Raw genomic sequence first — 102,059 nt, forward strand, 5'->3', positions numbered from 1 at the left:
ATCTCCATGCTCTCCTCTGCTTAACAGTCAGAGTGCTAGTTGAACATGGCAGCTCTGACACTTTTCACATAGTCCTTTGTTGTGTGCGCTCTCACATTCATTTGTGTGAGTGACTGCATCCCTGCAAGCAGTGGCGTGAGTTCGAGGCGGCATACGCTTGCACACGTGCGTCCGCGCCTTCTCCTTCTCGGCTTCCACTGCGCTTATTTTGTCGCCTGTTGCAATGAATGACTTTCTAATTGTCTTTAGGGTTAACACACGCATGCACGGAATACCACGGCTTTATTCGTCTGCAGAGCATCGTATGTGCAGCTGTCGAGTTTTCATTTCTGGTTTATTGTCTCCGACTAGCTCCGTAGCAGAAGTGGTTACTCACTTGTAATGCAGAGGAAATGGGTGAACAGCCTCTCTAATTACACTTCACCCACTGACACTAATTTACATACAAACACAATCGCACTCCAAACCAAACCTTCATTATTTCTGGATTCCATTCTGTAGGGCATGATATTTTGCCTGCTTTATTTCATTCAAGCTCAGTTTCTCACCGACGCTGCTTAGTCATTACACCGAGAGCCATAAATAGGGACTCTTCCAGCGGCACTATGAACCAAGAGTGTGTAAATGTCCAAAATTAAGTAAAGGGTAAGAGAAGAAAGTCTGGCTTTTCAATGCCCCTCGTTCATTTTGCATATTATTATTATTACAGTGTGTGTGTTTATACGTAGCCGCATCGTCTCCCTCCGTGGGTTGCTCTCTGTAACGCCGCGTTCGTGTGCGACTCTCTTTAGGTTGCTCCACTCTCTTTGCACGGCCCCACTTCTCAGACACACACCACATGGACGCACACTAAATAAGCTCTTTTGTAAGGCCATTACAATGTGAATGAGGGGCCCACCAGCACCACTGAGATTTGTGTGAGTACGAGCGTGTCAGTGCAAATAGGTTAGAGAGATTGATGAACTAGTAGGGAGTGAAAAGGGGAGCACCTAATCAAGTTAAAAACACCATGATTGACAAGTTGTGGCTGAATGATTGACATTCGGCAGGAGCAGCCGAACGTGCATGAATTAGTCTGTTATTTTTTTTTTTTCCTTCCACGTCTTAGTATGCCTAAGACAAAGCCCATTTACCTTTGTTTTTGCTTTATTTTGAGCTATCCATGTATTCAGCCATTTTGAATAGTGGAGATAAGACTTTTTTTTTTTTTATCCATTCCACTGATTCACACCTCTTAGGATGACACTTGTTTTCCATCTTGGCTGTAGTTTAAGTGTTGCTCCTTTACCGTTTTTTTTTTTCTAACCTTGAGTACTACAACTTGTGCAAGGAGCGAGAGGGAATCAGTAAGGCGCGCCATTAACCTGCAGCGGTGCGTATCGGTGTGTGACATCCCTCATCCAACTAACACCAACTAACGGGCCGTGAGCTTTTACCGGGCCCGTGATCGCTGATGCCCGAGAAAAAGGCTGTTTGTGTCAATCAAACCGAGCCCCCTCCCTTTCCTTCGCCTCCATCTCCCACCCTCCCCACCTCTCCATCTCGATCGCCTCCACTTGTGTAGGCGCTCTTAAACCAGCGCGGTTACGCGCGTCAGTCAGTCGCTAACGGGCAGCCCGACGTCGACGCTCCTCCGCCTAATCTCCACCTTAATAAGCTGAGATATAAAGGGACAAGTAAGCATAGCCGGGGAGAGGAGAAGACAGCGGGGGAGACAGGAGTAAGAGAAAGCGAAGAATGATGAAAGGGGGGAGGAGAGCGGATCATTCCGGCTGGCCGCCCCTGCTGCTCTAGTGGAGGGTAGAGAGAGAGAAAGAGAGAGAGGGGGGAGATGGCACAAAGCCTCAGCATCCAAAACACACGGGAGCGGTGCACCACCGAGACCGGATCCCCGCACTCACCATCAGACAGCAGCATCAGACCCACCGTTCTTCCGTTTTGCCTCTTCCCGTACGGTAGCGCCTCAGTCTCGGTTAGAGGTAAGTGAGCGAGTCGGTGCTTGTTCTTAACATAAACTTCAGCCACAGGAAGCTGGTAGGAAAAACTATGTGGAATATCCAGCTGTTAGTTTGAGTTAATGTGTCTGTTTCTGGAGCGTTTGTGCTACGAGGTTTACTATTTAGTATTGCTGAGTAGTAGACAAGATTAATCGACCTGCAGCTTTTGAGTTCATTTTAAATAGATTTATTTAATGTGTGTTAGAAGCGCGCCCGATCAGGCGATAATTAGGCCAAACACAATTTCTTATTATGATAAAAAATAATAAAAAAAATAAATAAAATAAAAATAAAAAAATGTGAAACGCCGAAATATTAAACACAGTTAAATGTTAAGTCTTTATTTTCCAATTGAATTTTGTTTTTTAAAATTGTCCAAGACTAAACTTTTTTGGGGCAATTTCACACAATACAGCTGAACTATAAGCAGTGCATGTCTATATCTGTTCATACGTGTTCAATATCTTAGATAACCACTGTGAGTCATTAAAATTACCAGCGAAAACTTTCACGTCAAGTGCCTCTTGGTTCCAGCCAGCGCCCCCATGTGGCTCCCAATAGTCAGGCACATACCTATAACCTGTAACAGGTCTCACATACAGTTGCATATAGAGAGATACTTAATTGATCCCAGAAGGGAAGTCGTTGTGTTACAGCAGCAGGATTAAACAAATTACAAAAAAAATATACAACAAAACAAAAGCGTTAAAGTTAAAAACAGAAAAATTAGATGTCCCTTAAAATCTCTGAACGCCAGTTTGAGCTGATTATCTCTGATGAGTTTAACCTCTTGATGGAACAAAACGCCACATGGTTCAGACCAGACTTATTTCTTTCCTGGCATAGCCGTGAAGAAAGCTGCCAAAATGTGTTTTCCTCTGTTTCACTTTTTTGCTGTCAAATTTAAGCAATAGTAACGACTGGAGTCCCCTCTTTGTGACCTTCTCTCTGCATGTTTTCACTGAAGGCAAAGCCGAGGAGAGAAGGATAGAGAGCATGAGGAAAGACTATTGATATTCAAACAGACAGAAGGAGAGGAGAGTGGTGTAGAGAGACAGAACTGGGGGTGTGGAGAGAAACGAGAGAGAAAGAGATGCTGTGGAATCTTTTCTTCTCCCTGGCTCCCGGCACATACATTAAGATGCTAATCCTGGTCTTTTTTGTCTCTTTCTATAATTTATTGCATTTTGTTCCTCTCTCTGCTCTTTTTCCCTCCGTCTCTCTTGTTCTTGCACTTTCTCTCTCTCTCTTCATTTCCTCTGTACTGTCATGGGCTCCCCCCAGATTAGTGCTCCTGGCAAAAGGATTCCCACTCTAATTTTGTGGCATTTCAGATGATTAGGTTCAGAAATAGGACAGAGGTGCACCGAGTTTGGCACAATTAGAGGAATTCTCTGTAGAGCTTTATGGGACTGATTAGTTGAGCTCCCGTCTACATCCCCACACTGCCATATTAACACACAACCAGCTGTTGTTTATTTGTGAGGATCGACTTTAACGTTGTGTTTGTGCTTTTAACTGTGATGTCACTTTGTGTGTGTGTGTGTGTGTGTGCGCGCGCGCCAGAGGTTGGCTAAGCCCCAAGGATGCAAGTTGTTTTCAATCAGTTCTGTAGTTACCAGCTGTGCCCTCACATTCCCAAGGGTGACACGGCCTAGGTACACACACACACACACACACACACACACACACACACACACACACATGCAGAGAACTAATGCATACTATTCAACCTTGCCCAACTTCTTTTCTCCTTGTCCCCTTTCTCTGCAGATATTAATCATCACTCGCTCCGTCTGTGCGTGTGATTCCTTTGTGAGGATCTGAGGGAGAGTACTTCGACCATATATCCCCGATTGAGACCTTTGCTCCCCGACATCCAGCACGGCTCCCTCCTTCACCTGCCATGGTGACATGACACACCCCTGAGTGGCTTTGCTCCTGTCTCATACACATAGACAATCTCTTGGGTTGCTCTAACCCTCCCCCCCACCCTCACCCACCCCCCCAAAGTCCTGCACACACGCTCTCTTGGCTCCAGATAACTAAAAAAGACATCTCTTCCTCCTACACGCAACACCTCCCCAGTTCGCAATGACAGTGGCTGTGCGCTTCCGCCGCCACTTACGTCGGCTCCTGCTCTTGCTGGCTTCGTGCTGTCTCCTCTCCCTCCTACTCTCTGCCTATTTTCTCTTTACAAACTCCTCGCCTTCCATGCAACTTGGACAATCCGCCGAGCCGGCTTGCTCCCAGCCGCTCTCCATGTCGCCGTACCGCCAGCTCCCGTACCCATACCCTCCCAACCCCCCCCACACACACGTCCACACGGACCCGGTGGTGCTGGTGCTGGTGGAGTCCCAGTACTCCCAGCTGGGCCAGGACATCGTGGCTATACTGGAGTCAGCACATTTCCAGTTCCGCATGGAGATTGCCTCAGGAAAGGGCGACCTTCCGCCGCTGACGGAGAAGGGCCGCGGACGATACTCGCTCATCATTTACGAGAACCTTTTGAAGTATGCCCATGCAGACACGTGGAACAGGCAGCTGTTGCATCAGTACTGTACCGAGTACAGAGTTGGCATCATAGGTTTCTACCGCTCCACTGAGAACTCCCCATCCGTCCTCAAACTGCGAGGCCTGCCGCTCGTGTTGAGGACCAATCAGGCGCTTTGGGACTGCTGCGTGGTGTCTAGCTCGCCTCTCCTTCACCTGACCAAACCCGGCACAGATCGAGGGGCTTTACCTGGGGAGGACTGGACCTCGTTCTCCTCTAATCACTCCACGTACCAGGCTGTGCTGCACGCACGGGCTAAGGAAGGACCAGGGGCGGGCAGCGGAGATAATCCAGGACCGGGCTTCAGCCTGGGCCTCCAGGCCACAGTCGTACAGGACATGGGACTCTATGACGGGGTGAGGAGAGTGCTCTTTGGCCAGGGACTGGGCTACTGGCTCCACAGACTCATCCTGGTGGATGCCATCTCCTACCTCACAGATAGGAAACTCACTTTGGGTCTGGACCGGCACATACTGGTGGATATAGATGACATTTTTGTGGGGAAAGAAGGGACGCGCATGAACACCAAGGATGTTAAGGTATGTGGGTGCGTTAGAGTGAACTCGGTCTGTCTGGTCAAGAGTGTTAGATGAGATTTTTCATTGTGGAATCAGTTTCTAAAACAGTAATTGATGCAAGTGCAGATACAGTTGCAGTGTGAGTCAGCTCAGCAAAAAAAAAAGAGAAGTAGTTCCAGGGCATTTAAACTCAGGCATGGGTGCATCAAGGAGCCATTTGGAAAAGCTGTGTGTGTGTGTGTGTGTGTGTGTGTGTGTGTGTGTGTGTGTGTGTGTGTTCAGCGCTTCCGTGTGTTTGTGTATATGTGTTGGGGTGCAACGAGAGGGTATTTCTCGAATGGAGGTTTAGCCAGAAGAGGCCATTTAAGGGAACAAAGATGTGGTGTGAAAGAGGCAAAGGGGAGGGGTGAGAGAGGAAAGAGTGGTAGTGAATGAACCAGTGAAAAGATGAATGGCACTTATTCCTCTTTTCCCACGTTCCTCCTCTTAGGGAAACCAAAGGAGAGTCAGCCATGCAGCCCGCCTCTCAAGACAACTATTGTTTCCACACACACGCTTGCATGAGCAAACACGGCGTATACACACTGAAGTGCACTTCCGCACATGTGTACATACAGAAATACAGTATTTGCAAACACTTAAAAAGAAAAAAAAATCCAGATTTTTTTTCCCGGAAATGTAATATTCATAAGTGAAAAAAGCATTTCAAGTTTGCTGGAGGGGAGATAATCCTCCTGAGCAGGAGGATATTGTTTGAATTCTACGGTCTCGTTCTCCCTCCGCGTCCTCACTCGGAGACGTTCCGGTGAAATAAACAGTATTTCGGCGGGTTTACAAGTTTGGGAGTGTGTGTTTGGGCGTAAATGTGCGCGGGCGTGAGTCGCCGTGGCTGCTCGTCTCACTGCGGTCATGAGATGGACGTGATATGATGAGTGTGTGTTTGTTTTTTTTTTTTGTTTTTTTTTTTTTTTATTTTAATCCTTAGGTTTTGAATGCCACTTTCACCTGTCCTGTCAGACACTAACAAAATAAAAAATAAAAAAATGAAGCACCTGTCCGTGGCGGAAAGTTGGGCCCGAGATGAGATGAACGGGAAGGCTGAAAAAACAGGAAAGCAGTGGGCGGTGAAGTGGAGAGAAATTCCATCCTTGAATATAAAAAAGATGTTCGTATCCAAAAAAAGGATAAAAGAGTGCATGGGCGCACACACACACACACACACACACACACACACACACACACACACACATAGGCAGCGTGCACACGTTCCCCCTCTCAAACACGTTCACAAAATGAGCACACAAGCGCTCTCTAGTTGGGAGTTTTCATTTTAAGTCTGCCTGACTCTTCAGCTTTGTAGCATAAATATACATGAGGATGAACCAGTGCCATAACAGAAGGGCAGGGAGGGAGGAGGGAATGGAGGAGGTGGAGGGGGGGAGACTGGGGATAGACAGAGGGTCAGAAAAAGAGGGAGTGATGCCATTTCAAACACTCTTCCTAATTTCTGCTCTTCTCTCTCCTCCAGGAGAGTTCACAGAGAGGCTCAGGGGGAGCTGGGTGAGGGAAGGAGGAAGAGGAGGAGGAGGAGTGTGGAGCCTATAGGGAAAGAGCCAGGAGCTAACTATGCGATTTCAGAGAAACAAAACGCTGAAGGGAAATGAAGGAGCCAGAGGGAGGAGGCGGGAGGAGCAGGAGCTTCATACTTTTTAGGAGCCCTCCCCTCCGGGATGGGAAGCCTCAGGTGGAGTCGCCGGATTAAGCAAAGGCTTGTTTTGAGGCGCCAAGCGCGCGTGTGTGGGGTAGTAAGCCTCGTGTGCTTATGATCACGTGACCAAACGATTGATCTGACTTGATTTTCTTAATGACACGGCGAAGACGGGAGCAGCACGCCCCGCTGATTAGTATTCAGACGGGCTCATGAAAGGGAGCCTCTCCCTTCAAGCGAAATGTCACCGCTTGAAAGGATGACTCATATTAGTTGACCACATGTCAAATATACATGTAGCTCGAGGTGAAGGCGACAGCAGAAGAGATGTCTCTTCATTTCATTAAAAAAGATGAGGGCTCGCGGAATTCGGGGAATTATTTAATCGCGGGAGGAAGATGTTTGCGCACAGATATTGAGGTCGTGTGAAATTGCTCGGATCTGGTCACAGCTTCACAGAGTATTTCCTCATAAGCAAATAGAAGCTACAAGACCACCCTATGGCCAAAGATAGCCCGGTGAAATAATGAAGGGGGTGTTATTGACCAATTAGCAGAACAAGGTGTTTGCAGTGCCAGTATTAGAAATCCCCTCTTACCTCTCTATAGCCAACGTTCAGTCTCTATTCTCCCCGAGAGAAGAAGAGAAGGGAGTGAGACAGGGAGAGAAAGAGAGAGGCCAATTAAAATGCCACCCTCCCTCTCTCTGCACTCTTCATTAGTCTCACCCCACGAGTTCATCTGGTGACAAACAATACCTACACCCCCTTCTGTCTGCGCACACACTCTCACACACAGCTGTATATTTCCTCTATTAAAATGATTCACAGGGAGGCACCCCGCGGATGACATTTCTCAAAATGAGGGATGATGCCAGTCAAAAACTCCCATCAATGGAGCCCGCGCCGGCGCTTGTGTTTTTTAATCCATGCATGTAGGATTCCTGCTCCCGTCTCCCTCGGAGTGGTCGTTAGGGAGGTGTCAGATGCTCATCTTCAGATCCCTCTTTATCACCTCCACCTTTCTCCTCCTCCGCCACCTCCTCCGCTTGTCTTCCTCCTCACTCGCGGCTCGCCTGAGTCATTGATCACTATCTCCGACCTATTTGTATTCCTCCCTAAACCTCGCTCTCAACTCGCTCTCGTTCTTTTCCACCCCCAAGGTGTTTTTCTGCAGCGGTGTCATCTAAGTTTAGACGGCACGCACGGCATCTACACGCAGCCTCCTGTACACGGACTCAGAAGCCTACACACACACACACACGCACACACACAATCTTTAAACGCACTCACTTGAACTAGATATTTTGGCTTGTTGGTTATCCAAAGGCGTGAAATGATTTGGACTCTTACCTCATATCATCCCAGGACTTTTCTGTGTTGTGTAAAAACTCGTGTGGGCGCATTTTAGAGAGTCGAGCGATGGACTGTCATCATTGTCAGATAAAATCTGCGTTTTACATTATGGAGGTCCGCATAGTTTTCTCCCGAAAAGGGATTTCCATCACACATCACACAGCGGGGCAGTTTTTGCCATTTTAATGACTTTGTTTAAATTGACAAGCCACATAATTAGTATTTGCATGTGGCCTCATAAGTGATCATTTGCCTGTAGGAGTTAAACTCAAAGCTCGTTTCATAGAAGGTTGTGTGCTGCGGCACGTGGCGCCGCTTCGTATCTCGGGGCATGTTCCTGAAAAGAATGCGTTGTATAATAATGTGCGACGTGCATCGTAAAATGCGCACTGCTTTGCTGTGGTTTGGCTTAAACCCACACTGTACACCTGACCATCGACCTGCTGGTGTTACATGACAATACGTGACAATACTGCATCTGTATGTGCTCCTTAACTAACTAGCTTAGCTGCCATTCAACTGATCAATATCCTTCATCTGCAGGAAAAAGTCAAACAGGAAAGCTGCCAGTTCAAATCTGTCTCGACTGATCAGTTTAGTTTTGTTTTACTGGACCCCGCCAACAATAAGCCGACTTGCTTGACGTGCTTCAGGCCGTAGCGTTTTGTGTTGAAAGCAGCACTTTGTGTATGCATGCTGCCAGGTTTAATGCCAGCTTCCTGACAAGGACTGCCTCAGACCGTCGCTGGCATTCCTTACTGATTTGTGGTATAATGATAAAATAATACAAAATAAAAACAAATTATACTGTTTGTGACAAAAAATGAAAAAAATAATAATAAAATAAAAAAAATAACTGGCACATGTTTTAAAGTAGCACAGTGTCTTCTGGTGTCTCTCTTTGCAGTCACTCGACTCCCGTAGACGTGAATGTGGTTGTAGAGACGCTGCCGATAGTTGTCTCTGTGGAATAGTTGTCTCTGAGGACAGTTTGCTGACGGGCACACTGTGCAACAAGCAGCATTTGTTGTTATTGATGTCATCGGCGCTACGCACAGTTATGTCAGGCCTTTGTGGAAGAGTTGCCATAATTATCTTTGCCTCGGGGTCCTCCTTTTCTGCCATGTGCCACTTGATGCAGGGAGTGTTGTTCGTCACTGGTCCTGAACTTTGTCCGCACATTGTTTTTTACCTCATGAAAACATAGCTTTTGAAGTTACTTTCAGGAGTACATTTTCTGTCCTGGCTTGATGCTTAAAACAGATTTTGTGAACCCCAGACCCCAGAGAAGTAATAATAATCATTGTTACAATTATTATTATTATAACTACACATAACAATTACTGTATACTACTACTACTATTAATAATAATAATGATGATGATGAGCAAAAGCTGCATCTCCACTTAAACCAACTATTGGCACGATGGGGGTTAAAAAAAAAAAGAACGGGATGTTTTGGTCCTCGGCTGGGCCTGCTTCACAGTATTCAGCCCTTGGGTAAAAGATCACCCACTTAGATCAGGGTCCCCTGATCTAAGTGGATTTTTCTCATGTCCTTTTGATCACTTTGCTCTAACCTCAAATTGAAACCAAACCAAAAACTGCCGTTCGCACAAAATAACCCTGTTTAGATTACAATGAAGGTTTTTGGCACAGTCCTATTTAGATTTAATCTGTATTTAATCCTAATTAAATATGATATTTTAAAATCTAAATATAGATGTTTACAGCTTAAGTCAATCAAACTAAGCCCTTTTCATATCCGTCTACTACTTTGCCAAAAGCTGTTACATAAGCAACGAAGAAAGACACAAACAATGGATGAAGGATTAAAAAAATAGTTGGAGAGACAGAGACGTTTTTTTTTTTGTTGTTTAATTTGGCCGATGATTTACTAAATGCAGGCATCCTCGATAAGGATGTTCTACGGAATTATCCTGCTATTAGGTTACTTATTTATTTACTTTAATTAATTAATTTATTTATTTATTTTTATTGACTACCTTGCAGATGGAAATGTGAAAAATGAGGCAATATATGACATGTATGATTCCAGAGAAGAACAGGATAATCCTTCCAGCATGATGCACCCCGACATCTGTTCGCATTCATCCCCCTGATCAGGATAAGTGAAATTATCACAGCTAGCCCTGCAGGGAACAAGAAGTTTTACAGCTCCGCTATTAAATAGGAAAGTGTTTGCATATTAATTGTCTTCATTCGTTTGTCTTTTCTTTTTTTTTCAAAGAAAGAACTCATCAAAGTGCCATTGTGAAGTATACACCAAAAATAAACCGTTTGCCAACGAAAAATATCTTAATTACTTGTTTTGCTTAATTCGTCTCTCTGCCAGTGCTCTTGTTTTTAGTCTAAATAACTTGAAGAACGTGGCTGTGTGCCGTGCATTTCTTCCACACAAAATTAGGCAAGTTTTGCAGCCACAGCAATCACTGTAGCTCGGATTTCTTGTGGCGCTGCCAAGTAGAATTTAGTGCAAGCGTAGCGATGCCAAAGCAATCACAAGTACCTTGGAAACGTGAATGTAAGTGAATAAGTAATTCTGCTCCGATATAATAAGCCGCACTGACTTGAATCTGACAGGCGGGACTGGAACCGAGACAGAGAAAGGACGAGTAAGCAAAAGGAAGACTGGCATTAACTGGTAAGGTGCTCTTTCTGCTCATCAAATAGAGATGCCTGACCCAGTTAGATTTGCTGGTCTAGTGTTCGCGTTACATGCGCCAGTGTACGCACAGAGACACAGACGCATTTGTGTAGATAAATCAGGAACTTTGACCTCCTTTTGCACAGGAATTAAACCCCATAAATGTTTTCTTTTATTCCCTCAGCTGGCTTTCAAGACTGCTTCCGCATAAAATCCCACAATTTTTATAATTACTTTTATTGTTTTAGATCTCCCAGCTTGGCTTAAGGCTGTGAGAAGAAAAGAAATGGGGGAGAAGAAGAAAAAAGAAAAAAGAAAAAAAACAGTGCAAGAGTGACAGAATGGGGATATGGTGAAGAGGTGGTTGGTGTAAAGGGTTTCTGAAAGGTGGTGAATGCCAGCTGTCCAGATGCCTGTCTCCCATCTGTTTGAACCCCAACATCTAGCTGGCACCTCTTCCATTGCTTACTGCGCACACACACGCAAACGCGCATAAACACAACGTATGCTGTCACTGGCGCGCACGCGGAAACAAACTGGCACTGGTTCTGACGCTAGCCGTGTTAGAAAGCTGTGGGTTTTGGGCAGAGAAACGAGGGCTATCGCTAACCACTAATCCTAGTCTGTGTGTTTACCTTCGTCACAAGGATTGTGAAGATCTCTCACTGACTGCATGTTCCAACCTCCTGGTAATCCAAATCTCTCCTCCCTCTTTCTTACGGAGTAGCTCTTATGGCCCGTTTTATAGCCATTGTCAGCGCTGAGCTCAGTATCCACTGGAAAGATTGAGTCTGGGCTCCCCATTCTCACCAGATCTGCTCCTGTTACCTTCAGGAGGAAAACAAACCGGAGTGGACTCTGCCCTCGGAGCCAAATGTTTTTTCTATCAGTTTCTCAGTGTGAGTGTTTCGGTGTCACACTTATTGTGTCTGCTCATCGTGCAGCGGTTCTCCTATAAACACATTGCGGGGGCTGCGCAGTTAGTCCCGAGATATGAGAAATCACGAGATTGCACAAAAATCCATCTTGCCTCTCTTCAAGATGTGTCCGTGTGGCTGATGCACACATTACCACAGGCGTGTGCGTTGGGTGCAACCACGGTCACTCCTGGCTAGAATCAACCAAAGGGCAACTTTTCAGATGGTTGTAATGAAGAAAAAAAAAAAAAAGACATAAACAGCGGATGAAAGATTGAAAAATTCGTGCAAATAAAAGGATATAGATAAGAAAAGTAGATTTAGTCGTTTTTTTCCAAGAGGGACACAGACATTTCACGCATGCACCCCTGATAAGAAACGTCTTAGGTGTTTGTTCCTAATGGATTTTTTTGAATCAGAGAGAAATCTCTCTGCTTCTCAAAGTACGATTTCTGAGGATGGCGCTCTGGTCTAGCTGTTCTGTTACTGTTGCTGTGGTTGGCTTTCACCGATTATTATTCTTTATTATTTCTTGAATGTTTTGCTGATAATGTGCAGATTTGACTACCCGCTTTATTGCCCACAGCACTAAACTAACCTTCTCTGCTGTGTGGAGAACCACTGCAAATGGCATATACACTGAGTCACCAAAATAAAATGCAAGGAGGTTAGGCTGCCAGTGTACATTAAAAAGCTCTTCAGCCCATACCTTTCTGACATCAGTCTGGTGCGGTTTGTTTCACAACATTTCTGTAATTTCTGAAACCAGTGATCCAACATGATAAAATCCACTTCAGGCCCTGATTTGTCAGCCATGCGAAGGTGAATAAGGATCCAGTCATTGACCTTCGCTCTCTGCACTTTTTTTTTAATCTATTTTCTATCAAGTGTAGCTTTAAATTATTTGAAAACCACACGGACTGAAATGCGTTTGATCTCGGTCTACATCAGTGAGAAATATGCTGCTTGTGAAAGTTTCACAATTTGTGCTGCGGTTGCAGGCCGGGACTGTTTCTAGTCATTTAGTTCTCAGATGTGTACGATTCGAGAGTTGCCTGCCGAACAACGCCCTCTCTTAATGCGTTAAACGGCCGCGTTCCGAACATCAAAACATGCATGTCGGTTTTTTGGTGGTTTTTAAATACTCCACAACATACTGTATCTCCTCGGGGGGAAGTTGTTTTCAGGAGCTGGCATTTAAAAAGCATCCATAAAAGCAGCAATGGGAAGAGTTTCTTTTTCTGTTTCCTGCTCACAGTGCCATTACCACACGCAGGAAAACCATCACCTCGTAGAAGCGGCCATAGCTAAAATTGTCAGAATTTGCAATAGCGGCTGTTTGGCTGTTTGTGGCTGCAAGTCTGACACCGCCAGACAAAATTTCCTGTGTGGCTCCTCTGTTTTCTGCTCTGACTGTTACGTAGGAGAATACAAATGAGATGTTTAAACTAATATACTGCACACTTGGACACACACCTACGCAGAGTCTCGCAGATAGCAACGCGCACGTTAATAATGCATTTTGACCAGGTGCATCGGGGAGTGTATATTGAGTTACAATGCAAAGCGCTCAGCTACAGACTTAATTTAATTCTTAAGTCTTTGTTTCCACACATTTGCCTGCGTGCGCGCGTGTGTGCGCAAGATGTAGAGGATGTCATAGCGGAGGAGACAAGGGATCAGATTAGGGAATTGTGCACATCTGTCAGCATGTGGCCATCTTCAGCACCATTAGATTAGAGATAATAAAGACACTCCATGCATGTGTCTGTGTATTTGTTAGTCTGGGAGCCACACACACACACACACACACTCGGGAGGAGGGAGGGTGAAAAGAGAGGGAGGAGGGGAAGGAGGGAGACTGCCTGGAACCAATTCCTTGCCCTGACTTCAGCTGCTCAGGTCTAGTAAATCAGCGAAGGTTCCTGGGGATCGATTAAAAGCAGCATGCCAAAGATTGGTAGTAGAGATGTCGTAGGTAGCACAACGGCGAGGCTGAAATATAAAGAGAATTAAAAGAGTTTCCTAAATAAACCAGATATTTGTGGCCGCAAACAGTGGCGGCTGCAAACGATAGCTGGAAGATTGGGATCGGAGGGCGCAAGAGAACAAAAAAAGGGTGGAGAGTTATAGAAGGAGAGAGAGAGAGCGATCTTTCCTCCATGCTGCTTCAGCCTTCCTTTCAAATTAGAACAGCCCTGTCTCCTGAGAATGTGACATTTTCACGGCACAAGCGAGAGAGAGAGAGAGAGAGAGAGAGATGGAGAGAGAGAGAGAGAGATTCAGAGAAGGGTTGGGGGAGTGGAAGACAAATGGGGAAGGGGGGGCGCAGAGAGAGGCGACTGCAGGTTCTCAGAAGCAGGAAAATGGAAGAATAGAAGGAGAGCCAGAAAGAGAGGAGGCAGCCGCAGAAAAGGGTGTGGGAGGATTTGGGTGGGGGGGGGGGGTTCAGTTGGTAGTGGTAGGGATGGATGGAGAGAGTGATGAGAAGAAGGAAGTGTGTGTGTGTGTTGGGGGGAGGGGGGGTTATTAGTCCACCCTCCAGAGGCTACTAATGCACTGACCTTCATTAACTCGCATTACCGCCGGTGTGTGTGCGGAGTGTGCAAGTCTCTTTAGTTAACACTCATTACAGAGTCTTTGTTTAAAGGCCAGTAAACTAATGAAGTCATTAAATAAGTGAAGAAAATCCCGATTCAAGTATTGAAACCGGAGATTGTGGTAACTTTAAGGCCCGAGAACAGCCACTGGAAGACGGCTGGACATAGAAAACTGATTTAGAGGCCTGAACAATGACTCACAACTCGCAGCAGCAGCAGCAGCAGCAGCATGTCGGTGTCTGCTGCCATTGTCAAGCCACAGGGTAAACCTTGACAAGCGTACCCAGCCATCACGATACTTTATTCCTAAAGTTGACGTAAATGTAAAATAGAGATATAAGATTTAAATCAGACTGAGGTTTTAATCTGGACGAGTGCATGAAGTGATGGATTTGATTTGAGTATGAAACGGTGGCATGTGACTCTAATGTTATCTATCTATCTATCTATCTATCTATCTATCTATCTATCTATCTATCTGCAGGCACTCCTTGATACGCAGAAGCAACTGCGTTCTCAGATCTCCAACTTTACCTTCAACCTGGGCTTCTCTGGGAAGTTCTACCACACAGGTATGTTCTGTTTACATGCTTTATGAATGACGCGTATCATGGTACGATATAAGGTTTTTGGATAGGTGGTTTTAGTGTCTAAATCTAAGCACACTGTGCAGAGTACATAGCAGGTTTATGTAAAACAACAGTCCCTTTTGACACTAAAACATAATTAATCTTAAAATCAATTGTGGGCCGAGGCATCTTCAGCTGTCAAGTGTAACAATGACATTCTTGCACTGGTATCACAGACAGTCCATCAAGTGAAAAATAAACAATCGTTCTCGTTTGTAATTTATATTTATAAGCCACCCACTGCGTCAGTAAGAGTTGCTTATTATTTTGTGGAAGTGTGAATAACACCGTTCTTTCTGCAAAGTACGCATAATGACGAATGTGCACTTCACATATTCACACGTTGACAGTTTGATGTAAAGCCATTATGGTTATAATGTAGATGTCTAGAAGCTATTTACACCTTGAATTAGAATTTACAAACAGAAACCATTAGTTTGCTGCGCAGAAGTCTTCCTGAGAATCATTTTCTTATAGTGTGCATCACCATCATCATTAAAAACAAAAAAATTACCTCATAAAACACGTATCTCTAAATCTAGGGTGAGTAATATTTATCCAGGCATATTTATGAGGTCAAGACATACGGCGGCGCATTCTCGGCTGTGTTGTGACTCCAAGGACAGATTTTATTGATTTTCTAGTTAAAGTGTGTAATTCTACTGTGGGAGAACAAAGGTGGAGGAGACACAGCAGAAGAAAAATGGAGACAGAACATGGTCGTAGTGTGAAGAAACCTGATGCAGATGAGAACACTTTATAACAGCCTGTTCATCGCCATGGTAATCGACCACCTTATTTTAGAAAATGTGACAATTATTTGTCCTATTGTCCTTGTGTGTTTTTTGTGCGTGCAGGCACAGTGGAGGAGGACGAGGGAGACGATCTTCTGCTGAAGTATGTTGATGAGTTCTGGTGGTTCCCCCACATGTGGAGCCACATGCAGCCTCACCTCTTCCACAACGAGTCCTCACTGCTGGAGCAGATGGTCCTCAACAAGGAGTTCGCTCTGGTGAGATAGATGCACCAGCACGAGCACATTTTTCTCCCAGCTGTTTATTTTGTTGCGGCGTTCTTCTTGTGTGTCCTTTTAATCATACTCATTCCCCGTGATTGTGTTTTCTTCAAGGACGTCTGTTGCTATAAGAAATTATTATCACAGACGCGATGTTGTCTGGCCAAAGCGCTGGATTTGTCTTAACCAACTTTTCTCAAAGGCTGGTATTGAATACTGCTTTTTTTTTTTTGCTTTTCAGTAGGAAACAAAACATACTGTACATACTGCAAAAAACATGTTTTTATGTTCACTTGAAAGGTCACACAAATCGCAGACAACATGGTTTCATGTCCTACTGTGTGTCTTACATTTAGGTTCTGTTTAAGCCACAGCTGCAGCTACAGCACATGGGAAACACTGACAGTGAATACACCAGCACCATACACCATCAGTTAGTAGTAAAAATCCTTCATTTAAAATCATAGATCAAGTAAAAATATTTGCATTAAAATATAGTGAAAGTATTTGAAAGAATTTATATATAACATCAGTATATTAATAATGCTGAAGCATCAGTTTGTAAGCAGCATTTAAAGGAGTCAAATAAATGTAGCGATAGTGTAGAAATATTAAGTACAACAAAAGTACATTTGTTCAGAAAATTACAACATCAATGTGTTTTGTGTGTTGTACCGACTGGTTGGTTAGTCGACTTTATTAATGTGATCATGTGACAATAATGACATAGACGTCTGGAATAAGACAGGTGAGGAGCCCAGTGGGTCGTTGCAGCAAACTAGCAGCGGTTCTTCAGGTGTGTGGACATACTTCAATAAAGATGAATCCTCTCGACAGCCATAAATTAACAACTTCACTAAACGCCCTGTGGTAACAGAGAGAAGGAGGCTGTGCATCAATAATAAAATGGTGAATTTAATTGTGAAAGTTTTTAGCTGCTGTACATGGAAAAGGCTCACAGCTACCATATCTTAACATGCTACTGACGGTGCCGATTTATAGGCTAAACATACCGTATCTGCATCGCACACTGTTTACAAGAGCATGTGTTTATGTTCATTGTTGTGTTCTATTAGTTTACGTTGTTGCATGTTTGCATGTTTTTCTGTCCTTGATGTCAGTGAATGCGTCATGCCATACGTGGAAGTTATTCTCGAGAGATTGCAGAGTGAGAGCCTCCTATTAGAAGTGTCAGACTGACTGTGTTTATGGTGTTGGCGTGGGCTATGGCCAGCAGTAGTTTGTCTTCAAGCTTCAATAAACTTGCACAAAAGCCTTGTAGCTTCCTTTGTGTGAGACGCTACAATGTGTTTCCAAATCAAAAATATAGATTTAATTGATGCAATGCATTATTTTCTGGTGTGTCTTTATGTGTGACTCGACTTTCACCACGTATTACTTGACTTTAAAAAATCGGAAGTTGTTCAACCCCTTGTATGTTCCTCTTAAATGTCACCCTGATTTAACAGTATGGTATGAAAAGGACCTCGCCAACAAAACTGACTGACAAAGAAAATGTAGCGTCTTTGTTGGGAGTGCTGCACTTATTTTGGCAGACACATCTGAGCCCTATTTAATGTCTGCTGGTGAATCTGAAGCTCACAAGGTTGAGTGCTTTTCTTGCTCTGCTTTGCTTTACTTTTCGGTGAGTTTCTGGTGGTGGTGTTGGTGGTGTGTGCGTGAGCGAAGATGATTTGTATTGGACTGTGGTGTGGCTCATGCAATACAGCGTTGGTGGCTGGTTCGCGCAGCTGAAGGTGAGCGCGAACATAAAGTGTGATCACTAGCCTCTGCTGTACACACACAAACAGATGCATACCCCACTCCCTCATGCCCTGACCGCTGATGCTTAGCTTTGACGCTGTGTGTAGGTGTGTGTCAGAGCAAAGGACAACACCATCAGTCTTCAGGATGCACCCAGCAACCATCCACCTTCACACACATACGCATGCTCACACTGACTATATTTTTTTTAATTTCCCACCCGAAGGCCAGCGCCATGACAAACACAACACAAACCACGTGCTTCCGCTACAAGGTCAGACTGTTGGGATCTGTGTGTTTACGTGCTACAAAGTCCTTTGTCTGGGAGTTGTAAATGTGCCATCATTTCTCTTTTTATGAATTTAGCCCTCATGTACGTGTCTGTGTTTATGCACCTCCTCCAGGAGCACAACATCCCAGTGGATATGGGCTACGCCGTGGCCCCTCACCACTCCGGCGTCTACCCGGTGCACCTGCAGCTTTACGAGGCTTGGAGACGAGTGTGGAACATTCGGGTCACCAGCACCGAAGAGTACCCCCACCTCAAACCTGCCCGTTACCGTAAAGGCTTCATCCACAACAACATCATGGTGAGGAGACAAAGCTGTTAATCACACACTGCATTAGCTTCAGCTCGCAAAAACGTGCTCATCCTCACGTACACCCATGAATGCATTGATTGTTTCTGAACAAACATGAAAATTGACGGACCTTTTCACATCTTCCTGCTGGATATTCATATCATTTTTGTTCGGCAACGTCTTTATGATTATTTAATATTTTCACTCAACGGTTTTGTTTTTTCCTGCTATTTTTGTCTTCTGTCGGGCCAGAGACGTGGACTATATATAAAAGATGTATGTTGCTCCCGGGTCTGAGAAGTGAAGTCAAGACAGAGGTGGCTTAAAGTGCAATAGTGGTGATGGTTGCTAGGCGCCGGCACCAAAAAAATCTCTGGCTGTAACAGGCTGTCAATAACAATTCCATAATTAAATTAATATTCACTTAGTGTCAATAACAATAAAAACTGTCTCAAGACGTTTTACAGAACACGGACCCTGTAACCCCTAGAGAAAGCTCTGAGGTGAAATCCTTGAGCAGAGCCCAGCTCGTGTGGGAAGAGCCATATGAGCTGCGTACTGGCTGGATAGAGAGATGGGAAAGGAGGGAGGTGGACAGAAGAGAGGCGAGATGAGGAGAAGAGAGTAGCAGAGCCAAGCAGATAAATTCATACAAACAGCTTTATAATGCATAAATGATAGCAACAAGAGCACATGATGCATGACATATGGGAGGCTGGTAATGATGGATATTATTGAAAGTATTCATCGTTGAACAGTTTAGATATCAGGTGTCAAAGAGAGGTATGCTCATGAGAGTTGGGACTTTCGTGAACGAAGCAGATTTATTGACCGGCTCCTTAAGGCAAATGAGGCTTAAGGCTTTCCTTTTTTCTTTCTTTTTTTTTCTGCTGTCTTTTTTATAACGCACGTTGTTGGTGTGGTGTTGAGTGCAGCAGTTCGATTCCACAAGATCAAGACGGGATCCACATGATCCTTCTCCCTTCTAAGAGCCATAAATCCCACGGCTAATGTCACGTCTGGTTCCAAAAATCCAATGTGTTTCTTGCTCATCTGCTGCTTTTCCAGCCTGATGCTGAGAGATGAAAAAAAAAAAAAAGCTTGGATAACATTATAAAAACATGTTCCAAGATCACAGGAGTGAAGTTTAGGGACTCGACCAGGCGTTGTGACCAACAAACGCAAAAAGAAAAAGCGACTAACATTTTGTGCTTGCCCGTGAATTTTGTTCATCTCTTAAATTGTATATAATCTTTTATCTTTAATTTTAGTTTAGTTATTTCAGTTTAGTTTTATCTATTTATTCTGTTTATTGACCATTGACTTCACTGTGTTCCTTGGCATTTTATTTTTTTTTATTCTACTGTTCTGAATTAATAAATCTGAATCAGAATCTGAGATGTTGTGACAGGCTCCTGATTCATGACTGTAGCATGGACCTCGAGGCCTCAATCAGGTATTGTCATTGCACAACGCAAAATAAAAGAAATGTTTCTTGAATTCGTCTGACTCAAGTTAAAACAATGAATTATGAATGTCTAGAGCAGCTAAATCAAACCGAGCTTTAAATGCGGAATGATTTTCTCTCGAGTGTGTTTGGTTACACTGTGTTGCTGCTCTTTTATCTCGCTTCGAAGAACTGTTTGACTGCCTTGTCTCTGTTTAAATAAGTGTTTGCTGAATAGTAAACTGTGTGCTGATTGTTTCTCGCGGTCTTAAACAGAAAATCAATGGTGCTGTGTGACGTGTGTAACCTCGCGGTGTGCGTTTGCGTGTATGTGATATGAATTCTTTGACCTTGTCTCACCACGGTGTGCTCATCTCTGCGTTAATTCAATATTTAACGGTTTCCCAGTGCGGCTGAAGGCGGGATTCCTTCTTTTTTTTTTCTGTGTGCATTTCTGTTGTATATGTGCATCAAAGCATATATAGATCTGGTGATGAGAGCAGTTTTACACATTCATGCACTAATGAATAATTCATCTGACACAGTTTGGGACAACAGTAGAATATTTGTCACCCATTTCATCTAAACAAGTCGTCTTTGTCCCTCCCCCTCTCCCTCCGTCTGTCTCTCTCCACCTTCTCTTCTTCATTCACTTGTCACTCAAGCTCTTTGTCAGAGTACGCAACTGTTCCCTTATTGACAAAAGAACCGATCACATCTGACACCGAAATTACCAGCCCATGTTGTTCTGCCATATTTGGATCTTGAGCAAACAATTTGTACAGACAGCTGTGTCAATTTTCTAATCAGTCCAAGAAGCCTGCTTTTATTTCTTGACATCTCGCCACAGCGTCATAAAAGACAGCCACTCTAATCGTACTTCCTCTCAAAACAATAACAAGCTCACTTTTTGACAGGCTATGATGTTTTATTGTGCATTATCAAAAGTGTGGAGGTCAGAGCAATCAGAAAATTCAACAAGTAAAAAAGTTACTGAAAAAACATTTCACAGTTTGATTGCATCACAAGAAACACAGAAAGCAGGAGACACAACAAAACCAGAGAAATAAATTTAAAAAAAAGTCAGTAAAAATTATCCCATGCTCATAATCATATGATTATGAATTTGAAAATATGATTTGTTCTCATTTGAAGGGGAGCGAGGGCACATGCTAATCAGATTCACGTCTTTGTCTGAGTTTTCAGCAAGTGGATGACAGGACTTGGAGCAGCGTCTTGATGATCGTAGTGTTTAAGTCAGACTGCAGACTGAGGGGAACACCAATCACTAGTGGTTAAAGACTCTCCAGAGACTGGCCTGCTCTGGTGTAAGATCGTCTAGATGCTGAGGAAAATGTTAGGATGAAATCACCGCTGGGAGGCTCAGCTGGACCCTAAGGTCTTGTGAATCCAAATTATCTGCCACTGCTGGTATCCTCAGAGGTATCCTTTAGGTGCTGTACTTTTGAAGGACTTGATACTGATGTATGAACTGGTTAAGAAGAAAATCCCGATATAAAATGTTTCATTCAGTTAAATACATACAGATCATTTTGGAAATGGGATTGTTTTTTATTGTTTAATTGTTTAATTATTGTCAATTTATTAGCAGTAATATATGTACTGCACTGCAAATAGTATACACTGATCAGGCATAGCATTATGACCACCTTCCTAATATTGTATAGATCTTCCTTGTGTCTCAAAAAACAGTTGTGACTCGTCAGAATATGGACATGGGTCTTCTGAGGGTGTCCTGTGGTGTCTGGTAACAGGATGATGTTAGTGGGGGTCTTTGGGTCCTGTGGGTTTTGGGGAGGGGCCTCTGTGGATCATCCCACAGATACTTGATCAGTTTGGGATCTAGTGAATTTGGAGGCCAGGTCAACACCTTGTTTTTCGTATTTTTTTTAGTTGTTCCTAAACTGTTTTTGTGTGTGTATTTTGGGGTGGGTATTGGCAAGGACTTCACAATACGATAAGTATCATGATAGTCATGATACGTTACATTATTGCAATATTATGATATTGTGAATATATTGCAATATTCACTGAGAAATTTTAAATGAACTTAAAATACAAGTTGTATATATGTATATACATATATACATACACATATTATACATAAGATGACAATAATAACTCATTGGACAAACTGAGTCAAAAAAACAAGTAATCCAAGTGGTCCATTTCCAGTTTTTTGCACATGTACAGAAAAAGTGGTGGTGGAGTTGCAGAAGTCGTTCACGATCAACCCAAAACATGACTTAAATTTCTTTTAAAATCGATATTAAGACTTTCGATCATAAGAAAAGGTATCGTGACATATTGCCATATCGATATTTTTTCCCTCCTCTTGTCTGTGCCTGTGTCAGGCTGCATCCTACCAGGGATGGCTGCTACCATCAAGGAGTATCATTACTATAGGGTGGGGGTGTCTGGTCTGGTCTAGGTGTTCTCGTGGTTCATGTCTAAATAATATCCACACTAATGCCACGTCTAAAGGTTTCCCAGCAGAACACTGTATTGTCACAAGATGGTGTCATTTACTTCTGATGTCAGTGGTTTTAATGTTGTGGCTTATTGGTTTATATCACCCTTTTACTCTTTGTACGTACTGCTTCATGCAGTACACGGGCAGCTGAGAAACACTAGGTAGTCACTAACCCTGACTGTCTTACTTGCATCCGTAGCAGTTCAAAGCACCACATTTTATTACTGTTGACAAGATTCTTGGCGCTGTATTTCTTACGTCAGAGACCAAGCAAAACGTGTTGTCATCATTGCAGTGTTTTGTCGGTAGCTCAGCGTTTGTGCGTAGGTTTGAGATTAAGAGTAGTCAGAAAAGCTTGCATAATGCAATATGTGACCAGATGTAGTGGGACATTTTGGTATTAGACTATCAATTGGGACGTTCTCTTTCTGGCACATCCAAGTTTGGACAGCCCTCATCTTGTCACAATCTTGTGACTTGCAGCTGATGAAGATCCTGCGATATAACTGCAAATTATACAACAGCTACTCGGAGGACCTTGGGGTGACACTGCTCTGTCAAATTCCATTTAATGAAAGAAAATGGAACCAGTGTAGGGAAATATTGAGAAAGACCATCTCTTGCTCCGAGACACTGCATGCTACACTGACTAAATAGCAAAGGGAGGCTAGGAAAAACAGAAAAGAAAATAAAGCCTAGGCTCAGGGAGGTGGAACATATTTCCGAGTAGTGTTGCGTGCGCATATAGGCACCTCGGTGCATGTCAAATTTAAATTTCAAATTACTTCACCGTAAACCAGCTGGTGAGCTTTAAGATTCGGATCATTCATCAACAGCCTCCTGACCTCTTGTAATGCTAACGTTGGGACATCACTCATGTCCCTCTCATTTTCTTTTCCTTTCACATTTTTCACTTCAAATTTTTCTCGCACTTTCTCTCTATTAATCTCTCCCTCCTCTGCCACTCACTCCATCTTTGTTTGTTCAGAGGAGGACAGGAAGTTGTCTCAAGGCTGTAAAATTGGTATTTGTGTGTCTCTGTCAGCAGATTGAGAGCCACCCACCGGACCCACAGTATCAGAACAAATCAGACTGAGATATGGGGCTGTGTAATGTGCCTGTGTGTGCCGCCACAAACATGCATACCGTGTGTGTGTGTGTGTGTGTGTGTGTGTGTGTGTGCACGCGCATGTGTATGTGTGTTTTAAAATGTACTATATCAGTTTGAGCTATAGCTCTGTGGATAATTGGTTTGGTGAAATAGTGCTGAGTGTCTGTGGCTCTGGTGGCCTTCTCTTTCACTGTCGTTTCATCTCTTTCTCCTCTTCTCTTCTCTCTATCTCTCGCTCTCTCGTTCTCTAGTGTGTGTGAATGCGAACGAGTCTGCAGTGTTTTATAGATAAACCGATATCTGTGCTTTCAGCCTTTACTCCCTATTTCACGGAGACAAGTGCTCCACAAGGAGTTCGCTATAAAGACCTTCTCTTCTCTTCTCTTCTCTTCTCTTCTCTTCTCTTCTCTTCTCTTCTCTTCTCTTCTCTTCTCTTCTCTTCTCTTCTCTTCTCTTCTCTTCTCTTCTCTTCTCTTCAGTCATTTAATGAACTAATGAAAAGATATTTAATTCACCAGCTGTTCAACACTTGAGTTAGTACCCCATTAGTCTTTCAAGATTGTTCACATCTTTTTGGCCTCGTCATTTTAATTATGTTTCATGTAAATATGAATTAATTAAGTTGACTAAGTTTGGCAGCTGCTACAGCATTAGCCGAGGTCAACCATAAACATGTGATCTTAGAGTTAAAACTAGAAACAGTTAATTTCCGTTGACTTCTTGGACCCGTTATTTGTCAGTCAGCTGGCAGAGTATAACATTGACTGGGCTTGGTGGTGTTTTTTTTTTTTTTGGAGATATTTGAGATCAATATATTAGATCAATGCCGCCTGCTTCAGTAGTCAAACAGGTGTAGGTGAGGAATGTGAACTGAGCAGCGCCCCATGATGATTTAACTGATCACCAATGCTTCAAGCTCACCTCATGGAAATAACGTCTGTGAAATTGTAAAGAAAAGAGATCCTGGCTATGCGACCCTTCAGGAGTCATGGCACAGGCACACTGGAGGCAATAATTGCCATTTCTGACACCATTATTAATTTGACTCTAATAAACCCTTTTCATTGCAAAGGTGCCATTATGTCTCATTACACATGGGATAAGAAGAAAGGGTATATAATACCCAAGTAGTGGAACTGGAGCGTTGTAATGGAACCAAGCTGTCATTCGTGTTATTTATTACACCTGCGTTTTGTTTTAATTATAACAAGTGAAAATGCCTGGTCCACGCTCTAGTATAATATGCGTGGGACCATCTGGAGACAGGTAATGTTTCCATATGCTCCAATGACATCAGAATGTCTCTTGACCCGCTCTGCTGTCTGCTCGTTGTGTTGCGAACCTCTGATGCAGACAGGTTTGTGCCTGGCTGTGCATTGCTTACATTTGTCATCTAATCTGTGGTTATTTTAAGCCACATTTGTACCTGGTTTGTTTGTACTTTGGGCTCGAGAGTAAACACTTTGAAGAACCACACGTACGGCCGGCCTTTTCCCTTTTGTACTCACAAATCATTGCGTCGGGGTGGTTTGATGCACTACTTAAGGGGGAACTCCATCAATTGTACACATCAAAGATTGTTTACGAGTCTCGCCCGTGTACCGCGGCGTGTGTGAAGAAAAGTGAAAGCACCTAGAGCCGTTTGTGGTTCCGCAGGGAGCCTGTGCAAAATTTTATAAATTGCCTCAAGTGATGACACTTGAACACTACAAGTTGGAAAATGAAAAGCACGGGCAAAGGCCGTCTCCAGAAAGAGCCACTAGCCTCAAGGCTGCATGACCTGCTGCTGCTAGCGTAAAGAAAAGAAATCTCAATCTAACCGTCTGCGGTCGGGCTGCATTTTAATACAGACAGAAGGTTTTGACAGCAGGTGTCTTATTGCTAGAAGTGTAGAATAAATAAAAAAGATAAATGTTCTGTGTGTGTTTCTGTGGATAAACATGAATTTAATAGAGTTTGCATTATTATCAATCATTTTTAGCCATGAATGCAATTTAGCCTCAGCGTTAGCAGTCGTCGCCTGTTCGGCTTGGAACTATTTGCTTATCTGCATCTTAACAACTTCCTGCTTTATTGTGTGTCCGTGTTTGTGTGTGTCCTTGTGTAGGTGCTGCCTCGCCAGACGTGCGGCCTGTTTACCCACACCATCTACTATAAGGAATACCCCGGAGGACCTAAAGAACTGGACAAAAGCATCCGGGGAGGAGAGCTGTTTCTCACCGTGCTGCTGAACCCCGTGAGTCAGAGAGAGAGCGCGTTCAGACGCACAAACCTGCACACGCAAACGAGAAACAGCTTATTTTGATTGTGGCACCTTAAAGAGGCACCAGCAGGATTTTTCTGCTCTCACTTTAAAAGGCAGCTTCCTCTCCGTCTTTGCCGTTCTCTCTCTCTCTCTCTCTCTCTCTCTCTCTTTTTTTTTTTTTTTGGCGGTGCGTGCCTGTCTCCTTTCCTGTCAGGGCCTGCTTCTCTGTGTGGAGCTGTGTTCATCTCCCCACTTTAAATTAGGTCTCACCACAGGAGGGTTGTTGTCACATACGTACTCTCAGGCACGCAAACACACACTCACTCCCCCCCATGCCCCCCTCGCTTACCCCCCACTGCGTGCATCAGCTCAACTCGATTCTGCTTTGAATTAAGGAGCAGAATTAGGTTTTGGTGGCAGTTTAAAATGCTCCTCCGCTCATAAGGGCACAGATATTCACAGGAATTGCCTCCAAACAACCCCCCCCCCCCCACACTCTCCCTTTTCTCCTCTTTTTCTCTGCCTCAAAAACGCACACATGCACCAGCACTCACAAAGATGCTCATAGACCAGCGGTTGGCTGTATTGAAGTGTCAGGTAGGGGAGTGCTGAACTAGAGGAGCTGTCAGAACTCACCCAACATCACAGAGTCAAGTGCAGCTTACTACAACATCCCAGTCTGGCTCTTTCTTCTGCCTCTGCACCGCTTTGTCTCTGATTTCCCTTTTTCTTTCTTTCTTTTTTTCTTTTCGTCTCCTTTTGTTTGACATCTTTCTTTCGTTAGTCTCTTTGGTTCATTCTGCTTTCTTAATGTCTCGTGTTTCTCTCCCGTGCTTCACTGTGCTATTTATTTAGATGTTTTTTTTCCCCCCACCCCCTTTTGTTCTGTGTTCTGTGATTCATCTCGTCTGATTCTTTTGAGCTCTGTCTTTTTGCTGTTTTAAAAGGATAATAATGCATGCGATGTGCACAGAACTGCTGGTGCCTGATTTAACAAAATGGGAATGAGTCTGTATCCAGTTCTACTTTAATTGCTCTGTATTGCTCCAGGTTAAAAAAAAAAAAAAAGAAGTGTTTCACATTTCTCCTGGCAGCAACAATGGTATTTTTCATAATAGAGAGAACAAGTTGGCTGGCATGGAGCAACAACAAAAAAAAAGGTACAGGGAGCATCATTTACCTCTTTCTCTGTAAGCGACACTGCTATTAGGGAGGCTGCTTGTTTTGTATTGTTGCAGGAAGTGAGCCAAAATCTATGAATACAAGGAGTCAGCAGGGAAATTGCACCAGAAAAAAAAAAGAGTCACCTGTGACTGGAAAAGTCCTTCTCGTAGCCGTTTCAGTGTGCCCTGTTGAATGAATAATGATAGGGAGCAATACTTGTGTGGCCTGCAGCAAAAAGAACTCTGTAACATGAGCAGCACCGGCCACCATGGCTTAACAGAACAACGTTTAGGAAGACCACCAGTCATTTATTATTTATTTATTATTTGAGCTCTGATTACAACACAATAAGCCACAATGATGCTATTGCTACGTAACTGAATACATTATCTAAAATTAAAAGGCTTTTTAAATGGATGCAAAGATTTGTTTCTCAGTCAAAAACACATAAAATAAAAAGCAGCCTCACCAGTTTCCTTGTGGGGGAAGTTCACGCTGGGACATAAAATGAATTGAAGCTGCTGATGTGTACAAAGTGTTCAGGGCTTTAAGACTTTACAATAAACAGGATTTTAAAATCGATTTTCAAATATTCAAGTCACCATTGTGCTGACAGAGTGTGCACGGTGGAGTGAGCTAGGAAGTAAAAATAATAATAAAGTAATTGAACGACATTTTGTCAGTTCCACTTTTATATTATACTTAATACTGGATGGTATGATCAATGAAATTTGAATAAAAATTATTGTTTGAATAAAATACTAACTTACATGAATCCACATTAACTCAATTCCTATCTCTGTCCTGTAAAAAAATATATAAGGCTCTGCATTTTGGTAAAATCTAAAAAGACATAATAAGATAAAAACTACTCTCCGTCTAGTAATCATTTGTATTCACACACTGTATGTCCTGCTTTTCCCTGATATCCATATAATGGCAGTTTTTCTCAGGAACGTTGAACACAAGGTATATACCGAGATAGTCCAGAACAGGAACGCTCGGTGCAAAACATTTTTATATTTATGGAGTTGGAATATATAAGCGCTGGCGAGCCAAACCTGCTGACAGGACTAGAGATAGGATAAACTGCACTGAAATTAGTCTGAACATTCACATTCATGTATTGAGGAAACCCAACACATCAGCAGTGGTGCAATAACCCCTTTCTAAGAGGATTTCTCACTAAACACAGCAGTGCTAATAGAGATGATAGTGATGATGGTCCCGGTAAAGGACACCGACCTGACACGCTGTGCTTTTACGTGAAGCTATTAGAATGCAAATGATGGAGAGTCTCATTATGCGTGTATTAATGCAATGCTAATGTGGCAATCTGGGCTGAAATAATGGTAAATTATTATATCAAACATCCATATCCAAGTATAATAAGAAACAATACGGTGAAAATAAATATGAATAAAAAGGGATCGCATAAATCATTTGGAAATATTATAATCAGGTCATACTGAGGAAAGATGGAGCAGTTTATTCCTCCACTGAAACGCCTCTGTTTCTGGATGCGTGTAGGAGTGTTTGGCATTGTGTGGTGTTAATCTCATTCATGAAAATTATCACAAGGTTCGACAATAATACACCTCGCGTGTTCTCCCCCATCAAAACATTGTCCCGGTTATTTTGGTTGTCACTAAACTCTGTGTGCTGGAAAACCTTTTTAAAAGACTCGATCTGACCCGTGTAGCCGTGTGTGCGTGCGTTAATAGTTGCTTAAAGGACAAACGACTGAACTGTGCTTTTGCTCACATCGCCAGTGATGTCACATCAGCGTGAGCTCAACAAACCAGGAGGGATATGCCTTCACGCTCGCTTTCTGTCGCACACAGACACACACACACACACACACACACACACACACACACACACACACACACACGCTAATGCCCACAAACCCACAGGCACTCATAAATATAAGGGTTTGAAATTCCTCTCGAAGGCCAGGACCACGCTGGGGCTAATTACATTTTCCTCCTCGGCTTCTGTCTTTTGTCCTTCTCTCTCACGTTCTCCCTTTCTTAATCAGCGCAATGAGAGATGGACTTCTCTGCCTCCTGTTGCATCAGTAAATGAAGAGACCTATTTAACATGAAAGCAATTTTAACACTAAATGAGAGCTATCTGCCACGACTTACAACCGCGCACGTGCACAGTGCTCTCACACACACGCACACACGAGCACATACAGTACAGGCTGATGATTCATTTTCTCTCCTCGCTGCCATGTTCCCATTTGCAGATGCAAAAGCTTAATTAGTGTATGCACTTTGTGCGTGTAATCAATAGTGTTCTGTTGCTGGCTGCTTTAGCCCCAGGGGGGTTTCCTGTTGTTTGATGATCTGCACATTGGTAACATTGCCACCTCCTGTTCAATGACTTTAAATCACATCTGGCCTTTAGCGGCAGTTTAGCACAGACAGCAACCGGTGATGCTGGATACCGTGCGATCGCACGTGCACACGTACCGAATGCGTGTGCACCTGCGTGCGTGTGTTTGGATGCTTTTGTGTCGTTCAGGGTTGCATCAACAACCACAAGCTCAACTCGCACACACTCCTCAGTTGATTGCAAACAGCCAGCGGGGCACAAGTCATTTCCCAATAAATGACCAGAGAGATGATGAGAGGGAATGGAGAGGGAAGAGGAGGAGGAGGAGAAGGAGGAGGAGGAGGAGGAGGAGGAGGAGGAGGAGGAGGAGGAGGAGAGGGGCGAGAGTGGGGTGAGAAGGTGGCAGACAGATTGAGATTTAATTTTCAGGTCATGGCATCTTCTGTCACTTGAGAATCCAGACACATACAGAGAGGAAGTGATGCACATATAAGCGTGCACGCACACACACATGGAACAGTGCATGTGTTTGTGTCTCCAAAGCATCCAAGTATCCAGGCGTGTGTGCGTCTTTTGTATAAATGTGTGTCTAGCTGGCATAAGCACAGCTATAGACATATATCAGGGCTGACATTTAGCGCTTAGCTCTGCCACTAAGCTTATTAGCCAAACACGAAATATCAGCACAATCTCTCTCCCTCTCCCTCCCAGCCCTCTTTCTTACCCACTTCTCACCCTCACACCTCTCATTGTTTTGTTTTTTTCCCCCCCTCCGACACTCTCTCACCATCTTTGCTTTCCTTTGTCCTCTTGTAATTTCCAGCCTGTGCGTGTCGACTGCGCTCATGCTCGTGAATCTTTCCACACTTCTTTTTTGTCTCATTTCCACTCCACCCTTCTCTTTCTTCGGAGTCCCGCTGATTGCAACTGAAGGCTCTGGCAACTCATCAACACGTGCCCGCACACACAAACACGCACGCGTGCGTCCGCACACAATAAGCCACGGCCCGAACTGGGGGGAAGAAATTACAAAAGCGAGAGTAAAGCGGTGAAAGATGGTGGGATGGTGGAGGCCAGTAGATGTTGACTGGAGCAGGCAGAATAAATTGAATCCAAATCATTTGCCGTGTTGACGTTCAGCTTTCAATTATCCACTGATGAGACGGAGACAGTAGATGGGCCGTGAGAAGAAGAAGAGAGAGAGAGAGAGTAAGATGAAGAGAGAGGGGGCGATGATGGAGAAGGAGAGAGAAAGGAGGGGTAGGCTTCATTTTAGCAGCAATAACAGTTCAATCAGCGAGAATTGTATGTGGAACTAAGTGGTCTGTAATGGGAAACTACGGCTACGCGCAGAAGGGGGAGGAGGGGCTGCAAAAGTTGGGACGGATGGGTAGGGAGCGGGCAAAGTCAACAACAAGGTACAAAGAGAATTGTGCAACAGTTCCACAGCACGACAACAATGCCAACACACAGGGATGACTTATAAAAATATATCTCCGGCAGAGAGCTGCTGACACGTCTTGAAGACATGCTGCAAGTTCTCCAACAGGCTTGGAACAAGCTGCCAGAAACCCTGAGTACTGAACTTAAATACACTTTAACAATTTCCTTCTACATGCTAACTGTATCCAGCAAAAACGATACAGATATATGTGTGTACATAAACAGTCACAGCCTTAAATCCTGTCTTTTCTCATTTATTCTCACCTTCTAGCTGTGAGTAGCTCCACTCTTTTGTTGAGCGACGCCATTCATGAACGGTGTACTCAAAGATGGCTTTTCAGCTAATCCCACGGAGGCACCTCTGAGCCCGCGAAAGCCTTGCAGTGACATCACAAGACTTAAGGTGGATGGGCTTCGTTGTCTTAATTGAGTCTCCACCTGAGAAGGTGTGGATACGGTGAATGTGCCCAGGGAGCCCGCTGCGCTCTCATTGATGTTTGGACTTTTACTGTTTCTCACCCTTGATTCTAATTTAAGACTTGTAGCTCTTTGCGGTGTGGCCCACGAATGTGGTTGATGGAGCTGACCTATATACCGTGTTGTGTACGGCGTACTCCTGTGGTCGTCCTGTTTAACGTGCAGCACACAAACAAACGTGTGCAGCATCGGATGTCGCTCTGTAACTTTGGAATGTGACTGGTCCACAAAGTGTAAGCAGATGTTTTGGAAATTATTTGCAAGGGCTTCCTAGACGTCGCTCAAAGCGACTGTCAACGTTTTTCATATCGTTCTTTGGCAGCACTATCCAAAAGTGTCTAGTATTTAGAAGGAATGGTTTCCGGTTTCAGTTTTTTTACTTCTCCACGGCATCTTCAAAATCTGCTTAGAATAAGTGTTCATTATGGAATTGGGACACACATGCTGTTGCCTCAAAGCGCTTGATTTTGGAGAAGTTTTTTTGTTTGCGGATAAATTGATAGATGGATACTTGCAGAAAAAGATGGCATCCCATCGTCAAACCAAAAGCCAGTAAAGCAAGTAATTTGTCCCAAAATGCAATCATGTTAGAGGGGGATTGGAACATGTCACAAACTCAAATACATGGCCGCTGTTCTCTTAATCTCCCAAGACATGGCATCTGTTTTCGCCCGTGTCTGCTGTGGATTTTGAAGAACATCCCTTCAACGTTGGACTGACATGCTTCATCAGAGCATCTAGGTCAGCGTGAGATCGGAGAGAGGAGGAGAGGGGGGGGTGAAAAAGTGACTTTTCAGAGCAGACGAGAGAGTGAGAGGAAGACATTAAACGGGTGAGAGAAGAGGAAGGAAATAAAGCCGCGCAGGAGCGACGAGAGGAAAAGACAAGGGACAGAGATTAAAAGAGGGAGACTGAGGGGATGGGTTTGCGTCTCTCCGTTTTTACACTTCTCTCCCAGTCCAGTTCCAAGTATGGTTTGAGCCCAGTCCTGGTGTTAAATTATTAGTGCAGTATTCTTTATTAAAGGCACATATGGGACTCAAAGCAATCCAATACTGAGGAAATGAGACGCGCCGCTCCATGCCCAGAAAAGGTTTATATGGTTCAGTTAATTGAATCCTTAACCACAGTGAGTCCTTTAACCAGAAGGGGTTTGGAGTTTGCACTGTGTCAGGAGATTAACATTCTCTCAAGTGTCTTTTTTTTTGTTTTACTTTTAATTCAGACTTACCTGCCAAGGTTACTCTCTCCGTTTTGCTTTGCTACCTCCCAGCCCCCCCTTCTCTTCTCTTCCCTTCCCTTTTTTCCCCTCCTTTTCTACAGCTCTCCAATTACAAACACAAATCATCTTCTCTCTCCGCCTTTGTTTAATTTGGCAGCCGGTGCTTAAGCTCCATAATGAATGTTTCCATGTTCGGTAATACCCAGATTCTCCCTCGCATTCTCTTTGTCTTTCGTACACCTGCGCACACACACACGCATACAGTACAACCCCTCCAATCACAGCCTGAGTCAGACATCATAGGCTATTGAGTGGTTTGAAGGGAACATAAATCACTTTTTGATCACCTTGCCTGCTTTCAAAGGGATAAAATAAAAAACCAACACAAAAAAAAGGGGAGACTGATACGCTTTCTACTCAGGTTAGATCTCCCTGCATTCACTGAACGTCAGCCCAAATACTTTTCATTTCACAATAGTCACATCTTGCTTTGCAGACTACGCCAGAGTGCTCTGGGAAATGTCCCCCCTTCAGCCCTACACGAAAGTAAATGTTTCCAGCGAGACATGGTCAAATTTAATTTATGCACTTTTCAAGAGCAGTGCTTTGAAACGGGAACTTCGCCGGGTTTTGACTTTGTGAGGAGACGCAAACTTGACGCTTCTTGCTGGACTTGCCTCCTGTTCCTGGCTGGGCGCTCGGCGGCGCCTCGACAGTGGTGCCACGTTGCTGTTGCTCAAACATCAGCAGGATTGGTAGGAAGCTGGCGAGCCTGGATGGTGCGCTGCTGGTTGTTTTGAGCGAGAGATAAGAAGGCAGTGGCAGATGCACACAGTGGCATTGGTGAACGCACAAATGCATAAACATTTGACAGGCGCAGGGGCTCGCACGCCTAAAAAACAACAAAAAAATAAAAGACTGACAGTCCCATCGTCGCCTCTTTTTTTCTTTCTTTCTCTGTTGCACTCTGTCACACAAAAGTAGCCACACACATCTGTTCCTGCCTCCCACAGAGTCCACCCCCGCGCACACACACTCGCGCCGGCACATTCCCGCCATCAGTATTCGGGGGTGATCGGTATTCTGAGCGGCGTTCCAGGTCAGCCGGACGCTGATCCATCAAACCCCGACACTATGTCGCTCTGTGTCTACAGCAACCTTCGGCTCTTGAGGGAAGCGCCGTTAGTCCTCCGTCACCGGGAAATTCACTGTGTGTGCTCCAACGAGTCTCTGCGTGTTTTGTGCCGGCGCTTATGTGGTGCACAAACGTGCGCCGTCGGGGGGACGCAAACACAAACCCTTTAAATTTGGAATGACGAGCTCGGGGCTAGTCGGGTTATGGTTAGTGTAAGTCATGGGGAAATCAAATGGAAAGTGAATGCTGTGTCCTTCAGAGCGCGCGTGCTCGCATTCAGACAGACGTTTCCCCCTTCACACTGACTCATGCGCGTGGACTCAGACACACATGCCCGCGTTCAACAAATAATTCATATCTTAATGGCTGATGTTACCGTTTCATCCAGACAAGTTCCCCAGCTCCCTGCAATCACAAAAGGAGGGTGTGTGCACGCATGTGTGTGTGTGCGCGTGTGTGTGTGTGCGTGCATTTGTCGGTTGCAGCTATCTTTGCTTGTCTCTTTGATCAGCCTATAAAAGCACTGAGGCGTGGACATATAGCCTGGACCGACACACTATCGCTCCCCTGCTCCCTGCGAGTCTCTCCTCATTCCGCTCACACACCAGCCATCATGAACACACTCTGAAACACTCACATGTGAAGCCGCTCCTCTCCATTCACCCAGTGGCTATGAGGAGTGTTGTGCTGCCTCCTCGGGAGCACAGGATGCAGTTTATCGGCCCGTTTGCCTCTTTGTATTTCAAACTGCTTTGCACTGAAAGTTAGTGCGTAACAGAAATGATGGCAAATATTAACACGTCCGGCACTTTAACACCACGCTGAGAAATAATCTGTTTGCTTTTCACCAGAGTCACATCAACAAACACAAACCATTGTTGATCAGAATTTTGTAGAATGCGATAACTCCGTAATTGCCTCTCTTCTTCCTTCTCTTTTATCTCCAGATAAGTATATTCATGACCCACCTGTCTAACTATGGCAACGACCGACTGGGTCTCTACACGTTCGTCCACCTGGCCTCCTTCCTTCGTTCGTGGACCAACATGAAACTCCACACGCTCCCGCCCCTCCAGCTCGCGCACAAGTATTTCCAGCTTTTTCCCGAACAAAGGAACCCACTCTGGCAGGTGAGTTCACGGAGGTATTTGCCTGCGTGTGCGGGCTTGAGCGTGTGTTTCTGCGCGCGTGTATACAGTATTATCTTCCAAATCTGTGCACATACAAAATCTGTGGGAAAATACAGACATGGGATATGTTGGTGCGCGGATGTTTAAATGTGTGTTCCAGTGTGTCGGTCTTGCGAGGCAGTGCACGCCGGGAGCAGAAAACTTCACTTATTCATTCCGTCGGTGGCTTCATGGCACTTCTAAGCTACGTACAATGTGTTACTTTAACCTCTAATCCTTTCTTTTTTCCTTCTTTGCTTTTTGCAGAACCCGTGCGATGACAAACGACATAAAGACATCTGGTCCAAAGAGAAAACCTGCGATAGGTTACCCAAGTTCATGGTCATAGGGCCACAGAAAACAGGTTAAGATACTTGCAAACACCCAGACATGAACGTGCAACAAAGAGACTCCTCCTGTGTGCACAGGTGTCTGGATCCTGCACATCAGAGCCTGTTCATTTAATCCCCCTCTCTCCTTTGGTCCTGCCAGAGGGAGACAAAGGAGGAGGCTTTTAGCTTTTTTTCTTCCCCCCTCATGCTATCTACTTTAGATGCTTAGAGATACAACACTGAGCTGCCGGCTGCTTTCTTTTTCTTTCTCTCCTCGACGGAGACGAGAAAAGAGCAGCTTATTGAAAATGTGTGTATATGACTTCATTCCAGAGTGTCGCCCCTGTGGTATTTCAGCCGTTTCTAATAGCCGCCGTTTTGGGGTGAAAGGTGGTGGGGGGTGGGGGGTGGGGGTCCCCTAGTAGCTGCTAATTAGCCATGTGATAATCTCTCAGACGGGGCCGAGGGGTCACCGCAGCAACATAAGCAACTCAACAACAGCTACAGCGCCGTAAATTCTCGTTTTAGGAGAGGGTATGTCGGAGATGCTGCTACGAATGGGGAACGAGGCGAGGGGGGGAGAGGAGAGAATGTGGCGGGATGTGTGGGAGAAAGTGTGAGGGGTGGAAAGAGCGCCGCCGAGGGTGAGACAGAGGGCATGACCGAAGCCCCGGCGCTGATTGGTGTCAAATGGTTTTGAATCACTTGATGTGGGGGGGGGGAGGCCCGTCATCGTTCCAGACACACACACACATTCACTTTCATAGTGAATTCTCAGAAAGATATAAATCTTGCAGAGGGGGCAAAATCATCCAGTATGGATCAGTAGATGACAGCTCTCACACATACTGAAACACACACACACACACACACACACACACACACACCAGTGAACACTGACTACCCTCTGCTGAACAGAATTAACGAGCCAGTTATGAATTATGCCCTTTCTTCCAGGAACGACTGCACTTTATCTCTTCCTACTCATGCATCCCTCCATCTCCAGCAACTTCCCCAGTCCAAAGACTTACGAGGAGGTCCAGTTCTTCAACACCAACAACTACCACAAAGGGATTGACTGGTGAGGGCATGCACAAACAAACACTTGCCACGCCGTGTCCCCCCCGCTCCCTGCCTTTGCCTTTTATTGAGTAGCGCTTAAGGCAAAATGAAATGTTACACAGGTCCCTCTCTCATTTTGCGAGGTTGTTATAGGCTGTTATGTGTCTTCCAGACTGCGGTGATGAATTAAGCGGTTCAAGAACGTCTTCAGAACGATCTCTTAAGCCGGCAAACAGAAGCCAGCAAACATATGGCTGCCTAAAATGACCCATAAACGGGTTATTTAGTCGACAGAGACACAGCTGCCGCATTCTCCAAAGTCATCCATAAAGACTTGACTCGGAAAATTCTTCATTTAACACTCTGTAAATTATACCGTCGGATATTTTTTTTGCGGATCACTGTACACGCACACATAAAGGCTGCAACTGTGTGACTTTCGATGTTGAGTCTGACTTTGGCTGTGTGTGCTGGGGGGGTAGTGGGGGGGCTGCCTGCACATGAGGCAAACATAACATGTTGCGTGCGTGTGTTCACGTTCCTTCTCAATTTCCTGCGTGTCCGGCGCCCCAGGTACATGGAGTTTTTCCCCGTGCCCTCTAATGTTAGCACGGACTTCCTGTTTGAGAAGAGCGCCAACTATTTCCCCTCCGAGGAGTCCCCACGGCGAGCTGCTGCCCTGCTGCCCAAGGCCAAGATCATCACCCTGCTCATCAACCCCTCTGACAGGGCCTACAGCTGGTATCAGGTAAGAGCTGCACGCAAACACGCACAGAATATATTAGGTGCCTGGGACTGCGCGTGAATTATTTTTAACTCTCTGCAACTGTGCTTGGAGTCACCAGTGAGTTAAGAGAGGGAGTTAATGAGCCTGAGTATCTATATATATATATACACATGAGATAGGAATTTTATCCTGGCTTAGATGTAAGAAAAGTATTTGTATGACTCTGTGAGTGAGACGGTGAACCTTGGTGTTTGTGAACCTCCCGCAGCATCAAAGAGCTCACGAGGACCACGCGGCCCTACGGTTCACCTTTTATGATGTCATCAGCGCAAGACAGGGAGCGCCAGCTGAGCTGCGCTCCCTGCAGAGCCGCTGCCTCATCCCCGGCCTGTACGCTACACACCTCGAGCGGTGGCTGACGTACTACCCTGCTAACCAGGTAGGCACGCTCGCGGACACACACACATGCTTATTGACAGCCCCCCAGTACAAACAAATAGATTCACATGAAATATTAAACAGGCCACGTTGTGCTTTTTGGGGTTTCCCCTTTATTTTAGTTTGTACGTGTAGAAGGTCTGCAGAGTTACATTGCAAAAGACATTGCAAAAGAGAGCACAGGTTTCTTCTATTTTATTTATTTATTTTTTTTGTACCAGTGCACATCATGACGTAATTTGGTTGACTTATAACATTAAAGTGGACCACATGACCAGTCAGAGCAGACTGAGCTGTACGGGAGGGGAGACTTAAAGAGACACAAGCTGAAACAGACAGACGGGGAAAAGAAATTCTCCAGCGGTGTATAATATGAGTAAAATAATACATGAAAGCAAAAGTCTGTTTTAGTAGAACCTCAAAATAAAATGATAGCCCTGCAAAAGGCCTTGATGTGACTTCTTCAAATGACTGAATTGGTTTGTATACATTTCTAAGAAACTAAATTAAAAAGAGATCTGCTTTTGATGTTTAGTGATAATATACGTAGAGGTAATAATGTGTATTTATTGCTCGTGCGGTTTTTTGTTGACATTGTCGTAGGGGTGGTGAATTAAAGTTTGCAGCACTGAGGTCGTAGTCAGTGGTTGTGTTTTACATCACTGCGTTGTCTTATATCTCTAAAGATCTGCATCATCATGTCCAGTACTGTGTATAGGTTTTACTTAACAAAAATAACAAATGTGCCTCCAAATTGAACGCCTCACATCATTTAATGCATGCCCTCGGCACACATTTTTCTCCAGTACGCTTTTTTTTTGCACAACTTTCAACTTTTCAAGTAGGTTGTTTAATCCATTTTGCCACAATTCTTGTTTGGATTCATCGTCTCCGCTGCTTCTGTGCCTTCATAAACTCCCAGACTGACTCCACGATATTGAGATCATTGATCTCTGGGGGTTAGACCATCTGTTGTGAGACTTGTATTTTTATTGCTGAAGAAAGCTCTTTTTGTGTGCGGTTGTAGGTTTGGAGCTGTCGTCATCTCGTGCTGCAGAGTGGGTTGAGAACGTATTGCCTCCCTTGATGCTATGATTTAAATGTTGAGATTTAATAGTGGCTAAAACTTTTACACGCACTGTACGGAAATGTGGAGCAAAGAGAAACACTTGTTAATATGACGTAGTGCAGTGTTATAATTAACTAACCGACCTCAATAAGGGACGTTTTACTGAATTTGCATCCTGTCCTACAGAATAAAATTCCTTGTGCTCATGAGTGTATTTGCAATATTAAACTAGCGAAGTTGTGTGTGCGACCTGATTTCAGGGTTCAGATATTTTTTTTTTTAACTTTTGTGGATACAGTATCACTGAAGTAGCTGTCCCTGTGCTGCTTTGCATGCGCGCCGCTCTAATCGATTTGAATGTGTCCGCGTGCAGGTGATGATCATAGACGGCCACCAGCTGAGAACTGACCCTGCAGCAGTGATGGACGAAGTACAGAAGTTTCTGGGAGTCACTCCTCACTTCAACTACTCCCAGGCCCTTACGTAAGTGTCAAATAGCATGTCAGCTCTCACTTCTCCTCTCATCTCGCTTCAATCTCGGGTGTCGCGGGGTATTGTCACCTTTCGCCTGACATGCAGTGTCCTGAAAATGACAGTACAAATTAAACCTGGTCCCAGACTCAGTCACATATTCGTGCGAAGCCTGACATCTGCTGGCGAAACGATGAGATGCTAAACTGCTGGCTGTCTCCTGTTCTCCGGCCTTCGCTGCCAAACGCTGTCATTGTGTGCCAAACACAAAACACACAGTCGTTTCACGTGGCTATTTGCTGAGAGCCCTTAAATGTCCGGCTTTACACAGATTTTGGGTTTTGCCAGTGTTCGTGGGAAAGAAAAAAAAAAATGTATTGGGTCCTCGCAACAGACAGATGGAGATGAGACAAAAAAAAAGAGATAACCGGTGTAGAAGAAATGCACGTTTTTTTAACGCCTTATTTTTAATAAAGAAATTTTTCAGATTTGTAATTAACGATGTACATTTGACTAATGCTTCTATTTTAGTCATCACATCAGGTAACAGCTGATTTTGTTATGCATCATTGTATGTATACTTTTACACAAGTGTATACATTATACTGTATTTAAGAGGCATATTATAAAGGTAATATGCCCCTTAAATACACTATAATGTATATCTATATATAATATTATATGTATATATTATATATAATATGTATTATAAAGGTATTTGTAATTGTGGTTACTCTACACAGGCTGCATAGCAACGGCTTTCCACACACATACGGTGCCTGCCTGTTTGTGTCTCAGCTCTCTGAAAATAGAATTATTTAAAAAAAGAAAAATGAGTCTGAACAGTGTAAATAAAATAAAATAGGGAATAAAACAGTGAAGACAATTGTTCCAAGATAACCAAGATAAATAATGAATCCAAGCACATTTGTTGCGGATTTTTCTCAGCACATAATAAAGTTATCTGCCGCGGACATGGGAGGAAAAAAATGTTGTTTAACCGATGTACAGTATATTCTTTTGCAGTCACAAACACACCATATGTTCTTTTTGTTATTTTTAAATTTCCCACTTCCTTTATACATGCTGATATAGTGGTGGAATAAGGACCAACTAAACCGTCACTGGCACATTCTTAGATAACACTGTTCAAAGACAGTTTATTTTGTAAGGCAGATAAACGGTACATAATTAAGACACCATATAACATGTGTTATGAAATACTGGCACGTCCGGTATGTTTGAATGAAGTCCTAAAGCATGCGTGCAATGCAACTAATGCATCTCAAGAGAATTAGGTTTCACCACTTGACGTTCTGTATCAGCTCATTCCCCATTAGAGATGTTGTATGTGACCTTTACGTTTTAAAACGGTTTATTTCTCAAGCACCACTCATCAGGATGCAATCAGCCCACGAGCCCTCAAGTCTCCAGACAGAGACATCTGGAATTTGTGGCTCAGATTGGGACAGAGAGAGCCTCTGTCTTGAATCACAAACCCGCACGCATGCAGATAATTTGTAAAGCGATGCATTTTGACAGAATAATAAGGTGTGTGTGTGTGTGTGTGTCCCGGCCGAAGACCGAGTTACACAAAAGCCTAATCTTCCTTTTCTCCTTCTCATTCTTTTGACATGGCAGCGGTCTGACAGATCCTCAACACTGGAGCCTATTTATTTAATCCCCCTGTCCTTTCTTCCTCCTGTCAGACGAAAAACTGACGAAGAAATACTCAACTCCTTTCTCTCTCTTTTCTTCACCCGCTGATGCATGCAGATAAAGAAAACATTTGCATCTTTGAATCACATCCACATTAGCCCTCTGTCAAAGCACGTAGCAGTAATGCACATCTTGTTTAGCTCGACTTTGTTCTGCTGTAATGGTATGGCAAGGTGCAGCAACGCATCAATCAGGCCCATTGGACCCAGAGACACAAGGGAGACCTGCATAATATTAGGAAGGTGATCATAATGTTATGCCTGATTGGTGTTCATACAAATCCTCAGTAAGAAAACACATAAAAGACATTATAACAAAATGTTATCGAATAAAAGCCAAATGTTCCATTTGCAAATTGCATGTCATTTAACATATGCATGAACATTCACACAAATATCAAGAGTTATTGCATGTGTAGCCATGCATATATTCATGACAACAATGACATGTACAGTTATTTACAAAGGCACTTTGCTTTGAAAGTCACCCACCATCTCCCCGCCTGTGACAGGTTGTCATAAAACAAGCTGTGGGGGTGCAGCAGTCCATGCATGCGCTCCTCCAATAAGAACGGGCCTTTGGGTTCTCGTGGGGCGGCGGGGCTCACAGAGCCATCAGATTCATTAAAACATTTGTTTTCTCATCGCACAAATATCTTTTTCATATTTGGCCACGGAATGAGGTTTCCTCTCGAGCACGTCACGTTAATTCCCCAGTGACGTCGCGTGTTGTTTCGGGGAGCCTCGCTTCCACGTGTCTGCTCTTTCCGATAGGAAGACCACGATCAGCTGGTCACGTGCTGCACGTCTCACTCACGACAGTCAAATGATCCATTCCCTTGTTTTTGTCTTGGGGGGAACAAATACGGCTATGTACCGTGGATTACGAGACAGATCATCTTTGAATCCAAGTGCAGGCGCGTAACCCGAATATTAAACAACAATCAGTTAAATAATTCAACCGCCTACGTTACAAAAACGCACCGTGACTTTGCTAATGAACCCAAACGCACGAGTAAAGGGACCACATTTCAAAATTAGATTGGAACAAAACAATGTAATTTAATTCGGCTTATCCGATTTGTAAAGAAGTAGCAGATTATTGACCGTCATTGATTACTGCAGTAACCAACCAGTGAAGTGCATTTAGAACTGCGGCGTGCCTGGATTGAAAGACAAAGGGGAGAAACAGGACGAGAGACGGTACATAACAGAGATGACAGACATGAAAAGGGAGGTTGAGGCAGACAGAGATGAAACAAGACAGCACAGCCGTCACGGAGAAACCGATAGTCAAAGAGTGCGAGTCAGACAGAGTGCGTTGAATGCCTAGTAATATTTGTGTCTGTCTTTGTGTTAAAGGTGTCTACTGTATTTCAGGACAGATGAAGCACTTCCAAGTATTATGACCAATGCGGCAGCACCGGGGTTTACTTTCGAAGCCAGTAGGTCAACATTTTTATGATGACGTGTCTTTTTTTCTCCTTTCCTCTCAGCTTCGACCCTCAGAAGGGCTTTTGGTGTCAGCTGCTCGAGGGAGGGAAGACAAAGTGTTTGGGAAAAAGCAAAGGAAGGAAGTACCCTCCTATGGAGCCAGAGGTAACTATACATATATATTAAAACAGTTTAATGCTCAGGCAAAAAAATGATATATAGCCACATAGAGTGAAATGTTTTTGAAAAAAGGACAAATAAAAAAGGAGATGCAGCCGCATGACTGACAGTGACAGCCCACAGTCCCCTCCGTCGATGTGGCAAAATTTCCCACAGGACTCCGCACAGGGGTGGAAGCTGTCACCCAATCAGATCCAGCCTGAAACTTACAAACTAATTATGAGGACTCAATAGTGGCACAACACCCGTGAGAGACAAAGAGTGGGGGAGATCAGGGTGGAGGGAGCAACGGCAGACGAGGAGAAAATCCAATCCATAAATCTTTATCCTGGCTACTGATACTGCACTGGAGAGAGCAGAGGAGCGGACACGCACACAGCCAAATCGCACATTTGCTCGCACGTGAAGACAAACACGCTGTCTCCCCACATGTGCTCACACATGGCTAATGGCTGGGCCTCGGCGTCGTCTGTAATTAAACTGTGTGAGTTTTCGCCAGGGAGACGGAGGGAGAGGACGGAGGGTGGGTGGCGAGGGGGGCGGAGGGCGGGCGAGAGAGGTGAAGAGATGAGGGATGCACGCAGGAGAGGAAGAGAGTAAGGGGGAGATAATAGATCTCAGGCATCCTTCATGCAATTTCCTTCTGGCCGCCCTCTCTTTTCTTAGAGCCGCTCTAGAACCACTCCGCGCTCCGCGGCCCTGAAGTCCTTTTGTGGAGAAATAAACTGATCTAAAGATTGTGGAACTCCATTTCTTGATTTTTTTTCCTATGTAAACCTGTTCCATCTCTTCTACATATCACCCACTCCACCTCTTGTATTTTTTTTGTCATCTCCCACCTTCCATCCTTCCTTTTTACCGCATCCTCTCATCCCTTCCTTCCCACCTCCATGCATGTCCTTCCTTATTGACAACCTATTGTTTACATACTTGGATTTATTTTCATCTCCCTCCGTCCCCCACTCCCTCCCTCCCTGCCTCCTCCATCTGTCCGTCTATCATATCTGCTCCGCTCTCATCCTGACACTTCCTCCTTTTTTGTCTCCCCAGGCACGTGCGTATCTCTCCAGGTACTACAGGGAGCACAATGTGGAGCTGTCAAAGCTGCTACACCGCCTCGGTCAGCCCCTTCCCTCTTGGCTTAGAGAGGAGCTGCAGAAGGTCAGTAGCTTGCTCATCTCATCGTCATACTGTATAAAAAAAAAACATGCACAAGGGATTAGAAAGAAATGTAAAATATGTTGTTAGTAAAAGCTTTGAAAACCAATAAGTATCTACAACCAATTGCATTTGGTTTATCCGCACAAACCAACAGATGGTTTATGTCCTTTTCTCATTTTTTTACCCAATATATTTAGCTCAAAGTTCCAGACTTGTTGTGTCTGAGACCAGATCAGAATTAGTCATTAGTACAGAGCGAAATGACCCTGTCGCACAGTATCTGTGCCTTATACTTTGACTCCAGTTTTGTTGACATCACCCTTTTTTCCCCCAGTGTGCTCTTTCCACTTCAAATTAATTATTATGAAAATGTGTCGGGGCCTTGAAGCCCCAGCTTCAAAAAACAAAAGAAATACTCATATAAAACACATCAAATAGTGCCGGAGAGGGCTGATAAAAAGTCATTTTTTCCAAAGTCAGCTACCTCCCGAACACAACAAGGTATTCGCAGCGTGTTAAAACCCGTCTCCCCTTGATCACCGTAGAGCTGCTCCACGCTGTCTGTCTTTCTGTTTGCTGACTTGATTGTGCTGCCGTTCGTCGGCGATTATGAATCAGAGGAAGCCACTTGACATGTCGGTTTAGGTTTCCCATTTCCATTCACCGCATGTTGTCTTTCCGCTCTGCCTGTGTGCGGTTGGCATTTGAATTGGAGGTAAACAAAGTGCAATTATTTCATTCAATTTGTCCTCCACCTCTTCTTCTCTGTGCTCCCCTCTCCACACCCCTCTCTCCCTTTACCGCTTTCTGAAGGTTAGATAACCTTTGCGTCCATGAGCCAGGGTTAAAGGTCGCCGGGGTCGGAGACGAGGAAGCGACCAGGAGCGTCCGGGGACCTTCGGACGCGCTGCCTGTGGCCTTTTCGTGCACCCTGAGGTGAAGGCAAATGCGGGGTGCCTCGTTTCACCAAGGAGCTCTGACGCTGCTGGAGGGAGCGACGGTCATGGAGGCCGCGAAAGAACTAAAGCTGAAAGAGAACTTGTGGATGGATGGATGGATGGATGGATGGATGGATGGATGGATGGATGGATGGATGGATGGATGGATGGATGGATGACTGTTTCAGGTGACAAAAGAGCTCTGAAGAAAGTGGAACTGGACTGAAACAACACATTATAAAAATGAAGAGAACAATGGGAGACATTGTGAATTTGACTTGTTGCCCAAACCTCGTTCTGAACTGCGATGAACTCTCGCGCAGACGTTGATGGTTATTAAAATTTCTTTTATTTCCACTTTTTAAATTATGTTGCCAGCACGGCGCTGGTCAGCTGTGCATGGTTCCCATAGACTTGACTGTATCTACAGGTTTTATTTTTGTTTTTCTTTTCTACAGTACGATAGAGAAAAAGACGGATGATAAATGCACAGACCTCAGGGTGAATGACAGGCTTGTTACTTTCCACATTGAGTTCTCATCGTTCTGTGAGTCGTTTTACTTTCACTCGAAGCTAGTTTCTGGTAGGTCGGGCGGCTTCGTTCTCCCACAGAGATGTCACTGGAGACATTAGCTGGAAAGCCTGGACTGGGAATGAGTCAGTGAAGCACAAAGCATTATTTTCCTCGTGACAAGTCACGCAGAAGGACGTTGCGTCCGTTTAGCAGACAATGAGCGCCGGAGGGCCGGGGACTGTTGAGTTTGTGGGTAGAAGAATGACCTAAATCAGCCCAGCGGATGTGACACTTCATTCCAAGCCTCTTTAAGTAGCTGCTGTAACTGCAGGCGATTTTTACGTTGTCTGTGTCTCATTTGATTTTCCTTTTATGTTCCTTTTGTAATCCCTGTGGCCTATGTTATATCTTCATTTTCAATGCAAAAAAAAACAAACAAAAACAACCCTAAATGTCAAACACAAAAACCAAAATTAAAGAAATGGATATGACTGACAGCACACACTGTTTTTTAATGAGCACGGCAGCTCGCACAAACCGCCTTTGCCTCAGCGGTTGACAGTGTCCTCTGAGGTAAGTGAGTCTGACATGCATGACAGTTTGAGGGACTGCCACTGGAAGAATTTGCGCCTGTCAGGTTTTGCAGGTTTGTAGTGTTAAGTTTGAAGGACAAGATTGTTTTGCTCCGTGGGAAGCCGCTTCATTTGGTCAAAAACTGTATATAAGGACAACTCTGAGGATTTTCCATTTTATTTCACACTAACACAAAGTATAACACACTCATTTTGTGTGTATTATCATAGATTAAGTTAATGTGTTGTTGATCACAGGGGGAGGTTTAAAGTTTAAAGTTACCCAGTGAGGCATAAACTAAAACCGACCTCACCTTCACCAACAAGTCACAACATTAGTCAGTTATAATCTAATAAAGTCATTATACTGAAATGGGTCATTCTGCACAAAGGCTGATTTAAACTTTGATAATTTTATATTTTAATGGAGAAATCTTTACTCAAGATTGTTAATTCATCACTTATACTTGGAACATATAAAATGCTGCTAGACAGTAAACATGGACAAATTAAACGAGAATTAAACGAGAAACAAAGCACAATGGATTCCTCGTAAAAGCTCAGTCACCGTGGGAATAAAATCGAATCAAATTTCCCTCTTCCCGTCATGATAAATTGCGTTTCAAGGTGTGAGTTCTAACTTTTTGTCATGATAAGACAGAACAACTTAAGTTTGAGTCCAACAGTCACTGTTCAAATGAGTCTGATTTTCAAGATATTAAAAAGGATGACGCCGTTGTTTAGGAAACCTTTAAACGACTTTGCAAACTGAAACAACCAGAACGCAGTCAGTGCTTTTTTGTTCTAATTAAGTCTCTTGTATGCGTCCATTTGGATTGTTCGTAATTCCCTTGGGCTGATATTTCATGGTACAGTGTAATGTGCTTAAGTTATTCTGCGTTTCTGCTTAAAATAAGACCATGCATCAGATAAGTGTTGGAGATCTAAAAGTAAAGTAAAGTCCATAAGCAGCTTGGTGAGGGAGGGATTTCACAGCATTCAAGTTGTCAAACATTGGGATTCATTTTATTCATTATCATAGAAGGCTTCCAGCTTCCCCCACTGGTTTCCCCAAACACACTTTAACAATTGTACAATTAAATGTACACTCGTTAGTAAAAGGAGCTTTGACTACAATGAAAGTGACACATCATTTTCTCTCTTTAACATTTAACTTGATTTGAAATTGTTGATTAGAATTTTTTGTACGTTGAATAGTTTGAATAGAATGGGAATGTGTTAAAAGGGCAGAGATTAGAGTACAGTGGATAAAGACACCAGCTAAACCTACATTTATGTTCATGTTCATACTCATAAGACTTTCATGATCTTTTCACAGCAAAGTTTTTCAGGATTAATCCTCCTTATGTTAATAAAAAATATTTGCGCTGTTTTGTAATGTGTAACAATGACCACACGAGGGCGCCCACAGACTGAAAACACGGCAGTGTTCTGGCTGAGTTACTTCTTGGACTTCCAGCAGTCAATTTGACAGTTTTGTAGAACAGAAATTACGACGGGGATCAATTATTTACGCCCGTAAAGGTTCACCTGCAGACATGTTGTGTTTATTAGTGACTCAAACTTTCCGCCTCTGGGTTAATTTTTCTGCAAACATTCCAGCAATCGAGACAGAAAGAAACGATGACGGGCCCAAGACCACAGAAGATGTATTATAAGTCAGTCTTATCCAAAGGTTTATTTAAAAGCAGATACGAGGCACAAATAATATCATGAAAAAGATTCCACATAAGTTATATTCAGTAGTATTCAGTCAACTTCATGTCTAGATAGATAGATAGATAGATAGATAGTGTGTCTCTCCTGTGTGCTGTCAGGTGTTGGCCATGCAAGCAATTGAGTGCACCTGCTGCCATTTGCTCGTCAAGGGAGAGTCTGTCAAAGCCAGCAAGGAAGTCAGGTATTTACTAGGGGAATTCAAGGGGTTGCTTCAGTGCTGGGAAAAGGATTGTTTTTCTGTTTTGTTCTGTTGTGTCTTATGATGTTTGTGTAGCACACCGTATCAGTTTTGCTTGGTTTGTCTGATTACTCCGGTTGCTATTTAGTTATTCAAGTTAGCAGTGGACATAAACACATAAGACGCTCTGTTATTTTAACTCCCCCTCATCACTTTGTTTGCGGGAAAGTCGTTTTATTTGAACTTTTGTGAGTAAAAGAAAACACAACAAAGGATGAACACATGTGGGTAGGGCCACAACATTAAAACCACTGACAGGAGAAGAGAATTCAATGTTCTGATGGGAAACCTTTGGATCTGGCATTTGTGTGGACGTTACTCAGACATGAGTCACCCAGCTAAAATACACAAAAAAACACAGAAAACAGAAAACAGCACCAGGTTGTTGACCTGGCCTCTAGATTGACTAGATCAGAATCTATTTGTGGGATGATCTACAGAGCCCCCTCCCTGCAACCCATAGGACCCAAAGGCCCCCACTAACAAGATCCTGTTACCAGACACCACAGGACACCCTCAGGAGACCCATGTCCATTCACACAACTCAGTCACAACTTTTTTGGAGGCACAAGGCATAGCTACACAGTATGAGGCCCCGGTCATAATGTTATGCCTGATCGGTGTATTTTTAAAGCAGCTTGTTTGTTTCTGGCTGGAACGGTATGAATATTTTTATTTCAGTTGGTCCCTCGTCTCGTTTGCCTTCTAAATGAGGACAGCTCAGAAACCGACTGCCATTCCTCCACACACTGTGTGACATACCAGCACGAGTGTGTGTGTGTGTGTGTGTGTGTGTGTGCATACACATTGTCTGACAGGGAGGTGCTCACTTTAACAGTTTGCAGTCAGAAATAAACCAGAAAGAGCTCCGTTGTTCCTGTGGCCGTCAACAACTGTATAACAACTGTATACACAGAATGTCACACTGAAACACGCACTGACAACAGACTTTTTTTTTTTTTACAAAAGTTTAATTTATGCAGAAATGTTACAGTAAATTACAACACAACAGATAGTCAGTAAACACCAAATGAGAAGGCAGTGTAGTTCCCATTTCTTTCAAGTGTATCAGATAAGTGTCTCGTCAGTCGATGACTTGACGAATAGTCACACCAGGATAAAAGAGAACTTGAATTAACACTCCGAAACAATGTTTTGTGCTTTGATTCAGAAAAAAAAACTGAGTGGATATAAATTATGAAAGCCTGAGAACTTATAAGACCAGAACTCTGCTTTATACACGAGGTAAAACAAAAAACAGAGAAAGTTTACAAAAAAAAAATGAGAATGAAATGAGGTTTAAAGACATATTTCACTTTGGCAAATGTCAATATGACTGTGAGGTTTAACACAGAAGCAATGAATATCATGCATTAAGTACCAAACGGGAGTTCTTAGTGCAAGTGTGCATATTCATATCATGCCATTTACTTAACAGTGCATGAGTGCATGCGTGTATACTGTATGTTAGCTTTAATACTGTGGTCCCTCATATTTCACATCATAAATAATGCTGTAATTTCATAACAAAAGCAAACACAGGAAGGTTATTTTGTTGTGTTCTTTTCTTATTTGAGTAGCTTGTAAAGTCACAACAACAAAGAGGTTTAAGTTACGGCATGTCCACGAGTGTCTCCTCGGATTATTATATCGTTAAAATAAGTGCTAATGGCTTAGATGAGAGAAGAGACTCGCCTTCCGCTCTCCGTGAAAATATACAACATTTCCAGGAGTAGAAACGTCCAGCACTGTCTTTTTGTCCGCGTGATCTCAACGCCAAGGTTACAACTTACATCACTGGATAATCAGGTCAAAAGGTGATCGTGACAGATCGAGTCCTCTCTGACGGAGAGGTTTCAGTTTGTTATTCACCTTTCATCGCTTTCTCCCATCTCGCCCGATCACCTTCCGTATCCAGGAGCTGAAGGCCGAGACTTTGGTGTAGACGCCGGGGGACTGCTGCGTCCTGCAGGCGTGACCCCAGGACGTAACCCCGTAAACCACCCAGCCCCCTCCCGGCCGCTCGCACACCAGCGGGCCTCCGCTGTCCCCGCGGCAACTGTCCACGCGCTGCTCCGAGCGGAGGCTGCCGGCGCAGAGCATGCGGCTCGTGAAGGCGTCGTGGAAGTGCTGCTGGCAGTGGCGACGGGGAAGCAGGGACAGGGGGGCCTGCTGCAGGGTCTTGGAGTAAGAGCGGCCTGGAGAGAGACGGAGAGAAAAAGAGAGAGAGAGGTCAGAAAGGAATGGGAGAATTTGTGTGGGCATCTGTGTTTATGCAACGCATGTTCCACGTGACTTGCGATAAATAAATTGTTTATATTACGGCGTACACAACCAGCCGCGACACACACACGCGCGTTAACCACTCTAGGTTTCCGCACTGACGAGGTAGGAACACACAACAAACTGGAGGGAACCGCTGCTGGAAAAAGGCCTGTGCACTCATGGGTGGCTCTTCTCCCCCCTGACGCCGTTAACTATCCATGGCAGCTTAGGTTCGTACGTACGTGCAAAATGTGCTTACGTGTGTTATATCAGAGGGACTGATAGCCAGACACACACAGCTGTACAAGGCAGACAGTCAGCCAGACAGAGGTCGGCCAACATCACACACTCTGAATGGCCCGTGTTGTCTCACCGAAACACACTAATAAAAAAAACACTCTCTCCCGCACACACATTTTGTCGCACATGAATTCTACCGTCACTAAAATAACGCCTCGCAGCAGGAGTGTGTGTTTCAGCATAAGTGCGCGCACGCGCGCGCACTGCGACCTCCCGTCGCCCCTGAAGTTGCTGTGATTAATGACGTCACCGTGTAATTCAAAAATGGCTAACAGATGTGAGGCTGTGTACACGGTCAAGTGTACGTGTGACGGACATGAAGAATGAAGAAGTCAAGACAGTGTCATTTACGGCTGCAGGATTCATGTCTTCACCGGATCTGGTTTGCAACTGGTGCTCACAGTCACTTTCAAATTCTTCAGTGCACTGTAAAAAGTCATTTACTACGGAAGAGGATCAGGGCCACTGAAAAAAATGTTTTTTTCTTTTTTGGTTGTAACTTTATTCTCAGAATTCTCAGAATATGTATATAATTTTCAGTAGCCCTTACCCTTGTCCTTAATCTTCACCTGTCCCTGAATGGTTTAATTCAGTGATTCTTCTTTTAACACAACATATCTTGAAATTAACATGAAATCCATAGCCTGGCCATTTATTGTAAATGGACTCAATGGTCCTCAGATGACGCGTATGGCTACGTCGCTGTTATTGGTCTGTCAGTCCCACCCAAACCCATTGACGGATCTTTGAGCTAAAATATTGCGCAGTTACTCTTAAATGTCATAGTTTTTTAAGGTACTGCCCTACATTCAAGAGAACGTAGATGCGTGAAAGCCTTACGTGTTATTCACTCTGACATGTTAAACTCGCAGGGCTTAAAGAGAATAAACAATTTCAGTTTGTTAATATTCATGTGAAATCGTTTCGTGCACTCCGGGCTATTCACCCGACACTTAAACACACGCGCGCACACATCATCATCTTCACCGTCATCACCTGTGTCACCCCAGCCAGTGATGTGACAGTTGCTGGCTTGTTTGAGAACCCTCTCCTTCCTCATGGGCAGACAGGCGGGGAGGACGTGGCGGCTGAACGACACGCACTCCCCCGGCGCCTGGCCCACTGCCCCCGGCGACAGTTGAACCAAGGCCAGGTCGTAGTCGTTGCTGTGGGAGTGGTAGCTCGGATGCAGGACGATTTGCTCAACGCCGTACTCCTCTTCGTACTCCTCGGGGACGAGGGAGTGGTAGTCGCCCACTCTCACTTTGTACAGCTTGGTGCTGTTTCCGTACCTGCAGAGGGAGCGGTAGAGATAGATCATTAAAAAATAAAGGGCTGTGTTTGTATCGCTGCTGATAAATAAATCATACGCAATAGAATTAAGAGCCCTGGTGGCAGATGCATCAGAAATGGTTTAACGAGAGGCGGCAAAAGTAAAGTTGCATCGAGCGCATGCGGCACCGAGAGTGTTTTTCCTATCATTAGAAAGCGTACCGAGCTATGTGCCTGTATACATAAATCCAAACTGAATCAGGGCCACCAATCTATCAGCATGTGTCTGTGTTATTGTTTGGTTATTGTTATCTGCTATGTAAGTTTACATAATGGAGTGTTTTGATGACTTGCCAAACCTTTGTCAGGCATGCCTGGCCTTTTTAGAAGAAGGGTTGTGAGACGCAGAGAGGAGAAGAGCGGAGTGAACAGGGGACAAAGATGGAGGGAAGGGAGCGAAGAGGAGAGGAGAGGAGAGGAGAGGAGAGGAGTGGAGGAAGGAGGCCTTTCGATGGAGCCAAGTCTCTCCAATTACATGTGGTGTTTCCGGAAAGATCTCCTGACCTATGAATGCCACTGTGTTTCTGGCAAAGGCACGATACTCGCCACCCTTGTAAGTACATTAACACACACACAGGCGCGCACATTTTAATCGACACTAACTCACCCTCACTTGACTAAGCCAACGCTGATAACGGATGGGCACGAGAATAGCAAAAGGCAATATCTCAGGATTAGAGGGGACCTTTCACACGCTGTGTTGTTGCTGAAAGCATTTAGAAATCTGCTAGAGTAATTTAAATGTTGGCCAGCCCCCCCGCTGTACAGCTACAGGGTATAAATAGGTTTAATGCGTTGGCTCCATGTGACCACTGACCTCAGGTCAGCGTCTATGAACCCGCTAATGGTAATGTAAGGAATCGAGCAACATGATCGCGCTACTAATGTTGATAGTGAAAGCTAAATATATCATTGCCGAATCGTCAGAGCTTGTGGCCCTGTCATTTCGTTCCTGTCTTTTCCCTGAAGCTGTGTGACTGCGTAGGGTTATTTGTTTGTTTGTTGCTGTGTGTGCGTGCATATCAAGCTATTTTGGTTACCGTACACGAAAGGTGACACCCTGAAGTCGGAAGTCCCTTTCTTGGCCAGGGTGCTCTGGTCTGCACACAGCAAATTATTACTGTAAGCTGTCATAGCTGAATACACCGGTCAGCCGTAACATTATGACCTAATATCCTAGTGAGTTTGGAGGCCAGGTTCAACACCTTGTGCTGTTCTTCATGTTTCTGGAGTCCCTAAACTGTTTGTGTGTGCGTGTCTGTGTCAGGCTACATCTTGCTGGGGATGTCTGCTGCCATCAAGGAGTGTCATTGCTATGAGGTGGGGGAGTCTGGTCTGGTCTAGGTGGGTGCTGAGTAACATCCACATGAATGAATGCCAGGTCCAAAAGCAGAAAACTGTATTGTCACAATATGGTCAATGATATTCACTTCTCCAGTCTGAGGTTTTAATGCTGTGGCTGATCAGTCAATCACAGGAAGTCGTGTCAAGCATATTTCATGAGCCCGTCTCTTAAATGTTTTCTGCTTTGGTACGGACAAATTAATCACACAAACACAAGTTCACAAGTAACTTGTAGCAGCTCGTTACATGATCAAAGAAAGGAAAGGTATGATAACATCGCCTCTGCAACCACAAATCATTATTTCAATTGTTTGCATAAGCACAAAGCGCCACCAAGCTGTGGCACGCAAACAGAACACAGAAGGCGGCGTTACACTTATGACTAACTGTGGTGTTTACTGTGCAGTTTTAAATTACTTACCAGAGTCAAAGTAAAATTGATTTCAGTCTGGCGATTAACTAATTGCTCATTAATCAGTCCTTCAAGCCCTGATTGTTGTGTCCCAAGAGGCCTTCGTTTACAGCACGCGGTTCCTTTGTGTGCCATTTCAAGGAAGTGGACGACTGCAGAGCCTAGGTTCATGTTTAAAGACCACACTTCTGGCAGTGGCTGTAGCCTGGGAACTGCTCGGGAAATAGTACTGGAAAAGATTTAGCGAATGACTTCTTCCTCTCTTTACTGTGGAAATAGCAGGATTTATGGTGGTACAGCTTCAGAGGCCTGTGAGGAGTTATCGTACTCGTACCGAACCTTGGCACTGGAACTCAAACCCGGTAACGCAACCGAAAGATATTATCCTTAAAATACAGCCTGACAACCCAACATGCGCTGTATAAACACTAAAAGCAGACTCGATAGTTCGTGCCCTCACAGCTCTCATTTTTTTTGTGTGTGTGTTCCAGCTGCCTCTCTGCTGTACGCATTAGGTGTACAGTGGAGGCCAGATGAAGTTAATGGCTTCCTCTCTGCCACCTGCACAATAACCACAGCCAAACCACCACCGACTGATACGCACATTGTGAAGGTCCACAGGTCTGATTCAGGCCTGAATATATCATAGGTACGGTTTTAGACTGAGTTCATACGTCAAACAGAAACGTCATCCTAATATGAAACATCTTCAGGTCGGAGGAGCTGGGCAGAGACAAAGGCGTGCATGAGAAACGCTCACATTCCTGTGAATAAATACAAATACTGGGTGGGTTTAAGTATGGGTGTGTGTGTGCTTTGTGACCTTTTGAAGCAATGTGCCGAAGTGAGGACCCAGCAGGTGTCGATGAGCGTTGCTCCGCAGACCAGCCTCCCGTCTCCTCGAGATCCTCTCAGACGGATGGCAGCCTGCCACGGCCAGCCTCCCCTACGAGCACACGGCCGGACATGGCCAAAAAGAGACACACGGACACAAAGGCAATTACAGAGGCGCACAAATTACTTAAAATGCGAATGGATATTGGGTCCTGTTTAAACAGTGATCACCACGGCAACATCCAAACGTGTGTACGCATACACTCAAGAAAAAATGCAGTAAAAAGATACATTGGCATGTCAAACGTCTACGCAGCCAGTTTTTTCCACACACACTCAAACAGAGACAGACAAAAGTCACACCCATGCACGGGGTTTTTCTTGACCAGCTTGTTTCTTTTAAAATAGTTCAGATCTTTCTCGATGACACACATTTGCACATTCTTACATGACATTTACAGAAACTGCGCAGTTTAGCCACATTTACGTTCGTCTGTCCAGACGTTTGGAATTTCACTTTGACGTAGCTTGGAATCAGCTTTTTTTTCCATCTCTTGAAAAAAATGCTGTCATTGTCATTCTTTTTTTTTTTTTTTTTATTCTGTAAGTCTCCTCAGTGCCGCTTACGAATCCCCGCCGTCCCTTCCGACTCACCTCAGAGAGTTTTCTCCTCCTATAATCCGACGCTGACGTGTGTGTATGAGCCGCAGACCGCAAATTGAGCTGAAAGGATCTGACAGAGACAAAAGAGGAACCGCTGGTTGTGCATATGTGAGAGCGTGTGTGTGGGTGTGTGATGATTGCTAAACCATACAATTCAAGCGATGAAAACTTAAATATTTAGGCTGGCCCAAAACAAAATAAAGTTTCAGATTCATACCTTACTAGTGCATATGAACCTCAACCGTGTTTGAATGAGAGCTCATTTTTTAAAATCCATACATATGTGATGGTCAAATAGCACATAGCAAGGAGACAAAACACATTCCTGCACTGGTTTGACATTCAACAGTAGGCACGCGTGAGAAATGGTAGCGACAGCACATGCACTGGTAACTGATAGCATCGTGTGAGTCTGTCCTGATGTGTGACAGACGGGGTGAAGCAATAACACATCTCTCTCCATTTTACCATCTGGATACATACGCTTACTTTCAGCTCAAAGTCTTTCTCATTAGTTTTCTAGTGTATATGACACTCTGGAAGTGTTTACTAAACACATTATAGTTTCCCTGAGACATCCATATAAATCACAGAATATGTATTTATTTTCAGAGCAATATTAAGTCAAAACCAGCCTACGAATAAATGACTAACCTTTGACCTCTTTGTTGCCGGGCTGCGATTCGCCGTAATCACAAATGACCCCGGCGTCCTCGCTGTGGCGGCAGTTGTGCATGCCGGGCACCTGCTTGATGCAGTCGGCCAGCGAGCGCTCCTCGCCGCTACACTTCACGTTGTCCACGTGGATGGGCCCCGTCCCTTCCCCGAAGTAGGCCATGACGCGAGCCTTTGCGACGCCACTGGAGAGAACGGAAGGACATTTCACTCTGGCGCTTTTTCAATGGCATGAAGAAAGAAAAATTACTGAAGGTAAAAATCACACACACACAAAAAAAACTACAAACAGAGAGAAGAAAGGGTATACAGAATATATAGACATTAGGTAAACTTAATGTGTGCGCAAGCTTTTTGATTCTGGAGTTTGACTGTGAGTTGCATTCACTGATCTAAGTTTGAGAAATGACAAACAAACAGGCAATAACAGCATTTACTCAGTCTAAGCTCTGGGAATATTCAGCGAGTCTGATAGGTAATTAGAAAAAGTTTATATTGAAATTTTAACTTCACTGACAGAAAGAAAGAGCCCAACAGTGGAGTCATTTTTTTTCTTTGAGGACAAGCTACAGAGGTTTCAGTGCTGAGCCCCTGAGTTACAGCTTCTGTCTGAATTTAAAATGTAGCGATGTCTTTTGTGTGTCTATTTCTGTCTGTTCTGTTGTGTTGGACTGCAGCACGTCAGACTGACTGGCCGTGACATCTGTCTGTCTGTACGCGAGTGCGTAGGTGCTGGCGGTTATGGTTTGACATTCTAGGGCTGTGATGCAAACCAAGTCAAAAGAAATCTCTGCAATCAGATAACATCAGCGATTGTATCACTGTCTCATATCTGACTTTTATTAGCCAACGCACACGTGCGCCCGTAGCTTGTGGCTGAGTGTGTACCGGCTGCTACAGTGATTTTAAATTAAGATTGAGAGTTAACTGAAAGTCAGGGTCTAATGTTGCATCCCCAGAGTTTGGTGGGTGACAGGTCTTGCACCTCCAGTCATCCATCGGGGAATCTCACGTCTCCTACTGAGACATCTAGTTTTGTGTCTGTGACTCCAATAGCTCCCAGAGCAGTACTTATCATACAGAGGGTGATCCTCCACATCATTTGGAGATGTGCCTAGAGACTGACATCATGCCTGCCTGGTGTGTTTCTGTGGCGACGTGCAAAAACATTTTAACGTGTAACGCAATCTGCTCCGGAGCTGCTCAAATAAAAACGGGGGACCCAAGTGTTTTCTCAGACAACCTATGTTCTGCTCAAAAGTGTCAGTTATAAATATATTGCCAAGGAGAAGTGGAATACCCAGCCAAGACTGAGCACGTTGACTGAAGAAGTGAAGACGCAAGTTGCTTTTGGACAAACTCATTTTATGATTTACGTACAGAGACACAAGCGTGCCAGTATTTAAGTTTCTGAATTGATTTGCTCGTGGAGCTCATGCATTTAGGACCCTGGTGCATTCATTTGTTTCCAAGTTGGGGTTTTATGTTTTTTTTGCTCGTCGTCCAAAATTTCCCCAATGATTGATTAAACTTGTGAGTAACAGTCCAGTTTCATGTAAAACCATCTTTGCAGTGACTCGGGGTCAAACTACCGACTTGAAATGTAATTCGTTTGAAAGCGTGTGCACTTAAATTTAGCTTTATCGCCACCAGAGCGCCCCTAAATCCTTGCAGACTGGCACGTACATGTAATGACCTTTCACCACACCCAGTGTGAGGCAGAATGATGATCCTAACACGGCTTCTACACGCCTCTGACACGCTTTCTTTAACTCTCTCACACTTATGCACTCCAGATGTGGCTTTTTCCTCCACACAAGGATGTGTCATAGAAAAGATAGCGAGAAGACGAGAATGAAAATAAAGGCGACGTGTTTTGGTGCACTTTTCCCTTGCCACTCGGTCATTGTTCTGGAAAACGAGAAAAGGAAGATGTAATGGGACACTGCTGTCTCTCACTGCAAATGTATCTTTTGCACAGTTCGCCTGCCTTTTAATTGGATATTTATCTTGGGGAAAAGGGTCGCAGATAATTTCCCGAATGGCAGTTGTGAAGACATCAAGGCTCATCACAAACATTAAAAAACGGAGACAAAGCATTTGAAAGATGAATGAAAACAGAGCGTACTGTGGGTTCAGCATTGCAGAGTAACCCAAAAACTTGAGAGACTCGTGATGAGGTTTCAAGTGGAAACAGAGAAAGATTGAGAGATGAAAGACAGAAAGGGAAATTGGGTCTGAACATGAGACAGATGCCAAGTCTAAGGGACTGTGATGGATTTTGCAAACAGAGTCGGCCGTCTGGACTCACTTAGGTGAGTTTAATGTAAAGAGTGATCACGTTGCAAAGCCGCAAGTCACAACTGAGCTCTTCACCAACACTTTACCCCCCCCCCCCCCAATGTCTGAGAACGATGAAATGTTGAAAATAGATTTCTGGAGAAAGGAGCTTCAAGTATGGGAAAGAAGAGTGAGCCAGATGCAGACCCACTAGATTCATTCAATGTGCACTTAACCACTTCATGCCTCATGGGCAGCATCAATAGGAGACCCATTAAGGGTGAGGTTGAGTTTTCGAACGCCTGACTTTCTTTCAAAATGTTGATGAGATTTGTCTTTAATGTATAGTTGAATAATCAGTAGGTGGATCAAAAAACATTGTTCAATATTATACATCATTATCAGTCATTTCAGTCATTCTTTAAGCACAGCTGTACCACTTTTTCACAGTCTTCTGCCGCTTTGAGTTATTGATCAGTTGACATTTTACAACCATTTCTGACAATGTTAGACCAAAATATTAACATAATCATCAGATAATTCCCCACCGTGTGTGAGATCATACATTTCTGAAAGCCCATATCCGCCTGCTCATCTGGCAAACTGACATATTGTCTTTTGTCTGCTACACGGGCTTTTGTTTTAATTCCTTTACCCAGTTTCCAAGGCTAACAGAAAGGCTTTTTCCACACATCTTGTACACACATATATGTACCTGTAGCCCAACTGCCGACACACCACGTCAGCATCATGATCCGTCCATCCATCGTCACAGACCGTCCCCCACTGGCCGGACAGATAAAGCTCAACACGTCCTTCCCTGGGGCTCTCCCCTCCCACAAGCCTTACTGGCACACCTGAAGAAAGACAGTGACTTTTAGACTGGCAATACACAGGCTTACCTTGACAGCAAAAGATTTATCTGTGTTTACGGAAATTGCCCAAAATCCAGAGTCCAGAAATGCTCCAAGACGCATTCCAAACAAACCTGATCCTCCAGGCTGAACTATCTAGGTAACTGGAGCGTGTACATACATGTACTCCACCAAGGAAGTAGCTGGAACACCTCACCCTGTATACATGTGTGTGTGGTGTGTGTGTGTGTGTGTGCGGGGGGGGGGACTCTTTTAACTCCAGTCAAAAGTGAAATGGCTATTTATTTTCACTGGCTCTCTGCTTTTAACACACACACACACACACACACACACACACACACGAACACACACACACTGTCTTGTTCTTTCTCTCGGACGATGTTCACTCAAACTCTTAATCAAATCAGTCTAAGTTTTATATTGAAGCAATCCATCATTTGTCTGCACACGGATGCTCAGACATTCACACACAAACCCACAAACACACACACACACGCACACACACTCACTAATCTAATTCAAGTGAATTGTAATGTCTTTTCCGTGTGTGGATAGATTCTGGGTCACCTTACACTTTTGACAAGTGTCAGGTCAATCAAGCTTTTTCTTTGTCGCTGCTCAACTTACAATAGTTGTGCTGCTACAGACAGAAAAAGGTCATGAGAATTTTTTACTTTCAACATATCACGTTGAAGTTATCCTGTTGGAGTGGCTGGTCCGGATTGAATGTGTGTGAGAATTGTATGAGATTAAACGGGGGAGGAGTTAATTGTGGGAATGTTTACTTTTAGTTGGTGGTGGCTATGGAGAATCAAGTTTGTCCTCTAGAAACACAAACAGTTTCCCCAGTCTTTCACACACACACACACACACACACACACACACACTTCACAGGGCATCACACCGACATTAACTGTGCATAGTAGTACTGTAGTTTTTATAACAATACCTGCCTAACTGTGACAAATTTAAAATAAACCTGTCGTTAAATCACCTTCAGATTTGTAAATTTACATAAAAAGGGTAATAATGTTAAATTACAACTCTGAGCCAACCCCACTGCAATGATCTCTAACAACAGACACAGAAAGACAGAGAGTTCAAAGCACTGTCTTCTCCAAAAGCAACCCATACTGTTCTGCCAGTGGCATACTGAGGGATTTGTGCGTGCACGTCAGCACTCAAACACATCCACCGTGTAGCAATGTCATAATTCTTTAGCGGGATGTTTAAGGGATGAGAGGGTCCCTTGGGCCACAGCCAAACAATATAATCCTGCTAAACCCGCCAAATGAAATTCCAGTCTGTGTGTGCTTGCAACACAAATCAGTCTTCTGACTTATCACCACTTAAGATATGTCAAAAAAAAACATCCCTGTATCATTTCTGTGACATTGACCAGAGTTATCAGAGATGCATATATGACACACATTCATCATACAGACAGATGAGAGAGGTCATATCACTATGAAATCTGAGCCAGCCCTCTGATTTATCCATCTCTATCCTTATACATCTTTAATGTTGTCTAGTGGGTACAGACATCAACTTGATTTACGGCTCTACCATTCAGCTCTCTCTCAACCTTTAGGCAAGTCGCAACAAAACTGAACCTACTGCGTAAGAACAATCTTGTGATAGCGTGGCAACAGGCACGCAACGCTGCACGGTGGTGTGCAGCCAGGACTTATTTCAGGTGAATGTTTGCCGCTTCATTTAATCGTGATGACTTTTCAGGCAGACAAGTTATTATTAATGCTGGGTGAGCCAGCTGACAGCTGTGCTTATTAGAGTGTGCATGGCTTACATCAGCCTTTATTGGAGAATGTGAGCCTTCCTCCTCTAGGTAAGATGAGATCCGTCTGGCTGCAGGTTGAGCTGGGCATAGATCTTAGAAACAGATTTCTGATCGGCTTACACTTCCATTAGCCGGTTTTATGAAGTGAAGGGAAATTACGCAGACTCTTTGATCACGCGGTCTCCTGTTTCTCACTGCCTATGCCTAAGTATGTGTGGGAAGCTGTGATTCTGCAGTAGTTTGCAGTTAATGCTACCACTAATGATTGGCGAATTCTCATAGTTGTTTTTACAAAGTGCTTCTTAAACGAACACCTATGAAAGTAGTAACAGGGATAAATAGATAGATAGATGAAACATTTGTCTGTTAAAATAATCTTTGTAAGATAAAGAATCAGTTTGCCTGATCTCATCTGCTTGTCGTTCCAGAGATAAAGGCTCCGGATGGTGAACCGTGATAATTAACCTGAAAGGAACTACTACAAGCTCTCAGTCAGAATTCCACCTGTGTGTGAGGTTAGAAGTTCTGTGGAAGTCCGGAGGTAACCTCGCATGAGCAGTGTAGAGAACACAGTGGTGTTACGGGTTCTCCCACTGCACCACAAAAACATATGATTAAACGTTGTCATTTCCTACAGCTGAAGGAAGACAGGAAACTGTATTTGTTAATTAATAAAACACATTACTTCAGATATTAAATGTGTCATCTTTCATGTATGTAGATGTAACACTTTAATACATTTTTAATATGAAGTAAACCAATTTCTTTTCTTTGAAATAAATGTCTCATCAAAAACAGAAAAATTGCTGAACCACCAGTGATTAAAAGAGGGACAATTAGAGTTGATTGGAGTTCCCATGTTGAAAATGAACTAAAAAAAAGGACTAAAATCAAGTGTTACAAAGCAAGAAACCTCACGATTACCACTGAAGAATGAAAACACCTGCATCCTTAAATACAGAACGGAAAGCTTTAGAGATTTCCCACACATGTGCTCTAACCATGAACACCCTCACATGGACGTCAGCCCCATCCCAGGGCTGTTCATGATTTCACGTAGCACAATGGTAACCGCTCCTCTAAGGTCATAACGTGGTCATCACCTGTTCATGGTATCTGCATACTACTTCAGGAGTTCTTACGGTAAAATGAAAACCGGTCTTACTAGTTGGAAGACTCTCTCCACTGCGCTCAGGGCTGCAGGCGATGTTAACATCTTCATGGTGTGTGCAGTCATGACGGAGCCACTCCCTCCTGTTGCACATAGTCAAGCTGGGTTCTTTCCCCGTGCAGCTCACATCATCCAAAAGAATAGGGCCTGACCCCACCCCGAAGCGCGGCACTGGGGTGATGTCGAGCCCCTCCGAAAGTAGAGTTTCGCCTGACCTTCAGGGTAGACATCCAAGAACAAACACACATCTTACCGTTAATTAATCAGTGCAACAGTTGTGGATTTGGATGTGCATGAATGGGCGCGAATGCTTCACATTACCGGTAACCGAGCTGGCGACACACCACTTGCGTGTTGGAGTCTGTCCAGCCATCATCACACACTGTCCCCCACTGACCACGGTAGAAGATTTCTAAGCGGCCCACGTGGCTTCCTGCCCCCCCGACCAACCTAGTGCTACCATCTGCAGAGACAGAGAAACAAGTTTACATTGTAAAGGCCTTGTATAATTATAATTATATCTATAATTGCTGACAGTGTAGCAACAAACATGGTGGTCCATCTCTTCAGTGTCAGGCTTGACGACCACTATGTGCACTTTTCAGACAGCTAACCTGGGAAACGCGGTTTACACTCAGCTCACAGCTCTTCGGTTTGTTTGTTTTTTCTCACGCCAGACCGATCAATTTAACACATTTCACCCAGCTGTCATTCTGATTTGTCAGAGCAGGAAACGACAAAATAAATTTGGTTGGTTGCTCTATTGATCTAGTGACTTGAGTTTCAAATGAATCAGCAAACATAACAGAAGCGGATAAGGAAATGGAAATGGTATGCGACCGCTGACAATGGGAGCCACACCTTCATTTCGGAAAACGACGAGTCATTCTGTGAAAGATCTATTGTTCTCAACAACGAAGCATTCAGCATCATGAGTACGTGCTAATCTTACATGACAAGGTTTGAACTCTTGCATATGAGCTGGTGCATTCCACTTGAATCTGTTTTACGGTAAGACGGGCTGCTCAGGCCGCCAGTTACCTGTAAGAGGGTTGCAGGACACGCCCGCGTCCTCAGAGTGCAGGCAGTTGTGCTCTCCCCAAGCGCTTTTTGGACACTGCTCCAGAGTGAGCTCGTTGCCCGTGCAACGCACCTCGTCCAACCACACGCGGCCAGAACACTTGCCAAAATGTGCCTGGCCCCATGCCCTTGCAACACCGCTACAAAGAACAGAGGAGGTGCATGAGAACAGAAGGTTTGCACTGTGTTATTACTATTGGAATGAAAAACAGATGTACTGACAGGCCAAAGCTTACAAAGCGCACAGTACCATACACTGTATTTGTTTATTTTAGGAATTGTAAAGATTGAATTGAATAAATCATTTCAAGTTGAGAAGCTGCTTGTCATGCGCATTTTTTTTTTTCAACATAAACATTGGAACACACTTGCTGAGAGTGTGGTGTCGCTAAATATGCATATCTCTGTGGTGCTAGAATTCACACGGAAACAATGAGCCTGATTCACGATTTGACCCCCAGATGTTCTTTACTGCTCACTCCTCTCTCTGTGTGTGTCCGAATGGAAAGAATACTTGTCATACTTTAGGAGACAGCGAGAGATAGAGAGAAAGAGAGACACCCACGTGAGCTCATCCTCCTTCTCTTTGTGTTACCGTTTTTCCTCAGCACATTTCAATGGCTCTTATTATAAGTTGGAATTAATATGAATATGGGCATTCATATCTTTGTGTGTGTGTGTGTGTGTGTGTGTCGGGGGGCCGTGCTTTCACCTCAGCCCCAGCTGTCGACACACCACCTCTGCATCACTGTCATCCCACTGGTCATCGCATATGGAGCCCCACTGCCCCGCGTGTAAAACTTCCACCGTGCCCTCTGACCTGGACCGACCTCCAACCAACCGTATAGGCAGGGTCACAGCTGCTGAAATTCACACAGGCATCGATAAGCACACGCCGCTGGGACGTTTTCATTTCAGAGCATGCACTTAGGACTAAATTTTGAAAGTGAAGGATTCCCCGTAAAGTGGGGGACCCACCTTGCTGTTGGGTGCAGGTGACGGCTGCAGCCAGAGGACATTCCTCTCCATTCCAAGTAGTCGTGGGACACTGGAGCAGGTCTGCCTCCTCTCCCTGGCAGTGGACGGCCATCCAGTGCAGCTTGGCCATGCCCGGCCGAAAGAGAGGAACTGCACGAGCGCGACCCGACACTCTGGAAGGGGATTAATAAATAAAAGGAGGTTGCATGTGCTGATTGGAAGGGTTTTATTAGCCAGAACACAGTCTCACATAATAAGAGTTGCTTTAAACAAATCCTGATAACTTGAGGATCTTTTTTTTTTTTTACACAGACAAACAGGCTTCCACAATCCATAACACTGACAGCAGTAACCTCATCTCCATTTTCATGATGTGCAGTTCCAGGGCCAGTGCACCCCACAACTCTACACCCAGCAGCTTTCAGTAACTGCCCGTGTGAAAGTCATCACCAGCGATTCCAGCTGACATATGGCTGACATTTGCCCCCTTTCCTTTCCGATGCGGACATTCATTGACTCCTGTGAGAATATGCGCGCGCTGACATGAATGCACACAAGTGTGCGTTCATGTCAGCATCTGTGCCAGTGCGGGTATTAGTGACAACATGTGTAGTCAGTGGACAGAATGTCCCTGTTCTCCAGGGAAAGCACGTCAACTGACTACACCCCATCTTATGAATACCGCTGATGTGTATAATATGTCCACAGGCTCCCTTGAGGGCTCTTCCAGCATGACAGCATCTCACAGTTCGTCCCGTAGACCACAAGGTCCAGTCACATGCACGTGTGTGAAACGGAGACGGACGGAGCTAGTAACAATGTAAATAGCTGAGCACTAAAGGTATTTAAATACCTCTGGGGAATGGAGGGTTGGAATGCAAGGGTCACACAAGAAAAGTACAAAGAGAAACGACCAGAGTCTGAGTGCGTGTGCCTCAAGTGTTGTGAACTAAGCAGACATTCCCACCACTTTTCCCTCACACTCTACCGTCTGTCTGAGCTCTGTTAGCAGTTTCAGGCTGTGAGTTTAATAGCACCACCGGGTGATTTCACTAATTACGGAAAGCGGCAAATAGCGCACATACGGTATGAGCACATATGGTATTTTCATGTGTGCCTTCTCACCCTTTGCCCAGCTGTCTGCAAACCACTGCAGCATCCTCGTCCCCCCAGTAATCGCTACACACTGATCCCCACACGCCTCCCAGGTACACCTCCACCCTGCCGTCGAGCTTGGAGCGGCCTCCCTGAAGACGCACTGCGCCTGGAGAGAAGGTCGAAGAACAGAGAATCAACAGACAACAGATCACAATAAAGGATGTGCAAGCTACAATAGAACAAAATTTAATATTAAAACATGTTGTGGAAAAAATGAGTAATGGAAGAAGAAAGAAAGACATAAAGAAAGAAGAAGCAGAATGTGGCCCAGTCCAGCCAGGAAAAGAAAATGAGAGATCCAAAAAACAATAATGAAATACAAAATTGTTCGTAAAATATAAGATCTATCTAGGGATCTGAATAGCGATCAGTCCTAGGTAATAAAAGAGATTTCTTCTTAAGGCTCACAGAGCTTCCTTTCTACTCGTGTGTTTAGACACCTGACGACTGACCCTGGAGTACTCCTTCATACAAGTACACGTGTTTTTACATTAAAGGCACCGTTAAAGCCAAATAATCTGTCCTTGTGCTTGTAAATTGTCGCTGAAATGACCTGACTGCTCTGTGCAGAAGTAGTAGGGAGAATCTCTGGGTCACACACATATACCCACACAGTTCATATGCACCGTGGACGTCTCCCTTAGCGCATGTGAACTTGCAGATATGTCACTTCATTGTATCAGTTACTAGAAAACACACTTGGACTAAAAAAAAAAAAAAAAAAAAAAAACTACCAGCAGAATCTTGTATCAAATAGAAATTATGCTCTTTAATTCTTTCACTTTATCTCCACTTTCATCAGACTCAGGTTTCACATTACTTTTCTTTCTTCCTTCTGCTAGTACTGGATAATCCTGTCTGTGTTTTACCAGTCACACTAAATACCTGAGCTATTATTGCAGTTCAAATACTTGCCAGATCACACTTGGAGACATGTTTACAGCTCTACTCCAGAAATTTTAGTGAAACAACCCTGCAGAGACCTCTATAGAAATTAATATTATATGTATGGGGATGTACTGCCTGCTTTGACTTTAAATTAAACGCATTTGTGTATTTCAGTCTGTGTGCTGCATTATATGTTGGCCCTTTAGAGTAAAGGTTGTAGGTTGTGAATCCTTAAAAAATAACAGTGTAGTTGCACAGGCCTGCGTGTTTACCTTGTTTACAGTCGCAGTACCCCCAGTCTATTCTGCCTTTGTGGTTCCTAAAAAAGCACCAGGGTCGGATCCTGCCGTCCGGGTTGCGGCAGTGGTTGTGCTCTCCTATTCCTTTACCCGGGTAGCGCTCCCTGAAGCCGGCCACTTCGGTCCAGTTCATGCACCGCGTCCCGGACTCGGTGACGTCTATCGCGCCCCGGTAGAACCCGTCCTTTCCACGGCTCCGGACGCAGTCGGTGAACGGTGGGATGAATGAGGGGACGCTGCTGCAGGAACAGCCGCCGATCGCAGCCAAAAGTGCGGCCGATAGAGCGAGAAAAGCCATGTCCGCGTCGGGGGTATGGCCGTGAGCGGCTGTTTAACGGGGCAAATTTCAGTCGCTTCTATCATCAGCTGACGGATCCCAGTCATCCAGTCAGCCTCAGCGTCCTGCCGTGGGACGAGAGTGAGGACCGAGAGCGCTGATCGATGAAACTCCTTCTTTTTTTCTCTCTCTTTTCCCCCCCGTAGGTTAGTCAGGCAGACCCCCAACGCAATAATATACAGTATGATCCTAGTAATTTCCTGCATCATTGCCGTTTAACGTAATGTAACATTCAATGTGTGATCATTTATAGCCAAACGGTAGACTGCTATTTTCTGAAGCAGACCACTCTACTTTGGGCATAGATATACCATTTTGCCATTTTATTTTATTTATAGCCTGTTCTACTTTACATTTAATCTCAAAATATTGTTGTTGTCACCCCACTGCATCGATTTGATATCGCGCAGCCTGAGTTTCACTGTAAACCTATTAGGTCGACTATATTTTATCAGATATTGACTTTATAGTGTCGAGCTACAGCATACACTAATAATCTAATACTCTAATAATGTACAGTATAGTAGTATCTATTATAAAGAACAGGTTACTTTTAGTCCAGGCTTTCTACTAGAACTATTCAGAACACCTCTGCATTTTAGGTGCAAATTTGCAAGGAGCGCAATTTTTTAAAAATATGTTATTGAGGAGATATTGCAAGATTTTGCCCCCAACATCCAAACTTTCTGTTTGGCCAGTGCACTCTTCACATTTTCACTCGGGAGACGCGTGAGTAAGAACAATAGTAAGAATAGTGAATAAAGGACTATCCGTCAATACACTTCCTCTCCCTGTGTGTGTATGTGACCGATTGAAAGACGCTGTGGGAGATTGTTGCTTGCGTGTGTGTGTGCGTGTATGTGTGTGTGTGTGTGTGTGTGTGTGCGTGCGTGTGTGTGTGGATAGAGAGAGAGTCACAGAGAGAGATAATTCTCTGATTGGAGGAGGCTTATCGGAACGTCAAACACAAGCGTCGCACCTGTTCGACGTCATCGCGCGGCGTCCGTTCAATCACAAACATTTACGCTCACTACTGGAACCGGCGTACACCGAAGCACACCCAGATAGGCGGAGATAGCATGCGGTGTATCCCCTGTCTTATCTCCACATGACTACATCTCCTGTGATACATCCGTTGGCGATCCGCCTAAACAGGACAACCAACAGTGGCGTGTTTTAAGACGTGTGTCTACAAATTTGACGATTTATTTTAATCAACCCCGCCTAAAAATAAACAATATAGCTCTAGTGTGCCGGTGCACATAACGAGTGCATCCATTGTGATTTTTAGCGGCTACCCCGAGTTAGCCGATGGTTGGCTGTCGTTATTGCTAGCTACCAAAGTTATATGATGGTATTTGTATAACAGTGTATTACTGGTTTATCAGAAAACAGTACAAGAGGCGAAATGAACAGTCGGCTTCAGGAAATCCGCGAGAGACAAAAACTTAGGCGGCAGTTGCTAGCTCAGCAGGCAAGTACAATGAACGGCCCTAGTTAGCATGTAGCTAAGTTGTTTATCATCTGAAGTACTGAGCCAATGTAGTTCCTCTAATTATTCCTGGAGGACAACGTTACAAACAACTTGAACGACAGTGATGCGCGTGCAATGCAGAGAGTTGTGTTACACCACTATGGCCATAGGTGGAAACTTATCAGACGCACTTTCTTTCATACATTTCCATGGGTCGCCCTCGAGGGGACTTGAGGAGAAAGTTCCTCAGTGTAAATGTAACTGAAATGGCTGACATTAACATGTTTAAGTTAATCACAGTAAAGAATATGGAGTTGAAATACAAAATACTCCACTGCATAAGCATAAGTAGCCGATCTATGTGGTATTAAATAGATATCTCCTAAGCTTGTAAGTAATGTGTATGTAGGGCATATGCCCCCCCAACTTTCATTTTGTGTGGATTGTTTTAATTCTCTTGTTATATATTGTGTATGGTTTCGAGTGTCTGTACGCTGCTGCTGCAACTGTATGTCTACCTTAAAAACATGCGATTTTACTACACTTTCTCCCTTGTGTCCAACCACAGTTGGGAGCTGAAAGCGCCGACAGCATCGGAGCTGTCCTGAACAGCAAAGATGAACTGAAAGAGATAGAGGAGACCAGAGAAACATGCAGGTACGATATAATGCAGTCCACACCTGCAGAAAACAGCAGGAAAAACTAAACAGGTTAAAGCTGGGGTGCAAATACAAGCGCGGACTGGTTTATTCTTTCCCAGTTCACCACACCAACACTAACCTTTCCTTTGTGTTTGAGACATGTTAAAAAAAAAAACTAATGTTAATTTTGTGTTTTGGTTCAACAGAGAAATGCATTTAAGATGTTGTTTTTCTTATGCAGGGCTTCCTACGATAGCTTGGCGCCCCCATCAAAAAAGAAGGCACAGACAGAGGGAGAAGACACAGAGGAGGACGTGGAAGAACAAAAGGTGAATTACACACATGGATAAAAATCTGCGCGGGTTACAGACCCCATATTTTTATGGTGATGATGGTAAATGTCATTTCTGGAGCACATGTCATTGAGGAAGTATTTCTGGTATTTTTAATGTTTGAGAAATAACTGACTCAGCATCATGTGTCTTTAGAAGAGGCGGTCCCACAGCCTCAGGGAATTTGTGTACTTAACTGGGCTGTGTGAATGACATTATAAAATCTGAGGAATAAGGTAGAAATGGAGCCTTTTAATGTGTCTCACATTTTATTAAAATCTGGTCAGTTTGTAAGTTTGTGTCAGGTTGTGAACACAAGCAACTACAAAGGCGTGTATTCTCAAGCAAACAACAGAAACCTTTAGGGCTTTCAGTTGACATTTCAGGTCAGTAGGCTGCTGTTTTATCAAGGTGACCCATATACGTGTATTCAACAGTCATTTAGCTATTTACCAAATTATATTCATTTTACTGTTACCTAATCAATGCGAGGTGAAAGTGAAAATCCTTCAGCCAAGGTACCGGGAAGCTGTAGGAATTACAACTCACTAAGCCAAGATACAATAAGACAAAATAAGATACGCCTTTATTCATCCCACAATGAGGAAATTCTCAAAGTATGTACAGCCTACAGTTTTTGTGGGACCAAAAGTGGGTAGACAGGTTGGAAAGGTTTTGATTTGTTTTCAGTTGCAGCATGTGGTTTTGGAACGGTTTCCTGTGAACCCACAACGTGCTTTCAAATGGAGAGTGAATGATGCATAAACAACAGAGGAAGATGGCTGCACTGTCAAAGAATCACAAAGAAGGAAACAAAAGGCTATAATTTTCTGTAAAGGAATTTTGGTCACTAACTAAAATATATATTTGTGGTTAGGTTAATTTATCCACCTTCATACGAGCCCCTGATAATAAGGGACAATGTATAAAAATGATTATAAAAAATAACGTGGGAATAAATGGCAAAAATTGTGTCTGTGTCCAAAAACACGTGGACCTAACTGTATTTTGTGGTTGTGGATTTGTCATATGAAATATTAAATATGAGGTCCGCTCAGGCTTGATCTTAGTGTGACTATGATGTGCCAGAAAAAGGGCATCGACAATGTCCCATTGTTTTTTTTTTCCACTTTACTAGTAGCTGGTAACTTTATCATGATTTCAATATTATTCCTGTTTTATTAATTTTTGTATGATGAAATCACTCTTTCCTGGTTTTCCTTTGTTAGCTTCACATGTTGTTCCCTTAAAAGCAAAATAAAAATTTGTGGTTTTGTGCGTTAGGATGAGGTGGAAGTGCAGCAGCCAGATGAAAGCAACCCATACGAGGAAGTGTACAAGGACTCAAGTACATTCCTAAAGGTTTGGAATTTATTTTCTGTGCAATCTGTGCATTTATGTGGCCTGTCCATCCGAGCAAACATGTTTTTATTACCTTTATTTCCTGAAAGAAAAGAATTTATGCCTGGCACAACTTCAGCCGCTACCAGTGCGTATTGAGGAGCAAAAGTGGCAGAATGGCAGAAAGACGCTAGCTCTGAAAGAAGCAATATTGGAAAAATATCGTCCAAAACTGAATCCAAAATCTTCAATGTGATGCCATGTGAAAAGCGTGCGGCACCTCAAGCAGCCCTAAAACTTTCTGTTGACGCGACCAAGTCTCCTGGAAATGATAACGAGAATCAAGAGATCATGGAGAAGTGAAAGACAGTTTTTAACTGGTGATGTGAAGCTGGAAGGACAAGTTTGGAAGGATCGAACTTAATGGAACATTCCTAGCACGCTGTAGTTGGGTTTCACAATAAAATGTTGGTTAACCTGTACCAACAAGGTATAGACACTTTTATGACGTAAAAAGTGTGAGGCACGCTTTCATTCTGTGGCAACTAGCCATGCGTTTACCAGTCAAAAAAGTAGAAGTCACACAAAAGTGTCATTCTTGTGTGCATCGAGAAATCGATTCACTTGCCACTGAATGTGCTTAAGCAGCGCATTAATGCAGATGCTGTTCAGCTATGAAGGCGCGTGGAGTCATGACAGATAAAGATCAACAAGCAGATCTCATCTGTTATTACTGTGACTTATAGTAATAATAATCAGCTGTATAAAGCAACAGTCAGATCAACAGGATTACCGCTGTTTATTTAAGGCCTCTTTTTAAAACAACTTGGTCTCTCTCGTTTGTAGAAACGGTTTTTTGATATTACAGAACATACAAATAATGCGGATGTATTTTTCTAATGATTCCTCCTTGTGCTCTTCCTGCCCCTTTTATTGTCTCTCTTAATTTATTCATTCTCAGGGTACCCAGAGTTTGAACCCACACAATGACTACTGTCAGCACTTTGTGGACACGGGGCACAGGCCGCAAAACTTCATCAGAGACGTCGGTGAGTGTTTGTGTTTCCGTACGCATGTGAGCGTCCGTGTGAGCCTGACCTCCATGTGTTCTGTCCCTAAGGCTTGGCTGATCGATTTGAAGAATACCCTAAACTTCGAGAGCTGATCAGACTGAAGGATGAACTCATCTCCAGCACCAACACTCCTCCTATGTACGCTAAACAATAATACTACGGGGGGTTTTTAGTGGAATTGCAGGTAGCTTAAATTAAGACGATGCCAGTCATTTCAAGTTAGCGTCTTTCTGTGTCTTTAGGTACCTACAAGCCGACCCCGAGCACTTTGACCTGCAGGATTTGAAGTGCAAATTTGATGTGATTTTGCTTGAGCCTCCCTTAGAGGAATACTACAGAGAATCGGGCATCAGTCGCACCGAACGTTTCTGGACGTGGGACGATGTATGTATTTCTCTTTAACTCCCTTTTTTTCCACATCATCAGTTTGGTTTAGTAAGTGAATAAATATTGTGGTTGGCTTTCAGGCCACAACAAGAAGAAGTAGGCACATTTACCTAATTTATTCATGTGATAATGATAATGTCTAGAATGACCTTACTGTCGTACAGATGTAAAAACTGTCCTCAGAAGGAAATAGGAAACTATTTACTATTTTTACTCTGATGTGGGAATCTTTTTGATGGCATCTATGCTCAATCTTCTTTCCATCCTTTCCTGTTTTAGATAATGAGACTGGAGATTGAGGAGATATCAGCGTTGCGTTCCTTTGTCTTTCTCTGGTGTGGCTCTGGTGAAGGACTGGACTTGGGAAGAATGGTAACACAATCCCTCATTCAGTCAAAATAACAATTACCCATTTTCTGTACCAGTGACTGTTTTCACTTAATGGAAGTGTGTATTAGTTTCTGTTCTTGTGAAACCGTGATTCTCTGAGACTCAGAACTTGTTGGTCCAGTGCACATCTGTTAACTGTGTTAGGCAACAGACGTCTCTTTGACGTTGTGACATACCCAGATCTTGTGAGACATAAACCACACCCTACCTGTTTCGTGTTGAGAAAACAGATAATGACTATTTTCTTTGTTTTGTGAGTATCTGCCACTGGTTTGACAAATGTTGGTGTGAAATAGATTTTTCTGCAGTGTTGACCAGAACAGGCGTGTTTATATGTTATATGTTTGTACTTTATCCCGACCTTTGTGTTTTACCAATGTGGACATGATTTTTGTCATTGTCTCTCCATTCCTGTGGGACACGAGAGACAGGGTCTTTAACTAAATATTCAGCATATGTTTGATTGCTGGAAAAACTGCCAGATATCACTGGCACTTCTCTGCAGTGGCATCTAAAAAGCCATTAACCTCCTTAAAAACATTAACCAACAAAAGTAATATTAATGGCAGAAACTGATGTTATAGGTTTTAGAACCACGTCTCAGACTTAGCAAATAGCAAATATGGCTTACCCTGATTGTACCGATTGCAGTGTTTGAGGAAGTGGGGCTTTAGGAGGTGTGAGGATATCTGTTGGATCAAGACCAATAAGAACAACCCAGGAAAGACCAAAGCACTGGATCCAAAAGCAGTGTTCCAGAGAACCAAGGTACAGTAAACAAATACTTCGCTATGCATACACAGCGATAATGTCAAATATGTTTTCATATATTATACAGTGTTATCTCGTTTGGGGTTAGCCTGGCGTTGCTGGGCTCAAGTCTAATCAGAATTTGAGTCTTTAAACCAATAAGGAGAATTAAAAAAGAAAAACACACAGTTGGATAATCCTCCAACCAGTCCCATAACCAACCAGGACCAATATGTTAATAGCAACAGCTTTGACGAATTTCAGAATCCAAACATTAAACACCTCCAACGGTAGACATTTTTTTGGACACATCATGTTGACTGTGTCTCTTTACTTACTGTTACATCACTGTAAATGAAATGATTGACTCTGCACATCCAAATGACCACATGAGTGATGTGGGTTGGGAGACTAGAGGCTCGTTTCCAGGCTAGTTTGGTTTAGTTTTTAGCCTTGGACACAAAACGTTAAGACCTTGAATATATGCCCATGATAGGTTTGAAGTTCAATCATTGTCATGTTGTGTAGTGTGATGTGCAATGATATACAACGCATTTGCTCCAGGAACATTGTCTCATGGGAATCAAAGGAACAGTGCGTCGTAGCACAGATGGTGATTTCATCCACGCCAACGTGGACATCGACTTAATCATCACTGAGGAGCCTGAGATGGGAAACGTAGAGAAGCCTGTGGAGATCTTCCACATCATTGAGCACTTCTGTTTAGGGCGCAGGAGGTTGCACCTGTTTGGACGAGACTCAACCATCAGACCGGGTGAGATGGATGTGTTCTTGTCTTGACTGACCAAATGTATTTAAGGGCATAACAGCATGTTACGTGTCTGCTTTTAGTTCTTCTATTCTTCTGTCTGTGCCTGTTTATTAACACACACGTTGTTGCTTTTTGCCATCTTCACCTCCCAGGCTGGCTGACGGTGGGTCCTACCTTAACGAACACCAACTTCAACCCAGAGACCTACGCCTCGCATTTTGCTTTGCCCAGCTCCCACCTGTCCGGCTGCACCGAGGAAATAGAGAGGCTCCGGCCCAAGTCTCCCCCTGCTAAGATGAAGTCGGACCGCGGTGGCGGGGCGCCCAGGGGGGGACGTGGGGGGCCGAACGCTGGAAGAGGGGGAGACAGAGGCAGAGAAAGAAACCGACCAAACTTCCGTGGGGACAGAGGAGGTTTCAGGGGCAGGGGAGGACCACATAGGGGGTTTCCACCTCGCTAGAGCACAAGAACTCATGACAACCAGACTGATGACAGTAGCTCCCATCTCCATAACCTGCAAATACAAGCTTTTTTTGTAACGCGGTTTATATGGTTAGTACATGGCGGTGAAGATCTTAGTATGATTGATCTTTTTTATTTTTATTTTGTGGTTTGTTAATATTTGTTCATGAACATTGTTAAGACTGAATGAGTTGCCAGAATAAAAATTTCTTTACACTGCTTGTGCTTATGCATTGCTTTGTGTTTCAGGCTTATTCTTCTCATTGAGCGTCATCATTGAATGCATTTGTAGAAACCATCTCAATATTCTTATGCTTAAATATTTAGAGAACAGGTGATTGAAAGTCTGTCTAATCACATAGACGGTATAAAATAACAAAAGCGCCACAATCAAGGAAGTGTGTTGCTGGACTTAAAATGAAAGCAGAGCTCAAGAACTCATTGGTCAAAAACACGTTTACGGGCGTAATACCTGGTGTGAACTCGTTGCAAACTTGCGGATGGATGGATAGACACTTCTTTGAAATGTTTTTCATTTGCCATAAACTGAAAGCAGGGTTCACTCGTGGTTTCACGTGTGACGTGCAGGGTGTACGTCAGCCAAGCTAAAGATGATTGGCTGAGTGTGTTCATGCTCTTGCGTGCTGTAAAGCATGGTGGAAAATTCAAGGTGTGGTACCACTTGAGGAATGCCAGGCATCTCCCCACCATGTTTCTTCAGTGTACCTTCTCAGTCTGGGTCTGCTTTCATAGTTGTATCTCCTGAAAGGCTGAAAAGATGCAAAGCTGACAGATTATAGATGTTATCTTAAAAATATTTCAGACACTAGCATCGTCAATCAGTCCAGTTCGCTGATCTGCTGGAAACCACCACTGCTGCTTAACGCAGTTATAAAAATATGTACTACAATTCTTTGGAGACCTCAAGCGATTTCCCAAAACCACTTCCTTGATTTTCAACATGGGAACATACCACAGTAATGAATCCCCAGGTCCTTTGAACTGGATTTTTATGTCCTTTGATAGTTTCACTGGTATTACATTGACAGATATGACAGATTTTATCGACATGATAATATCACAACCCGGTAAAATAGTCACAAAACTTGGCTGTATTTTGCTTTACTGTTTGTTTGTAGGTGAAATCAAATTGATTTGAAGGTAGGTACTGTATACTTAAGGGTGAGGTTGTCGTCATAGTTTTCCTTATCCATTTTTCATTTTTAACAAAGACAAATGTACCTTAAACAAACATAGGGAATGTACCCTGCCTAAACATAGCAGCATGTTCAGGAACTGCGGAGGTGATCTCAACGTGGAAGTTGTGCATAGAAAAAAGTGCATACAAAGTTTATTCATGAAGAGCTGAAAGGATATACCCAAAATATGTGAGAGCGGACTTACTGTAAAGTGAGCGGCAATGATTGACGTGCAGGCTGTCTTTCCAAGTGGCCCTTGGCCAACGGTTGTTGAAAGTCTACAATTATTACAGGCCGCCGAAGTCACATGAAGAAACCTAATCAAGTTTGTCATGCTGGATGGTTGATGCTTAGTCACTGTACTGAAGTAGGGTGTTTGCATCACAGCAACACGTTATTAAACCAACTGGCAAGCCAGTGTTTTTACTTTGTATCCTGAAGTTAAAGGATTCACCATCTGTTTTGTAGTAGCCACTCGTGTGTGAATTAATTCTCGTGTTTTGTGTTTATAACAGACTGTGCACCTTAATGCACACTGTCCCCATTTCACAATTCTCAAAATAACACCGGGTGCGACATGTTTGCTTGACTCACTTTAACTCGGACCCGTGTCACTGCTTAGTCACCATCAGAACCTGCTCTCACGTACCGAGAGGACAGGAGCCGAAGAACTTGTCTTCGCCAGAATGATTGTTATCAGAGACTCAAATGGAGAAAAACACTTGTGAAGTATGCTTGATGAGGTCAGTGGGGACAAAAAAAGACAAACAAAACAGGGCAGTCTTTTACAATTACACAGTCTTGGGCAACAAATGCTGACAGGTTTCTAGTTGGATCCCAAGAGAGTGACTGAACAAATAGCCTTTGTACTGAACCGAGGGCAGGCGTTAGAAAACATAAATAATAACACAACAGTTGATGACTAAATAGAACTACCCGTGCTGTTATAATATTATTACAAGTGTGTGTGTCTTTGATTGATTAAACTACCTGACTTTCCAAGGTGTGGCTGCTCAAACACTATAATTATAACTAATAATTTGGCAACTGAGCAGATGAGGTTGTCTCGGACAAATAAACTGCCAAGACTGCATGACTTACATGAAGTGAAGATAGTTATCATAAAATCTGTGAAGCAGTGAATCTTTGTCATTGTTTATATCTTTTAGCATACACTGATCAGGTATAACATTATGACCACCTTGCTTATATTGTGTAGGTCTCCCTTGTGCCTCCGAAACAGTTCTACCTCATCAGAGAATGGACATGGATCTTCTGAGGGTGTCTTGCGATGTCTGCCAACACAACGCTGTTTTTGGGGGGATTTGGGATCTAGTGAATTTGAAGGCCAGGACAACACTTTGTGCTGTTTTTTATGTTTTTATTTGTTTCTAAACCGTTTTTGTGCATCAGGCTGCATCCTGTTGGGGATGGCTGCTGCCATCAAGGAGTGTCATTGCTATGGGGTGGGTGTGTCTGGTCTGGACTGCGTGGGTGTCGCATGTCTACGTAACACCTACACAAGTGCCAGGTCCAGAAGGTTCTCAAAGCAACATTGCTTTGTCGCAAGGTGGTTAGTGTCATTTACTTCTCATGCCAGTGGTTTTGATGTAGTTTTGTATAACTGTTTTGCAGTTTTCAGCAGTGAGATTCTTGGATACCCTTGTATCATAGATAAATATATGTGCAGCTGGACTTTAGAAAAGCCGGAGAAGCCCCACGAGAAGTGAAGCTCAGATCGTAACTCTCAAACTTGTTTGTCCAGAATGTTGACAAGCCAGATTCGGTTAGAGACAAGGTGCACAGAAAGCACAGAAAGGTCGCTCCATTGGTTGTTTCTTCTCTTTACATACACAAGTTTACTATTTTACATTGTGCAGTGGATATAAAAAAGTGTATATGTCCCTCTTAAAACAGCATTTATTTTTAATGTTAATATCATCATGAGCAAATAACGCACCTTCACACTTTTCATTTTAAAACTGCACAAGCAATGACACTGAAAAGCAAAGTGGCGTGTTTCAAGGAAAATACGTGGAGGTGGACATTAATAGCTCTGAGTACCTTTGAGTGCCATGAAGCTCAGTTTTTTTTTTTGTTGTATCTCTTTTAAGACCTTTTAAATCCATTACACACTATATGGTCATCCATGTAGGTTTGCAGTCAAATGTTCAACATTCAGTCACGAATTATCTTGTAATTAGGAAAAATAAGTGTTGTTTTCCAACCTATAACATCTCTTTTGATCCACTGTCTTTAAGTCACATTTCTTTTTCATATATATTTACTTGCTGCCATTTTAACCTTTAAAAGCCACTGTAGACTGCCACAGTTTCACAACGGAGCTATGTAAGCTACTTCACTTTGTGACCTAAAATATATATCTTTTAAATGGCATCATATTATTATCACTAGTGGTAAGCAACTCATACTTCTAGTTGTAGTACTGAACAGCACGGCTATATTACTACCGTATGTTCTCCTCCTGCCCGTCCGTGGCTGTGGTGCCCTGACCAAGCACCTAACCCCCAATTTACTCCCCTGGCACGGCCCACCTGAGGCTGTAGTCCACCGCTCCAACCGTACACACAACACAACAAATGGATGGGTCAAATGAAGGGAGGGAATATCCCCATGAGGGATCAATAAAGGAATATTTCCTTCTTAACTTCACCAAATTCCATTGTTCTTTGACAAGTGCACTGCATTTTTGTGCGAACAACTCCGACACAGTTTACTGTAAGTGACAAAAGAATGAATCCACAGCACCTGAAGTTACTGACATCTCCAATAAATTGAACGCATGGGAGGCTGGAAGGTGGAAAAGCCCCCGAAGGCATGAGTCTTCTTTTGCTGTCAGAACCTCTCTCCTGGAATGTGGGGTAACCTGACTTAAGTGCTGGAATTGTTTTTCAGCACTTTTTGACGCAAGAAAGGATGTTGCATTTCCCATCCATATTACTGTTGGTTGGCGTTTTGTGTCGCACTCTCCACTTCTTTTTGCACAGATCATGGGAAACAAGGAGTTGGACAGAACCGCCTTCCAATGTAAGCAAGTGTGGTAGTATGTGACATTTTAAAAGCCATTTTACACATACAGTTTTTACACAGTTTCACTCTGTGTTAACGATCTCCATCCAGATATACACGCCAAATATAGCACAGAGAAGTAATTCAAGCATGGCAAAACAACTGGTTTCAGTTTCTCCTGCAGCGATAAGATGGGTGCTGTTATTCATTGTGGGATGTGATAAGTGTTTGTGATGTTGTAACACCTGAACGCACACAAAACTGCACAAAACATTTAATCAGTATTTAGTTTAGTACTTTATCCACCTGCGTTGCTTAGGCTAATGCGACGTAGCACCGCACAGAAATCACACTGATACAAACAACACCAGTGCACCCACACGCACATCCGGCTACAAAGACCTTCGATGACTTCAGGATGTCGACTGATAGGACTACGGAGCACATTCTTTACTCTTTTCAAAAGAGGATCTCAAAGTCAATGTACCAATCAATGCTTATCGTGTGCAGACTGACTCATGACAATGCAGAAGGCATCTTAATCTTTGCACAAGCATAACACATTCAGTACTCTCTCTCTCACACACACACACACAAAGTCTTTTAAGGACTAAATGCACATTGTTTTCATTTCTAATCATTTAAAAAACACGTACAAAAAATAAAATAAATAAATATGTATATATATATATATATATATATATATATATATACCAAAAGGATCTCAGACCAGCCCAAACTGTGTTTGCCTACCCAACTATATTTTAACCTTCAATATGAAATTCAAAACCACACTTGTTGGCTGGTGCTAGACTCTCTCTGGTTGATTTTCAGGTTCAACGTAATGCTGTGTGCCGAGGAGTTCAACCCAAGTCTTCGGGTGGTTTTAAGTCTAGTCATTTACTTTCAGATGAAGGCACCTCGTCAACATAAGCTGAAAAATGTAATTTCAAAAAATGCATGTGTAGCGTAAAAGTGTGTAAATAGAAAGATAGAAATCACATTAGAAAGCATATATGTTTGACAACGTCCTTTTAACTACACAGAACATACAGTAAATGAAACTCAAACAGAGCTATTTCATTCCGACACTAAGTGTGTGTATACTTGTTTTGAAATATAAGTGTTATATATACATATATGGGAGGCATTGTGGCTTGTAAAAAGGGCAACAAAAACGTTATTATACTAATTATAATCATTACTTTAAGTATTACTACCCTACTTTAGAATATACAAAACAAAAAATGCTAATAGCTGGTTTGCCACATGCTCTTAAATATTTATTACGTAATGCAGCTGAACGTATTCTTTGTCAGTGGACCATAGAGCCTTTAACACTATATTGTTATAAGGCTGTCTTCACATGACAAGCGGCGTCACGCTGTGTTTGAGCTGCCGTATACTGGGATTAAATGGCTTGAAATCACATTTGGTGCACACTTGCGCTGTGGCACTAGGAAACAACAGCTTACGCTTGTTCATTTACTAGTATGTAAGACTAGGTTAGTTAAATTTCACAGTTTCAAGCAGGATAAGGCTTCCATCAAGTTAAAATTGGTTTTAGTTTTTTGTAGAGATTCACACAAATGACCCAATCTAATGACAAATTACAATAACCAACAATAAACGAAAAAAAATTAACACCAAGCAACCAGAACAAAAGCTATACAACAACGAAGAAGCTAATTTTCTTCTCTTTGCAGTCAATTTATCTAATGCAGGGGTCTTCAGCGTCGTTTGAGGGACCCTCTACCTACTGTATGTGTTCTATATTAAACTCGACCTAGTGCTATTTATAAATATACATTATTATTATCATTTTGCGTTCAGTATTCAGCTATCCCACATTTCTTCCCGCATATCTTGACTAGGCTAGCTCTAACGCAAAATAAAAAACTACACATCTCTGTATAAACATCAATTACACACTGTTAGTAGTCTTTGCAAAGTTATAACGCGGAATCTGAGTCTGCATGACAGCAAACGTGCCTTTGCCACTAGGACAAAGACTTTTCTTTGTTAAGATGTTGACGACAAAAGAAAATCAGATACAAAACAATGAGGTGTGTCTAGTGGTGAATGAGTCAATGCGTAATAAAGATAATCCTTTAGTTTATCCCCTCTTTTACAAAAGCTATCAACTCTCAATTACTCTTACAGCAGCGGAGATGACCTCACGAAAGGTTCAAACAGTCACTTGATAAAAGATAACCGGAGAATAAAAAGCAGAACATTATAAAAAAGTACGACAGACTTCTTTGCTGCTCCAGGTAGTCCCTGTCTTCTGTTGTCATTATATAACTAACAAGTGATGTACATGTTTTCACACTGTACCATTTAAGTATATTTACTTAAAGTGCTAAAAAGGTTCGGGCACTGTCAGCATCTTACAGTTACATATAGATCGATAGACCTTTAAGCTACTGAATATGTGTAATAGCAGTTTGCAAATGTGTAAACTGTTACACACTCTCTGTCATATAATGCTATCGAACTGCCATCTTTTACGTCATGGCAGGAATGACTATGTTTGCATACTGCAGAAGTCTAAAATTAGATGTGCTCTGTCATTTTGACATGTTCTAAATAGACTAAAATATGTGTTTTCTTAGGTTTAACAAATACTGAGGATTTTGTGAACCGTAGGTGCTCAAAGTACTTTATTGCTTAAAGCACATGTTGGCTTAATTGTGAAACGAGTAACGTGTGAGTTCTGCATCTTTAGGTAAGAGGATGTGTTGACCATCACCTCGATGATGATGATAAGCTATGACACTAGTGGCTGCTGACTTTTGTTTTACTTGCTACATGTTTTAAATAGCAAGGATGTTTTCATTAGTTACAATAGACTGCCTACCCCCAAGCTCATTTACATGGTGCCTTTTTTTTAACACTGAAATGATGCATAACAAAAACAAGCCCTGCAAGTTAAGTTGCACTTTGAGGAAGCAGGAATCCTTCACTCCCTCTCACAAATACTCCAGGTACTGACAAATGTTCACCTCCATTTTTTGAGAGGCAGTTGAGGTGTCAGTACCTCTGTCAGTGTCAGGTCCTATCACTCGTTCGAACATTGTCGTGAATATAAGAATATTTCTGCATATTTGGACTCTTCTGGGGTAAGAACCTTTTTACACTGACTTTTCTGTTTATGAAATGGAACAATATTTTACAAATTCTCTTTGACAAATGGCTTTTAATTATGAAAGACTGTTCTATTTTAAATGTTTTTGGAGGTTTTTTACATTTGTTTCAGATTTAATACAAAGATGTATAACAATGTTAATTGACTTTTATTTCATTGAAACCTATTTGGACTTAAGCAATTGATTTTAAGTCAATTTGGCTATATGTGCTTTTCCTTTTGAATTTTGAGGTATTTTCTTAAAGCCTTTAAAGCCCTGATTTTTATTGTGTCATATATACATTTCATAGCGTGTTTAGTAACACTCATACAATGCAAGGGATTCATAAAAAAAAAAATGCATATTATTCTGAAGGCTAGAGAGTTAAACATACAGTTCTCGATGTATATAGCTTTTGTGTACCTTGAATTTACACTCATAGTTTACACTGTTTGGCTTGTCAGGGCGTAGCTGCTCTACGACCACATTAGTCCTTTGTGGATGTCGGATGGATATAATGAAAACAGCAAACATTTTTCCTCAGTGTCAACAAATGAAATAAATGAAGAACATAACCCTCACGAAGGTTTATTTGACAAATAATTACTTAAATTGCTGAAGTAAATGCATAGAATGGAAGCATAGAGTTGCATTACTATGCAACTTATTTTAACAAATTTGAGATAGATAGATAGATAGATAGATAGATAGATAGATAGATAGATAGATAGATAGATAGATAGATAGATAGATAGATAGATAGATAGATAGATAGATAGATAGTGGAATAGTCTGAAATATTAAATAAATGCAAGGCATATTTTATAATAATTGTAGAAACATGATATCCTGAAGTAGTCTGAAATAGTGCAGGTGAATACACCTGCAAATGGAATCTTGAGCGGTGACTGTAGATGTGAAAGAGACAGTTACTCAAACTAAACTTGTTTCTCTGGAATGTTGGCATACCTAGTTCAGGATATGTTAGAGTCTGGCAAATCTCCTGTAAAACGGCTGAGTAAGTTGTCACTGCCACACAGTGGAAGATCGTGGTAACCAAAGCCAGTTATTTTGTTGTTGCATTTGAGGGAAATGTCCCCAGAGAGAGACAAGGGAATACAATGGACAATTATCCTGAATGAAAAACAGGAAGTGTAGCACCCTATAATGCACCCTGAAATTGTAATTACGCCTGAAAATGTAAGAAAATTTGTACTCAATCAAAAATGTAGTAAAACCCAATTATGTAATAACTTCTCCAATAATGTAATAAAATATCCTAACTGAAATTGTAATAACATAAATGGTGATATATCCTAAGTAGTTTAACACATCTAGATGTAAATACCAGGAAATAAAAGCTGACAATCTGAACTCTTGTCTCATACTCATCTTGTGATCTTAAACCCAAATGTCTTCAGTGAGAAACAAAAACAAGGGAATTTGCCTTGCTTTTCCAATACTTTTGGAGGGGACTGTATATCAGAAATTTGCATTATACAGCATTATGCTTTTGATAGTCAGTTGATCTTGGATGCCAGCACTCTGGCCACTTGAGGGCCTGCAAGGGAGAACAAGATCAGAACAAGACAGAAGCTTTCTCTGTTTATATCACAGGCGTCAGATATAAGGCCCGCGAGCCAAAAGTGGCCTGTCAGAAGGTCTAACCTGGCCCTAATCTTAGGGTTCACACAGATTTAACATAACACAACACTGAGACCCAGAGTTATGCAGACATCGCACTTATTTTTATTAGGAGATGTCCGGTTGTTCATTACATGTTTTGTAACAGTGAAGCTCATTAAATTTAAACACTTTCAAATCCTAAATAAACTGGTAATGGAAACGCCTACATTTCGAAATTCCTTTTGAATATCTAAAGCTAAAACATTTTCACGCTCTCATGAGGTGGTTTTTCCAGACGTATCGATATCAAAAAATTTCCGCAAAAGTGCAATGGAAACACTTTTGTCGCTGTCCCCCATCACAGGCGTCACCGGAGATGATGCAGGTGGTCATGTGATCGTATGAAGTTTCAGAATTTCAGAAATATCGCTTTTGTTTTGCAAAATACTGTAGTGGAAACGCAGCTATGATGTGCTTCCATGCACTAAAACAAAAGGAAACAATTTGGAGTTGTCATGATTTGTAGATTAATACGTTGTTGTATTATTGGTCCGGCCCCTTAGATATCAAATTGTGCTCTGTGTGGCCCCTGAACTAAACTGACTTCAACACCCTTTTTATGATCACTTGGTAAGTGAGGATGCAATGTTTAAAGGTTCAACTAAAAGGTTTCCTTTTGTGGTATCCTACAGAAATCTGAAGGTATTGATGCTGGTAAAAATGTTATTACAATATCAGTCAGGATATTTTATTACATTATTGGTGAAGCTATTACATTATTCGGTTTTATTGCATTTTCAATCAAGTTAAGTGCAAATTTTCTTATATTTTCAGGCGTTATTACATTTTCAGGAAATTATTACATTACATAGGGTGCTACAAGGACAAACCATTGAACTGAAATTACGCCCAAATCCAAAATGAAGAATTAAAATACAACCAAAAAACAGCACCTTTTCTCTGCACAGAGAGAATGAAAATTTGTAACACAGCCTAATTGTGGCCAACTGGCCAATAGCTGAACTTTCTCGTCTGGCTTTATTCTCCGTTCCCGTGACACGCAGTGAGCATCAGGTACAGTCAGTAGCCTAGCGCAGTATGTAGTATAATAAAAGAGACAAATAAACCCCAACAGCATCTAACAAGTTCCTGTTACAGAGTTCCTTTAAAGTGTAGAGTTGACCTTTTTTCTGCACTGTGTACAGCCAAGTACCATTAAATACATTAATATAATCAGAGATCCCAGTGTTAAAATGTACAGGGAAATTTCAATCTCCTTTTACCATATGTTTGGATGGCACTGTTTGTTAAAGTGGCTTCAGTGTGTCAATATTTGTTCTGTACTTATAGTGACATAAAGGAACCAAGACAGACTTAAGGAGGATGGGGACCCTCATATTCCTTCTCCTACTAGCAGGTATTTGTGGAGTGTGTATTTGTGTGTGCGTGTGTGTTTGTAGAAGAATAAGATCAAGTGAGAATTAATGTATGCTAATTTTGAATAATTATAAATGGGGAAGAACATTTGAAACTGTGAAAATTTCACTTGAAATTGCAATCTATCAGAAAAACAAAAATGATTTTATTAACTTCATGTCCTGTTTTTTCTCTACTAGGACTAGTGGGAATGACATCAGCTCAATTAAATAACATGACATCAGGTAAAACACACACCAGTCAGTATTTAACATGCAGAAACATTACATTACATATAATATTAACTTATGTTAAAAGTGTATCCCTATTGCGCTATAGGTAATCTATTGAGTAACTTAACTGGTCTCTAGTCTACAGTAATAGGTAGTCATAAAGTTGGAGCAAACTAATGGGATTACTTTGTTTAGTATTAAATAGTAATAGGATGAGCAGGAGGATGAGGTGTAGAAATGTTTTAGTTTGATCTACACCAATTTTTCAAAAAACACAGCATCACATTTTAATATGTTTGTTTTTTTCATCACCAGCAAACATGACTACCTCATCACCAGCAGGCAATGAGACATCACTAGCATTTAATGCAACCTCGTCACCAGCAGGCAATGAGACATCACTAGCAGTTAATACAACCTCATCACCAGCAGGCAATGAGACATCACCAGCAGGCAATGCGACATCACCAGCAGTTAATGCAACCTCATCACCAGCAGGCAATGAGACATCACCAGCAGTTAATGCAACCTCACCACTAGCAGGCAATGAGACATCATCATCAGTTAATGCAACCTCATCACCAGAAGTTAATGTAACCTCATCACCAGCAGGCAATGAGACATCACCAGCAGTTAATGCAACCTCATCACCAGCAGGCAATGAGACATCACCAGCAGTTAATGCAACCTCATCACTAGCAGGCAATGAGACATCACCAGCAGTTAATACAACCTCATCACCAGAAGTTAATGCAACCTCATCACCAGCAGGCAATGAGACATCACCAGCAGTTAATGCAACCTCATCACCAGAAGTTAATGCAACCTCATCACCAGAAGTTAATGCAACCTCATCACCAGCAGGCAATGAGACATCACCAGCAGGCAATGAGACATCACCAGCAGGCAATGAGACATCACCAGCAGTTAATGCAACCTCATCACCAGCAGGCAATGAGACATCACCATCAGTTAATGCAACCTCATCACCAGAAGTTAATGTAACCTCATCACCAGCAGGCAATGCGACATCACCAGCAGTTAATGCAACCTCATCACCAGAAGTTAATGCAACCTCATCACCAGAAGTTAATGCAACCTCATCACCAGCAGGCAATGAGACATCACCAGCAGTTAATGCAACCTCATCACCAGCAGGCAATGAGACATCACCATCAGTTAATGCAACCTCATCACCAGAAGTTAATGTAACCTCATCACCAGCAGGCAATGCGACATCACCAGCAGTTAATGCAACCTCATCACCAGAAGTTAATGCAACCTCATCACCAGAAGTTAATGCAACGTCATCACCAGCAGGCAATGAGACATCACCAGCAGTTAATGCAACCTCATCACCAGCAGGCAATGAGACATCACCAGCAGTTAATGCAACCTCATCACCAGAAGTTAATGCAACCTCATCACCAGCAGGCAATGAGACATCACCAGCAGTTAATGCAACCTCATCACCAGAAGTTAATGCAACATTATCACCAGCAGGCAATGCAACCACACCACTAGCAGGCAATGAGACATCACCATCAGTAAATGCAACCTCATCACCAGCAGGCAATGAGACATCACCACCAGCAGTAAATGCAACTTCATCACCAGCAAGCAATGAGACTTCATCACCAGCAGTTAATGCAACCTCACCACCAGCAGTCAACGAGACATCACCAGCAATTAATGCAACCTCGCCACCAACAGTCAATGAGACATCACCATCAGTTAATGCAACCTCATCACCAGCAGGCAACGAGACATCACCAGCAGTTAATGCAACCTCATCACCAGAAGTTAATGGGACCTCACAACCACCAGCCACCACATTGCCATCTCAAGGTAATGAAATCCTTGTTACAGTTACTATATCACTGCATTCATGCATTTATTTCCATATCTAGGTAATAAACTCAACTCATTTACTTTTACATACAATACATACCCCAAATTCTTAAAAGATCATATTGATGTGAGAAAACCTTTTTCTCCTTTTGATGGTGGTTTTATGTAAGCGCTTGTGTAAATGACTGAATCAATTCAGTATAATATCAACCTTAGAACAGCTACCCTTGAAATAAAAACATATTTTTCTTTAAATAAAATGACCATGTCACCACTCAGTGCAACTTGAACAGCGATCTCACTTAATTACAATTTGCCACCAGACAAACTGTCCCCACCCCCACTCAATGCAATCTCTTCACCAGTACAAATAACCTCACAAACATTTAATATATTCCTGTCACCACTCACCACAACCTTACTGCCAGTCAACACAATGCAACTCATCCAAATGTTTCAGTCCAACTGCCCTCAATACTGTATCCTCAACAACACTCAATGCAGCCCAACAATCAACATGACACAATCTTCACTGAAGGTAACCACCCCAACTACCTGTCTACATCACACTTAGTCACTCTTATTGTGACTACCTATGTGATGTAGGTAAATAGTCTATTTGTCATCAAATATGACATTTCCAGTTGTACAGACATCAAATAATGCCACGGTGATAATATGCTAATCTCCCTTACCAGATTAAAAAAGAAGAAAATTCTATGGATTTAATTTAATGTTTTTAAGTTATTGTTATGGTAAAGACCAAGATCTCAAAAGATGGAGGACAGTTTCTATCACATCTTCAAAATTATGAAAGTATTTGTTTGTATAGCTATGGGAAAACAGTCTCTTAAAATGATCAGCATTGATTAGCGCAACCTTACGTCAAAATAACGTCACCCCCATCCACATCATCACCAGTTTTAATTTAACCTTACTACAAATAAACGTTGTATGGCATTACAACATTAACTCCCTACCCACCTGTCAACATGCTCTTACCTTAAATAATGAAACCTCACTATTGTTTGTTGACATATCACATCACCTTACCGTCTCTATATAGTAGGGGTTGAATGACTTCAGTTTTTTTAAAGTCGACTATTATGTGGTGAATATTGATGTTGACTACAGCCACAACAACATCAACTTATAGAACATAACAGTGATACTTGAGCTTATGAATACTCTACACTGCAGGTATGTTTAGCCTATATACTGTAAATTGAAACCATCAATAGCATTGAATAGTACTTCACACTGTAGATAATATAATGTAGAAGAGATTAAAAAACAGTGGAATATCCCCCTTAGCCTAGTAACTAATAAATTTAGACAATAAAATTCACCAGCAAATTAGTTATATGCAACCTCCTTCCCTAATTGACTGCTGTCAAGAGGATTTGGACTGTTCGTCTGCTAGCTTAAGTGGATGCCTTTTCAGACGAGTGTGCATTGCAGTAGCACTTTAGTTGCATTTAAGGGCTGACTTGCATATTCTGCATGTAGCTCAATCAAGCTATGCTCGAAATGTAACTTTCTGAATGCAGTCCTTGTCCCAGTTTGCATGCAATGGAGAAAAGGCATCATGGTAAAGCAGTAGTCCACTATTCAACTAATCGACTAGTCGGTACAACCCTTACTACTACCTCCTCGCCATTAGTGAAATTAAACTCACCTACCTTTAACACAATCTTCTCAAACGTCAACATAACCACACCCACCACATCAGCAATCTGTTTTGTGGTCTCACTCAGTGCCACCACTCAACATAATATCACTATCATTAACCTACCCTCACCAGAATTCAGTGCAACCTTGTCACAAATTACCTTGACCTCACCTCAAGTCAACATAAAGTTCTCATCAGTGCATTCCACTCAACATTTCCATGTTTGAGAATGTAACAAAAGTTTTCACCAAAGAGACCTCATCAATTAAGAAGAACAATCACGCAAAGATATGTAGAGTCTTTTATTTTGAAGTGAGGAATACAATTTATTACTCATTTAACTGTTGATTCCCTTATTTTTCTTCATGCGTGTAATGAATCCTCATCATCATACCACAGTCAACCTGACCTCACCACTGCACAATGGAACCTTTGCACCCACCAACCTAACCTTACCACCACTAAATACAACCTCGCCACCCATCAACATGACCTTACCACCAGTAAATGCAACTATGCCATCCATCAATATGACCTTACCACTACTCAATGGAACCTCACCAACCATTAACATGAGCTCAACACCACTCAATACAACCTTTCCACCCACCAACCTAACCTTACCACCACTAAATGCAACTTCACCACCCATCAATATAACCTCACCACTCACCAACATCACTTTATCACCACTCAATGGAACCTCGCCATCCATCAACATAACCTCACCAACACTCAACGCAACCTTTCCACCAATCAACATGACCTCACCACCACTCAATGGAACCTTGCCACCCATTAACATGACCATACCACCACTAAATGCAACCTTGCCACCCATCAATATGACCTCACCACCACTAAATTCAACCTCACCACCCATGAACATGACCTTACGACCACTAAATACAACCTCGCCACCCATCAACATGACCTTACCACCAGTAAATGCAACTATGCCATCCATCAATATGACCTTACCACCACTCAATGGAACCTCACCAACCATTAACATGACCTCAACACCACTCAATACAACCTTTCCACCCATCAACATGACCTCACCACCACTGAATGGAACCTCGGCACCCATCAGCATGACATCACCACCACTCAACGCAACTTCGCTACCCACCAACATGACCTTGCTACCAGTTAATGCAACTTTGCCACCGATCAACATGACCTCGCCACCACTAAATGCATCCTCGACACCCATCAACATGACCTCACCACCACTCAACGCAACCTCACCACCCATCAACATGACCTTACCACCAGTAAATGCATCCTCACCACCCATCAACATGACCTCACCACCACTCAATGGAACCTCACCACCACTCAACGCAACCTCACCACCCATCAACATGATCTTACCACCACTAAATGCAACCTCACCACCCATCAACATAACCTTACCACCACTAAATGCAACCTCGCCAGCCATCAACATGACCTTACCACCAGTAAATGCAACCTCTCCACCCATTAACATGACCTTACCACCAGTAAATGCAACTTTGCCATCCATCAATATGACCTTACCACCAGTAAATGCAACTTTGCCACCCATCAACATGACCTCACCACCACTCAATGGAACCTCAGCACCCATCAGCATGACATCACCACAACTCAATGCAACCTCGCTACCCACCAACATGACCTTGCTACCAGTAAATGCAACTTTGCCACTGATCAACATGACCTCGCCACCACTAAATGCAACCTCACCACCTATCAACATGACCTCACCACCATTCAACGCAACCTTTCCACCCATCAACATGACTTTATCACCACTCAATGGAACCTCGCCACCAATCAACATGACCTCACCAACACCAAATGCCACCTTGCCACCCATCAACATGACCTCACCTCTGCTAAATACAACCTCACCACCACTCAATGTAACCACGCCACCACCAATCTCCAACATGTCACCACCAGGTAATTAAGCAGCAGAACTTATTTTTTAATAACTACACCTCATCTAGATGTGGTACTGTACCATGGATTAATATACTTTTGGGCAGCGTGATTTCTCTTTAAGCATATGCAACATCAGCCCAACTGGTGTTCTGCCAATGGGAACTGCCCCATCAGTACTCAACAGTCAATCTTGGATATAACTTGCAGCAACAATTGATGGCACAGCAAGAAAACCAATTGCCTAAAGAATTTGGCCAACACCACTCAATACCACATCCTCACTAAAAAAAAATAAATATAACAAATTCACCACTGCTCAATATAACCCCTCATCACCACCTAGTGCAAGCCCACCAGTAGCGTCCTCATAACTAGTCAGCATAACCTCACCACCACTCAATGAAACAATGCCGCCTGTCAATACGACCTCAACCCTTTAATGCAACTACACCAGTGGTGAAATTAAACTCACCCACAGTCAACACAACCCTCCCACCAGTGAAACCTAAACTCATTGTCACCTACTGAAACCTTACCAGTAGTCAGCGTGACCTCAACATAAGACAGCATAACATTACCAACAGTCCCTTCCTCCTCAACGCCACCAATCACCCAATGCCACTGCAAGCTATGATATACTAAAATGTTATAGAGATCACATCAAGTGCCTAAATACTGCAGCTACTATCAATTCACCAATGAAATATTGCCATTAGTAGATAAGTAAAACGCATGTTTTGAAATAAATCTTCTGAGTTTCAGAGAGTGTTAACATCTCCTTGGAAAAACGCTGGACACATAATTCATAACTCATAGCTTCCTTGTTCGTTATTGTGCATCATTATTAGATTCCCCATCATTTCTTTGCGCAGTTCGTAATGCTGTCCTGTTCTTTCTGCTAAACATGGACTTACTTCTAGGCACCACAAATGGAACATCTTCACCATCAACAATGCCTACTGCCATTCCGACTACCACCACAACAGCTGCACCACCACAACCACCTAAAATTAATTTGGGATTTAAGTTGCAGAAAACCTTTACAGAAGAACTTAATAACCCTTCCTCACCACAGTTCAAAGCTTTGGAAAATGAAGTAACCACAGCGGTGAGTTTATGCAGATCTCTGTATTTGTTAAAATGTGAAAACTTGTAACTCTGACTATTGTGCATGTTGTTTGTGTCATGTGAGGAACACATGACAGATTATCATAATTGAATATGTAAAATTTATCTCTCTTTACAAAGCAATAAACATGCAAGAAATATGTGTAATACATGTCTTCAAGTTTTTACTTTTTTATTTTATAAAATTCATTCACAGCTCAACGAGGTTTATAAAAGGCAATATGGACCTAGTTTCAATCAGACTAACGTCAGAGGATTCAGGTATATTACCTTGCTTCTTTTATCAGATTTTTAAAAGGTCTTTACTCTGATGTTAAAAAATTGAAAGGTAAAACAGTTGAGAGTGACGAGAGGTGTTTTAATATGTTTTCTGTCACAGGAGTGGTTCCATTGTGGCAGATGTTGACCTGATATTCAACGAGGGGGAGCCCCTACCCAATGCCACTTCAGCAGCGGACACTCTGGTGGCTGCTGTTTCTAGCGGAAACTTTTCCCTCAATGTCAACACATCATCTATTACAGCAACTGGTAAGAGGGTCCAACTGGTCACAAGAGCAAGACCAAACCTTTACATTAGAAAATAAATCCTATCAGAGAATAGATGATCTATATGTGATAAGTGAATGATCGTCCATATCAGCTGATAGTCCATCTGATGCATCCCATGATCCCAATCTCATTTAATGGGTCTCATTGAAGCAGCTTTAAGCTGGCAATCTTTGCTGTTTCCTCTGAATGCTACTTTGTAGCCCACCTCCACACCTTGTCATTGTTTTTTCCCCTATCTGTTTCTGTTCAGATGTTGTTTCTATGTCATTGATGTCTGCTATGTTCTGTATCCCAAGTCCTCTTTGCTGCTATTCTCCCTTGAATTAGCTTTTCATGTAGGCACATGGAAGTACAGGGATGTGTCCTAACCCTGCCCTTCCATGTGCTTATGTGGGAAACCTAAAGTAGGGAAGTCTCAGAACAGAGGCATGTCAAAAAAACTTACTACATATGGTAATAATGTTTTTGTTTGACTTAAGTGGTCCTGACTGAACTTTTATTTTCAGTTGTGGAGACACCAACTGAAGCCCCTGTCACAGTTGTACCTTCCACTTCAGTTTCAATTCCCATTTCAGGTAAGAGAGAGTGAAGCAGGTTTATTAAATACTTGACTTCAACAACAAATAAAAAAAGAAAAACAAAACAAATATTGAAAATATTACACAAACATAAGTAGCATAAATTTATGTTTCCCTTATTTTTCTCCACCGGGGTAATGCAATCTCATCACCAGTCAACGTGACCTCATCACCTGTCAACGTGACCTCACCACCAGTCAACATGACCTCACCACCAGCCAACATGACGTCGCCACCACTCAACATAACCTCACCACCAGTCAACATGACCTCACCACCAGTCAACATGACCTCTCCTCCACCAGTCAACATGACGTCACCACCAGTCAACATGACCTCTCCTCCACCAGTCAACATGACGTCACCACCAGTCAACATGACCTCTCCTCCACCAGTCAACATGACGTCACCACCAGTCAACATGACCTCTCCTCCACCAGTCAACATGACGTCACCACCACTCAACATAACCTCACCACCAGTCAACATGACCTCTCCTCCACCAGTCAACATGACCTCACCACCAGTCAACATGACCTCTCCTCCACCAGTCAACATGACGTCACCACCAGTCAACATGACCTCTCCTCCACCAGTCAACATGACGTCACCACCACTCAACATAACCTCACCACCAGTCAACATGACGTCACCACCAGTCAACATGACCTCTCCTCCACCAGTCAACATGACGTCACCACCAGTCAACATGACCTCTCCTCCACCAGTCAACATGACGTCACCACCAGTCAACATGACCTCACCACCAGTCAACATGACCTCTCCTCCACCAGTCAACATGACGTCACCACCAGTCAACATGACCTCTCCTCCACCAGTCAACATGACGTCACCACCACTCAACATAACCTCACCACCAGTCAACATGACCTCTCCTCCACCAGTCAACATGACCTCACCACCAGTCAACATGACCTCTCCTCCACCAGTCAACATGACGTCACCACCAGTCAACATGACCTCTCCTCCCCAGTCAACATGACGTCACCACCACTCAACATAACCTCACCACCAGTCAACATGACGTCACCACCAGTCAACATGACCTCTCCTCCACCAGTCAACATGACGTCACCACCAGTCAACATGACCTCTCCTCCACCAGTCAACATGACGTCACCACCAGTCAACATGACCTCTCCTCCAGTGACACCATCCTCACCACCAGTCAACATGACCTCACCACCACTCAACATGACCTCACCACCAGTCAACATGACGTCACCACCACTCAACATGACCTCACCACCAGTGACACCATCCTCACCACCAGTCAACATGACCTCACCACCAGTCAACATGACATCACCACCACCAGTCATCACACCCGTGCCTAGTAAGTATCACGACCAGACTGTAATTTTTCAGACTTTCACTATCAGGTGATTAAATTTGCCCCACTACTAGTAAGATCCCCTGTTGACTTTAACCATAACAAACTTAATGTTTTATTGTCTTTTTTTTTCTTTATATACACATATAAAGTATGTGAAACCAGTATTAATTAATATAATTCTTCCATTTAACCTTCCCACAAGCAAATGGAACGTCAGCACAGCCAGTTATCACAACTACTACTACTACAACAGCTGCCCCAGTAAACTCAGCAGTCAGACTTGGATTTAGCTTGGGGCGGACGTTTGAACCAGAACTTGCAAACAGATCCTCTGAAGCGTTCAGGAGTTTAGCAAATACAGTTACAGCATCCGTAAGTGCATTCTACTTATCCTTATTCTCATGCTAAAAAGAAGCTGTGCCGGCAAGATTGATAAATCTCTCATCCTTACTTTTAGTGGTATTCCTTTATCTGAATGTCCCTTTCATTTCTCCAGTTGGACAATGTCTACAGCAGAAGATATGGAAGCCGCTACCGGGGATCTAGGGTCACTTCTTTCCGGTATTAAAAACTATGGAAAATGTATCACTTGCATGCATGTGTTAAAGAAAGTTATCAAAAATGCACCGATTGGACCGATTGTCCATTTTATTCATTGAATTTTGTTATTACAAAAATGTCTGCTGTAAGATGTAATATAATGTGAAACTAAGCAGTAACTATGAAAAAAAAACTCTTTTGCAGGCAAGGTTCAGTTGTGGTAGATGCTGAGTTGATATTTAACAATGCCAGCACAGTTCCAGAAGCTAGTGATGTGGAAGTCGGTCTAATAGAGGCAGCAACCAACTCTTCTAACTTCTCCCTCCCAGTGAACATTTCAACTATTGCTGCAACAAGTAAGTGTTGTTCTGTATACGCTGTACAGTATGTGAAGCTGGATGTATTACAGGACCCAGAAGCTAAAGGAAACCTGACAACAATCTGATTTTTGTTTCTACAGGAATTATTACTACATCTGCCCCAACTGCAGCTCCAACCGCAGCACCTAATGCTACAGTTGCCCCAACCGCAGCACCCAATGCTACAGTGGCCCCTACCGCAGCACCTAATGCTACAGAGGCCTTTACGGCAGCACCCAATGCTACAGTGGCCCCTACCGCAGCACCCAATGCTACAGATGCCCCAACCATGGCTCCCAATGCTACAGTTGCCCCAACCGCAGCTCCCAATGCTACAGTTGCCCCAACCATGGCTCCCAATGCTACAGTTGCCCCAACCATGGCTCCCAATGCTACAGTTGGCCCAACCGCAGCTCCCAATGCTACAGAGGCCCCAACCATGGCTCCCAATGCTACAGTTGCCTCAACCATGGCTCCCAATGTTACAGTTGCCTCAACCGCAGCTCCCAATACTACAGTTGCCTCAACCGCAGCTCCCAATGCTACAGTCACAACTGCAACCACCACTGCATCCACAGATCCACCTTACCACGAGGACACTTGCCTCACATCATCTCACCAAACATTTACTCCAGTTGCCCCAGATCTTGCCAATTCATCTTCACCAGCTTTCCGGGCCTTGGCTGCAACTGTGGTCAGAGAGGTAAGATTTCCATGAAGTGTATTATAACAGCAAACTCATTCCCATAAAAATCTTCTATTTAGACCAAATTAAAAAAAAAAAAGGCAGGTTTAACTTTGACTGGAGCAGTTGACATCATAGTAACTTTTACTTTTTCAGCAAAATTACTTTTCCTAATACATTTCAGCCTCGCCATGGCCAGTTAATATAGGACAATTTATGTTGCTGATGTTGTCTTACTCATGTAGCTCATTGTTAGCTTGTGTAAAGCTGCCTACAAATCAACAAAAACTGAGCATTTGTGGCAACCCATGAAAATCAAAATTACAATTATTTTGTCTTTCAGATAAACAGAGTGGCTAGAAGTGTGTATGGATCACTGTTTCTTCGCTCCCTTGTTAACTCATTCAGGTAAGACCTAATTTCAGCCATGTCAAAACTTTTCCCGCAATTTGTTGGTTACTTGCTTTTTAAAAAGTTTTTCTTTCTCCTCTTGTTTTAGGAGTGGATCAGTGGTTGCTAATACGACTCTTGTGTTCAGAGACCAAGCCTCAGCTCCTTCTTCAAGCAATGTGACCACGGAATTCACACGTGAACTTACCAGCAACACTAGTTCCCTGAACGTTATAGCAGGCAGCATTACTGCAAGTAAGAATAAAAGTCGCATGGGATTTATCTGCTTACTCATGTCTTTGACTTAATTGCATGTTACAGTGTATTTTTGGCTAACCTATTCATATTTGTACAGCTTCCACTTCGACGGCTTCCACTGCAGCTCCCAATGCTACAGATGCCCCAACCACAACTCCCAATGCTACAGTTGCCTCAACCATGGCTCCCAATGCTACAGATGCCCCAACCACAACTCCTAATGCTACAGTTGCCTCAACCATGGCTCCCAATACTACAGTTGCCTCAACCATGGCTCCCAATGCTACAGTTGCCTCAACCACAACTCCCAATGCTACAGTTGCCTCAACCGCTGCTCCCAATACTACAGTTGCCTCAACCACAGATTCTACTACTTCAGTCACAACTGCAACCACCACTGCATCCACAGATCCACCTTCATTCAATGAGGGGACACTTGGCCTCACATTCAGTCTCAACCAAACATTTACATCAGATCTCGCCAATCCATCCTCATCAGCTTTCCAAACCTTGGCTGCAACTGTGGTCAGAGAGGTAAGATTTCAATACAGTATAGCCATGTGCTACACAAAAAGCAGCCTGTAGCAAATCATCTGTGATGAGTTTGCAGGTCCTGCAGGCAAATTCTGATTAAAAGGTCTCTCATTTCTTACTGTTTTCAAGCATGTACCAATAATACTGTCTTTCAGATAAACATTGTCGGTAGGAGGCTCTATGGCTCAACTTTCCTTCGCTCAATCGTGAATGCATTCAGGTAAGACTCAATTTCACTCACTGACTAGTTTTCCTTTACACTATATTTGCATTTGACAAGTGTTTCTTTTCTCTCCTTTTCACTGTAGGAGTGGATCAGTGGTTGTCGACATGACTCTTGTGTTCAGGGATCAAAACTCAGTTCCTGATCCAAGCACGGCAACTACAGATTTCAGCAATGAACTCAACTCCACTTCCCTGAATTTCATACCAGGCAGCGTTTCTGCACGTAAGTCACAGCCATTGTGGCATTCATTCATCAAATAAATTATTTAGTCAATGGACACACAGTCTCAGTTGTGATTACGTGGCCACTGGAAAGTGTACTTGATTTGAACCTGGTAAGAGAGAACTCTAAAACTAGAGAATTTCACTGACTAATACCTTTTCCTTTTTTATATTTCAGATTCTGCATCAGGCAGTCCTCCTCGGCCCACGACAGCGACTCTGGCTGTCATCACCCTAACACTGGTGGCTGTCACACAGATGTTGATTAATTTGTAGCCGGCACCCAAGACACACCAGTAACCGGACACAGGGACACGCCAGAAATGACAAATGAAAGGAGTGTGCATTATGAAATTTACCAATATATGGTAAAAAGATGTGTGCTGTGTGTCAAAGATTAAGATCACGAGTATTTTACAGTATTTTCCAAATTTTAAGAAGTGATAATTGTTTGAAGAACCTAATATTTGTTACCCTTTTTCATTTAAGTAGTTGCCTTCCAGTTTATTCTTTATTGTATTTGTTTTGAAAATGCATGTTTGAATGCCACTTTCTATTGTGGCATTGAATTTTAAAAATGCAAATACTTAGTAGCAATTTATGACATATTTATTTCTCTTTCAAATCATCATATGATTCAGCAGGATACAGTTTATGTGCTGAGACATTGTGCAGTGAAAGGCTGAAAAGGAAGAAGTGTAACGTGGTGCGTGTTGTGCCAGAGGCTGTGAGAATAAAATGATCCTGATCCTGCAGAACCAATGATTCATGTTCTGTCAAAACTCATGTTTCAGTTTTTGGAGAATCATCCAGCATCAGGTGAAGGGAGTGTGATGTGGATTGCCTTTAAATGAGCTGCTTAAAACTAATCTATGTACTATTATCATAATATTCATTTAGAAATATGTTTTGATTGATTATTTGATCAACAATACCTGATGAACACTGGTTCTTCCTGTGTATTAAAGGTGGAGTGCTAAAATTGTATTGTTAATCAGCAATAAGTATTAAAATGTTCCCTTAAAAAATATCCTCTTGGTATGTTTTTGCCTTTTCTTTTTTTAAAAAAAGAAAAAGTTCATAAGAGGAATTGTACATTAATTAAACCTTTATACAAGAACTCACATTGATACCCACATTCGAAAGACTTCACAATTTAAATGCGCAATAAGCTTTAAATTATATTCTCTTACACTTCACTTGGTTTGAAGGCACAGTACATTTTGAATATATTGCATGCAAGCCTGCAATGATACAGAGAACAAGTTTACCAGTATAGACCTATTAATAAAATGTGTAGCTTTGTGTGCTCTATACTGCTATAATGTCTTCCGACTGTCAATAGAATAGACGTTGATACATTGATGGATGCAAGATGGTTGCTTGCTACTTACCACGGTCTGTTGTACATGTAATAGGAATGTCACACCAGAAGAGGGCTGCATTGCACCGAGGATGATCCAAACTTGTATGTGCACTGTGTCTATCCCCAAAAAGTTCCATTTAAAGTTTTGTTTAGTTTTCTGTGCAAGCCGAGGTCGAAAAACTCTCATGTTGCCGTTGGTCATGACTTAGTTTTGATAACAAGTCATGGGCAGTGAGAATAATTAAAAATAAATAAATAAATAAATAAAAGATCCATCAGGGTTTCCTGTGACATTCTGGTCCTGGAACTCTTAGATTGTTGTGGAACTGTTGTATCACCATAACACTGGGCTTGCGTAGATGTAGAAGCTATCAGTAAGTGCAGGAGGAATGGCATAAAAATAGTATGTATATTGTGACTTCAACCCTCACCCTGGTTAATATTATTCAATTATTCAGCATCTAATGTTTATGTTAGTATAGCTATGGTCTGATGAACTTCATGGAGGCCTCCATGGATAAACCAACCAGTACAAGATAGCAGTACTTTAATTAATTAATTAATATTATTATTATTTTTTTTTTATTTTTTTTTTTTTGAAAAATGCACCTGAAAGAGGTGGCTGCATGTCACCAGTAGCTCTGTGAACAATAACCTTTTTAGTTTATTCTTAGCCAATCAAAATGGTTTTGGTCATTTTTGTCTTTTTGTGCTGTTTTTATTTTGTTTTTCTCTGTACTTTTTGTTTTTTGGCTGTGTTGTTGGTCATTGGCTGTGGTGTTCGGCGGGGCGGCCGTTGTGTCCAGTGGTGTGTTACTGGTATTGGCTGCTAGTGTTGTCCGTGTCCCCTGAGCTGCCCGGAGTGAGGCCTAAGTGCTTTGGATGCCAGGCTGAGATTCCCGCTAAACCTCTGAAGAAGTCCTGGGGATGCCAGGCTGGAGTTGGCGGTGGAGGAGCGGAGAAGGAGCTTCAGGTCGGTGGTGCCGTCTGTCCTCAAGGGGATCGTGAGGTCTTCAGCAGCAGGATGGACTGTGTGCGCTTGATGGGACCCACAGGGAGTGTGTCATGAGAAGTGCTTTGGAGATCTGGTTCATAGGACCACAATACATATGGGCCTAGGAATTTACATCCCTCTCTTACAAGTACAAGGAGACACCATTCAACACATCCATGCTGCTGTTGCTATGCAACTGGTCAATCAAACAGCTGAAAACCTCAGTCACTGTTTTTGCCAACTTGCATATAATGCTGATTCTGTAAATTTTTTGATAACATTGTTTATTTTTTTATTTTTATTTAATTTAATCTCATTTATTTTTTCTTTCTTGTGTTTTATGAGAGTTTTCTTATATGTGCCACTAAGTTCCGGTGACAAAATAATTTCCCTCGTGGATCATCTAAGTCTGTCTAAGTCTAACTGACCGGGTCAGCAGCTGTAGGATATATCCACCTGCTCCACAAGTGCTGTCCAACATAGCGTTTCCCAACCTTTCTTGAACCATGGCACATATTTTACATTAGGCGAATCCCAGAAAAAAATGTGCGAATGTGAAATTTATTTACGTGGTTATGTCACGGTTACGTTTCGCGCGTCGCGTACTTAACAGCGCTTGTGCGCATGCGTGACCAAGGTACGGTTTCACTAGCACTAGCCATGGCCAAATATGCTTGGGCACGGCACGATTACCTACTGTGAGTAGTAATAATTAAATATTTGAATATTTTGAATTTGATTAGTAACTTTAATTGAATTATCTGAAGCTCACAATTTTTGTTTTCTTCTGACCACTACTCATAGTAGGACCTGCATCTGGGTCAGAAATGTTCTCCTGGACCCACTTCGGATTGAGTACCTTTCTTTTCCAGTATTTATCCATCGCTATCACCGCTGTGCCACTCGGAGCACCATGACTTGTGCTTTTGACCGAATTCGTGATGTGCGGATCGATACTGCAATATCGACACGTCCGATAACAGGTCTTTATCTATACTTTCGATACGTCAGTCATTCAAGGTAATGCCGGAACACAGTGGAAAGTAACTAATTATTGAGATATGGCAACACAACAAACCTTGTGAAACGCATCAGGTTGAACCACAACACACTACAGAATACAAGGCATTTATGGTGCGGACAGAAGAGAATTACGATGCACGTTTACTTAAGATGTTCGAGTTTAAAATAAATAAATTACTCCGATTTCAAACACACTATGTGTTTTTAGGTTTACCAGATTGGATGTATTTACACAAAATATCGGTATTGACTATACCAGACTGAATGTTACTCAGTATCAGATTGGAAAGGATATCGGTGGTCTCTAACATGACTAGTTGGGGTAGCAACAGGTATATAGACAGGTTAATTGTATACCTTCTGCCATCTAGTGGAAGAGGATTTAATTGTTCTGCTTGTCACTATAAATCTCTGGCAAAGCCATAGACAGACTAATTCTCGTCTCTTCTCATCTTCTACTACCCCTTATCCTCACTGGGGTCTTATGGGTTGCTGGAGCCTGTCCCAGCTCTCATCAGACGAGAGGTGTTGTACACCCTGGACAGTCTGAAAGGCTAATTATTTGCAGTAAATAAATTATAATTTTCTGACCAATTAAGTGAAATTGGATAATTTCCCGCATCACACCTGATTTCTCACAGTAGTATGTTGTGGCACAGTGGGGATCACTGGTCCAAAGTACTTCTACATTGTGCTGTCTATCTTTTTATGTTTGTCATCTTCTGCTGCTCTGTTTTTGAAGAACAGACAAGTTACTAAAAGGGCTTTACAGGACAGAATAATACTGCAAGAAAGTTAAATTGTGCAAACGACCTGTATGGCCACTTCAAACCTTTGTATCTTGGGAATACTCAATCAAATGTTAAGTATTTATGTCATACTAAATGTTTTACTTCTCAGCGCGGTAAGTAGTTGCTTCTTGTATTGAGAAATATGTGTCATAATCTTGGGCTGAGTAAAAGCTGCAAAACCACAATTTAAAAAGTCAGAGACTTCTTTAAGTAACAGTATTATCAGTAAAATGTAATTGAAGTACATTAATACTTCAATATAATATTATTTTCCTCTGAAATGTGAAGACTTATTCATTCTACTTGTATGGTATTGTACCTGGCTGTCGCATCTGTGTCTTTTTTGATGTTTAGAGAGTAGCCAAAAGCAATTCCACTGCGCGTGTAATGACAATAAGGTTCACTTATGTAATGTTGTTGAAGAAGAAGAAAGTAACCCAAAATTAAAACCCTCACACCAAAGTACAAATTACTTGCAACTGGATTTACGCGCTGCCCTTGAGTACATTTCCTTGTAAATGTTTATATGGCAGCACTGAGACAAATCCACCACAGAAAAAAAAACAACAATTTAGGAATAAAATTAATAGCAAAATAGAATTTGTAGTGACACAGAACAATGCCCATGGTTGTTCCTAATATTCCTGCTGTGCTTTATATTGTGCAGTTTAAATTAAGTCCTCGTTTGTTAAATTACACTTTAACAAAAGGGAATTACCTTTTGGACTATGTTTACCGGCAACCGTTTGTTCCAGTCCAAGGAGCGTTACCATGCATATAAATTACATTATCAATCAAAATTTTGCATACGCTGTTCAATTTTCTGAATTCTCATTACAAAACATTTCTGAATCACGCACATGGACGAGAAATCTATTAAACCGGACGGTCGGCATAATGTTCCTCTACGAACATATTCAGCACTGAAAATTAGAAACGTAACTTCAAATTCACACAAAGTGACTTGGCAACGGCAGTGTGCCTATTTGAAGGATCAAACATTAAATGTTCAGCATTGTACCATTAGTCAGTGTTACACTGCTGATAATGAAATGTGTAATCATATAAGACAGGTCACTTCATTTGGAACAAAGCGCTGGAATCGACCTCTCCTCTCTCCTCTTTCAGAGACAAAAGAGCAGATGTGCAGCACTCCATCCTGCCTGTAAAACACACTGTCCTGAGAAAAAAAAAAAAACAAAAAACACTAGTTACTGAGCCAGTGTGCCTTTTACTGCACCCTTCATTAAAAATCCCCCCATGCTTAATTAGAACACATCCGCCGCACTTGAGATGCGCCTGTCACTGGCTGAGGCCCAAGGTATTCATGCTCGGTAGGCTTGGCCGTGGTCTGTCGCTCACTGAAACACATGAAAGACATGATGTGAGCTGTTTATAGGAATATGTAGGAAGGGAAGTGGTACCCATGCAAAACTCATTTGAAGTCAAGTAAGTCAATATAATTCCTCCGTTATGAACAATACTTCTTCCCTCCGTTTTATTCTCT

At 42.9% G+C, this 102,059-nt stretch overlaps 4 protein-coding genes across 23 annotated transcripts; 3 read left to right on the forward strand and 1 right to left on the reverse strand.

Moving 5' to 3' along the window:
• Positions 1-1,580: 1,580 nt before the first annotated feature.
• Positions 1,581-45,099, forward strand: ndst3 (N-deacetylase/N-sulfotransferase (heparan glucosaminyl) 3). 3 transcript variants are annotated; one of them, XM_047578820.1, is made up of 16 exons: positions 1,581-1,979; positions 3,564-3,655; positions 3,771-5,090; positions 14,801-14,888; positions 15,803-15,957; positions 18,129-18,314; positions 25,465-25,593; positions 34,334-34,516; positions 34,823-34,919; positions 35,845-35,968; positions 36,523-36,697; positions 36,945-37,115; positions 38,557-38,666; positions 41,869-41,971; positions 43,037-43,147; positions 43,966-45,099. In XM_047578820.1, exons 3-16 carry the CDS (start codon positions 4,092-4,094, stop codon positions 43,993-43,995), a joined length of 2,661 nt encoding a protein of 886 aa, XP_047434776.1. In that variant the 5' UTR covers positions 1,581-1,979; positions 3,564-3,655; positions 3,771-4,091; the 3' UTR covers positions 43,996-45,099. The 3 variants fall into 3 exon arrangements, with proteins under 3 accessions (XP_047434776.1, XP_047434777.1, XP_047434775.1); XM_047578821.1 differs by lacking the exon at positions 3,564-3,655 and having other exon boundaries at positions 43,961-45,099; XM_047578819.1 differs by lacking the exon at positions 3,564-3,655.
• Positions 45,100-48,098: 2,999 nt separating this feature from the next.
• prss12 (serine protease 12) lies at positions 48,099-65,986 on the reverse strand. Of its 2 annotated transcripts, none has more exons than XM_047578902.1 (13): positions 65,475-65,986; positions 64,282-64,420; positions 63,157-63,329; positions 62,891-63,038; positions 62,140-62,318; positions 61,420-61,561; positions 61,093-61,313; positions 57,970-58,111; positions 54,954-55,159; positions 54,291-54,369; positions 53,626-53,748; positions 50,711-51,006; positions 48,099-49,347 (listed from the first exon to the last, which is right to left on the reverse strand). In XM_047578902.1, the coding sequence occupies exons 1-13, from the start codon at positions 65,797-65,799 to the stop codon at positions 49,025-49,027; spliced, it is 2,496 nt and encodes an 831-aa protein (XP_047434858.1). In that variant the 5' UTR covers positions 65,800-65,986; the 3' UTR covers positions 48,099-49,024. The 2 variants fall into 2 exon arrangements, with proteins under 2 accessions (XP_047434858.1, XP_047434857.1); XM_047578901.1 differs by having other exon boundaries at positions 62,891-63,041.
• Positions 65,987-66,909: 923 nt separating this feature from the next.
• Positions 66,910-73,679, forward strand: mettl14 (methyltransferase 14, N6-adenosine-methyltransferase subun). The gene is made up of 11 exons (XM_047578904.1): positions 66,910-67,312; positions 67,881-67,969; positions 68,195-68,282; positions 69,570-69,647; positions 70,588-70,675; positions 70,747-70,837; positions 70,942-71,083; positions 71,366-71,458; positions 72,128-72,244; positions 72,791-73,001; positions 73,151-73,679. The coding sequence occupies exons 1-11, from the start codon at positions 67,247-67,249 to the stop codon at positions 73,456-73,458; spliced, it is 1,371 nt and encodes a 456-aa protein (XP_047434860.1). The 5' UTR covers positions 66,910-67,246; the 3' UTR covers positions 73,459-73,679.
• Positions 73,680-80,644: 6,965 nt separating this feature from the next.
• On the forward strand, positions 80,645-97,408 carry LOC125004228 (mucin-2-like). Of its 17 annotated transcripts, none has more exons than XM_047578691.1 (21): positions 80,645-80,811; positions 83,794-83,860; positions 84,060-84,104; positions 84,408-84,758; positions 84,855-85,377; positions 85,423-85,515; positions 85,816-85,940; positions 90,474-90,661; positions 90,878-90,942; positions 91,061-91,209; positions 91,737-91,805; positions 91,964-92,763; positions 92,850-93,165; positions 93,368-93,537; positions 93,662-93,726; positions 93,910-94,061; positions 94,166-94,596; positions 95,641-95,931; positions 96,087-96,151; positions 96,240-96,379; positions 96,557-97,408. In XM_047578691.1, the coding sequence occupies exons 2-21, from the start codon at positions 83,827-83,829 to the stop codon at positions 96,652-96,654; spliced, it is 4,170 nt and encodes a 1,389-aa protein (XP_047434647.1). In that variant the 5' UTR covers positions 80,645-80,811; positions 83,794-83,826; the 3' UTR covers positions 96,655-97,408. The 17 variants fall into 17 exon arrangements, with proteins under 17 accessions (XP_047434647.1, XP_047434637.1, XP_047434642.1 ...); XM_047578681.1 differs by having other exon boundaries at positions 84,855-85,170; positions 85,261-85,377; positions 85,423-85,940; XM_047578686.1 differs by having other exon boundaries at positions 84,855-84,998; positions 85,158-85,377; positions 85,423-85,940.
• Positions 97,409-102,059: the final 4,651 nt, after the last annotated feature.

The sequence above is a fragment of the Mugil cephalus genome, chromosome 2, assembly GCF_022458985.1.
Source record: "Mugil cephalus isolate CIBA_MC_2020 chromosome 2, CIBA_Mcephalus_1.1, whole genome shotgun sequence".
NCBI classification, from domain to species: Eukaryota; Metazoa; Chordata; class Actinopteri; order Mugiliformes; family Mugilidae; genus Mugil; species Mugil cephalus.

Coding starts and splice junctions, on each gene's coding strand:
- prss12 (XM_047578901.1), bottom strand. CDS start 65,799: ATGGCTTTTCTCGCTCTATCGGCCGCACTTTTGGCTGCGATCGGCGGC. Junction 64,421..65,474: donor GTACTGCGACTGTAAACAAG/GTAAACACGCAG, acceptor CCTTCTCTCCAG/GCGCAGTGCGTCTTCAGGGA. Junction 49,348..50,710: donor CACTGGCTGGGGTGACACAG/GTGATGACGGTG, acceptor GTCTCTCTCCAG/GCCGCTCTTACTCCAAGACC.
- LOC125004228 (XM_047578678.1), top strand. CDS start 83,827: ATGGGGACCCTCATATTCCTTCTCCTACTAGCAG. Junction 85,378..85,422: donor CCAGAAGTTAATGCAACCTC/ATCACCAGAAGT, acceptor AGGCAATGAGAC/ATCACCAGCAGTTAATGCAA. Junction 90,943..91,060: donor ACTAACGTCAGAGGATTCAG/GTATATTACCTT, acceptor TTTCTGTCACAG/GAGTGGTTCCATTGTGGCAG.
- mettl14 (XM_047578904.1), top strand. CDS start 67,247: ATGAACAGTCGGCTTCAGGAAATCCGCGAGAGACAAAAACTTAGGCGG. Junction 67,313..67,880: donor GGCAGTTGCTAGCTCAGCAG/GCAAGTACAATG, acceptor GTCCAACCACAG/TTGGGAGCTGAAAGCGCCGA. Junction 69,648..70,587: donor ACTCAAGTACATTCCTAAAG/GTTTGGAATTTA, acceptor ATTCATTCTCAG/GGTACCCAGAGTTTGAACCC.
- ndst3 (XM_047578820.1), top strand. CDS start 4,092: ATGACAGTGGCTGTGCGCTTCCGCCGCCACTTACGTCGGCTCCTGCTC. Junction 35,969..36,522: donor TACCACAAAGGGATTGACTG/GTGAGGGCATGC, acceptor CCGGCGCCCCAG/GTACATGGAGTTTTTCCCCG. Junction 43,148..43,965: donor TTAGAGAGGAGCTGCAGAAG/GTCAGTAGCTTG, acceptor TCTGAAGGTTAG/ATAACCTTTGCGTCCATGAG.